At 41.2% G+C, this 144,179-nt stretch overlaps 1 protein-coding gene across 1 annotated transcript; it reads right to left on the reverse strand.

Annotated features, from left to right (window-relative positions):
* Positions 1–3,087: 3,087 nt before the first annotated feature.
* LOC137503148 (C-type lectin lectoxin-Lio3-like) lies at positions 3,088–96,959 on the reverse strand. Its single transcript, XM_068230623.1, has 5 exons — positions 96,920–96,959; positions 83,485–83,593; positions 80,352–80,396; positions 56,122–56,343; positions 3,088–3,504 (listed from the first exon to the last, which is right to left on the reverse strand). Exons 1-5 carry the CDS (start codon positions 96,950–96,952, stop codon positions 3,359–3,361), a joined length of 555 nt encoding a protein of 184 aa, XP_068086724.1. The 5' UTR covers positions 96,953–96,959; the 3' UTR covers positions 3,088–3,358.
* Between the last annotated feature and the right edge of the window lie 47,220 nt (positions 96,960–144,179).

The following is a 144,179-nucleotide window of genomic DNA, read 5'->3' on the forward strand; positions in this document are numbered from 1 at the left end:
TGAATTGACTTTCTTTGATTTTGATTCCTCAAGGTTTGCCAAATTCTTACTTTTCCCGCTAACTTTGGATTCTGCCCAGTCAAAAATTTTGTGTATTTTATTTTCAACTAATCAAATGCTTCTTGTACCTATTTTATCTGCCAATGAAGTGAAAGGGTGTGTATGGTTTTAGCCCCGAGCCTTCTCTAACTTTCCTCTCGGGTAGAAAATCTGACGCCTTTCCGAGTTAACTTGTCTTACTGATCGTCGTGATATTGAGTGTGTGTGTTAAGAGAGGAGGCGGGGGCCTCACTCATCGGCAGGCAGAACATGAGCTAATGTAATGGCCGCTATTTTTCTATATCAGTAGTTATCTCCGCAAGCTGACTCGAGGGGAAGTTTCTAAGTTTCAACTATGTAACAGTCAATTTCCTAAAATGTGTACTTTCTTCCTTCTCATGTAAAAGTTCAAGTAAGTCAAAAGTACTTAAACTGAAAATCGGGGATGGAGAGTGCGTTACCCTCTCGAATTCCCCTTCAATTAATCTTGAGGTGACTACTATTTTGTAACTGATTTCACTATTGTCAATTGTAACTTAACTTGTCTATCTAGTCACCTCAGTAGTTGGGGATTAGCCTCTGCATCGTCGGGCCACAAGCCCAAGTATGGGTTCGATCCTTGATTTGAAGGGGCGCATAAATTTTTGATTTTTCCGGTAAGTAACGTTAACCTGGTTTTTTCTTCCCACCAAAGCCCGGTAGAATGAGTGTTTCTATACTCTTGTAAAATTTTTCTTTTTCTGTTAAGTGGTTAAACTGTTGAGTGTTGAAGACGATGCTGTCTGTTTGAACTATTAAATGTAGGTTGTACCTCGAGGGGCCTGAAAATGTAATTTTATTGATCAAAGACGCTCCAATCCCAATTGGAAATATTAATGGTTGCCTTGAATATGCTGTAAGGTTTTGGGAGCGTCCTTGGTAGAATTGCAGAGCAATGAGGCTCTTTCCTTTGTGCGATACTGAATGCTGCCTTTGGAAGGCCATAACATGTAACCTTTGGAGCAAAGTGCTCTTGAAAATTGTGATTTAAAATTTCCTGTAAAACAAATTGGGAAATTCGTCTCCTTGCCAGTCTAACTAATATTTTCTGGGTTTTTCTGTTTTTCTATTTTGTACCAAACTAGCTCTGTACCTGAAATCTTGTTGTTTGTTAAAATATAATATCTGGAAAGAAATATAACCTTAAATTTTTAAAGTTTTAAATGAATCTTTTTACTGTCGCAGAGAGACCCAATCAAACCAGCACCTTCTTTCACCTCTCTGTTCCACGGAAACCCTGTAACAATTAGTATCACTATGGTCTCGCAGCTACAATAAATAAAAAAGCAGCGAATCGTGAGCGACCAAGAAGCCATGAAAATCCTAGTTTTGATGCAGGCGTAGCGCTAGTGTGTGTTAGGCAGTGATGTGTCACCAACCCACAGATATGTCGTCAGTACAGGGAACACAGGACTCTAAGGCCTGAAAATATCAGACTCGTACAGAATCCGAAAATTTAGTATCTACAGTAAACGAAGTAGAAAGGCATCACAGTGAGACTTGCGACAAACTGAAGCACATGACCGTAAATACTTTAGAAAATGCTTCCAAAAACAGTGATGTGAAAGTGATGTTCTTCAGAGAGAACTCACTGCCTACGGACAGGTTAAGCAGAAGTGAAGTAAAATGGCTGTCAGATGTCTGGGCACACCTCTGTCCGAAATGTGTCTCTGTTCACAGTTCGCAGCAAAAAACCCTAAAACTCTACGTTCACATCTGCTCAAGAGAAAACACTGTGAGAAGAGTGAAGTAGCACTTGGTTGTAATTCAGGTTCACTAATTCTTCAGTGGCAATCCGACTGAAGACGCTGGTTTTGCTTTTATTAAAATAGCGATAAAGAGCCATCCTCCATCTGCTCTTAGCAGGGAAAATCTGCTTCACGACGTGGTGGTGGTGATGGTGGTGGTTACATAACAACCATTCTCTATTTATTCCAATCAGAGTTTAAAGTGACAAAGTCGAAAATGGAGGTATCATCCAAAGGCAGACACGAGCAACGAAGGCCTTGAAAATGAAAGACAACCCAGGCTTCGATACCTAATACTGTATATTAGGGATCAGAAAAGATCTAGTGTTGGCCAAGGAAAGGTCAGGTAGGATGGAGAAAGTCAGGAGCATGCCACAAGTAGTGCTGTGCCAGAACTCAGCTAGATGTACAATGGTCGCTAGCCAAAGTAAGAAACTCTAGGGACCCTTTTAGTCGCCTCTTAGTAAAGATAAGAGTTACCTTGGTTGTTTTCACCCCCACCCCCCCGCCCCTCCTCCACCACCACAAGGCCCTTAATTCTGTCATTTGACTAGTGCTATGCCGATAATAAAGTGAAGAGTGTCCTTTTAGTGTCAGGCGTACATTGCCCGGAGTAGCTCAGGAGGCTGTAGGAAAGGTGTAGAGTGGAAGTCGGTTAGCTTATTGATAGGAAACCATCCTAAACCTGGTAAAGTTCAATGTAAAAAGGACGATACGGAATTTCTCTAAAGAGAATATGGCGAAAGTTCAGTCAGCGGAACCGAAAATATCAGCACCCATGCCAGCATTCAATCAGCATCGCTCCAACGTAAGAGAAGAAGAGATTTACACAACTTTTACTCAGCATGGAAAGTGTGAATCGGTGCCTCGATTCCTTGTAATTTCCACGATTAGTTCTTCTTTTGAGCTCCACAATGATGAAGGTCGCCGCGCAAGCTCTTGACCGAATTGATGTGATTTTATATTTTCAGTGGACAAAACATCAGTTGCACACTTCTGTCAACATCAATTTCCATTACGTATGTCTGATGACCTTGTTGTTCTTAAGGAAAGTACAAAATTACATGTCTTATGACATTGTTGTTTAAATGAAGGCACAGTAGGACATTACATTTCCTATGACCTTCTCGTTTTAAAGGAGAGTAGAACATTACATATTTGATTCCTTTGTTGTTTTAAGGAAAATAAAATATTACGTGTCTGTTGACCTTGTGGTTTTAAAAGGAAAGTTGAAAATTAGATGTCTGATGATTTCCTTGTTTTAATGTAACATAAAGCATTACATGCCGAACGACCTTGTGGTTCTTAAGGGAATGTGAACATTATATAACTGATAAACTTATTGTTTTTAAAGAGGGTAGAACGTCACATCCCTGATGACCTTGTTTTTTAAAGAAAAGTAGAACACTACATTATGATGACCCTGATGATTTGTAAGTTTTCCTGTAGTTTAGTGTTCAAACAGCACAAAGAACTTTACCACTTATTTACAAGTAGCTTTATTAGATGTCAACACGCTACATGAGATTTCTTCACAGTGGAATCTCGCAGATGAAGGACCGGGACACTTTACAATACACGTTCAACAGCAGCCCTGAGGAGCGAGCGAATGCGCACCTGCGATCATCATTGTTGTCCGGTTCACCAGGCAGCCACCAACTGCTGAGTGCGGCCTCACCTGGAAACACAGGACATAAGTGTCGTACACTAGATCAATAACACTTTATCCTTCTGCAGATTACCCCAGTTATTTTCGAGGTCACTGCAGCCACGAACTGCTGAGAGCAGGCTCACCTGGAAACACAGGACATAAGTGCCGTACAATAGATCCATAACACTTTATCTTTCTGCAGATTATCCCAGTTATTTTCGAGGTCACTGGAGCCACCAAGTGCTGAGAGCAGGCTCACCTGGAAACACAGGACATAAGTGTCGTACAGTAGATCCATAACACTTTATCTTTCTGCAGATTATCCCAGTTATTTTCGAGGTCACTGGAGCCACCAAGTGCTGAGAGCAGGCTCACCTGAAAACACAGGACATAAGTGCCGTACAATAGATCCATAACACTTTATCTTTCTGCAGATTATCCCAGTTATTTTCGAGGTCACTGGAGCCACCAAGTGCTGAGAGCAGGCTCACCTGAAAACACAGGACATAAGTGCCGTACAATAGATCCATAACACTTTATCTTTCTGCAGATTATCCCAGTTATTTTCGAGGTCACTGGAGCCACCAAGTGCTGAGAGCAGGCTCACCTGAAAACACAGGACATAAGTGCCGTACAATAGATCCATAACACTTTATCTTTCTGCAGATTATCCCAGTTATTTTCGAGGTCACTGGAGCCACCAAGTGCTGAGAGCAGGCTCACCTGGAAACACAGGACATAAGTGTCGTACAGTAGATCCATAACACTTTATCTTTCTGCAGATTATCCCAGTTATTTCCGAGGTCACTGCAGCCACGAACATCTGAGAGCAGGCTCACTTGGAAACACAGGACATAAGTGCCGTACAATAGATCCATAACACTTTATCTTTCTTCAGATTACCCCAGTTATTTTCGAGGTCACTGCAGCCACGAACTTCTGAGAGCAGGCTCACTTGGAAACACAGGACATAAGTGCCGTACAATAGATCCATAACCTTTCATCTTTCTTCAGATTATACCAGTTATTTCCGAGGTCACTACAGCCACGAACTTCTGAGAGCAGGCTCACTTGGAAACACAGGACATAAGTGCCGTACAATAGATCCATAACACTTTATCTTTCTTCAGATTACCCCAGTTATTTTCGAGGTCACTGCAGCCACCATCTGCTGGGAGCGGGTTCACCTGGAAACACAGAACATAAGTGTCGTTCAGTAGATCCATAACACTTCATCTTTCTTCAGATTACCCCAGTTATTTTCGAGGTCACTGCAGCCACCATCTGCTGGGAGCGGGCTCACCTGGAAACACAGGACATAAGTGTGGTACACTAGATCCATAACACTTTATCCTTCTGCAGATTACCCCAGTTATTTTCGAGGTCACTGCAGCCACGAACTGCTGAGAGCAGGCTCACCTGAAACACAGGACATAAGTGTGGTACACTAGATCCATAACACTTTATCCTTCTGCAGATTACCCCAGTTATTTTCGAGGTCACTGCAGCCACGAACTGCTGAGAGCAGGCTCACCTGAAAACACAGGACATAAGTGCCGTACAATAGATCCATAACACTTTATCTTTCTTCAGATTACCCCAGTTATTTTCGAGGTCACTGCAGCCACGAACTGCTGAGAGCAGGCTCACCTGGAAACACAGAGCATAAGTGTCGTTCAGTAGATCCATAACACTTTATCTTTCTTCAGATACCAGTTATTTTCGAGGTCAATGGAGCCACCAATCGCTGAGTGGAGGCTCACATGAAATACAGGGTATATGCAAGACAGACTACAATATATCAGACCATAATATCAAAACCAAGATGGTGGACGTCGTGGGCGCAGTTGATGCAGACTTATGAAAGTTAGGTAGCAAGCAATAACATCATTTCGACGATTAACTAACTTACGGTTTTCAGAGATGCCGGATTTTACTCCCGCAGAAGTTCTTTCCCTGCCATTAAATCTACCGACACGAGGCTGACGTATTTAAGCACCTTCAAATATTACCGGACCGAGCCGAATCAAACCCGGCAAGTTGGGGTCAGAAGGCTAGAGCTTGAACCGTCTGGGTCACTCCACCCGACGTCACATTAAATTACTTGTCTTAATACCAATGAAAGAGCTTCCTACACAATATGTAGTTCAGTCCCCCAGAAATTACGAAAAGTTCACGTACATATTTTGTCAACGGTGGTAATTTAACATTATAAATGTAACATCATAGGAAAAATCACTGTTAAACCTATGAAAACGCTTCTCCAACTACTAGTCAGCACATGTAATCAACTAGAATAACACATATTCTGCTAGAATAGATTTAGACAATTCACTTAGTCAAATAACGCTTTGGCTAGTGGCTTTACTGACACAGAGATATGTCTTATGGCGACGATGGGATAGGAATGCCTAGGAGTTGGAAAGAAGCGGCCATGGCCTTAATTAAGGTACAGCCCCAGCATTTGCCTGGTGTGAAAATGGGAAACCACGGAAAATCATCTTCAGGGCTGACGACAGTGGGATTCGAACCCAAATAACTTTTTTCTTAGATTTCACTTCGCTGGGTAGATGGAAATCCATTACAAAACTGTTAAAATGATATTTATGACATCATTTTGAATGTTTAAAAGTAATTTAAGGTGCGAAATTCCTCAATTTATTACCTCTCATGGGAACTAAGAAACATAACGTGTTGCCTTAGTTTCGGAGTGGTGGAGACAATTTCTAATGTTCAGCACTCAATGAAAGGGAAGTACGCCTGAAATGATCATGCTAGCCCAATGAATGGCCCTGGTGATGTTAAGCCTTCCTTACTGGGAACTTTTTAATAATATGTTGACGTATGGTATAGCTGAACTTCCAACAATGATGATAAACTTAGTAATGAAACGTTGAGACACTAATTATGTAAAGGAATAACCCATTTAAGAACATGAATATAAAAACTCTATTGACTCTAAACAGTGATGTCTTTAACCCACATGGACGAGCTTCACTTTGGTGTAGACTGCTTGATAACAGATGTCCACAGCATGAATCAGAAGGTATTGGTACAATAAAACCCGTGCGTTAGAAACTAAGCTAATCCCTGCAAGTCACTGTTTCTTCTCTGTAACTGTACAAATTGCTCCATCTGTCACACTATAAGTTTTGTTATACTTCAAGATCCAGCTAAATGTTTCTGCAGGCAAGCACAGATTCTTGCAAAATACAATTGCATCTAAATCACGCGACACATGGACGCTGACGGAACATCACTGTATCAATTATCATCTTTCCTATTATCCGAGACACTACCTCTTTTTCTACGTGTGTTTATTGTTTTATCAATTTGTACTATACTTCCATGAGGGGAACTATAAATTTCCCCTACCTTCTTTCCTTCCCGTTTATTACCTTTTCCATCTGAGAACACTCCCTTCTTAGCCCATAAGTCCTTCAAGCTCTGTCCCTGCTTCTTTTTCTTAACGTCCTCTGTCCTGCAGCTGCTTTTTTCAGCTACCGGAGTAGTACACGAGCTATTACCCGGTTCCTCATCAGGTGTTAAACATTTACTTACAGGTCGTCTCTCCGTAGTAGTGGCAACGCCCTCACTGTCAGTAGGTGTCAGCAACCTTGGCGACACGAGCTCTGCTCCTGTTTTCTGCACGTCATCATTCTTTCTTCCGTGTTGCGCCGGTACCGCACTTCCTCCTCGCGCCAGTGCTTCCAGCTGGGATGGCGTGTAGTTCTTTCTCCAACCATCGCCTGTGATGAATAGTCTCTTGCCTCTAATAAACGCTGTAAGGCCCTCTCTTCTTGCTCTCCCCAAGTGGAATCGTAGGATTTTCATCTCTTTCCTTTCTTCAATTCCCAGGTCTCTCTGGATCCAGACTTCCGTCCCTTTTAAATTCCTGGCATTCCGGAGAATTTGGTGGGTTTTCATTCCAGATACCAATTGTACTTTAATCGGTCTGTTCCCTTGGATCCTTCCTATTCTCTGCACGTCGTCAACATCGGATTCCGTGCAATTTACTTTCACTCCTTGTGTGAACACTTCCAACACAGCATCTAGTAACGCCAGTTTGTCCTCGCTTCTATTGTCCTTAATCCCATGTATGACCAGACATCTGCTACGTTGGGTAAGCACTGATCTCCGGACCTGCATCTCCAGCTCCCGTGTGCGCTGCTCCAATACCAGTCGGTGTTCCTTAGCAATTTTCATTTCTTCCTGGTGTTTATCTAGAGATTCTTTTATACCTGCCATATCACCTCGAAGGCAGTCTTTCATATCCTGAATATCTTTATTCTGTGCCATAATGAGCTCCCTCGTTGTGTCTGTTTGGCTGCCCTCTTTTATCACCTCCTTGATCTTAGCTATATCTTCCCAATTCAGTGGCCCAGGGTTGCTTTCCACTCCTCCAATTACTAATAATGCAGCAATCACTAACGCTGCCAGCACGATTTCAGAGTATTTTATATCACATTTTAAACCACATACCTGATGTTTTATTCGATTGTTCCATCGGCCGATGACCGCTCGGTAGAGTTCTATGCTTATTCCCATTATGCTTACGCCACAACACCCAGCACTCCGCACACACGTCTGCTTCGTTTGCAGGGCTCCAATCGACTGACTGTATCAATTATCATCTATCTAAATGAATTGTTTTCGAGGAATACAAATACGTCCACCATTTAGAATTATAAAAAAAGTCTTCTCTAACCTCAGACTTACTCTCAGATGACATATGCACATTACTGTTTAATACAAATATTCACGATGTATGTTCTTAATCCACTTCTCTCTTAATGTTTTACTCCTTAGAAAACTAAAGAATAGTTTTATGAGAGGCATTGCCATAGTTCGATTTAAATCCGGTTCGCAACACGATCAACACAAACACATTCTCACATGACTGCGCATAATTAGAGATTCTAAGTGACCACTGACCCATATGAATACACTCATAAACTTATATTCTACAAGGAAACTAACATTAATAGTCAAATTTCATGAAATTTATCCGACTGAATAAGAAAACAAAAACGAATAGGCTCACTATTTTCGGTTGGTTACACACATCCGATAGTTTGTTCATTGACTTCCAAATTTCCCCAATGAAAATTGCTTATCCATTTCTCCCGTAAATATCTACTTTCAGGGAATGTAAAAGCTTCAACAACGCCATAATTCGATGTACAACCACGAACCCAGCAGGAACGAACCAATAACGAACTAATAAACCGTTATAGATTATACTTCAATAACTAGATCAAAACAACATTCTTTAACAGAACGTAAACACAACCACATGTCTCACACGTTCGCCCACGAAGGCGCCATTTTACTCCCAATCGATAGTAGCATTAGGTCTGATATCCTGTAGTCGGTCTTGGTATATGTGTCGTACAGTAGATCCATAACACTTTATCTTTCTTCAGATTATCCCAGTTATTTCCGAGCTCACTGCAGGCATCGAGTCTCATAATGGTTTTGAACGCAGACATACGGCCGGATGTCCTTCTCGACACCACGACGATTTTGAGATGAAAATATCAACCCAGGATAGAGCGGCATTCGAACCTCAGCCTTCTGGACCCCCAGTGGATAGGGGAGTTAGAAGATAATCCACCGTATCCCCTATCTGCCGTAAGAGAAGACTAAGAGATGCACTGATGGCTCTCACTTGAGCCCGTGGGTTGACGCCCTCTAGTTGAGTCTGGCATATTTTCCACTTACCTCCTCTTATCTTTCATGTCCGACCTTTCTTGGTCAACTCTTGTTGTCGTCCGACCCCGAGTCATTCATATTCACGACCTTCGTGGTGCTTCCCTATCTTTCGCCAATACCTCCAATTTTTGGAAGTGCCGGACCTTGATAGAAGATGGCCGCCCCGTGGTATTCCTATTAAAACAATAGCCACCAGCAATCTCCTATTCTCTATTCGACTGCACAGGCAACAACTTCGTGAAACTGACGTCACCTGTTTATATCACGAAGTCAAGCCGGTCCGTGTAAATGAGATCGGAATATGTTCACTTCTCACAGGCAACTGAAGCGCTTTGTTGAACGGTATAAAGAATTCTGGCAAGTCACGGCGTGCTACAGCTAGCAATCGTAGATTTACTTCCCCCGGCCGCCCAGTCTGGTACTTGAATCGCGCACTGAGAGGGATAATGAGCCCTAACCTGTTATTTATGTGGACTGTCATGTCGATACGCCGTGTGCTGCCAGTCAAGTTCTTCATGCGCCTGTACTCTATTAGGTGTACTTCCACTTTCTTGTTCCACTCTTCTATATTTAATTGTATTTGTTACGGGGATACCCGTGGAGCAGAAAGAGGTGAAATAAAGTGCTGGGGTGAATGGGTCCAACTACAATATTAAAGTTAATTTAAAACTTTAACAAAGGTTCTATTTCTTTAGAATTTCAAAAATCAACAAATAACAGCGTAACAGGTACAATTAGCAATTTAGAAACCCGACAAGGAAAATACAATGTTGTAAATTCCACAAGTCCTGGGCTTCAAGCCCCTCGCTTTACAATTAGGGATTGGCTGGATTAAAAACTGGCGGAAATAAAAAGGAAATATTGCCAACCCAAAAATAAATGAATATCATTCAGTTACAAAAACCTAGAAATACAAAACTTCTTTAAATTATAACTTCTTACACTTTGCACCAGGGTGCGTGATCATGGCATTTAGTTAGCGTCATCTATGGCAGAATGTCCAAACTTCTTGATGAATGGTAAACAAAACAAGTAGAAATTCACACAGGTATGGCAACTGCACAATAACAAAATTACATAATACTTCAGTGGAGACATCTTCTGAATAAAGTTCAAAGTTGGTTTAGTATCAGTTTCACTGTTTTACCAATAGGGGAGTTCATTTAGGCGCTGAATTTAAATGCGCGGCTTCGGGGTGTACCTCCCGGTACAGACCTCCCCCCCCCCCTAAATGTCCTTCCTTGGGGGTGACACCGAAGAATTTTGAAAAAGAAAAAATCATTTCCAGTTGAAGAAAATTTCTAAGTTTTTTGTTGATAGGTAGAAACATGTTTAACTCCACCTTTAGTGTCCTTGTTGTCATAGAGTGTTAAATACATGTTATTAGTTTTGACGGCAAGTCCTGCCGCCGCTGCCGATATCCAGTTGTAGTCGCCCGGACCCCTCAAGTACCCTCAGATACACCTCACCCGCTACTATGCGAGGGGTAGTCGTGGTGATGTCCGCCGCAGATTAGAAGTATATATACAGTCCCCAGATGAGTTGGCGGTAGGGGCCCCGCACTTCAGCCTTTGCCGGGAGATGGACTACAGCGCGCCGTCCACAAGGAGCATTCACGGGAGTGGAGAGGGCCCGTACCCCACTTCAGTTGCAGTACGACGGCGAATGGCTGAGGGGGCACTGAAACAGCAAGATCTCGGCGACAGAGAAGTGTTGTCGCAGACTTGATAGTTCGATCTTTATTGGTGATTTGGAGGGGCGGGCGGCGAGGAAGGCTTTTAGTGCCAATAGTGTGGATATGCAGGAGACGGGGGCTTGGTAATGGCCACAAAGGAACTGACAGCAGGAAAACCAGAGGGGAAGATCGTACATACAAATCATATACACAATTACAAAAATTAATAGTGCAGAAGACCTCAAAATATATATATAACCTTCAGACTCCTGCTAAACTTTGATGACTAAGCTAGCAATTACATTACACAGGTTTAACCTGCGATAAGTGAACTCTAAAGATCCTCTCCGTTGCTGGACTGCTCACTAATAATGCAACTGGTGTTAAAACATCTAAAATAATACACTGCCCATGAAATCTGGGGGCAAACTTGCCCGCGGAAACAAAGTTTATAACCATAACTTGATCTCCGACTTTTAAATTGGTGAGCCTCCGTCCACGATCATATCTTTCCCTAACTTTTTCATGGGACACCTTAAGAATGGCCTTAGCATTCTTCTACAGATCTCTAGTATTATCGGGATCTATTGTCTCCGGTAAGATATAATTAAGTGACCAAAGGTTAGATAGCGGCATGTTAGGCACAAATTTAAACATCAGAGAAGCTGGAGTGACCTTGCGAGACTTATGAACTGCCGAATTTAAGGCAAAGGCCAACAAATGCAGGTACGTATCCCACCTGGAATGATCTTCATGATGAAATGCATTGATAGCCGATCTAAGATTACGATTGACCCGTTCAGGCAGGGATGGTTAAGAGTAATACGCCGAAGTAGTTACATGTGATATAGACAGATCAAAACAGAATTTACGGAAGAGGTTGGAAGTAAATGCTTTAGCATTATCAGAACCTATATATTGACACGGGCCAAAATAAGCAAGTATAGTATATAAACAGGGAATGGTGGACTGAGCGGTAGCCAGATTAGTCGGGAATAACCAGGAAAACCTAGTGAAACCAACTACACAGACGAGAATGAATTTGTTGGCGTTCCCCTTTGATTGGGGGAAGGGTCCGACGTAGTCTATATACAGGTGGTCTATGGGGCGGGACGCTTGATGAGATGATAATAGATCGAGCTTAGTGGACAAGGTGGGCTTACTAAGCAAGCAAGGTTTACAAGCTTGTACCAATTCACGAATTTCACTGTCCAATCTTTTCCAAATAAACATCTCTCGGACCTTTTCTCGAGTTTTGAAGATGCCCAAATGCCCCCCTAATGGGGTCTCATGATAGTACTTGAAGATCATAGGAAAGCACAGCTGGAACCACTACTTTCATCTTCTGATCATGCCTCGACGGGCAACACAAAACCCCGTTCCTGAACTCATAAGGGACGACATGTTCCCCGGAAGAAAGAGTTTCAATAACAGACGCCAGAACACGATATTCACGTTGATATTTTTCAATGTCCCTAAACAACATGGGGGCATCAGTTAGAATGGCATTAACAACCGAAGGTACGGGCGTGGGGAGAGAAGAACTATCATCCTGTTCGGCGGTCTCCACATCATGAGCAAACATGCGGCTTAGTCCATCCGCCACCACATTTCCAGATCCCCTGATATGTCTTACCTCAAATTGGAAGGCAGAAATCCTAATGGCCCAACGGGTACGACGCGTCCTAGCCAACACCCAACTTAAGGCTTGATTATCTGTTTCCAGGTCGAACATGACATGTTCCAGATAGAGGCGGAACTTCTCTAATGCAAATAAGACCGCCAAACCTTCAAGATCATAGATGGAATATTTTGCCTCTTGGGCTGATAATGTCCTAGACGCATAAGCAATGGGTCTTCTTCCGAGTTCAGTTTCCTGAAGAAGGACAGCAGGCACCGCCCATGATGAGGCGTCGGTTTGGACAATGGATTTCTTGGAAAAATCAGGCATAGCAAGGACCGGGGCATTACACAGAGCTAATTTCAGATTTTCAAAAGCGCTTGTTGAGACGGTCCCCACTGAAATTTGACGTCTTTCCTTCGGAGTAAGTTGAAGGGCGCCGATCTGTTAGCGAATTTAGGAATAAATTTTCTGAAGAAATTCACCATGCCTATGAACCTGGCAATACCTTTGATGTCCTTAGGTTGTTTGAAATCACGGATGGCCTGTGTTCTGGAATGATCGATAGAAACACCATCGGGCGACATAATATGGCCTAGGAATGATATAGATGGCTTAGCAAAAGCTACCTTAGACAACTTCACAGTCAACCCAGCCTTACGAAGGCGATTGAGTTCTTCCTTCAGATGATCTAGATGTTCTTCAAAGGTCTCAGAAAATACGACATCATCAAGATAATGATACAAGTATTCAAACTTGATGTCGGAGAAGACTCTATCTAGCAGTCTCGTGAGCACGGCTGCCCCCGTGAGGAGCCCAAAAGGCACGCGGTTATACTCATACAAGTTCCAAACCGTGGCAAAAGCTTCTAGATATTTGTATTCTTCGGTTAGAGAGATCTGGTTGTACGCCTGCTAAAGATCCAAGATGGTGAAGAACTTGGGTTTCAGAACCCATGAAAAACAAGAATGAAGGTCGGGAAGGGGCACAGATTGTAACACCACCTTCCTATTTAAAGCCCTATAGTCAATCACAGGCCTGAAGCCACCTTGGGGTTTCGGCACCAGGGAAATGGGTGATGAATACGCCGACTTGTAAGGTCGAATAATACCATCTTTTAACATCTAATCGATGATCTCTTTAAGAGCCTTCATTGTAGGTGGAGATAGCCTATAAGGTGGAAACCTGACCGGATCGAATCCGTAACTTCAATCTTGTATTCAATAAGGTCAGTAACGCCAAGAGTATCGGAAAATACTTCCGGAAACGACTGACAAATCTTACGAATACTATCAGCCTGCTCCTCAGGTAGATGTCTAAGTTCTAACAACATCTTATCCTGGGTAGGCGAAACAGATGAACATGATACAGAATTACACTTAAGCAAAGGAATTTTACAATTATTGGCAAATTTGAAAGTGCACGACTTGCTCTGAATTTCGAGTAGTAGACGGGTATGAGATATGAAGTCTGCTCCTAATATTATGGGTCAGGACAAGTGCTTAGCCACAAAAAATTTAACTTTCCATGTAAATTAATAAATACGAATTTTGGCGAATAGGAAAAACTAAAATTTATAAGGGAGAGGAATTAGCCGAAACGCATTGGACTGAAGACAACAATCAGAAAAATTAGAGACAGACTTTAATTTCGAATACCATTCAGCCGAAATAATAGAACAAACACACCCTGAGTCTAAGAGAGCGGTAACGGGTTCACTATTCAACTCAATTTTGAGAAACGTTACCAGTGCGAGGGACTCCGCTGCAATCCTAAGGCATCCTTTAGGACATTCACATGATGAATTAGAAGAACCTGATCCGTACCTGAGCTTTCGGAGGGTTTAATAGGGGCTGAGCCTTGAAAATATGAACACGCCGACTCAGCCGGAGACACTATTAATTTCCTATTATTTGAGTTGGTGGAGGTTGCACAAGAAGTTGAGCACCAGGGGGTGCTATTGGCATTAGGGCAATTTTTGGCGATATGAGTAAAAGAGCCGCATTTGAAACATCCTTGAGGTGACCCTGCTCCATTCTTTGTCTCACTCGATTTTATTACTGGGCACGTGTTACGCCGATGATCCGGAGACCCACAAGCATAGCATTTACGGGTGGTAAATGTTCGGCGAGGTGAAGGCCGAAAACTATTGGAAGACGGAGGGGGCTCCTTCGCGACTATTAAGGTGTGGGCATACCTAACTCCTTCGGCTGAGGCCGCCATAGCCTCTAATTATGCAAAAGTTTGTGGACGCGACGCGAATCACAGATATGACCTGTAGGGCGGGGAAATGCCTTCAACAATCGTCTGCACAATTTGATCTTCAGGGAAATGAAGAGCGAATACCCTGGTGTAGAACTTAATATCTTGGATGAAGTCTGCCAGATTTTCATCCAGTCGCTGTAGTCTGAAGTAGAACTTCTCTATTAGAGAGGACATTGCCCTAGCCGGAATGAAATTCGCCAGAATGTGAGCATGGAAGTCTTCCATGGAAGATTGTTCAGCTATTGCTTAGACTATTTTGTCCGAGAGGATGCCTATGGAGTAAGGGTAAATAATTTGAAGAATTTGGGAATGAGAGAGAGAAAAATACAAGAGAGTGATCTTGAAATTCAACTAAAAATCGTAAAAATGAAATGACCTCGTTAGTACAGTTTATAGAAAACTTAGAAATTCCCGTAAGCAACATAGCCAAAGGATGAGGCAAACTACTGAACCCAGGTGATATAGTAGGTAACGGCCTAGGTGATGAAGAAGCTTCGGACATAGCATTATTTAAAAAGAAGTTTGGAATGGATGTACGACGATCAGGCTCATTTTCTAATGGGGCAGAATATTGTTGGGCTGCTACAGATTTTCTGCTTTCTACATTCTTGGAAGAATCCTCGTCACTTGCAATGTTTATAGCAGTGGCTTGGTCGGGTTTGGGGGCAGCAGCCCCAGACAACAATTGACTAACTTTATTTGACATTTTAGAAAGGTATTCAACAAGATTACTTGCCTCCTTACCATGATCTTCCTTCAATTTCAGAGACAATAGGTCGCAAATGCTGGGGCTGTACCTTAATTAAGGCCACGGCCGCTTCCTTCCCACTCCTAGCCCTTTCCTGTCCCATCGTTGCCGTAAGACCTATCTGTGTCGGTGCGACGTAAAACAACTAGCAACAAAAATGTAACGGAAGCAGGAAGTAAATATATATTCACCTGTCAAGATCAGCTGTCCAAGTATTTAATTGCGAGTACTATGCCAGACCAAAGTGCCGAAACTATATAGCACGAACTCTGATTAGTAGATTAATTAGTGTATTCGGTATAACAAATATCATACTGACAGACCAGTGTGCCAATTTCATGTCAGATGTTTTTAAGAAATTATGCAGAATATTGCGAATCAAGAAAGTCCATACGGCGGCATTTCGACCGCAATCTAACGGCAGTATGGAGCGCTCTCATAGAGTGCTGGCAGAATATTTGAGACATTATGTGTGTAGTTCACAAGATGACTGGGATAGTTATCTTCCCATGGCAATGTTTGTGTATAACACAACCAAACACACTAGCACAGGTTATACACCATTTAAGTTAATATTTGGGCGAAAGGCAAATATCCCTGGTGTTCTCCAAAGGAAACCAGAACCGAATTATAATGAATGTCAGAATGTCTTGGAGCAGTTAACCAGACAACTGCAAGAGAGCCATGAGATAGCTAGGAAAACGTTAATTAAAACCAAGGAGCAAGATAAGGAGTATTATGACAAAGCTAAGAATGAAGTTTAATTCAAGGTAGGAGATCTTGTGTTGTTACGCAACGATGCCCTACGAAGGGGACGTTCAGGGAAACTTTCTCCACCGTATCAAGGCCCTTATAAAATCACTAAGATATCGGGAGTGAATTGCACGTTACAGGTAAATAAGCGTGGTAAGCAAATTGTGGTCCGCCAGAACAGGCTAAAAATGTTCATTAATTAGAGAAGAAATGTAAAAGCATGGTTCCCATTTAGGTCGCAGTGAGTTACACTTTCCCTCACTCCAGCGGCATTGTGGATTATCGTGTACCGCTGATAGAGTTAGTTGAAATACTTGGTCAGGTCGCGTCGAAATCAGGAAAGTATTGGAAATCTTAACCTGAGTGAGAGAGGAGCCTAGGAATTTTGGTACGGGAGTACCATTGTGAGTAGAGGGACTACAGGTGACGAGACTCGTCAAAAGGGAACCGCAGTTTTCGGAACTGCGTGTAGAGAGAGTTCAAATTTTAATTGAGGAATAAAATTATTTACACTTACTGTGTGCACGTTCTGAGGATTCCTTCACTTACTGTCACTGGATATTAGATGAATAATTTAAGTAGCGTTGTGTATAAAGTAAATGAGATCTGCTCGCAATTATTAAATTGGAAAGGGCGCGATGCCAAGCGAAACGAAATTCATTCATTGTACAGCGAAATTCCACACGGGTGGACGTTTTACGTGATCCAGGTGACATCTGGATAAGGGACGTTATCTTGAGCATAACCCCGTGTGGTGTCGGCGATTTACGCAAACAACACTCTACACTTTGGTACTTTTCTTCCCATACAGTTACACAACCAGAATAACGCCACGGCTCGAACCTGTCTGTCGTAGGAGGCGACTAAAGGTTCCACTTAGGGAGTGGCCTTGTATTTAGTCCTTCATGCACGAAAACGGGCGCCCTGAGTGAGGCATGAACTCAGTGAGGCGGGTTCTGCCTGGGAAATATCACCATTAGGCCGGTGGTTTTCCACAACAGTGTGATTCTCGTGGGAACAGAATCCACTGAAGGGAATGTTCTCACCACATTGAGAACCATTCCACTAGTAGTAACTCCGAGATTGGGGTAGAGCGTGATGAGGTTACTTCAATAGACTACTAGCATTTGCATAGATACCGTATTTTCGATAGGCAAGTAAATAACTGACAGTTAATGATGTCTTTCATCTGTCCATGAGACCAGGAAAAGTGACGCAGGAACGTCAATCAGGGAGAAAGAGAATTTTTGAACGGGCCAGTGATACCTGTAAAATCTTGTTGGAGCTGCCCAGAGGTGAAGTTTCACAGATATATCAGTTACGAAAAGGAATTCGTAGATCTTAGTAAAATTATTCACCAGAATAATAGTATCCTAGTGGGGAGCATAATTACGAAAAGACAAACGCACAGTAAGACAGTGAGTCACATTAAGTGTGCATTCAGGTACAGACAAACAGTTGAGGGTAGGTTCCACAACACCTAACAGCATAGTGTGTAAGGTAGAGATAAAGAGAAAGCGAAAGTCGTTATTTACCTTACAGGGAGGTGAACAGACTGGGCGAATGGAAGGGATGACAAGCCACACGACATGGGGAGCGCTGGTCGTCGCAGTTATGTTGCTAGGTGTGTTTATACCCACCAGTCAATTAGATTTCAAGATGAACCAGTATGGAAATACAGCTGGAATCTATTTGAATTATCAAGAAGTACAATTGTACACTACAGAGTGGAAACTGATCACTTATGTTAACCCTACACGTTTGGCAGATCTATTTAATATAGCCCGCAGAAATTTACAGAAGACTAAAACCCTGTGTATCCAGATAGAAAAGGAAATACATATTAAGTGCGAACATGAGATAATGTTGGTAGAACAACAATTTCAAAGGATCCAAGAGATGATGGACTTAATTAGGAAAATTACTAGGGCCGGTACGCCGGAAGGCAACGCGAAACGAAGCAAGCGCGGGTTGATTAATGCAATCGCGAAGACGTCGCTTGGCACATTGGACGAGAGTGATGCTATTTACTACAATTGTCCATGATACAAGTAGCAAATCAACTTTATAGTCTGTCAATAGCACTCTGTATGACATCACGGCGAATTAACTCAAAGTAAGTGAACAGTTTGAGCAACTTAAAAGTTTCATTCAGAATGAAACAACGGGTATAAATGAGGCTTTTAGACAGTCAGAAATTCAAATATCACTAAATAAACACTTAATTGAGTTGCAAGGGTTTCTGATGCAATTACGTGAGCATTATGAGATCTTATTAGATAGTATTGTGAGTTCTCAGTCAGGCACAGTGAGTGTCCTAGTGTTGTTAAGTCCCGATGATCTAATAAGGGCATATAAGAAAGCCCAAAGGGATTTCCCTAAAGGTTATGATCTGCCATATGAATTGCAAGTCACTTATGGGTACTTGATTTTGAAAATATCATCAGTGAGTGTGTATATAACTCAAGATACTTTGGTGTATATTTTACGCACCCCTCTCACTAACAAAATAAAGTACAATTTGTACCATTGTATACCTTTCCCCTCTCCCATGAAAAGTAATCCAAACCACTTTGTGTATATATCTAATGAGAAACAGTAGGTATTAACGGATCAAGAAAGACAGACATATGTAGAGTTAAGTGATGAACAAGTGAAACAATGCCAGCGGACTGACAATGGACAGAGATTATGCAAAGCAAATTTTCCCATTAATAATGTAATGTCAAAGGGTAGTTGTATTATCAAGTTGTTAACTGGTGTTAGTTTTATTCTGGAAAACTGCAAGAAAAGTGTGATGTCAGTTTATGAACTCATTATTGATGATAATATGTATATTTTTGTTTCGCCTCAAGAAACAAGGGTAGCCAGTGTATGTCAGGATATTACCAGTGATATAAGTTTGAATGGTGTGGGAATAAGACTTATGTACAATTTACAGGCCCACAAGTAAAATTCAGAGTACAGGTTCAGTGTATACTACTACGAAAAACGACTTAGTACCAGAAGTGATGCTAATATATGATTGTTATGAGCAATTGGATAGTGGGATCAAATTAGGTGATGTACCCGAATTAAATAGGGTCACAGTAGGTAGCTTACTGTACCTTATAAGCGACCTAAGGGTAGCCAGTCATAAGAATGAGGACGTAAAAGCACTGGTATTACAGAAAGAAAGGAATTTAAAAGGCAAATGACCCAACAGTATACAAGTGTATATCAAATTGTAACTGGAAGTATTTTGATAGCAGTGCTTATAATAGTCTGTTGCTATTGTTGTTACTGTTGTGGTGCTGTAGAAGGCGTAAAGCCTACAATCGGGAGCGCTGTCCCAACTTATGTGTTTTTCAAAACGTGATCACTAATGACCACAGAGCTAAGGTCTCTGATGAGGACATCACAGTCCATTTTCAGCATCCTCGACCGGTACAGTCGCTCAGGATCGCTACCGGGATTAGAATTATATGAGCGCCCTACTACGGGCAGAGCAATTGTCAGGGACAACTCGGCGCAGCGCACCCACGATCAGGAGCATAGAGACTCCAACAGGATGTAAGAGCAAAAATGAATGCAGGAGGTATTACATTCATTTTTCCCCAGTGGTGGGGGTAGGTGTCGTGTCCGCTCCAGTTCGAGCTCAGGACTCACTCTTCCGAGGATCGAACCCGTGACTGGGAACGTAGGAGGAATGGTGTCACTGAGACATGCGTTGATGTTATGGGGAAAATTAAGAGTTCATACTAATGACTATGTAATGGCAGTGCGGCCAAGGTATCATAATGATAATACTGGGAGAAGAATATAAGTAAATTAAGAATCATATAGGATTTAAGATTTTGAAGGCACACAAATGCTGGAAATAACAAGTTGTGAAATTAGAAAAAAAGCTGAGTCATGAAGCAGGAAACTGCACCCTGCTAAAAGTGCGCAATATATCTCTAGAAAAGGTGGGAAGTAAGTGAACGGAAAGAGGCGTTTCCGTTTTAGTGTGTCTGTGGACATTTACCATAGGAAGAGAACTTCTATTGCTTTCTAGAAGAAGGGCGTAACGTAGAGAGGGTATAAAACAGGGATACACACCCTAGTCGAGTCTTTTTTAGAACGTCTCTACCAGGAGTGCGGGTGGAAGCGCTGTCCGTCAGGTCTCCGATAATAACAATAATAAGGTCCGAGTCAGGACTTAGAATACTCACTACTGCATTTTGACCACGCCAAGTCTTCCATGTTACTGATATTCGAGGTTGAGAAGAAGTTGTAAATACTGTATATAATTATATATACTCATCAGTCTACAATTAAAGAAGGTTTTGGGAAGCAGAGGACTTCGTTTCTTCACACGTAGCGAATCTTCCAGGCCCATTGAAATAAACATCCCTACCGCTCGGGGAAACAATCTGATTATTCATCACTACTCGTCGTGGCAAAACCTGTGTCACGACATACCTTGTTCATATTGTAACCTGATATAACCTATGGAAATTTATAAGTCAGGTCTCATTCGAACCGACGTACTTTATGCAAAATGTTGATGCGGTAATGACGCATGTCATGTAGAGCGCAGACTCAAGCCGAGTGCTAAGATTGGTCAACGTGTGAGTACATACGAAATAAACCATGACGCGTGAATTTATAAAAGGACGCTTTTGAGATTGTGAACGACCCGCTGATCGGATAGACTTAAAACTAGATCAGTATAAAAACAGGCGACAAGAGCTATAATTTGATAACTCTCACGTCGCTGAAAGATTCCGTTTATTGGAGGCGAATTTTGTTTGGGGCGTGGTTTACCACCTCTCCAACCACTCAGCCCAAATACTATAAATAAAAGCCGGACCTAGATGCAGGATCCCATTGTAATTTGTGCAGCCGCAATACTTACGTGTCAGTAATGAACTATGGATATCACTGTGTGAAGTGCTGTGTCGTAGAAAATCAGATCATTGCGGTGTAAAATCGCGAAATAAGCCGTGTGGTACGAGATAAAGTACAGTAGTGATTAATAGAGGTGTTATATCAACATCTAATCCTTAAAATATTGGTGACTTCAATGACGGCTTATGATGCAATCATCAGAGAACGGGCAATCGCATCAGGTTGTTTAGAAGTAGTGAGACAGCCGATTACATTCAGTAATTAATAGTAGCCGATTTAAAAGCATTTAAACAGTGAGTGACGCTCAGTAAATTGAAAGAACGGTGTCCGTGATAGGAGAAACACTTGCATACTCCATGGCCACAATTAGTCAGACTGTATGATTAAAGGGGAAATGCATAGTGATTTATACAAACTTACCACTATTCCGGTTGGTCCATTTGAATCAATAAGTAGATCTAATCACCAGTAGGTTCTTTGAAAATACATAAACAGTGTTCTTTAACCAATTTTCCTATTTTTGCCTGTATGTTCGTGAGTGATCGTGGAGCCAGTGATAGTCGCGCCTAGTGCCAGCATTCATCTCTTCAGGGAACGTCTAGAGGTTCCAACAGTAGAAGACCACAGTACCACAAGGGAAAGGAACCAAGGACTATTTAACAGTGAAGCTGTCGTCATGCAGGTCTAAAAAGCCCAGATGTACCCTCTAGATGACATCAAACCACATGCAGTATCGATAAGTACATTTTCTAAAATACTAAATCATAAGATCTACACGTCGATATCGACTTTTATTTGTAAATATAAATCTTGTTTATTTTATGTAAAGTAATAATATTAAATATAGGGAACACTATACGCGTATGACTGGGAAAGATTATTTTATTAATTTAAGTAGGATTTCTTCTGTGATTTAAGGATAATCACTAATATTTCAGCGGGCTTATTTGCATGAATTAGTACTGTTACCGAGTTTTGGTGGATCGCAGATAGGTGAAAGAAGGTGCTGGGGTGAATGGGTCTATCTACAATATCAAAATTAATTCAAAACTTGAACTGAAGGTTATATTTCTTCAAAAACAACAAAACAAATTTTTCACTTAGGGAAATAACAATGACAATTTTGGGGATTAAAAAAAGAGAACCCCAGAATAAGGAATTTAACAACTTTGGCCACAAGCCCCAGATTTATAAGTTCTGAGCTACCAGCTCAAGTTCACACAATTTACAATTTTATAAATGAGGTATAATTTAGGCAAGGGCAGAAATCATCCAATTCTGAAGCACTGTCTCCAAAAGTTACAATATCTAGCCTTCCAGGGGCACTCCTCACAATTACACAAAACTTAGAAAAGAGCTTACATGCTCTCCAACATTAACGAATTAATAACAGCCCGGTTAAGGCAACATTAAATTAAAAATATTACTCTCTCTGGCCTCTCTAGGCACGATTTACAATAGAAGTTACTTTTACACAGCGATATCTATTACAAAACCCACTGGGCCTTCATGGAAAAAGAACAGGTTACATTACTGGCCCGAACACAAAATGAAGGGAGGCATGTACTTGCACTCCTCGATAATGAAGAAGAAAATCCTAACGGGGCTCTCGGCCCAGAGACACAGGGGCTAATCCCAAGCTACTGAGGTGACTCGAATGAAGGTTACTAAGACATTAGAGAAAATAAGCAAAACATTTACAAAATCGTAGTCACCTCGAAGCAAGCTGAAGGGGAACTCGAGAGGGTAACGCACTCTATCCACGATTTACAGTTAAAGACTTTATGAAATTTTTACAACAGCAGAACGGAACTTTACATTTTAGAAAATGTTGGTTACATGGTTAGAGATTCGGAACTTCCCCTCGGATAAGTATGCGGAAACAGCAAGAAAGATAGAATTTATTTGGCCATTGCCTGGCTGATGTTCTGCCTGCCGAAGAATTAGGCGCCCCGCCTCCTGCCTTAACACACACACACACTCATAACGACGACGATCAATGAGACAGTGAAACTTGAAATGCCGCAACTTATATACCCTCAGGGAAGGTTCGAGAGAATTCTGTACTAATCCGGACACACCCTATCAATTTTATTGGCTAATTCAAAGTGAACATGAAATGTGGGATCGGTTAAAAATTAATTACAAAAATTCACGATTGGCCAGATTCAAAACCGGCGGAATGAGAAGGAAGTGTTGCCAACCCAAAAATAAATGAATATAGATTCAGTTGCGAAAATCTAGAAATACAAAACTTCTTTAACTTATAATTTCTTCTATCTTGCACCAGAGTGCATGACCAGAGTTTTTGAAATGACTTCTGTGGAGGAAAGTTTAAACTTCTTGAAGTAAAAAAACACAAAGCAAATAAATCCAGTCAGTTTAGGAAACTTCACAACAGCTCAATTACTCAATACTTCAGTAGTGACATCTTCTGATTAAGTTCCAACTTCATGTAGTAGCAGTTTCACGTTTGGATAGATAGATAGAGTTCTTTAAGAAGCATCTTTTGAATGTGCGGAGTTGCGGTGTACCTCCCGGTACAAGTACATAAGGTCCCATAAATTTGGGTGCGTGTGAAGCATATATTTTAAGAGAGAATGGCACTTCAGCTAAATTTATATTTTTTCCTAATGTTACTAACTGGTAAGGATCTTCATAATAATTTGAATATAGAGTATGCAGGTATTTTATAAATCCCATAATTATAAAAATATGATCATTAAAGGTGTTCAAGCCGAGGTGCAATTTGTTAATTATATAGATACGCGAGTGAGATGTAATTAATTAAATGACCTGTGGGAATAGAGTCTTGTATATAAATTTATAACATGGATTTGAGATGCAGGAGCGTGACATTGGGAAAGATGAGACTTGTGAAATATTTGATATGACAGACTGAAAAAGAATTAGAATAATGATGGCTATCGCAACGTATTGAATTAGGTGATTTAAGGTATGCCAAGCGATAACCTCAACAGTGAGCGAAATGACAAAGACGTTGAGGTATACTGTATACAAATGATTGCTTTGCTATTGATTATTTCTTTATGTGCAATAATATGCCATTATCTCATGTATTTATCGTGTGGTTCTATCAGTTAAATAAAATGCTTAGTAAATATTGGGAACAAAACTCTTCTGATTTAATAATATAAATGTATTCCTCTTACATTATAGAGAACCCTACTTCCGTTATATTTAATTTATTGCCCATTTTCTTTTACGAACCTTCCATTACCGGATACTTCTTAGCTTTAGCCGTTGACGCAATGATGTGATGTTTGGGACATCACTGCATGTATTCAATTATTGAACTATATAATTAATTGATAAGATGTATATCTTTAATCACTGATGGGTCATTTTTAAATTAATATGTATAGGGTTTTAATCATCCATTTCACATCATCATTTCATTTCTTTACATTGCGGCTATGACGTATTCTGAACGAATCACGTATTGGGTACAGTATTTCAACATCATTCATATTAATAGCTTGCAGTAAATTTTCCAATAGCCGTTGTGAGGTGACCAGAGTCAGCAGGCTAATTTCAGCCCATTTCCAGGAAAAGTACGTCATCAAGGTTACGGGAGACCTTACCCTCTCCACCTTCTGAAGAGACTGTTGAAACATTATGAACGCCGACTTTTCGAAGTTCGCTACCTGACGCTTTGATTTCGCGGGAAAGTTCAGCCTATGTGAATGGACGTAATGAAGCAACGTGATGGATTCACAGCAATACATAAGAGAAGGGATGAGACCTCGAATCTTACTGGATCATGTGATATGGCTGATGGAGGGAGACCTTTGAACCTATATACTTCGAAGACAAGAGCTGGAGAAGACTCTTAGACACTGAGACACTCTTGGAAGACACTCTTACAACGATTCTACGTCCGTACGTCGGAGGAGATTTTAACTTAGTTCACTTCGCATCTGAGTGGTATATTACTCAAAAGTTACTCTCGTTGGGGCCTGTTATCTCAATGACGAGAGGTAGTCAACGGGAGACCGGTTTTGACTAGTATAGGGAAGGAGAGCTTTCATTATGAATTTAGTTACGCTACTGTTCCGTAATACGGAAGAAAACAAGTGCATTCTCTCCATGAACATAACCTATGGTGGATTTGCATTTAAAACTAGGATGCATGCGGCGGGAAGTAACAGAAAGGCAAAGTCAAGGAGGGATTTACAGTAAGGTAATCGAATTACTGAAGTTCAATGGGAAACAAACTAACCCACTAGAATTTCTTAAAATAGTAGAAAAACTGTTTGGGAAACGGATTGAGGAAGGGTTTATGAACTGAGAAGAGGTGATCGACATTATTGATCATGCTTTTGTGGGAGAGATGCGTTCCTGGTTTCCAGTCTATAAAAGTAACATGAAAAGTCTGAAAGAATTTAAGACGAAGTTCACAGACAAAAATTGGAACGAAAACGTTCAAAGCCGTGAAAGAGAAATGGTAGTATTTGGGAAATTTAAACATAATGAAGCGTCTCTATGACTGAGTATTTCTTGTCACATGTTATGATTTGCCAGAATTTAGACGGAATCACGGCTGATTCAGATGTAGTCAGATTACTGTTACGACATTTTCCGGACAGGGTACGCGAAGCAGCGTGTATGCAAAGTATTAAAACTATTCAGGATATGGAGCAGTTATTAGGGAGTTTTGATGCACTAGGAAACATTGGGCAGGGAACAGGAAACTCACATAATTTTGTTCCTCATAGTGATCCAAGGGACAATAGGAGACAGCCAAACTACGAGAATCGTAATCAGTTTCAGCCAAGGAATAACGGTAAGGGCGGAGCACCTGAAAATAGAACGGGAAATGCCCACCAAGTCAGAGGACAAGTTACTAACGAGCCATGCGTAGGGACGCGATCGCAACCTTTAAACTAAATGCAGGCTGTAATGATGGGTCAGAATTCCAGCCTTACCAGGAAGTAGTTAGGAATTGTGTTATGAAACTATTGCCATATGACCTAGATGTTAAGGAAGATCTTATGTGTGAACCAGACCATAATTATTTAGATTCGGGTGATGAAGTGGTTAGTCCTGTGGTTCAGTTAGAAGTATGGAGGGCGTATGTTAATGCGTTAATTGATACAGGAAGTCAGAAATCATGTATTAGCTCAGAATGGTATGACTCTTTAGTTAAACAGGGTGTTATGATGGAAGAGATGCCTGTTAAGTCTACATTCATTATTACAGCTGTTGGTAAAAAGTCGAAATAAATATGCAAGCAAGTCGCGGTGCCGATTTGTACAGAGGGTTAAATTTCAGTATAGGTATTCTTGGTTATTCCTCACCTGGTATTTGATCTCATCTTGGGATGTGAATGGTTGACTTTGAAATCGGCTCAGTTAGATTACAAAGATCCAATGGTAAATCTGAAGCGGATAATAAGTATGTCAAACTCGAACTGAAAAGTGATATTCAGAGGAAAGCGAATATTTGTGCTATGTGGGGTGTTATTGAGGTTTCTAGATATGAGGAGAAACCCAGTGAGGTGTTTAATTTATGCCAGTTGTGGTTGAAAGAGGGTCAGAAGGATGCCTTATTTGAAGCTGCGAGTAACAGCAAATTAGAGGAAGTCCAGAGGGACGAATTGTTGGCAGTGTTATGTGAACGCGCTGAGATTTTTTCTAAGAGACCCGGTAAAACACATGTTTTTGAGCATTCTTTTTCAGTGCTGGATGACAGTCCTTTCAGTGGGCCACGGTATGCTGTCACACACAAATGTGCCAAGGCAGTTGACGATCAAATACAATCTATGTTAGCCGATGGGATTATTGAAGTGTCTAATAGCCAGTATTTAAATTTTTTAATCGTTGTGCCTAAGACTGATGGGAGCGTCAGACTTTGAATTGACGCGAGAAATATGAATAGACGTATTTGTCTTGACTTACTTGACTTGACTTATTTCTTGTTGCTCCCTTTCTCCACACAGTGCGGTTCCTGCCCATTCTCTTCACTTCGCTCCAGGTCTTGTCAACCTCTGCGATTTCCTTTTCGATCGTCCTATTCCAGGTCTTCTTTGGCCGACCTCGCTTTCTGGTGCCTTGAGTGTTCCAGCTATCCTCTTCATGCCAAAGGTCGTCGTCAGATTATCCGTCCGGTTTTGTAATTTCGCTTCAGTTTCTATAATCAGATAATTTAAGAAGAGCGAGGGATTAACGCAATGCTTCCGAGTGCCTTGACGGGGCTGCCATCTTAAGCCTGAGGCACCAGGCTGCTTTTCTGTCGGGGTTTCTTCCCTTAGCCTTTGAAGTTCCCACTTCTACTGCAAGGCAGCAGTTCCTATTTTATTTACCCAGAATAGAAGTGTTGCCCCTTCCGCCAATTCCACCGTTCCGAAGTCCCTCTTCTCCGCCTTCACTGCCATTGAAGTCTTCGCCGTAACCCTGGCAAGGGACCCTTACATGGGACTACCAGCCGGGTCCGCTGGACCAAGGTTTTTTTAAAGAAGTGTTACTCCTCTATCACTCGCCCTTTGTCCTGACTTGTGACAGGCAGAGCCTGGCTTCCCAAACATTGGGCCCAGGTTGGTGAGGTTAGACGTATTTGTGCTGACCAGTCAAAATCGCAGACAATTGAAGAGTTAATTCGGGGTTTTCAGGGTAAAAATGGTTTTCATCTGTTGATTTAAGAAGTAGTTTTGGGCAGATTCCTTTAAGAGTGGAGGACAGGCCTCTGACAGCATTTAGTCATAAGTATAGCTTGTATCAGTTTCAGCACGTTCCCTACGGAACGAAGACAAATTCTGCAGCCTTAATTAGAGCATTAAATAATGCATTAGGTGATGATACAGGTTATTTCGCCACGTTTTATATTGATGATCTGGTGATCGCTTCTAGGACCTTTGAAGAGCACTTGTATCACTTAGAGAAGGTGTTTACTAAGTTAGGGCGTGCTGGTTTTACTTTGAAGTTAGATAAGTGTGTTTTTGGTAGACAAGAGGTAACATTTTTGGGACACCGTGTATCTGCGATAGGGGTTACGCATGAGAGTACAAGGATTGAGAAGATATTGAATATCAGTACACCTAGAAATATCAAGGAATTTAGGTCGTATATTGGAGTATGCAATTTCTTTAGACACTTTGTACTAAGATTTGCAAACTTACTTGAGCCGTTTAGAGACTTGTTAAAAGCCGGAAGTAAGTGGAAATGGACAGAAGGTCACCACAAAGCTTTTAATGATTTAAAAGGTTTCTGGAAAGCGGTTGTTCTTAAGTACCCCGTGGCAAATAAGAAATATGTGTTTCTCACTGACGTATCTCACTTTGGGCTGGCTGGAGTATTACGTCAAGAGGATGACAATGGATACTTAGTAATTGTGTCGTTAGCGTCTAGAGGTTTAAGTGGACCGGAGAAACGGTATTCCATTACCGAGCTTGAATTCCCAGCTATTGTGTATTCCTTAAGTAAATTTAGAATGTATGTTTTAGGTGTAAAATTTGAGATTAGGAGTGATCATCATGCTCTTTCATTTATACCTACATGTAAGCTATCATCCAATAGGGTTAGCAGGTGGATACTGGCCTCACAGGAGTACGATTTTTCTGGAGTGCATATAAAAGGAAATGACAATGTCCTTGCTGATCTGTTGTCCAGAGATCAGAGATTGTGTGATGAAGGAAGTTTCCTGAAAACACAGGAAGGCATCCTAATTTGTTCATGCCTTAGTAAGGACAATAAGCCTGCTCTAAACAGATTACGCAATCTGTTGGTGGAACAATCTGTGAACGAAGAATATAGGAAACCTTTGTCTGTACTCCAGGGAGGTGAGCAGGTTACTATGACTCGCGGTAGGCACGTTTTTAAATTGTTAGACGGATTTCTAGCTAGAAAATGTAGCGAACATAAATGGGCTATTTGTGTACCCAAATCGCTAAGTGTGGAATTAATTTGGTTCATCCACAGGGAATTAGGGTATTATGGTGCTAATAAGGTTCTGTTTGAAATCAAACAAAATTTTATCTGGGACAAGATGGGAAGATAAATCAGAAAGGTTCTTGCCACTTGTGATCTATGTCAGAGAAGTAAGATACCGAACCGTTATTTAGAAGGACCTCGTCATGCAGTAATTGCAGAAAAACCTGGTGACTTGGTGTGTATCGACCTTTTCGGTCCAATTGTAAAAGGGCAGTACGGCTCTCAATTTATTTTTGTTTTGATAGGCGCTTTTTTTAACTGGTCAGATTATACCGTATGAGGAAAGCAACAGGAAAATCCTGTAGTCGTATAATCCAAGATATGTCACTGAATTAGGTACTCCTCAGAGAATACTGTCAGACAGTGGACCACAATTTACATCGAAGAAGTGGAAAGCCGTAATCAGTGAATTGCTGTAGGTATTACTCAGGTCCATTCATCCATCAGAAATCCTCAGGGGAGCATGTGTGAGCGGGTGATGAAAGATCTGGCGCGCATGTTCAGGTCACTAGTGCACGAGAGGCATTCCGCTTGGGTAGTGCAATTATCCCTTATTGAGACACGGATCAATGCCGTACAGCACGAGAGCACTTGACTGACACCTTTGCATGTTCATTTTGGTACTAAGCCACAAAATGAATTGGTGAGAGTATTGGGTATTACTGAGGTGCCGCAGCGTAATGCTAAATTTTATGTTAGATTGACCAGAGCAAACCTCGTAAAAGCTGGCAACCTTCGAAAGAATCAGCAAAAACGTAAGGTACTGGATGAATTTGAGGTAGGTGACCTTGTTCTTTTGAGAGATTCCAAGTTATCTAATAGTGAAGATAAAGTCACAAAAAAGTTTTTCCTTTTATATCCAGGACTATATCGTATACATAAGAAACTAGGCCCTTGTGCTTATAAATTATCTGACGGCGATTGCATTTTACTGGGTTCGTACAACATTAGCATTCTCCGTAGATATATTACGAGTCCAGTGGACTTTCGGTAGAGCTGGGCCAGGCCACACTTATCTCTTATATAATATACACCTGTCGCAGCGTGGATTTGACCGCTCTCTGGAAGGTGGAGTTTCCCAAGTTATGTTTTGCTTGCTACACGATGTGTGTGTATACGATTGACACGAGTTCATTACCAAGGTTACGTCTGTTTTCTTTATGTAATGACATGTATGGGTTATCTAGTGTATGATTTATATATAACGAGGATCATTAATATTGAAGCGTAAGATTTGTAAATTCCCCGTAGACTATATGATGTCTTCATAAAGACTTGCAATAATTTTATCCTACGCTAACACCACGTGAATGTGTTGGCGTGTGTGAAGTGATAGTCATACAGCAAGAACGTGTAAACACTTGAAAGAGTAATACGATGCATTTTGTTTGTGTAAATTTTGTACAGATATAAATTGAATGGTCAAGTGTTGCATACACTGGATTCATGAAATCAGCAAGAGATGATGAACATTTGAGAAAATTTGAGACATCAAAAACTCGCTAAGTTGTAATATTGTGTTTTTAAAGGAAATTTCGAAGTGTTATGTATTATTTGTTATAATTAAGTTGTAGGTGGAATAATCAAGATGAAATTTTGTAAAATATTGTTATATTGTATACAGTAATGAATGAATGTAGAGTTGTTTTAAAAACAAGTGAAACGTAAGTGGCAAGGTGTAGATGATCCCTCAACGAAGTGCTACTTGTTTCAGGCTCAGAGGGACGAATGTGATGTTTGGGACATCACTGCAAGTATTTAAATATTTAACTACATAATTAATTGATAAGATGTATATATTTAATCACTGGTAGGTCATTTTTAAATTAATATGTATATATAGGGTTTTAATAATCCGATTCACATCATCATTTCACTTCTTTGTATTGCGGCTATAACGTATTCTGAACGAACCACGTAGTGAGTAAAGTATTTCAACATCATTCGTATTAATAGCTTGCAGTAAATTTTCCTGTACCGGGCGGTACACCTCCACGCCGCTAGTTCAAATATTGCGCCAGTTGAAACTCCTCTACAGGAGAAAGCCTGAACTTTAACAAACTGTATTAACTCAACGGTTTCTCGGAAGATGTCACTACTGTAAATTTGGTAATTTTGAAGTGTTCTGAACTGTGTCTATTTCGATTTGTGTTTGTTTGCTCCGTATCAAGAAGTTTGGACATTCTCTAACATATGTCTCTACCAAAAATTATGATAACGCACTCTGGTGTAAAGGAATGTACTCTCCTGAAGAAATATTGTATTCCTAAGTTTTGTTTTTACTAAATTTTGTCCTGTGGTTTGTGGGTTGGCAACAGTTATCCTTTCTTTCCGCCTGTTTTGAATTTAACCAATCACTAATTTTTGTAATTAATTTCTGACCAATAGTGTCTTTCTTTTTCGATGTTGATGTGTAACTTTTCGCTATCCAATAAAATTGAGGGGGTGTGTCTACTCATTCCTGAAAGGTCTCGAATTTTCCACGAGGGTATAAAAACTGCTGATTTTCTTGTCTCGGTGCCACTTCAGTAACATCTTTCTTAGTGTGTGGATATGTAGCAGGGGGCGGGAAGCGCCTCTTTCTTCGGGCAACAGATCTCCAACAAGGTAATGGCCTGTTAACATCTTTATTTCTTGCTAGCTCAGCAGTTTAACTCTCGGAGAAGGTTCGAATCCTTTAATATGTAACCCATCTTTTAAAATGTAAATTCCTTTTCTGTCTATGTATAATCTACAAATATCTTTCACTGTAAAGCGGGGATAGTGAGTGCTTCACCCTCTCGAACTCCCCTTCATTTTGAAATAGAGGTGATTACGTTTTCATAAGCGTTCTTCTCTCCTTTTATGTAGTAAAGTTTTCTGATGTTTTGTTTTCTTCATGCGAAGGCCCCGTAGGTTGGATATTAATTACCCCTGTTTCCTTGTGTGCCTTGAGGGCAGATAAAAGTGAAGTTTGTTGTGGCCTTTGAGAGGCTTGTAAAATTGAGAGCGAGTATGCTCTTTTCCTTAACATTGTAATTAGGAGCTAGTGGTCCTTGGCACGATGGGGTTTTCTGCCCCTTTGTTCATTTGGTAACTTGGTAAAGTTGAGCTAATCGCTCAAAGATTGTGAGTGTGGGGCTCGAAGCCCAAAACCTGGTAAAAAACCCCTGAACGGGAAAAATTATTTTGTACCTGCCTTTCGTTGTTATTTCACCTAGTGGAAATTGTTGAATGTTGTTATCTGTTATTTGTTGATTTTGAAAAGAAAATATAACCTTTGTTAAAGTTTTAAATTAACTTTAATTCTGTAGTTGAGACCTATTCCAGCCCGCACCTTCTTTCACCTCTGCTGTTCCACAGATACCTCAGAACATTTCCAATAGCCGTTGTGAGGTGACCAGAGTCAGCAGGCTAATTTCAGGCCATTTCCAGGAAAAGTACGTCATCAAGGTTACGGGAGACCTTACCCTCTCCACCTTCTGAAGAGACAGTTGAAACATTATGAACGCCGACTTTTCGAAGTTAGCTACCTGACGATTTGATTTCGCGGGAAAGTTCAGCCTATGTGAATGGACGTAATGAAGCAACGTGATGGATTCACAGCAATACATATGAAAAGGGATGAGACCTCGAATCTTACTGGATCATGTGATATGGCTGATGGAGGGAGACTTTTGAACCTATATACTTCGAAGACAAGAGCTGGAGAAGACTCTTAGACACTGAGACACTCTTGGAAGACACTCTTACAACGATTCTACGTCTGCACATCCGAGAAGATTTTAACTTAGTTCACTTCGTTATCTCAATGACGAGAGGTAGTCAACGGGAGACCGGTTTTGACTAGTATAGGGGAGGAGGGCTTTTATTATGAATTTAGCTACGCTACTGTTCCGTAATACGGAAGAAAACAAGTGTATTCTCTCCATGAACATAACCTATGGTGGATTTGCATTTAAAACTAGGACTCATTACGGCTTTATGTAAAGAGTACAGTAGGAAGTGTTTAAGGCAGGAAAAGCAGAAGTAGGACTGGAATCCAACAACAGATGAGGCAGCCTGTACGAGAGATCCACCCATCTTCAGCTTCAAGACAACAGAGTCTACATATGGTGAGCTTATGGCATAAGTTACTGCAAGTCTTCGCGCAACAGTTCAGTTTCTCAGAGTTAATTTCATTCACTTTTTCTTTTGCTTCCATAAGTTCAGATTTCGTTAATACGCCGTTACGTCACGTTTTTCATCCTAATAAATAGCTGTTTTAATTTGTATTTTCTGAAATTATTATTAATGATCCTTAAATTCCAAGTTTGTGTACCTAATGATTTGTGTCCCGTCACCCAACCCGTGGGAGGTTTTTGAGTCCCATTACGTATTGTTATTATTATTATTATTATTATTATTATTATTATTATTATTATTATTATTATTAATTATCGACTTTCGTTTTCAAGCCATAAGCTTGAAGGCTGGCGCCCATGGGATATTGTTTATGGAGAAACAATGGGATATCATTTATTTATATTAATATTAAAGTGACCCACCACGTTATAATTTTGTCACATACCTGTGGGCCGAGTGGGTACGTCACAATGAGAGTAAGGAGGATGGGACTTCGAGCCCCAGGAAGTGATTTCCGAATGTTCTCATCCAGGAATTCCATTTATATATCTGTTTGTTAAGCCGCATTATGTAATTGTTGTCCTGATATGCCCGGGATGGGTACAATATCGTTAAGGCAGAACATGATAAAAATATGTGTTGGGAGGAGGGTGCGCGGTGCAAGCTGCCTTCTCAGCATGATCCCTGCCACGTCGTAGTTTTAAAGCAAGCTGCCCTTCCCGACATAGGCCCCTCACGACACCATTTTTGAGGAGGGAATGCAACGATTCTTATAACCTTACTGCTATCAGGACTTAGCCACGTGCAGACACAGAATTTTTGAAAAAGGAAACGATCCTAGCTAGGGGGATTTTGGAGAGAGGACGATAGTTTTAAAGCAAGCTTCCCCTCTCGACATGACCCTTCCCCGACAACATTTTGGAGAGATGATTAAGGAGGTGGAGGAGGGAAGGGGTATCTTATCATAAATTTAGATAAGTAGGAGGCACAGTCGTCTTCCACCTCCGACATGCTTATCTGCGTGCCTCCTCCTCACAGTTTTACCGACAGATGCCCTACCCCCACGCTAAAGCTGTACGTCACCATCCGACAAGACAGAACATGTACAATCCTGTTACAGTAGACTGCAAAGCATGGTGTAGCGTTGTTCTCTTGTAACGCATAAGAGGGAGCCGTAGGAGGAGGAAGGAGAAGGTAATACATTTTTCCCTTTTCAGTTTTCAAGTATCAAACGCACTTCTGCATACACGCAAAAATATAGAATTGATTGTAGGACAAGCAAATGCTGTATGTCTCCATCCGACAAGATTAACAGGTTCAATCCTTTTACAGAGCACGGATGCTATCTTCAGCATCGTGTTTTGAAAAACGTACCTTGATTGTCAAACAGACATGTTAATAATGTGTAATAGGAGGAGGGTGCGCGAAGGGAAGTAGATACAAATCTCTTTATATTACTGTAGTGGATTCGAACACTACTCCATCCAGTGAATGATAGATTTTAAGAAACTTGGATTCGAACCCCCTTCTAGAATCGAAATCTTATTAATACCAACACTATAAAAATAATCTCATTCTATTACTGTAATTGATTCGTTTAACATGGATGTCGAACTCTGTTTATCGTGAAGAAAAAATCTCTAATAGAAGGAATCTCACTGGATTAATGCAAAAATGATATATTATTTTGTAAGATCTACCTAGTAGAAAATGAACATTGACACTCTCTGCTGTGAAAGATAACAAATGCACTACTTGATTAATGATTGTGTGACAAGCAAATGCTGTGAGGTAGCCCCATCCCCACCCGACAACAGCTTCCTCTCGCTGCGGAGAAGATTACGGCGCTGTCCCCTTTGATGTTCTTCTAACGCAAGGTAATACCATTTTCCGGCACTATATCTTCTGTCGATATTCAACACAACAGTCTATACTTACTACTTTTTAATCCCGGGAATCGAACACGTGAATACTAGTTGCGCATCTACAACGTTATTATCACTGGCAGGAGGGCAACACCAAGGTAAATGCGTAGTCAGCGGAACTATAGACCTGCAGAGGATAGATGTGCTTCCTCATAAAACAATAATTACCACAATGTGATTAGCGTGCACAAGCTATATGCCTCATGAACTAGCTCATAGTAGGGCTTTTCACAACAGGTGTTTTAGAATACTGAACGTTTAAAACGAAACACAGAATTAATCGTCACTTTAATAATCACCACTAACATTACAGTTTAAACCGAATATCTTGCGACACTGAGGCTAACACGTCGCTAACCCTACAGTCTAAAATTATAATCCCATTCCAAAAAGAAAAAATATTAGCGATGTTGGCATCCAAATGCTAGGAAGTTATAGCTGTTACGACTATAGAATACAGTGAGGAAAAATATTCATACACTTACCTTTGAAGAAAAAATACTTCTTTTAAAACAATAATCACCACTACCACGAGTATCTTATTAGGTGCTACTTACGATGGGTAGGAAGTACTTCCATGTTACCTATTACAACACGCAGCGTTGCGGTGTATCAATAATCACCACGACTAACAGTACAAACTTAAATTACACGCTCGCATACGCTTACACAAGAGTAGTATAATTGGATGGTATTGCGGCCTCCTCCTCCTCCCACGGGAAATTTGAATTTTGACGGGAAATTTTAATTTTGGCGCGAGATTTGAATTTGTAAACAAAGCCACGTGCGTTTTTGACAGACAACAACGCATCGCTAACCTCACTGCTGCCATCTTGACGGGCCGAAACCTCAGTGCTACCAACTTCAACTCACTAGCGCGAGATTTGAATTTGTAAACAAATCCACGTGTTTTTTGACAGCCACATGCTTTTTGACAGACAACAACGCATCGCTAACATCAGTACTGCCATCTTGACGGGCCTAAACCTCAGTGGTAAGAACTTAACCTAACTAGCGCGAGATTTGAATCGGTAAACAAAGCCACAGGTTTTTTGACAGCCACGTGCTTTTTGACAGACAACAACGTATCGCAAACCTCAGTGCAGCCATCTTGACGGGCCTAAACCTCAGTGCTACCAACTTAACCTCACTAGCGCGTGATTTGAATTTGTAAACAAATCCACGTGCTTTTTGACAGCTGTCATCCGCCATCTTTAAACTACAGAGCACCGTGCTGCCCTCTTTATCGCAGTAGCTGCAAATTCGTCACCTATCATCCGCAGTGCTGCTATCTTAACGGGCCTAAACCTATTGCTACCAACTTAACCTCACTAACGCGAGATTTGAAACGGTAAACAAATCCACGTGCTTTTTTGACAGCTGTCATCCGCCATCTTTAACTTATAGAGCAGAGTGCTGCCCTCTTTAGCTACTTACCTTTAAAATGTGGTGGCGGATAGTTTGAAAAATGCTTTTTGACAGCAGCCATCTTTCATCTAGAGAGCACCGTGCTGCCCTCTTTAGCTAGATACCTTTGAAATGTGGTGGCAGACAATTCCACGTGACAGCAGCCATCTTTAATCAAGAGAGCACCGTGCTGCCCAATTTGTGGCGGTGGCAAATTCCACGTGCTCTTGTTTGGAATCAAACTCACGTGCTTTTTTCTGACAGCTGTCATCCGCCATCTTTGATCAACAGAGCACAGTGCTGCCCTCTTTAGCTAGATACCTTTGAAATGTGGTGGCGGCAATTTGAAAAATTCTATGTGCTCTTGTTTGGAAACAAAGCCACGTGCTTTTTTGACAGCTGTCATGCGCCATCTTTAATCAATAGAGCACTGTGCTGCCCTCTTTATTCAGCTGTCTTCCGCCACCTTTAAACCACAGAGCACCGCGCTGCCCTCTTTATGACATGTAGTAGCGGGCAATTTGAACAGTTCTGTTAGCTGTCATCCGCCATCTTTAATCAAGAGAGCACCGTGCTGCCAACTTTAGCTAGATACCTCTGAAATGTGGTGGCGACAAATTGAAAAATTCCACGTGCTCTTGTTTAGTAAACAAACTCGCACGCTTTTTCTCAGCTGTCAACCGCCATCTTACATCGCAAACCTCAGTGCTACACTCTTTAGATACATACCTTTGAAATATGGTGGCGGATAATTTAAAAAGAAAAATTCTACAGCAGCCATCTCCCGACGCTAATTGAACAAGATGGTGGCTATACATGACTCCTTAAAAGTGCTTATGCAAGATGGCCACTATACATAGGATCTTATGAGACCCTCTTGGGATGCTTGCGCAAGATGGCGGTTATACAAGGCTCCTTATGAGACGCTCTAGGGATGCTTGCGCAAGATAGCTGCTGCTCTTATGAAGAAAGCTAGCTTAGAGGCTAACGTGTCGCGTTAGTTCGATTCATTAAATTTAGGGCTTAATGCAAAATGTTAAATATCTCGCAAACGGTGCACCGTAGAGCAAAACGGACAAAATTTTTCTGCCTAATACCCAGGTTCCCACTATGAGGAACAAGAAACACATAGTCTAATGATGGGATCAACGGTTCGGTTCCTACTTATGCCCTTTGGCATTTGCTCTGTTTTAGCTTGCATTGAAGCGAGTCTTCGTAACATGATCAGGTCTAGCTATGGTAGAGAGTTTAACGTACCGTGCTGGTTCCATTCATTAAATTTGGGGCTTAAATGCAAAATGTAAAATATCCCGAAAACGGTGCATCGTGTTCCAAACACTAGTTACAAAAGCGTAACTCATCGCACCTCGGGGATTTTATTAGGTAAGACGTAACCCCTAGTTTCCATTCCTTGTTCTGAACATAAAGCCATTTACCAATAAAGATTAATTTTTTACACTTACCAAAGTACAAGCTTTCTTGCTGATAGCGATCGATGAGGTTGTTGCTCCTTTTGCCCTTTAGCCCTTTTGCCTATTAGCACTTAGGCCCTTTTGCCCATTAGCCCTTTTGCCCATTAGCGCATTAGCCAATTAGCCCTACAAGGAATGTGCGGTAAGGAGGAGGAAGAGTCCTTTCATCCTTTTTGCCCTTCTGATAAGACGTAACCGCTGGGTTCCATACCCTATCGCGATTATTTTTTTCGGCTCAGCATTTTGCATAGTAGCCCTCGCCTGCACAAGCTACATGCTTGTAACCCATGTCAATAGATTGAAACAATATGTTACCGAACCGATATTTCATGTTACATATTTATGTAATAATTTGTTCAACAGCTAGGGACTTAAATGTAAGCAGAGTATTTCTTATAGCACTAGCGTTCTGTTTAATTTTACTTCCCGCATAAGCTACATGCTTGTAACCCATGCCAAAAGATTGACTGATATTTCATGTTAAACGTTTACGCGATAACTTGTTCGACTGATCTTCACAGAAGACGAATGATGGAAGGTAAATCATTTGAAGTTGTACTTTTGCAATATCGTTTACTGAGCGAGTTAGCTGTGCAGTATGTGTGCTGTGTGTTTTTGATTTTTACACTAGGCAAATCATTGAAGTTGTAGTTTTGCAATATCGTTTACTGAGCGAGTTAGCTACGCGATATGTGCACAGTGTGTTTCCATAGTTTTTGATTTTACACTAAGCAAATCATTAAAATTGTACTTTTGCTCTGAACACATCAAACAATGTTCTGATCATATGTTGAAGTTAACAACATCGATTACAGTGTCCGATTCTAGTCTTGTTATGTTTCATTCTGATCTTCTTAAAACAAGGGTACCCCCTAACATGTTGTATTGAGTACAGTGTTCGATTCTAGTCTTGATCACTTATTTTGTGTTCTGAACACATCAATCAATGTTCTGATCATATGTTGTATCGAGTACAGTGTTCGATTCTAGACTTGATCACTTATTTTGTGTTCTGAACACGTCAATCAATGTTCTGATCACATGTTGTATCGAGTACAGGGTTTGATTCTACTCTTCTTATGTTTCGTAAGTCTAAACTTGCACAATAATGTTATCGCTGCACACGCTTGCCTTCGCGATGCAGGTTTAAACTTGTTCGATATAAAGCTATGCCTTGACATAAGAGGCGGAGGTGGAGGAGGTAGAGAAGGAGGGGGAGGAGGAGGAGGAGGAGGAGGAGGAGGAGGAGGAGGAGGAGAATGATAAGGCCTTAACAGCCTATGTATAGTCGCCATTGTTTAAAGATGACAGCTGTCAAAAGAATTTTTCGTATTATCCGCCACCATATTTCAGCTAAAGAGAGCAGCAGGGTGCTCTGTTGATTAAGCCCATAGAATTTCAAATTGCCCTCCACCGCATGCATAACAGCAGCCGTTATCTTGCGCAGTAGCCTCTAAGCTAGCTTTCTTCTTAAGAGTAGCCGCCATCTTGTGCGAGCACCCCTAGGCTGTCTCATAAGGAGCTATGTATAGTCACCATTTTGTGTCCGCCCTAGGACGTCAAGCCATCTTGTGTCTAATAAGAGCAGCCACCATCTTGTAGAATTACATACCTGCCAATGCCAAGGGGCTTAAGTAGGAATAGAACCGTTGATCTCATCATTAGGCTATGTTTTCCTTGTTCCAGATACTGCGAACCAGGGTATTAGGCGGAAAAATGTTGTCCGTTTTGCTCTACGATGCACCGTTTTCGAGATATTTAACATTTTGTATTTAAGCCCCAAATTTAATGAATCGAACCAGCACGGTACGTTATACTCTCTACCATAGCTAGACTTTTTCATGTTACGAAGTGTCGCTTCAATACAAGCTAAAACAGAACAAATGCCAAAGGGCCTAGGTAGGAACCGAACCGTTGATCCCATCATTAGACTATGTTTTCCTTGTTCCTCATACTGCGAACGTGGGTATTGGGCAGAAAAATTTTGTCCCTTTTGCTCTACGTTGCACCGTTTTCAAGATATTTAACATTTTGCATTTAAGCCCCAAATTTAATGAATCGAACCTGCACGGCACGTTATACTCTCTACCATAGCTAGACCTGATCATGTCACGAAGACTTGCTTCAATTCAAGCTAAAACAGAGCGAATGCCAAAGGGCCTAAGTAGGAACCGAACCGTTGATCTCATCATTAGACTATGTTCTTCTTATGCTATCATGTTTCTCATACTGCGAACCGAGGTATTGGGCAGAAAAATGTTGTCCGTTTTGCTCTACGATGCACCGTTTTCGAGATATTTAACATTTTGTATTTAAGCCCCAAATTTAATGAACCGAACTAGCATGACACGTTAGCCTCCAAGCTAGCTTTCTTCATAAGAGCAGCGACCATCTTGTACAAGCGCCCTTAAGGCGTCTCATAAGGATTCGTGTATAGCCGCCATCTTGCGTCTGCCATCTTGCGCAAGCATCCTTAGGACGTCTCTAGCCATCTTGTGCAGGAACCCTTAAGCCGCCTCATAAGAGCAACCGCCATCTTGCGCAAGCATCCCTAGGGCGTCTCATAAGGAGCCTTGTATAACCGCCATCTTTCGCAAGCATCCCAAGGGGTCTCATAAGATCCTATGTATAGCGGCCATCTTGCATAAGCACTTTTAAGGAGTTATGTATAGCCACCATCTTGTGCAATTAGCGTCGAGAGATGGCTGCTGTAGATTTTTTTCTTTTTAAATTATCCGCCCCCATAGTTCAAAGGTATGTACCTAAAGAGTGTAGCACTGTGGTTTGCGATGTAAGATGGCGCTCAAAATTCAAATTTTCCGCGGGAGGAGGAGGAGGCCGCAGAACTGTCCTACTATACTACTCGTGAGTTTGTTTCCAAACAAGAGCACGTGGAATTTGCTGCCATTCAAAGAGGGCAGCACTGTGCTCAAAGATGGCTGCTGTCACGTGGAATTGTCTGCCACCACAGGTATCTAGCTAAAGAGGGCAGCGCGGTGCTCAAAGATGGTTGCTGTCAAAAAACATTTTTCAAATTATCCGCCACCACATTTCAAAGGTAAGTAGCTAAAGAGGGCAGCACTGTGCTCTATAGATTGAAAATGGCGGATGACAGCTGTCAGAAAAGCACGTGGATTTGTTTACCGATTCAAATCTCGCGCTAGTTATTTTAAGTTGGTACCACTAAGGTTTAGACCCGCCAAGATGGCAGCATTGCCGATGACAGGTGACGAATTTACAGCTACTGCGATAAAGAGGGCAGCACCGTGCTCTGTAGTTTAAAGATGGGGGATGACAGCTTTCAAAAAGCACGTGGATTTGTTTACCGATTCAAATCTCGCGCTAGTGAGGTTAAGTTGGTAGCATTAAGGTTTAGGCCCGTCATGATGGCTGCACTGAGGTTTGCGATATGTTGTTGTCTGTCAAAAAGCAGATGGCTGTCAAAAAGCACGTGGTTTTGTTTACAAATTCAAATCTCGCGCTATTTAGGTTAAGTTGGAACCACTGAGGTTTATTCCCGTCAAGATGGCAGCAGTGAGGTTAGCGATGCGTTGCTGTCGATGACTGCTGTCAAAATGCACGTGGCTTTGTTTACAAATTCAGATCTCGGGCCAAAATTCAAATTTCCCGCCAAAATTCAAATTTCCCGCGGGAGGAGGAGGAGGCCGCAGAACCATCCAATTATACTACTCATAAGTTTAACAGAAGGTACAGCTCCAGCATTTGTCTAATGTGAAAATAAGAAACCACGGTAACGCATCTTGAGTGTGGGGCTTGAACCCGCGATAGCTACGTGTCCTAAACCGCGCAGCCAATTCTCTTAGTGATGTTTAGAACACAGAATGTCCCGAAACGAAGTCTCTTGTCCCAACTATAGGTGTTTACCAACAGAATGTTGTGTAGTTAACGACTACGGGACGCTTAGCTGAGTCTGTAGGTTGCCGATTACAGAGCACATACCTGAGATTATTGCATTCGACAGTGATCTACCAAGTGAACGGTCGCTAGATGTCAGCGGGTGACCTTATGCAGCTATCACCTGAGCACATTGCTGCTAAACAACAGCCTATTGCCTAATTATTTATATGAGTGATGTTACTTAGCGCTCACGTCTCTTAGAATCCGGTCAAAGACAACTAAAATGGATTCACAAGTTGTGTATCTACCTGCCTGTCAAGAGCCGGTTTAGCTCGGGGGCTGCATATTTTCAGCCAAATGCTGGAGAAGGCTGACGGTTCTAGGTTTAAATCGGAGACTAGGTGTTTGGGATTCTCAACTTGTGAATCTAGCGCAGGATGCCAGCTATAAACAGGTTCTTGTGAGACAGCCTTAGGTCGCTTGCGCAAGATAGCGGCTGCTCTTATGAGACGGTCTAGGTGTGCTTGCGCAAGATGGCGTACAAGGGCAGCTTGCCTTCAACTATGACCTCTATGATGATGGTATGTCGAGAAGGGCAGCATGCCATAAAACTATGGCCTCTAAGATCGAGAAGGGAAGTGCCACTGTGATTAGGCACCCTGGCTTTAGGATCTTTCGAAAAATTCTGCAGCATGGCTGAGTCCCTGTCAAGATCCTTTAAAATTCGGGTCCCGTAGATGGCAGCTGTGAGGTTTGGGTCTGTTAAGATGGTAGCAGTAAGTTTACTCGATCAAACTTCGCACCCACGTGGTTAAGACTTGACAGCTGTCAAAAAACATGTGGATTTTGAACTCCGCTCCCCTAGATGGCAGCAGTGAGGTTTGGGTCTGTTAAGATAGCACCACTGAAGTTAACCATGTTCACTTCTTTAAACTCCTCAGCAAGACAAGTGCACGTGGTTAGGACATGACAGCTATCAAAGAACACGTGGATTTTAAATTGCCCGCCACCACGTGCATAAGGTCGCAGCAATGAGATTTAGCCTCGTCAATATGGCAGCAGTGAGGTTAGCGATGCTCTGTTGTCCGTAAAAGTGAGGATACGGCCCGTCAAGATGACAGCTGTCAAAATGCACGAGGCTAAGCACGTGCCCTTGTTTACAACAATGTGACGTCACGGTCACGTGGTCATGACGTCATGGGGTTAAGACCGTGGGGTCAACAACCTCGGGTATTGAGTCAGCAGAAAAATTGCTGACGCCAACTTTTGGGACTGTCACTGTTCCCCTACTAGTATTACAAACCATATCGTGTGTAATTGTGTTCTCTTGAGAAAGCTACATACACGACTAGACACCGGAGAGGAGAGATTTATCCTTGTCATTGCAATAGAGAAGGCTAAGTTGCATAAGAACGAACGAGATATTGGGATTAAGTTGTGCTAAATTACTTCTCGAAACAAAGCTTTTTTGTTTTTCGTGAATTTGAGCCCATCAGATTTTCTGTATGAACGACACTTTTGTCTAGCTTCACTACAGTCAGTCCTGCTCCGTTTCACAAATAAGTTTTATTAACATCAGTCATGCATCGAACAATTCAGAACCTGTTGACTGATTGAGCACAAAATTGCTGCTGTGAAAGAAGTGAATATGAGAACTAAATAAATCCCGTACTATATTTTTGAAATCTGGTTTTATGAAATCTCGTGCCATTTTGACTTCGTTCACCGTTGCCAAATGTTAGGAGCCATTCACTGAAGTGGCAAATAAGTTAATATGGGAAGGACAGCTGATTCAGGAAGTGATGCAACCAACCAGAGGGAAAAATATTCTAGATGTGGTGCTGATAAAACCAGGTGAGCTCTATAGAGAAACTGAAATAATAGATGGTATTAGTGATCATGAAGCTGTTTTTGTCGTAGTTAAAAATAAATGTGATAGAAAGGAAGGTCTTAAAAGTAGGACTGTTAGGCAGTACCATATGGCTGATAAAACAGGCTTGAGGCAGTTTCTAAAAAGTAACTATGATCGGTGGAAAACGGTAAATAAAAATGTAAACAGACTCTGGGATGGGTTTAAAGCAATTGTTGAAGAATACGAAAACAGGTTTGTACCTGTAAAGGTGGTAAGGAATGGTAAAAGACCCACCTTATTACAATAGAGAAATAAAGAGACTAAGAAGAAGGTGCAGAATGGAAAGAAATATAGTTAGAAATGGCTGTGGAAGTAAGGCGAAATTGAAGGAACTTACTAGAAAATTGAATCTAGCAAAGAAGGCAGCTAAGGATAACATGATGGCAAGCATAATTGGCATTCATACAAATTTTAGTGAAAGATGGAAGTGTATGTATAGGTATTTTAAGGCAGAAACAGGTTCCAAAAAGGACATTGCAGGAATAATTAATGAACAAGGGGAGTGTGTATGTGAGGATTTTCAAAAGGCAGAAGTATTCAGTCAGCAGCATCCAAAGATTGTTGGTTACAAGGATAATGTCGAGATAGTGGAGGACTCTAAGGCTAAAGAAGTATTAAAATTTGCATATGATAACAATGACATTTACAATAAGATACAAAAGTTGAAAACTAGAAAAGCGACTGGAATTGACCAGATTTCTGGAGATATACTAAAGACAATGGGTTGGGATATAGTACCATACCTGAAGTACTTATTTGATTATTGTTTGGCCGAAGGAGCTATACCAGATGAATGGAGAGTTGCTATAGTAGCCCCTGTGTATAAAGGAAAGGGTGATAGACATGAGGCTGAAAATTACAGGCCAGTAAGTTTGACATGCATTGTATGTAAGCTTTGGGAAGGTATACTTTCTGATTATATTAGACATGTTTGCGAAATTAATAACTGGTTCGATAGAAGGCAGTTCGGTTTTATTAAAGGTTATTCCACTGAAGCTCAACTTGTAGGATTCCAGCAAGATATAGGAGATATATTGGATTCAGGAAGTCAAATGGACTGTATCGCGATTGATCTGTCTAAAGCATTTGATAGGGTGGATCATGGGAGACTACTGGCAAAAATGAGTGTAATTGGTCTAGACAAAAGAGTGACTGAATGGGTTGCTATATTTCTAGAGAATAATCTCAGAGGATTAGAGTAGACGAAGCATCATCTGACCCTGTAATAATTAAGAGGGTAATTCCTCAAGGCAGTATCATTGGACCTTTATGTTTTCTTATATATATAAATGATATGAGTAAAGAAGTGGAATCAGAGATAAGGCTTTTTGCGGATGATGTTATTCTCTATAGAGTAATAAATAATTTACGAGATTGTGAGCAACTGCAACGTGACATCGATAATTATGTGAGATGGACAGCAGGCAATGGTACGTTGATCAACAGGGTTAAAAGTCAGGTTGTGAGTTTCACGAATAGGAAAAGTCCTCTCAGTTTTAATTACTGCGTTGACGGGGTGAAAGTTCCGTTTGGGGATCGTTGTAAGTATCTAGGTGTTAATATAAGGAAAGATCTTCATTGGGGTAATCACATAAATGGGATTGTAAATAAAGGGTACAGCTCTCTGCACATGGTTATGAGGGTGTTTAGGGGTTGTAGTAAGGATGTAAAGGAGAGGGCATATAAGTCTCTGGTAATACCCCAACTAGAGTATGGTTCCAGTGTATGGGACCCTCACCAGGATTACCTGATTCAAGAACTGGAAAAAATGCGAAGAAAAGCAGCTCGATTTGTTCTGGATGATTTCCGACAAAAGAGTAGCGTTACAAAAATGTTGCAATGTTTGGGCTGGGAAGAATTGGGAGAAAGAAGAAGAGCTGCTCGACTAAGTGGTATGTTCCGAGCTGTCAGCGGAGAGGTGGCGTGGAATGACATTAGTAGACGAATAAGTTTGAGTGGCGTTTATAAAAGTAGGAAAGATCACAATATGAAGATAAATTTGGAATGCAAGAGTACAAACTGGGGCAAATAACTTACCAAGGGAGATGTTCAATAAATTTCCAATTTCTTTGAAATCATTTAGGAAAAGTCTAGGAAAACAGCAGATATGGAATCTGCCACCTGGGCGACTGCCCTAAATGCAGATCAGTATTGATTGATTGATTTATTGATTGATTGATTGATTGATTGAAGTAAGATGTACATATCTTATATTCCTTATTGATTTCAAAATATTAATGTTTGGCTATAAAGTGGAATATTGGAAACCTGAGTGCACAAGAGCAGTTCTGTGATTGTGAGGCACGCGATGTCAGCAATCTCCGCCAAGCAAGATGGAATGGCTGGTCAGATGCTCGAAGAGCGTAATGGGGAGACGTCAGTAGCGTAGTCAGGATTTCAGCTGGGTGGGGGTATTAAGGCGGAAATGTTATTTTGGTGGTTGTCCGAACTTCCGGAGAGTTCAGGGGCTATAGAATTCCTAATAAGGCTCCACGTGAGTGTGGTGGATTCGTGTGGGTATTTAAATATACATAAAACAAGAGTTTAACTTTAAAATAATGATATATCTGTATCGGTCGTGACAGCAATAACAAGGAAATGCACGTTCGAATTTGCCGTATTTTCTGTCTGTCTGTCTGTCTGTCTGTCTGTCTGTCTGTCTGTCTGTCTGTCTGTCTGTCTGTCTGTCTGTCTGCCTGTCTGTCCGTTTGTAACTACGTATGCCCGTCAAGAGAAAACTGCTGAAGAGAATTTAATAAAAATCGGTGTTAAAGTCGGGGAATAAGTCGTTACAGTCTAGACCATAAATAGTTTTATTCACGCTGAGTGAAATGGTAGTTCAGGGAAAGGCCAAATATTGTTCTCAAATATTTATATTATTATTGGTGCTATCGACAAATACAACATGATTACAGGAAAAATTATGTCAACTCCCACATAATGGCTCCCTATTCTCAGTCACAACCCTCCACCTCATTTGCGGCGATACAACGTTCTTATCAGAGAATATCGGAAGATCATGACCAAAAAACAACTAGCTATTCATGGTGAAGAAAACTAAATGTGAAGGCTTGGAATATAGAAAGCTCATAGAATTGAACAGCAATATTATTACATTGACCATTGCTTGTTGTGGTGTTCTTAGTGTCTTCTGCTGCCATTCATCTCCGATAGATGGGATTATTACTCCGTATCGAGTACAACATCCTACCTGAATATTGGCGCGAAGTAGTTGGGGAATTAGATCTCTCTCTTCTTTAGTATGCAATTCCCATGGTTCATAAATTTCTTGACACTAATGCTACGTAACACATCATAGTATTCCACCAATTCAATCCGTACTCTGAGGCGCTGATTTGAATTAGAAGTTTGCACTCTTAACGGAACAATGGCAGAGGAGTGTTCGCGGCTGTCTGCGGCCTGGTCACTCCAGCTCTGGAATTTTGACTGTTACATCGGCAGCGTAGTACTGTTCGTTACAAGTGAAAAAGTGTGCGGATTTTCATTTGATCAACTATTTCAAAGAATAGTTTTGCATTTAATCGCGACATTCCTACTGACGTCATTGCAATGACCTATGATGACTTCAGTTGGAAAAACCATAAAAGCAGTCTTTCTGAGAATTCCGCAGCGAAGCATGGTTACATGAGCTAGTTATATATACAATGGTTAATAGAAATGCATTCGTTAAAACTCCTGGGGTTCTGGTCAATTCCCACCTCTGAATACGGCCTTTTCTTCATCTATTTTTCCCATCCCAACGTAACTGAAGCGTTTCATATACTTCGAATACAAGTGAAATTAATGCAAGTATAAATAGTTTGAGTAAAGATGAAATATTGTGATTTAGAATGAATACGGTAATTTTATTGTAGTAGTGGACATGTATAGAAGCGACATTTTATACAAATAATGCGGCAAACACACACAATATATATAATGTAAGGGTTTGTTGTTGTTTCAGTCATCAGTCCATAGACTGGTTTGATATAGCTCTCAATGAGACCCTATCCTGCGCCGAAGATTTCATTTCTACGTAACAATTGCATCCTACATCTGCTCCAATCTGCATTCATATCCTAGTCTACCCCCAGCGTTCTTACCACCTACACTTCCTTCAAAAGCTAACTGAACAAGTCCTGGGTATCTTAAGTGTGTCCTCTCATACTATCTCTTCTTCTCGTCAAATTTTGCCAAATCGATCTCCTCTCACCAATTCGATTCAGTATCCCTGTATTCGTGATTCGATCTATCCATCTCACCTTCAGCATTCTTCTGTAACACCACATTTCAAAAGCTTCTATTCTCTTTCTCTCTGAACTAGTTATCGCCCATGTTTCACTTCCATACAATGCCACACTCCACACGAAAATCTTATAAAACATCTAATTCCTATATCAATGTTTGAAGTGAGCAAATTTCTTTTCTTAAGAAAGCTCTTCCTTGCTTGTGCTAGTCTGCATTTTATGTCCTCCTTACTTCTACCATCGTTAGTTATTTTACTACCCAAGTAACAACATTCATCTACTTCCTTTAAGGCTTAATTTCCTAATCTAATATTAACTGCATCACCTGCATTTCTTTCGACTGCACTCCATTACTTTTGTTTTGGACTTATTTATTTTCATCTTGTACTCCCTACCCAAGACTTCGTCCATACCATTCAGCAGCTTTTCGAGATCTTTTGCAATCTCATATAAATAACATCATCGGCAAATCTTAAGGTTTTGATTTCCTTTCCATGGATTTCCTTTCCAAAGTCCTTTTTGATTTCCTTTACTGTCTTTTGTATGTCAACATTGAAAATGAAGGGGGGACAAACTGCAGCATGGCCTCACTCCTTTCAGGATTGCTGATTCTTTTTCAAAGCCCTCGATTCTTATCACTGTAGACTGATTTTTATACAGATTGTAGATAATTCTTCGTTCTCGGTACCGGATCCCAATCACCTTCAGAATCTTAAATAGCTTGGTCCAATCAACATTGTCGAATGCCCTTTCTAGATCTACGAATAACATTTACGTGGGCGTGTCCTTCTCAATTCGATTCTCTAAGATCAAACGTAAGGTCAGGATTGCTTCACGTGTCCCTACATTTCTTCTGAAGCCAAATTGGTCTTCAACTCAGCTTCAACTTCTTTTTCCATTCTTCTGTAAATAACACGTGTTAAAATTTTGCAGGCATGAGATACTAAACTAATGGTGCGGTAGTTTTCACACCTGTCAGCACCGCTTTTCTTGGGAATAGGTATAACAATATTCTGCCGAAAATCGGATGGGACTTCTCCTATATAATTCATCTTACACACAAAATGGAATAAACTTGCCATGTTGGTTTCCCCTAAAGCAGTCAGTATTTCAGAGGGATTGTCATCAATTCCAGGTGCCTTGTTCCTATTTAGGTCACTCACAGCTCTGTCAAACTCTGACCTAAAGGTTGGGTCTCCTATTTCATCAACATTAACAGCCTCTTCTTGTTCCAGAACCAAATTATCTACATCTTCACCTTGATACAACTGTTGGATATGTTCCTGCTATCTGTCTGCTTTTCCTTCCTTCCCTAGAAGTAGCTTTCCATCTTACCTCTTAATATTCATACACCTAGATTTCCTTTCTCCAAAGTTTTCCTTGATTTTTCTGTATACAGCATCTACCTTTCCTAAGACCATACAACCTTCGACATCCTTGCACTTCTCCTTCAGACACTTCTCCTTAGCTACCTTGCACGTTCTATCCACGTCATTATTCAAGCGCCTGTATTATTTTTTGCCCTCTTCATTTCTAGCATTCTTGTATTTTCGTCGTTCATCAATCGAGTCTAGTATCTCCTGAGTTATCCATTGATTCTTACTTGGTCTTTTCTTCCTTCCTAACATTTCTTCAGCAGCCCTACTGACTTCATTTTTCATGACCATCCACACTTCCTCTATTGTGTTTCCTTCAGCCTTTTCATTTATTCCTTGAACAACATGTTCCCTGAAACAATCCCGCACACTCTTTTCTTTCAACTTGTCTAGATCCCATATTTTTGCATTCCTTCCTTTCTTCAATTTTTTCAACTTCAGATGGCATTTCATGACCAACAAGTTGTAGTCAGAGTCCACGTCTGCTCCTGGGAAAGTTTTGCAATCCAACACCTGGTTTCTGAATCTCTGCCTAATCATAATGAAGTCTATTTGATACCTTCCAGTGTCTCCAGGTCTCGTCCACGTATACAGCCGTCGTTTGTGGTGTTTGAACCAAGTATTGGCAAGGACTAAATTATGATCAGTGCAGAATTCAACCAGCCGACTTCCTCTTTCGTTCCTCTGTCCCAATCTGAATTCTCCTACTGTATTACCTTCTGTTCCTTGGCCTACCACTGCATTCCAGTCTCCCGTCACAATTAGATTCTCGTCACCTTTTACATATTGTATAAATCTTCTATTTCTTCGTATATTCTTTCGATTTCTCATCATCCGCTGGACTAGCAGGCATATAGACCTGCACTGTTGTGGTGGGCATTGGTTTGGTGTCTATCTTGACGACAATAATTCTTTAACTATGCTGGTCGTAGTAGCTTACCCACTGCCCTATTTTCATATTCATTATTAAACCAACTCCAGCATTATGAGGGCCATTCAAAAAGAAAAGAGCCGGAGGCTATAAATTCAAAACCAGTACCGTTATTTCAAAAGTATTGCCCGGTACTGTTGAGGAGCTTTTCCCACTGTATGGCCGTCTTGTGAAATTCCTGGTGCTGTGTTGTAAAACAGTTCCGAACGCTGCTTGACGTCGTGCGAGGAAAATTGTTTGCTTCTCAGAGCATTCTTTAGCTCACCTTGGCGGTGACCCTGCATGCTTCTACTAGAGACTTTGTCGTTTTGACTCGAGGTCGAAGTCTCGTCTCCAGCGACCACTCGTGGCTTGCTTGGCATAGCGCAGCAAATGTTCGGGAGCGAAGTCCATTCGACATGCTTCCTGTGCTGCTTGAATACTGTGAGACGCGCAATTCCACCTGCGAAATTTCCATCTGTTTTTAATTAAGGCACGAATATTTCCGAAGCACACTCCGACCTCTGCGGCAATGGCTGCTACCGTAACTCAATGAGGGCATCCACCTCCTGCACAATGGCATCGGTAATGCGGTGTGGCGTTCGTCACCGGCCAACAACATCCTGAACGGTTGGGCCATGCCTTGACCCTTGCGGCGGCCATGCAGTGCTCTCTGTACATTTGTGCCATTCTTCGATCACTCTTTCTGCTGTCAGGAAAAGCCCTACACCGTTTGCTCTTCTTCTGAAGCATCCATTTCACTGTTTCCAGCACGACTGGGTGTCGTGGGCGATCAACGCATGTGCGTGCTCGCTCTGTCGTAACGTGGTGTGAAGCCATGTCCTTCTAGCGGCGAGTTTGGACCTCAGCGCTCTTATACGGACTGCACCTTCTTCCGCAGGCAATTGGATTACGATCCTTCCAGAGGTGAGTCTAGGACCTCAGAGGTATTATGGGGACCACACCTCCTTCCGCAGGCAATTGCATTACAATCCTTCCAGCGGTGAGTTTAGGACCTCAGCGCTCTTATAGGGACTGCACCTTCTTCCGCAGGCAATTGCATTACAATCCTTCCAGCGGTGAGTTTAGGACCTCAGCGCTCTTATAGGGACTGCACCTTCTTCCGCAGGCAATTGCATTACAATCCTTCCAGCGGTGAGTTTAGGACCTCAGCGCTCTTATAGGGACTGCACCTTCTTCCGCAGGCAATTGCATTACAATCCTTCCAGCGGTGAGTTTAGGACCTCAGCGCTCTTATAGGGACTGCACCTTCTTCCGCAGGCAATTGCATTACAATCCTTCCAGCGGTGAGTTTAGGACCTCAGCTCTCTTATAGGGACTGCACCTTCTTCCGCAGGTAGTTGCATTACAATCCTTCCAGCGGTGAGTTTAGGACCTCAGCGCTCTTATAGGGACTGCACCTTCTTCCGCAGGCAATTGCATTACGACCCTTACAGCGGTGAACGTAGGACCTCAGCACTCTTATAGGGACCGCACCTCCTTCCGCAGGTAGTTGCATTACGATCCTTTCAACGGTGAGTTTAGGACCTCAACGCTCTTATAGGGACCGCACCTCCTTCGGCAGGCAATTGGATTACGATCCTTCTAGCGGTAAGTTTAGGACCTCAGAGGTACTATGGGGACCACACCTCTTTCCGCAAGCAATTGCATTACAACAATCCTTCCCGCTGTGAGTTTAGGACCTCAGCGCTCTTATAGGGACCGCACCTCCTTCCGCAGGTAGTTGCATTACGATCCTTTCAACGGTGAGTTTAGGACATCAACGCTCTTATAGGAACCGCACCTCCTTCCGCAGGCAATTGGATTACGATCCTTCTAGCGGTAAGTTTAGGACCTCAGAGGTATTATGGGGACCACACCTCCTTCCGCAAGCAATTGCATTACAATCCTTCCCGTGGTGAGTGTAAGATCTCAGCGCTCTTATGGAGACCGCACATCCTTCCGCAGGTAGTTGCATTACGATCCTTTCAACGGTGAGTTTAGGACCTCAACGCTCTTATAGGGAGAGCACCTTCTTCCGCATGTCCCTTCAGCTGTGCGTTTACGACCTCAGCTTTCTTATAGGGATCGCACCTTCTTCTGCAGGTCTATTCGGCAGTGAGTTTAGGACCTCAGCGCTCTTGTAGGGACCGCACCTTCTTCCGCAGGCAATTGCATTATGAACCCTTCAGCGGTTTTCATTTTGTAGCCTCGGGCTCATTGCATTCTGAATGGCCCTCATACATGGTACCAAACAAAACCTTCAATATGTACGGATGACCCATCACTCGGTAGAACAGGTTTTCTTTTCATATATCCTCCCAAGGAAAAGTCGCCCCACACTACTGGCCTGGACTTATGCCCCACTTTCTGGGTGCGTCACGGCATCCACTCACCGTTTAAGGTGTAAGGTAAGCCTGAAGAATTGTTGGATACTCGATATACACAACCGTAAATGATGCAATTATTTCTCAAAAGTACTAACGGAAAGTAAGCGACGTGATCTACGGTTTTAAGAAGAATCGGAATCAACAGAACCTGACTTTCCGTTTTAAAAGTGTTCCATGCATCGACCGTAATTCAAGCCTCGGCCGTCTTGGTGAGAACATAGAACCATTGGAAATGAGTTATGACGCTCGCCAGTTACAGTACAAAATAGTTACCTGCACTTTTGATGGAGCCATTAGGGGTTATAATCAGTCCCCGGCCATTTGACAAACTGACAGACCTACCTTTAGAACTTAGGCACGCATGCGCGATCATGTTTTGCTACTACATGCTAGTGCTGCACAAAACATTTTCATAACTTACCGAGGATGTACACATTTACAGCTTCTTTAAGACGAAACGTTCCATATTCAAACAAGTCAGTAATATGCGAAAAACGAGGAACTAACGTGCAGCTCACAATCCTGTCACAGTCTTCCCAACACCGTAACTTAAACACAGCACATCTTTCATCCACGGTACAACCCACGCTGTGCCAGGACCTCTGGGATATTGTTGTTTCCTGGAACCGATGTACAAGGGCTGACACGATGTTGTAAACTTGCGTACAGAGAAATCCCTCGCCTCATCTCCTGACATTTGTCAACACACGGCTATATTCCCTACACAAAGGCCGAAAGGGGAAATACCCCCACACACCTTAAGTGTCCGCCCCCGTGGCTAAATGGTTAGCGTGCTGACCTTTGTTCTAGAGGGCTCCGGGTTCAATTCCCGTCCGTGTCGGGGATTTCAATCTTAAATAGTTAATTCCCCTGCCTCGAGTACTGGGTGTCTGTGCTGTCGCCAGCTTACACACAACACGCAGTTACCCACACATGGCAAATGCTGTCCACCCTGCCTTACAGGAGCTAGACCGCGAAACGAACAGTCCTAAGTGCTTTGCTTTCATTCAAGCTCCTTCAAGCAGTACTGAGCCATGCTAACATATTCTTTTTCGCTCCTTTAATTTAACATTTCGGCATAAATTCTTAATTTGTTCGCGCCGAACGTAAATCAACGGCTCGCTTCCCCCTTGCTGCGCCAGTAGGAGTCGTGCCTATCTCATCCTCATGTGTGCAAATCTCTCTTTCCTATGGCTTACAATTCTTAACGTAACCTCTTTCCAAACGTATCGTTTAGCCTTCAACGGTTTCTCTCTTTAACTGCATATTTCTTGTAATTTTGTCTGCTGTTTTTGGCCTTCGCGTGGTGTTTTAGTAGGTGGGTGGTCGCATAATTCAAAACGTTTTTTGTTTAACACAGGAAATTAATTCAACTTGTGATGATTGAAGGTTCCTTTCAAGTAACACCTCATGCTTGCGTGTTTGTAGTGTTCTCCCGACGCAATTCTGCTGAAGATGATATACCGGGCAAAAGCGATGGTGTTTACTTCACAATCATGTTAAGATAATGACCCAGACTGTGATAAACTTTACGACAGGACTCAGGAACAGCCGGCAGTTCTGGTAAAGGAGTGATTAAACTATCGTAAATGTGTACACTGAGGCTACATTCCGAGTGTTCCTCAAAGTATCAGAGAGTTAAGCGCTGTTCGTACTTTCAAAGAAGCACTCTGGAGACATTCAGTGCCAATAAACTTTAAGCTGATAATCACAACCATTCTGTCGTCATGGTAGAAGATTAGCTTAAAGCTATTGATCGTTTTATGTTTCAAGTCTTATTACATTTCATGCGCTATCTAGTTATATTTATTTCGAATTAATTTAATTTCATCACTCATCACTCTTATTGTAATTTTCTTTGTATTCTATCCAATTATAGTAATGTGACGTACGTGTATTTCAGTGCCTGGTTGGGTGGAAAAGAAGGCCAGGTGCAATAAAACATCACGAAATAACTTATTGATAATGATAGATAACAGTTTACATCACTACGGTATCTTTAACAAGTGATCTAGCGCAGTGTTGACGAACATGCCGATACACACTTGATGATAAATACTGAGCACGAATGTTCGAGATTAGTTCAACAGTTGGCAACCATGGTCCAGAACTCCACTTTGTGGCACGTTACGACAGCAAGGTAGGCCGAGTGCTGTGAGAATGGCCAGATCGTTTATAAATGAAATCCCTGTTCTGTGTAAGTGGACGTCGCCCATGAGAATGGTAAATACACTTTATTGTCTCAAAGCAGCAGGAATTGGACGAAATTAGGCTCGAAATATCCTGGGAAGGCTGTCAGTGGTATAACAGAGTAACAATGTTAAAGAGGTACCTTCTGATTGGACGAAGCAGTAATTACACCTTTCTACAACCAAGGGAAGGATTCCAAGAACTATGTAGGTATTTCAAGGATGCTGTTGATGGTGATTCGGTAGTGCACCAGGAAAGGCGTTTACGTGTATTTTGGAATAGAGAGAGAGAGCGATCAATGGTTGAGAGTAAGCCGGATGTGAACCAGTGAGGTTTCAGGCCGCAGAGGGGTTGTCACTATCAGAGATTTACTATACACCAGGTTATTGCAAAGTACTGCGAGATGAATAAAAATGTATGTTTATGATTCGTAGATCTACAAAAGTCATATGGCAGAGCACTGCGGGAAATGATTTAGCCATACTGAGGGAATATTACTAGCAATCAAACTCATTTATTTTGAGAACGGCTACAGTGGGAGTTGCACATGACTACAGTTCAGCTAATGGAAGTGCCAGGGATTGATTCAGTCAGGTGTAAATGTCATAAGAAGTTTGTACTGCGCCGATGATTTTTTGTTAATGACAGAGAGAGCTGAAAGCCTGCAATCTAACATCATGGAAGCTGAAGAGAGGTGGAGTGAGAATGACATGAACAAAGTCTAAAGTAATGTCAGTAGGGAGGAAAGTTTGGAGAAATGAATGTCTGGTCGATGATACAAAACTGGAACATATAGATAACTTCTCCAACAGCACCAAGAAGTCCTCATACTCTCACGGTGTTCATGCCCTTTACGGCTCTTTCCTTTTCTTTGGACTTAATTCATGTTATCGGTTTTACGCCCCAATAAGTATATTCGCATGGTTTTTCGACACATCAGCGTGCCGGAATTTTGCCCTTCAGGATAAAATTTTATGTGCCAGTAAATCTATGGACACAAGTCTGACGTAGCACCGGAGTGAGCGAGAATCGAACCTGCCAACTTGGTCTCAGAAAGCTAGCTCTTTGCGGCCTGAGCTACTGAGGGTTGGACTCCTTAGTTCCTCGCTTGATTATAATTAATAGGAGATGGTTATCTACTCCTCGTGCGTTCATCAGCCAGTGACATCACTAGCTAAATGTTTAATATAAGAAATGTCTTCCGTCCGACATACAGTATTTCATGAGCAGAAGAGAGCTAGAGAGAAGAACTTACCATGCACAGTCACCCAGCAACCTACAGGCTTGTGAACTCCCATCCAGGGGTTGGACAACGAATAATTATTGTACATTGCAGGGATCACATCGAACCACTCCCCGTCACTCTCCGCCACCATCAGATCCCCTCTGTCTCTCTTGCATTGCTTCCTGGCCTCAGTCCAGTTCTTTCTTTCAACGTATGCCTTATAACAGTTGAATCTTTCAAACAGCACATAACCTGTGGGCAGATAGAACATCCCATTTAAACAATTAGTTCACACTTTCAGATTTTAGACTATCCTACGTTTTAAAATGAAGATCCTCTGTTATTTGTTGTACTCTCTGATGCATGACATGGTCAGTGTATGAAGAGGAGTTAATGAGCTGAAGTGAAGGACGAAACGTAAGAGAAAGGAGAGGGTGAAACGTGACATAGCCTAAAATAGCATCAAGGTGTTTGTTCATGGCCTAACTTCTCCATCCGACGAACTAATCACCATCAAAAGTGTTATATGCCCTCGCTTCAAACGATCGCTGTCGAGAGGCTTTTGGTACGCAATCTCGTCATTAGAAATTGTACACCACAACACTCCATCGCTGCCGGCCAACATTCTGATAGCGGGATTCGAATCGGCTAACCACCACATAGACTTCACGCCTCAACAATCTTGCCTAGCAGGCAGACCAGTGCTTCTATCCACGTGATAAACTGATGTGTGCGGACTTTACTACCAGTGCTTCTATCTACGTGATAAACTGATGTGTGCGGACTGTACCAGTGCTTCTATCTACGTTATATACTGATGTGTGCGGACTGCATTACCAGTGCTTCTATCTACGTGATAAACTGATGTGTGCGGACTGTACCAGTGCTTCTATCTACGTGATAAACTGATGTGTGCGGACTGTACCAGTGCATCTATCTACGTTATATACTGATGTGTGCGGACTGAACTACCAGTGCTTCTATCTACGTGATAAACTGATGTGTGCGGACTGTACCAGTGCTTCTATCTACGTGATAAACTGATGTGTGCGGACTGTACCAGTGCTTCTATCTACGTGATAAACTGATGTGTGCGGACTGTACCAGTGCTTCTATCTACGTGATAAACTGATGTGTGCGGACTGTACCATCAGTGCTTCTATCCACGTGATAAACTGATGTGTGCGGACTGAACTACCAGTGCTTCTATCTACGTGATAAACTGATGTGTGCGGACTGTACCAGTGCTTCTATCTACGTGATAAACTGATGTGTGCGGACTGAACTACCAGTGCTTCTATCTACGTGATAAACTGATGTCCATCAGTGCTTCTATCTACGTGATAAACTGATGTGTGCGGACTGCACCAGTGCTTCTATCTACGTGATAAACTGATGTGTGCGGACTGTACCAGTGCTTCTATCTACGTGATAAACTGATGTGTGCGGACTGTACCATCAGTGCTTCTATCCACGTGATAAACTGATGTGTGCGGACTGAACTACCAGTGCTTCTATCTACGTGATAAACTGATGTGTGCGGACTGTACCAGTGCTTCTATCTACGTGATAAACTGATGTGTGCGGACTGAACTACCAGTGCTTCTATCTACAGATAAACTGATGTGTGCGGACTGTACCAGTGCTTCTATCTACGTGATAAACTGATGTGTGCGGACTGTACCATCAGTGCTTCTATCCACGTGATAAACTGATGTGTGCGGACTGAACTACCAGTGCTTCTATCTACGTGATAAACTGATGTGTGCGGACTGTACCAGTGCTTCTATCTACGTGATAAACTGATGTGTGCGGACTGAACTACCAGTGCTTCTATCTACGTGATAAACTGATGTCCATCAGTGCTTCTATCTACGTGATAAACTGATGTGTGCGGACTGCACCAGTGCTTCTATCTACGTGATAAACTGATGTGTGCGGACTGTACCAGTGCTTCTATCTACGTGATAAACTGATGTGTGCGGACTGTACCATCAGTGCTTCTATCCACGTGATAAACTGATGTGTGCGGACTGAACTACCAGTGCTTCTATCTACGTGATAAACTGATGTGTGCGGACTGTACCAGTGCTTCTATCTACGTGATAAACTGATGTGTGCGGACTGAACTGCCAGTGCTTCTATCTACGTGATAAACTGATGTGTGCAACTCATTTCAGGAGCTGGACAGTTCGCAGTATTTTCGAGATGATTTAACCGTGTTTGATGTATTTCTTATTCCGGACATGTGTAAAATGAATAATCGACAATATCACAATCGTGTTAAATCACTTCTGAAAAAGCCCACAGTTTTCTGCTAGATTCAGCTGGATTGAAAATTGAACATATTAGATTCTTTTATGTTGCCGGATGTTCCTATGGATTTCCATAACACTGGGCGAGCTGGCCGTGCGCGTAGAGGCGCGCGGCTCTGAGCTTGCATGCGGGAGATAGTAGGTTCGAATGCCACTATCGGCAGCCCTGAAAATGGTTTTCCGTGGTTCCCCTTTTTCACCAGGCAAATGCTGGGGCTGTACCTTAATTAAGGCCACGGCCACTTCCTTCAAACTCCTAGGCTTTTCCTATCCCATCGTCGCCATAAGACCTATCTGTGTCGGCGCGACGTAAGGCCCCTAGCAAAAAAAAAGTCCATAACATTTTATTCGACTGGCTGCCACACGTCTGCTCTGATGGTATGAGGGGCGACGTTGGGCGCAGCATGTGTTGTTTCGTACCAGAGCATGATTTGCTAACTGATCCGTGCTTTCCTCTGAAGTAAATGCTAAAAAATAAATAAACCTTCACTCACAACGAATAAGAGTTATACAGAATGAGCTTTAGCTCATGAAGCATGCTCCTGCTTCCCACTAAAACGTTGTAGTACTACATCATTTAAATAATCTTCACTAGTATCCTCAAATGAGCTTCAGAAGACAAAGTGGCGGTAAGTCGTGCAGTACTGTTAACCACTGGTAGAGTTCATTTTTAAACGAAGAGAATCCAAGACAACTCATTCCTTTATTAAGTTCCAGTTGGCATTTCTTTAACATTTTATCGAATATAATTTTCTATTTCTCCACACCACAAACCTCCCTGGACTGAAAGAGGACCGCCCCACCTCTTCACGGTACGGGATGAGAATTGAAGTGCGTAACAAGTTGTATACAGTGAGCTGACGGTTTGGTCTGAGAGAAGCCCGTCCCACCCCTTCACGTTACCGGAAGGGAACTGAAGTGCGTAACAAGTTCAATAGAGAGAGCTCTGTGTTTACGAACTGACTGTTTGGTCTGAGAGAGGCCCGTCCCACCCGTTCACGTTACGGGAAGGGAACTGAAGTGCGTAACAAGTTCAATACAGTGAGCTGACGGTTTGGTCTGAGAGAAGCCCGTCCCACCCCTTCAAGTTACCGGAAGAGAACTGAAGTGCGTAACAAGTTCAATACAGTGAGCTGACGGTTTGGTCTGAGAGAAGCCCGTCCCACCCCTTCAAGTTACCGGAAGAGAACTGAAGTGCGTAACAAGTTCAATACAGTGAGCTGACGGTTTGGTCTGAGAGAAGCCCGTCCCACCCCTTCAAGTTACCGGAAGGGAACTGAAGTGCGTAACAAGTTGAATACAGTGAGGTGACGGTTTGGTCTGAGAGAGGCCCGTCCCACCCCTTCACGTTACCGGAAGGGAACTGAAGTGCGTAACAAGTTGAATACAGTGAGCTGACGGTTTGGTCTGAGAGAGGCCCACCCCACCCCTTCACGTTACCGGAAGGGAACTGAAGTGCGTAACAAGTTGAATACAGTGAGCTGACGGTTTGGTCTGAGAGAAGCCCGTCCCACCCCTTCAAGTTACCGGAAGGGAACTGAAGTGCGTAACAAGTTGAATACAGTGAGCTGACGGTTTGGTCTGAGAGAGGCCCACCCCACCCCTTCACGTTACCGGAAGGGAACTGAAGTGCGTAACAAGTTGAATACAGTGAGCTGACGGTTTGGTCTGAGAGAAGCCCGTCCCACCCCTTCAAGTTACCGGAAGGGAACTGAAGTGCGTAACAAGTTGAATACAGTGAGCTGACGGTTTGGTCTGAGAGAGGCCCACCCCACCCCTTCACGTTACCGGAAGGAAACTGAAGTGCGTAACAAGTTGAATACAGTGAGCTGACGGTTTGGTCTGAGAGAAGCCCGTCCCACCCCTTCAAGTTACCGGAAGGGAACTGAAGTGCGTAACAAGTTGAATACAGTGAGCTGACGGTTTGGTCTGAGAGAGGCCCGCCCCACCCCTTCACGGTACGGGAAGAGAACTGAAGTGCGTAACAAGTTCAATACAGTGAGCTTCATGAGTGCGAGCTGACTGAGATATCAGTGGCTTAACATTGTACCGTGAGTAAAAGATGTGCGAGATAATTAACAAAAACCTGTAATTATGACTTATTTTGAATTTAGTTACATTTCCCCTGTTTCGTTGACACCTCCATTTGCTCAATATTAATAATTCTGGAACCATCTAAATGTACACAAATCACTTGTTAGAGCGTACAGTGTTCAGTCAAAGTCGGATCAGCCCACAAGAGTAACTGCAAAGCTTCTTCTAAATATTGGATATAGTTGGCAGCATTAGAACCACTTCAAAATATGTAAATGGAGAGTAGGTTGTGTGTACAAAGATTGATCCATATTTGATTATTCTTTCTTAAGAGTGAACCACATTTTGTTAACGTCATCATTTGTACACATTTTGGTTGAATTAAGCCAGGCGCTTGGAAGATATTAAATGGTTAATCTAAGCTTTTAAACAAGTTAACACAGTGTTGGCCTGCGAGGCCCATGTTATACACTACTGTACAATAAACGAGGACTTATACAAAACAGTAGCATACATGACATCAGCACTCGTCAAGGGAACCGCCTTTCTCAAGCCAAATTATTTATTTATTTATTTATTTATTTATTTATTTATTTATTTATTTATTTATTTATTTATTTATTTATTTATTTATTTATTTATTTATTTATTTATTTATTTATTTATTTATTGACTTTAGCAGTGGCGAAGTTAGGGCTAGTGGCCCTCTCTTACACTTAACCACATTATTAATCTACATATAATACATATATACAACAAATGTACTATTCTATCATAAAATCAAAGATAAAAAGCTAAAAATTACAGATTTGGACAACATATAATGAAGAAAGAAAGCAGAGTTCAAGAAACAAAATAGAATAAACTTCGGAGCGTATAGATAATGAGAAAGAGACAAAGTCATAATGAAAAGTAAGATACAAACTACAAAAAAAAAAAAAAAAAAATAAGCAATGCAAAAAGAGAACACAATAAGTAATAAAGTAAATGGAAATATAAGTATGGCCATAAAAGTGATCTATGTACATGAGTAAGAAGCTAAAATTATGTACATTACACTATAGTAATAATAATAATAATAATAATAATAATAATAATAATAATAATAATAATAATAATAATAATAATAATAATAGTAATAATAATAATAATAATAATAATAATAATCACAATCACACAACCTATCATACGTCATCATACACACGAGACAATCAACGGTATTCAACAGGTAATCTCTACATGAAATCTTAAATTTCGATATTGAGTTTGAGTTCCTGACAGCAGCTGGGAGTGAATTCCAAAATCGTGACCCAGCCACAACGAATGATCTGTTATATATTGAAGAGTGGTTGACGGGAATAGCGAGGGAAGTGCCAGATCTAGTGTTACAATTATGGAATGAGGATAATAAATGGAATTTTGAAGAGATGTATTTGGGTAGATTTTCCTTCTGAGTTCGATATATCAACGTAAGTACATGGAATTTCCGTCGCCCCTCGGGTTTCAGCCAGGAAAGAAATGTGTAGCTAGGGGTTATGTGAGCATCGTAACTCAAGTTAAAAACATATCGAAGTCCAGAGTTCAGTGCTCGTTGAAGTTTCATAGTTTGTTCACGGGTTGCATCAATGAAGACAATGTCGCAGTAGTCAAGTATTGGTAGTATCAAAGTTTGGAGTAGTTTTATCTTTACGTCTTACGTCGCGTACATCTTTCTACATGTATTTATTACGTGTGCAGACCAGTCAAGAGTTTCAGTCAGGGTCATACCTAGGTTCTTAACTTCCTTACTGAACGGGATTACGGTGGCATTTAATATCACCGGAGGAATAGCATAATTTATATACATGATGTTTAATAATTTCTGAGAACCGGTAATAATTGTTTGAGATTTTTGGGGGTTGAGGAGGAGAGAGTTTTCACTGGCGTACACACTGAAGTAGTATAATTGGAGAGTTCGGGCGCCTCCTCCTCCTCCCGCGGGAAATTTGAATTCTGGCGGGAAATTTGAATTTTGGCGGGAGATTTGAATTTTGGCGCGAGATTTGAATTTTTAAACAAAGCCACGTGCTTTTTGACAGCTGTCATCGACAACAACGCATAGCTAACCTCACTGCTGCCATCTTCACGGGCCTAAACCTCAGTGGTGCCAACTTAACCTAACTAGCGTGAGGTAAACAAAGCCACGTGTTTTTTGACAGCCACGTGCTTTTTGACAGACAACAACGCATCGCTAACCTCAGTACTGCCATCTTGACGGGCCTAAACCTTAGTGGTACTAACTTAACCTAACTAGCGTGTGGTAAACAAAGCCACGTGCTTTTTTGACAGCTGTCATCCGCCATCTTTAAACCACAGAGCACTGTGCTGCCCTCTTTATCGTAGTAGATGTAAATTCATCACCTGTCACCCGCAGTGCTGCAATCTTGACGGGTCTAAACCTTAGTGCTACCAACTTAACCTCACTAGCGCGAGGTAAACAAAGCCACGTGCAGCTGTCATCCGCCATCTTTAATCTATAGAGCACAGTGCTGCCCTCTTTAGCTACTTACCTTTGAAATGTAGTACGTCACAGCTGTCATCCGCCATCTTTAATCCAGAGAGAACAGTGCTGCAATCTTTAGTTGAAATGTGGTGGCGGCAAATTCCACGTGCTCTTGTTTGGAAACAAATTCACGTGCTATTTTCTGACAGCTGTCATCCGCCATCTTGCATTACAAACCTCAGTGCTACACTCTTTAGTTGAAATGTGGTGGCGGCAAATTCTACATGCTCTTGTTTGGAAACCAACCTATGCGCTCTTTTGAGAGCTATCATCCGCCATCTTTAATCCAGAGAGCACCGTGCTGCCATCTTTAGCTAGATACCTTTGAAATGTGGTGGCGGCAAATTCCACGTGCTCTTGTTTGGAAACAAACCCATGTGCTTTTTTGACAGCTGTCATCCACCATTTTTAATCCAGAGAGAACAGCGCTGCACTCTTTAGTTGAAATGTGGTGGTGGCAAATTCCACGTGTTCTTGTTTGGAAACAAACCTATGCGCTTTTCTGTCAGCTGTCATCCACCATCTTTAATCCAGAGAGAACAGTGCCGCACTCTTTAGTTGAAATGTGGTGGTGGCAAATTCTACGTGCTCTTGTTTGGAAACAAATTCTACGCGCTCTTCAGCTGTCATCCACCATCTTTAATCCAGAGAGCACCGTGCTGCCCTCTTTGTTATGGCGGATAATTTGAAAAATTATTTTCGACAAGCAGCCATCTTTAATCCAGAGAGAACAGTGCTGCCCTCTTTAGCTACTTACCTTTGAGGCGGTTAATTTGGAAAATTCTTTTCGACAAGCAGCCATTTTTAATCCAGAGAGAACAGTGGTGCCCTCTTTAGCTACTTACCTTTGAGGCGGTTAATTTGAAAAATTCTTTTCGACAAGCAGCCATCTTTAATCCAGAGAGAACAGTGCTGCCCTCTTTAGCTACTTACCTTCGAGGCGGTTAATTTGAACAATTCTATTTAACAAGCTGCCATCTTTAATGAAAAGAGCATCGTGGTGCTATCTTGCGGGTAATTTTTTACATCACAGCTGTCATCCACCATCTTGCATTGCTAACCTTAGTGCTGCCCTCCTTAGCTACTTACCTTTGAAAAAAAATCTATTTGACAAGCTGTCACCCGCCATCTTGCATCGCAAACCTCAGTGCTGCACTCTATGTAGTGGCGGATAATTTGAAAAAATATTTTTGACAGGCAGCCATCTTTAATCCAGAGAGAACAGTGCTGCCATCTTTAGCTACTGCCATCTTACATCGCTTACCTCGCTGCTGCACTCTTTAGTTGAAATGTGGTGGCGGTTAATTCGAACAAGTATAATCACGCATCGGGCAAGCTGGAGTAAGGACGTGCTGCAGTGATGACGTCATTGTGCATGTTTAACCCCGTTCGCTGACTAAAAGCTTTAGTCTTTGAGAAACAGTGATAGAGTGTGGAGTGCAAACATGACGAAAACATTAATAGTTGATGTGCAAGGCTTTAAAGTAAACGGAAACAAATTTGTGTTTAAAGAGGTGGCTGTGTTAGATTGCAGTGTGTTGTGTGCTCCAAAACTTGTTAGTTTAGTATTTAGCCAACCGTTCCCTTACTGTTTGCAAACAGATGAAGATAAAAAGCAGACTCAGTGGATTGAAAACAATTTAGGTTTGAAGTGGGAAGAAAAAGGAATACCTTATCGTTTTCTACCTTTAATGATGAATGCACATTTGTCAAGAGCAGATCTTGTTCTTTTAAAGGGTTGTGAAAAGAAAGAATGGTTGCGTGATTTTCTACCACCATCATGTGAAATTATCGACATGCATGAATTGGGGTGCCCATCATTTAAAACTCTTCCGAAGGAGCATAGTAGAGAAACAAGTAAACAGTCTTTACAACATGTAGGTATGCTCTTTGATTGGTTGTGTCGCAGTGCATGCCGGGAAGTGAACAACATATGTAAACTGCAGTGTCGAAATAACCTTAGTGTAAAAGAAACATTTCTAGAGTAAAGACATCATGTCATTTCTAACAGATACTAAGTGTAACGCAGTTGAAAAGGCGATCGTAAAGTTTTATGCATGCAAAAAGAAACTAAACACTTTTACAGAAGAAGAGTTAAATGCATTACCAAAGGCATTTTTGGTTAATGTAGCTGCGAATGCTGTAAAGAAGATTTGGGATAAGGTGCCTCGTGAGTGGACTCAAGATCCTGTTTTGTCAGAGCTTCAAACGTGTAGTTTACATCATGAACACGTGAGTTTAGGTAGACGACCTTCTGTGAGACAGTGCCGTACATGTCAACTAATTAAACTGTATCACGGACCTAAAACTAACGAGTTGTCTTCGCTTATAAACACTTATCATGGCTGTGGAGAGAGTAAACAAGGAAAGGGTGAAGAAACGTGCTGGGAGAAAGATGAGGAAGCATGTTGGGCCTGGACTCATCAATAGAGTGATTGATCTTCTTTTCTTCGTGCTTCATCTCCCCTGCGGCCCTAGAACACGTTCGCCTGACACGTAGTTACATGCTGCCTGCATAGAGTATGTCGTGTAGCTGTTAAAATCTGCTTCGTAGAGTTATGCTGTGTGTGTGTGTGTTATTACCTGGTGCTTTAGCTGCTCAGAAGAATATAGCAGCACTTGTCGTTGTTGGTGTAATAAAACGAAAACTGAGTGACAAAGACCGCAAATTAAACAAAGGATAAAAATGTATACATATTCTAAAATAAATATGAATTGTCAAAATATATTACAGGTGTTGTTTAATCCTACAGCATGTCCTAGTGACTTAGAAGAAAGGAAACGTAGAGGATTAAAAGAAAACACACATAAGATTTAAAGTGCATCCTCTTTATTAATCCATGAATTAAAGCTGTTATTAAAACCAAGCCATTTAACATACAGTTTATTGCCACGACGTCGAATAACACGTTCAACTAAATAGTGATCAGGATATTTTGTTTTCTGCAGTTCTTCGATGTAGAATCCTCCTTCAATAGGCTGTCCTCTGAGATCGCGAAGTAAATACGTAACTGGATTAGTAAGCTTAACACTTCTGATTTGAAAAATTTCAGTGCTCCAGTTAGGTGTGTATCCTTTTGCTAAGATAGACTTGTGTTTGCTGATGCGAACAAAATCACCTTCTTTAAAGCGATGACGACCTGGATCAGCTGTTTTAATTACAAGATGAATAGCATTTATACGAGGTGTATTCTTTGTAACAAGACGTGGCTTTGTTCCGATAGTGCGATGAGGTGTATCGTTGTAGGTAGATAAAAGTCTAGGTAGCAGATCAATCCAACGATATGAACCTTGCGCTGTAAATTCTCGCCACATCATTGTTTTGAGTGTACGATTAAAGCGTTCTACAACACTTGCCTTGAGATTGCTGAACGTAGAGTAGTGTTGAATGCCAAGTAACTTGAGGTAAGAAGAAAAATCCTTGTTGTAAAACTCTTTACCTTGATCAGTTTGAAGAAGCCTTGGGCAGCGTTTCGATTCTTCAACAATATGTTTAAATGCTTCTTTAACTTGAGCTGCTGTTTTAGAACGCACGGGTTGTGCAAAAGCAAACTTCGAGTACACATCGATAACATTAAGTAGATACTTATACCCCTTATTACTAGAAGCATATGGAATCATTTCTACTAAGTCTGCTTGCCAGAGATCATCTTTTCCTCGTGTAATAACGCGTCTGCGACAGTAGGTGCGACGTGCTGGTTTATGTAACTCATGTGCGATGTTTACCTTTACAGGTGAGATCTTCTCTTGACGAGCCATTACAAAATAATACCGGCATAACGTAGTTCTCTTTCTATTTCTAGAATTTCTGATCCGTGACCAGTGTGACCAGCCTCTTGCGATGCTCTTAAAAGTTGTAATCGTTCAACGAGTAAGTTTGGGTCATTCCAGTATCTTACATCCACATACGGCAACAAAGGCTTGTAGATAACATCTAAACTACGTGCAGTCGGAAACAGCTTAGAAATAAACTCACGATACTTGTAACTCTTATTCGCATTTACAGCTTCTGTTATCTTGTAATTACGTCGTGTTGCGTCAGTAGCAAAAAGTATTGCTTTATATTTTTTAAGATCACCTTGTAAAATTATATCCTTGTCAGGTATTCGTGAGAAAAGAAGTTCTAAGAGTCCTTTCGTAGGTTTATAGGTAACACCTTTTACAATGAGTTTATTGCTATTAATCTTAACATTTGTATTTCCTATCCGGAAACAGTCATCTTCGTAGCGAATACCGTAGGTAGTGTCAGTTTGTCCTGTAAAAAGTTTTTCTATATAAGGTGCAAAGAGAGATCCATAGGTATCTTGAATAAAAGTTCTAAACTGATTGCGATACTCTGGTGTAAACATAACCTCAGACAAAGATGGTAGATTTTGCGTCGATGTAGTAGGTGTTTCAGCAATAACATCTGTGGTTAAAAACTCAACACGCTTAGATGGTGATGTATCATTAAGTTCTTCTTCTTCTTCTTCTTCCTTATCTTCCTCTTCCTCTTCTTGATCTACATCCTGCTTCTTCTCTTCCGTATCTTCTTCATGCTTTTCTTCTTCATGCTTCTCTTTATGATATGATGTTTGCATAGAAGCAAAACTTGAAGTAGACTGCGGTAATGAAGTAGAATTAAAAATTTCTTTCAGTGGTGTACTTAGTTGTGTTCTTAAAAATAAATCCGTGTCTGCTTGAATACGTTTAAGCTCTTTAAATTTCCGTCGAATATTGTTTCGAGCTTGGATGATATGTTTTGTGATCTCCTTGCTAGATGTTAACATGATGATGGTTTATAATCAAGTAGTTACTGTAATTCTGTGTTAATGCATATAAAATGATCGAAACCCATGCGATATCGTCCATGCTGTACATCACTTTCTTTATCAATAACTAAAAAGCTGTAACGGTGTAATGACCAACATTTAGCACACATACGCTTAAAGTCATCGAATGTCATATCAGTGTTAACATGATCGTTATACACATGCCGCATGTTGCGCTCATCTTGCCGAAAAAGCACAATAACATTTGCGTTGTCGCGTATCAACTGCTTAGGCACACGAGAATAGGTTTGGCACAAATAGATGCAATCAACATATTTATGCCGACCCATACTAAAGAATGCACGAATAACGTTTTGCTGTTCTGTTGCGACATCATCAAAGATCATAAGAGAATTAGGAGGCACATCGTCTGGTGATGGTACTTGCTCATGTAAATTAAATTTAAAATATCTTATTCCATCTTTAACTAGATCGTGCATTACAGTTTGTAGAATAGTATATAGCGGCTGATAGAGTGACTTTGCGAAAACGTAAATATTCTCGAAGCGTACACCATTTACAGAAGTAATAAGTGTGAGTAAAAGATTTGTTTTACCACATCCCGATGGACCTGATATAATACATCGAACAGTGAAAGGAAACAACGTTCCATGACGTTTTCCTGTAGTTGTACTAGAACTAGGTAAGAGATGTGGTACAATGTCGGTAACAGGTAGCGTGTCTTGCTGCTTTATAATCTTCATGATAACTGAATCATAAAGTACGTAATAGTAATATATATATTAAACGAAACAAGAGGTAACGGTTAGTTTATGATTTGCTCTTGACTAGTAAAGTCGTGTCCAGCATGGTGAAACAACAATATCCAAACGACATGTAGAAGAAGAAGAAAGTAAAAACTGTTGGATGGAAAGATGTTATAAAGGCTGCGCAAAAAGCTATTCGAGGGGAATACAATCCTCGTGTAATTATTATTAAAGCGTTACGCGCAGCAAGAGCGAGAATTTCTCCAAAGTGCAGAGCAATATTTAGTAAACGTGCACGAATTATTCCTGTACCAAAACGAGGAGGATTTCTTCCTGCGCTGTTTGCTGGCTTAGCAGCTTTAGGGTCATTGCTAGGTGGTGCTAGTGCTGTAGCGAGAACTGTCAAAGCTGTAGAAGAAGCGAAACAACAGTTGAAAGAGAGTGAACGTCATAACAAGACGATGGAGGCAATTGCGTTACGAGGCAAAGGTGTGAACATGACGCTAGCGCCATACAAGAAAGGGCTTGGTATCTACATTTCTCCAAAAAACGTCGAGCTCTAACGCATGATGAAGTTTTTACGTTTGCTAAACAACTAGGAATTCATTATTTTCGAGGAGTGTATATGCGCGATCAACTACCAGCGCGCCCACGTGAACGTGAAAGTGCCGTAATTAACTTGGACGACAGTCGTGGACCTGGAACTCATTACGTTGCTTATGTAAAACGTAAATCTAAAGTATGGTATTTTGATAGCTATGGAGATTTACCTCCTCCTTTTGAGCTCATACGTTATTTCGGAAGCAGTGCAGACATTGTTTACAATAAAAACCGTGTGCAAAACTTTAATACACGCATGTGCGGACGATTATGTCTTATGTTCTTACTAGCAAATGTACCCGTGCTTCGCTACGGTATTCTACATTGTATACGGATATCGACGTAAATACTGTGCGTGCAGCAAATGAGATTGTTTTAAAATTGCATGTCTCTTAGCCTTATCCGAGAAATAGCATGGGGAGGTCCACATACGTTGTTTCCAATGTAAAGTGAGGGTTGCGGAGTTGTGATGATAACGCCAGGCTCACTTGCCTACTGCCATTCACAATCGAGTTGGTAAGTTTACATTATAATTGCAGGCCCCAATGCCTACTGCGCGGTCACAATCGATTTGGGGAGTTTTAGTTACACTGGCAGACCCATTTCCTATTTTCAGACAGGTTACAGTTGAGGAGTTTTAATTATAATACCAGGCAACTTCCCTACCACCAGTCAAAATTGAGTTTTGCAGTTATCATTATAATGACAGTCCCTTTTTACTGCTGCTAGCCAGCTTACTGCCAGTCACACAGAATTAGTGAGTTTCCATGAATATAGCTGGCCACTATGCCTAATGCTAGTCAAATTTTAGATTGGAAAATTTGTTTATAATGGCGGGCACCCTGGCCTAGAGCCAAACACAATAGAGTAGGGGACTTTCGAACAAAACTGCATGATCCCTTGCCTTCTGCAAGACAAATCGAAAAGTGAATTATTCATTAAAATGGTAGGCCCTCCTTACTAATGCCAGTTACACAGGAGTTGGAGAAGGACCCTATTCCTACTGCCAGCCGTCAAAGTCGGTGTAAGGAGTACTGATTACAATAGCAGACACATCCTTTCTCGATCGCTACAAATCGACATCAATGAATATATACAGATGGACATACGAAAGTATACGAATGTTTACAATATTGTAGACCTTCATTTACAGATTAACTGCTGCTAAACGGTACGTCATATCGACAAAGGATTGTACCGTAAGGCGCAGTATTTAGCGATCTAAATGGCTGGTCCTATGATATTTTCTCGCATCTAATCTATTCATGGGTGAGATTGAATCAAAAACGTTGAATAGGTTGAAATTTGTGTAAGATTATCTTACATTGCATTACTCTTCGGATAATTATGTGACATAGCATTTGGCTCACATATGGGTACTGGGTGGGCCAATGTTCGTGTAGAGTTTGATCATACTATCTTTCCTGTAAGTGATTGAAATGATGCACATGAGAAGAAAAGGTTTAGAAATTAATTTCCATTAAGGCAGATAGATTTCCATTAAGTTTGGTTGTGTGTATTTTGAGGGAGTGCAAAATCACGGTTTCGGTTTCGTATAAACCCCCAATTAGTTCAGGGATTTAGAAACAATATTTGCCCTAAAACCTCCCCAAAGGATAGGTGGATTCTAAATATGAAGTTTGGTGGAAATATATCCAGTAGTTTTCAAGTTAGAGAAAGACAAACAGACCAAACAAACAAACAAACAAACAAAGAAACAAACAAACAAACAAACTAACTAACTAACTAACTAACAGACACCAAGGAAACCTACCCTTGGACAGATGGATGCTATATATAAAATTTGGTTCAAATATCTTGTTAGTTTTCAAGTTGTAAGAAGTACGCTTTACACGCACCCGCTCTTGCGTTAAGTCCGCTGGGATTTGTACCGAAAAATGATCCGTTAATGATATCTCCCTTACTAAATCCTGTTATCGAAATGATGCACATGAGAAAAAAAGGTTTAGAAATTAATTTTCATTAAGGCAGGTTGATTTCCATTAAGTTCGGTTGTGTATACTTTGAGGGAGAGCAAACCAAGGTTTCGGTTTCGTAAAAATCCCCACTCAGTTCAGTGATTTAGATACGATATTTGCGCTAAAACCTACCCAAGGAGAGGTGGATTCTAAATATGAAGTTTGGTGGAAATATATATTTAGTAGTTTTCAAGTTATAGAAGGACAGACAAACAGACAAACAGACAAAGAGACTAACAGACAAACATACAGACAAACAGACACCAAAGCTAAAAATGATGCAGATGGTCATTATTACACCTGGAACGGATAACTGTACGGAAATTTCGCCAAAATAATCAATGTACAGACACACAGTCGTTACGATTTTACTTTTTGCGCTAAAACCTACCCAAGGACAGGTGGATTCTAAATATGAAGTTTGATGGAAATATATCCAGTTGTTTTCAAGTTATAGAAGGACAGACAAACAGACAAACAGACACCAAAGCTAAAAATGATGCAGATGGTCATTATTACACCTGAAACGGATAACTGTACGGAAATTTCGCCAAAATAATCAATGTACAGACACACGGTCGTTACGATTTTATTTATTTAGATGACGGATAAGCATGAGCAAGTTGAAAAGTGCAGACTTCCACTTCGTGATTCATATCTCCTAAACGGTTTATGATATTAAGAAACGGTTTGCGCCATCAGACGCCTCATTTATCGCTCTACATGTTTGTTTCTGAACCGTTTCCTCGTATCTCCCATATTAAGGGGGTAAAGTGAGTTCAAATATTGAATAGGGTGAAATTTGGGTGCATTTTTAACATTTTACATTACATTTTGCCTACTTATGTATAAGCTAGAATCACGAAATTTGGTACACATATGTCCCTTAATCGTACCAATGTGCGTACACAAAGTGATGATCCTATCATTCTTATAAGTGTGTCAAACAATAGAATATACTTGTAAAAATCACCAAATTTACGAACAATCCAGAAATAGGGCCAAATTTAACGTATAAGGGAGAGAGATACGACAAAATGTCACAGGAACAAAGTTGTAGATCACTCCGAATTGAAGCGACATTGTGCCATCCGTTTTGTGATACGACTTACCGTTTAGCCAAAAAATAGCTCGAAAGGAATGTCTGCACAGTCATTAAAATTGCTTCAATATTTCGATATCTTTGGGGGTAAAAAGTGAAAAATTTGAACATCTTGGAATTTTCCCGTCGGTTAGGGACCAAAAGCTATAATTTCACCAAATTTCAATTGTCTACCTCGTCTCGCAGGTTGTGCCGCCATCTTGATTTGGGGTTTGGGGGATAAAAATGAGGAAATTCCCGAAAATTTTTAAGCCCACGAAACCTATAGGTTATCGTTTTGGATATACTATACGACTGTGTTCTTATGCTGAGCCCAAAATTTGAGCCCCTCCAGCGTGCCCCCTTCAGGGAATTTTGAGGATTTCCGATTTTTCTACGGATCCTGGGGTCATCAGTTTCCCTCGTACCAAATTTCAAATTTCTGAGATTTCTGGAAGTGCCTCATTAATTCACGTCTTTTTTCATTTTTAAATATTTATATATACATCGCTCCAGCCCGACTTGCTTTTATATATATAGATATCAAACCCAGACAGTAGAGAAAGTGCATTAGTGTCTACGTGATGACGAACAGTGAAAGAACGTTTGCTGTACGTGGAGAAGGACCTGAAACAACCGTATGTTTTAATCCACCAATCGAACTTGGTTATCAGCCGCATAGTCTTGGACTAGTATCGTTTGAAAGCTACAATAAAATCTATAATGTGCGTGATGGTTTAAACAAGTTCTATTACGATGAGTATGTGCTAACACTACCCTCAGGTAGTTATACAGTAGACGATATTCACGACTATATTGAAAGTACGTTAATTGATCAGTTTGGGGAAGATAGTTTTAGTAATCATAATTACAAGTTCTCAATCACTATAAGCAACATTACACATAAATGTGTTATTGAATCATCATTTAAGATTGACTTCAAATCACAACCTGATTCGATTGGACCACTGCTTGGATTTTCATCGAGGGAGCTCCTACCGAACGTACGTTACGAGTCTGATCAACCTATAAAACTCTTCGATGATTATAATGTGAACATTACTTGTAATATTATTACACACTTGAATAGTAATCTACAACCTTCGCAAGTCCTGCACGACTTTATTGTTACAGAGGAACGTGGATATACTATTTGTGAGAAACCAGCAGTAGTTCTTTGTCATCCTGTGTCTGTAAAACACATTAGCAACATTACTCTTATACTTGTAAATAAACATAATCAGCTTATTCATTTAGATCAGCACGCGTACGTAGCTTACAAACTACATCTTAAACCAGTATGAAAACCATCTATAAAACACGGTGTACATTCCGAAGACATACTACATGTGTGCAGAGACTCATCGAGTTAACAGATACCCATAAGCAGATACTCCAAGATTTAGGATATACACTACTACAACAGAATGGAAGAAATGCTAGACATTACGAATACAGTAGAAAGTCGTGAAGGTGTAGTACGAAGTGAGCTTCATTCCTATCAACCTTTTACGTTTGGATTAAATAACAATGATGAAAATCATTTTATTATTAATCAACAAGATGTTTACACCTTACCACACGAAAGCTACCTCTATATTGAAGGACGACTAGAAAAGTCTGATGGAAGTGGACCAAGCACTTCACAACTAAACAACCATGCTCTAGCTTTTCTCTTTTCTGAAGCGCGATATGAAGTAAATAATGTTGAAATAGATCGAACGAAGAATGTTGGTATTACAAGTGCAATGAAACTCTACCCTTCTTTCTGTGATGAAGAAAGTAATCTTTTGCGGATGGCTGGATGGCGTCCAAAAGCTACTAACAACTGGATGATTAATGAGGATGGAACTTTTATGGGTATGTTATCACTGAAACATATTTTTGGATTCGCAGAAGACTTTACACGTATTATAATCAACGCAAAACAAGAGCTTATTCTAATCCGTGATCGAAGTGATTACAATTCTCTTAAAGCAGTAGAAACGCCAGTAGAATCGAAAATAACACTGCATCGTATACTGTGGCGGATTCCACATGTAACCTTATCTGATCGTGAAAAACTTCGATTGCTCAAGATTGTAGAAAATGATATACCATTACCTATACGTTTTAGAAGTTGGAAGCTGCATGAATATCCTGTGTTACCACCTACAAACAAGCATAACTGGGCTGTTAAAACATCACGTTTTACTGAGAAGCCCTTGTACATTATTTTTGGATTTCAAACTAATCGTAAATTCAATCACGAAAAAGATAGCTCACTGTTTGATCACTGTAAATTAAGACACGTTAGACTATATCTCAACGGAATTACGTATCCCTACGAAAACATAGACATTAACTTTGAGAAAAATAAGTTTGGGATGCTCTATGACATGTTTTGTAAATTTCAATCATCATATTATCAGAAAGAAGATCGACCGCTATTTACACCTCAAGAATTTAAAAATAATGCACCGATTGTAGTTATAGACTGCTCTTATCATGAAGAATCTATAAAAGAATCTCCAGTTGAGATTCGTTTAGAATTTGAAACGTCTGAAAACATTCCTGCTAACACAGCAGCCTATTGTCTTATTATTCATATGAGTGATGTTACTTACCATCCGCTAACGAATATTGTTACGAGGCTATAAATAAGAATAGATCTTTATCATTTTCATTAGTGTGTGCTTCGACATCGTACGCTATGGAACAAAACTGTAAATGTGCATGCTGTTTGCATGCTCACACGCAACATCTTATTTATCTTACACGAGTGAGTGAGGCTATTAAGATGTTCTATAAACATAGATCGTCGATGCCGAAACAACTTATTCAATACTTACCACCAGGATTTTATATACGTACGCTGCCTCTTACGTACATAATTTTTGGGACATCCTTCCTCTACACAGTAAGATGTCGATCGAAGTAGCTTTATGCAGAACTTGTGAACGACATTACAAGCATCGAGGAGAAAATGGTGATGATGATTGGGATGGACCAAATCCGAGGATTGAACACTGTACACAGTGTATGAATGAACTTTCTCTAGTACCTCATGATGATGATGATGATTCCGAAAAGGAATAACAGCAAGGTAAGAAGTATATGATCTTCTCTGTAAAGCATAACATACTTAGTATAATATATTTCTATATGCTTTGTTTAATTTGAATGTTGCAGGAGGCATTTCAGAAGCATACGTTGTTAAGGAGCACACCAACCTTGTCAGCAGCAAAAACGAACACTGTTGTAGTACATTTGTAAATAAATATTTTTAATCGCATTCAAAAATGTTGTACTTATTGCATTGCTTTACACCGACTTACTCTTAAGAAAAACGATCAGGTCTAAACATGCACAATGACGTCATCACAACAGCACGTGCTTACTCTAGCTTTCCCGATGCATGTTTAAACATGTTCGAATTTACCGCTACCACATTCCTTTACACCGACTTACTCTTAAGAAAACGGACAAGTCTAAACATGCATGATGACGTCATCACTGCAGCACGTCTTTACTCTAGCTTGCCCGATGCGTGATTAAACTTCTTCGAATTAACCGCCACCACATTTCAACTAAAGAGTGCAGCAGCGAGGTAAGCGATGTAAGATGGCGGGTGACAGCTTGTCAAATAGATTTTTTTCAAAGGTAAGTAGCTAAAGAGGGCAGCAGCGAGGTCAGCGATGTAAGATGGCAGTAGCTAAAGATGGCAGCACTGTTCTCTCTGGATTAAAGATGGCTGCCTGTCAAAAATATTTTTTCAAATTATCCGCCACTACATAGAGTGCAGCACTGAGGTTTGCGATGCAAGATGGCGGGTGACAGCTTGTCAAAAAGATTTTTTTTCAAAGGTAAGTAGCTAAAGAGGGCAGCACTAAGGTTAGCAATGCAAGATGGTGGATGACAGCTGTGATGTAAAAAATTACCCGCAAGATAGCACAACGATGCTCTTTTCATTAAAGATGGCAGCTTGTTAAATAGAATTTTTCAAATTAACCGCCTTGAAGGTAAGTAGCTAAAGAGGGCAGCACTGTTCTCTCTGGATTAAAGATGGCTGCTTGTCGAAAAGAATTTTTCAAATTAACCGCCTCAAAGTTAAGTAGCTAAAGAGGGCAGCACTGTTCTCTCTGGATTAAAGATGGCTGCTTGTCGAAAATAATTTTTCAAATTATCCGCCACCACAAAGAGGGCAGCACGGTGCTCTCTTGATTAAAGATGGTGGATGACAGCTGGAGAGCGCGTAGAATTTGTTTCCAAACAAGAGCACGTAGAATTTGCCACCACCACATTTCAACTAAAGAGTGCGGCACTGTTCTCTCTGGATTAAAGATGGTGGATGACAGCTGACAGAAAAGCGCATAGGTTTGTTTCCAAACAAGAACACGTGGAATTTGCCACCACCACATTTCAACTAAAGAGTGCAGCGCTGTTCTCTCTGGATTAAAGATGGTGGATGACAGCTGTCAAAAAAGCACATGGGTTTGTTTCCAAACAAGAGCACGTGGAATTTGCCACCACCACATTTCAAGTAAAGAGTGCAGCGCTGTTCTCTCTGGATTAAAGATGGTGGATGACAGCTGTCAAAAAAGCACATGGGTTTATTTCCAAACAAGAGAACGTGGAATTTGCCGCCACCACATTTCAGCTAAAGAGTGCAGCACTGTTCTCTCTGGATTAAAGATGGTGGATGACAGAAAAGCACATGGGTTTGTTTCCAGACAAGAGCACGTGGAATTTGCCACCACCACATTTCAACTAAAGAGTGCAGCACTGTTCTCCCTGGATTAAAGATGGTGGATGACAGCTGTCAGAAAAGCACATGGGTTTGTTTCCAAACAAGAGCACGTGGAATTTGCCGCCACCACATTTCAAAGGTATCTAGCTAAAGATGGCAGCACGGTGCTCTCTGGATTAAAGATGGCGGATGATAGCTGTCAAAAAAGCGCATAGGTTGGTTTCCAAACAAGAGCATGTAGAATTTGCCGCCACCACATTTCAAAGGTATCTAGCTAAAGAGTGTAGCACTGAGGTTTGTGATGCAAGATGGCGGATGACAGCTGTCAGAAAATAGCACGTGAATTCGTTTCCAATCAAGAGCACGTGGAATTTGCCGCCACCACATTTCAACTAAAGATTGCAGCACTGTTCTCTCTGGATTAAAGATGGCGGATGACAGCTGTGACGTACTACATTTCAAAGGTAAGTAGCTAAAGAGGGCAGCACTGTGCTCTATAGATTAAAGATGGCGGATGACAGCTGCACGTGGCTTTGTTTACCTCGCGCTAGTGAGGTTTAGTTGGTAGCACTAAGGTTTAGACCCGTCAAGATGGCAGCACTGCGGGTGACAGGTGATGAATTTACATCTACTACGATAAAGAGGGCAGCACAATGCTCTGTGGTTTAAAGATGGCGGATGACAGCTGTCAAAAAAGCACGTGGCTTTGTTTACCACACGCTAGTTAGGTTAAGTTGGTACCACTAAGGTTTAGGCCCGTCAAGATGGCAGTACTGAGGTTAGCGATGCGTTGTTGACTGTCAAAAAGCACGTGGCTGTCAAAAAACACGTGGCTTTGTTTACCTCGCGCTAGTTAGGTTAAGTTGGTACTACTGAGGTTTAGGCCCGTCAAGATGGCAGTACTGAGGTTAGCGATGCGTTGCTGTCTGTCAAAAAGCACGTGGCTGTCAAAAAACACGTGGCTTTGTTTACCTCACGCTAGTTAGGTTAAGTTGGCACCACTGAGGTTTAGGCCCATCAAGATGGCAGCAGTGAGGTTAGCGATGCGTTGTTGTCGATGACAGCTGTCAAAAAGCACGTGGCTTTGTTTACAAATTCAAATCTCGCGCCAAAATTCAAATCTCCCGCCAAAATTCAAATTTCCCGCCAGAATTCAAATTTCCCGCGGGAGGAGGAGGAGGCGCCCGAACTCTCCAATTATACTACTCACTGAGTTGTTGAAGGTCGGAGTTAATATCTCTTATTGCATTCGATATATCGTTTATATTAACGTGGCAGTAAATCTGGAGGTCGTCGGCGAAGAGGTGATATCTATTATACTTTATTTTAGAGGAGATATAATTTATATAGAGGACAAACAAAAGGGGACCAAGAACACAACCTTGGGGGGTTCCTGCCTTCTGGAGTCGCCACTGAGAAGCAGTATCTTGTACTGTAAAACGTTGCATACGATCTGTGAGATATGCGGTGAAAAATTTTAAAGCAACATTACCGAAGAACGATTTGAGCTTCATCAGCAATGTCTGGATGTTTATCGTGTCAAAAGCACTGCTGACGTCAAGGAGTGTGAGTATAGTCTCTTGTCTTTCGTCCATTGCTTGTCGGATGTCCTCAGTCACTTTGAGTAAGGCTGTGGCTGTGCTATGACCCTTCTTGAAGCCAGATTGCAGCGGGACAAGAAGAGAGTGAGCCTGAAGGTATTCCAATATTTGCGCACGTACCAACCGTTCTAACGCTTTGGAGAGAGCAGGGAGAATCGAAATGGGACGGTAATCGGATAGGAGTGCCGAACCTGGGTTTTTAGGAAGTGGAATTACATTGGCGTACTTCCAAATTGTCGGTAATGTGCCGTTTTTGAGACAGTAATTAAAAATATGGGTGAGAATGGATAGAATAGCGCCAATAATATTATGTATGAAGGTCGACACGGCTTGCTTTGGATTTAATAGAATACAAGACTTTCTTAACTTCATTAGTACTGATGATACGAGAATAATGTTAAAGGAAACACTTAACGCTGGAACACGGCGGGACATAAGTCACAGGTGTGTAAGCATTTAGGGTTCAGTTATTGGCTGTATGTGACTTTAGGGTCATCACATAGTCTAGTTCTCTTTCGGGAGGTCTAAGGAGTTGTCTGAGTTAAGGTTTGGTTCACTGAAAAAATGTGATATAACACAAGTTGTAGGAATTGCAGGTTTTGTTCGATTCTTTCACGTACAAATTGACCTTATAACCGGATAATATCGGATATGATTTTTAGTTGCAGTCCTGTGCAATGCTGTGCCCATATCACATCGCGTTCGCATTACAGATGGAACAAAGCAGTCAATTTATTTTTTTGATAGCGCAGAGAAAAAGGGAGACATCAATAACAACGTGTTTCTTGATTGTTCAGTCACAGTGTTTTACTGTACCGTTGTTGAGGTTCTATCCGCGTTTGTCGTACTTCACAGAACTGCCACAATTATCATTTAAACACCGGAATTAGTATTTGAACTGAACCGCAAATTCTTGGAGACGTCTTGTATTCCACTGCTGTTTGAGGAACGGGTACAGTGCTAGTAAATAAATACGTGGAGTTAGCACCTCCCTTAGATCCTCTAGCAGCTGACGAGTGAGACAGAGTTGAGCACACCATGGAGGCTGTTTGCTAAATTGTGGATGTATTGCATTTCGCTTGGAAGTGTAGATCCCTAGTAGTTCTATTGACTAGGTTCTTGTTGCTCTCCTTCCATACAACATGAGACAAACTCAGATAACCTCACACACAGATATTTGTCTCGTGCCGAACTGAGGAGCCACGGAAAATTGCACTGAGGGATGTCGAATCCACGACCTCTGAAATACAAGCCTACAGTCGTTTTCACGTGACACTCACCGGATCCCACCTTCAGATCAGACGCAAGGTCCTCTCGTATCTCCTCTTACAACAAGTTTATCATATTATGTTTACTGCACTCGTTCTGCAGACTGCTGCTCCAAGCAAGCATCTATACTGCAACTACAGAGTGAGCACTTTATCTGTGAAACGTTTGTGCTGTGGGAAGTTCAAGGGTCGTGGAGTGTAAGAATCCGGCAAGAGTAATTCAGGTTAAACAACTCTTTAGTTATATGTCGTGTCACTGAATGACCAATTGAAACTGTCTCCGTTAATATTCTACTTATTTTTTATCCATCTCTTGAAAGTGCGTGAAATTCCCTACTACGTGGGGGGATGATTTTAAGTAATATGCCAGGCCACCTTTATATTGTCTGTGTTTACACCTCTCTCCTTTTATTCCTCTCATCGAATTAAGTTTATTGATATCCAGGACTAGGAATGCCAAAATCTCTAAACGTCTCTTGAGGAAATGAATGGTTTCGGTTCGAATGTATGTGAGCCATAAACGAATATTCGTTTGCTCTCCCGTACACAAGTCACAGTTAACCTGTTTAACCAATTAACAGTTTTTTACTCACCTGAACGAGGACAGGACTTTGCTTTAGTAGCAGACATCGAGGTATCTGGAAGAAAAACACGCACCAAATATTTAATTTCTGATAAATTGTGATCCTGAATATCTATCAGAAACTATGTAAATAATATAAAGAAAGAATTATTTCAGGTTCACCAAAAAAGGGCCACTTCTAATTATTGTTATGTTTAACAAAATATGTACCAAGATTATTGTATGTTGTTCACTCTTTCTATTAAAGATTTCTTGTTGTCCTCATCATGATAAGAAAGGTGTATTTGGTTTCTTTTATCATTCTTGAAGGTGAAGATTCCTTACTTAGTTCCTGTTGCACAAGTAGAAGGCTATTATAGTAGATATTAATACTTATTACTGTAGTTTCAAAGGAGCAGCGGTCATATTAAAACATGCTGGTGTCAGTTTTACAGAGAGGAACCTTGAATTTACAGCAAGATATAAATTGTCTCAGTTACAGCTGATGCCACGTAAACAAGTTACAAAAATTAATATCGAATGTTTTCTTTTCTGTCTGACCTGAAAGAAAAGGGGGGAATAAATTTTCAAGTTGTGAACTGAGAAAATGTTCGCAACTGATAGGATATGCACATTTTAAAAAGCTGGTTTCCGGTTGTGAAGTGTATTGAAAAACTTCACCGGAAAGTTCCGTATTATACGTTTGGAGAGTTACGTGTGTAGCATTCTGTTTGGAACACAGCTAACAACATGTGGCCTGCTCCTCCTCTCCTGCAGTAGTGAGCCCACGAGGTCTTCCAGTCCAACACCGTATGAACTGTCCCTTGGACGGGGAACACAGAATATTAGGTACCATCCCAGCATTCACCGAGCAGTGAACGTGTTTCTTAAGGAGACTCAGAATGCTAAAAACAGGAAACATTCTTAGATTTTAGTCCTTCAATGTTGTGAAGTAGCACAAGCCTTTTCACTCCGGTGGACTGAAGAAGACCAGACGTCAGTGGGCGACACTTTGCGTTCTTTGTATTCCATAATGTCAGAGAGACTCACTGCCGCACAGGATCTAAACGAAGGGTGGTACTATTTGCCAGTAACTAAATTACATGCAATGATACTTGACCTGTTGGGAAAAGAGCGAGAGAGAAAGTGGAAAACCAAGGTTCTCGCTAGGGCCGAGTGAAAATTTATTAGGAAACTCGTACTAAAATGCATGTTCCTAACTGTAGTTATTTATAGTTGAAAATAAATTATTCCCTTCTTACAAGAGGTCCATACAATCCCTCTGTTTTCCATGCATGCGTCTACATTTTCACACTTTTATTGTAATATGTACGTCTGCTGAACAGAAACACCTTCACCGCATTTTCTCAAAATACTCATCTGGTTCTGCCACCATCACATCAATAATATTCCTTCATCTATTCGATTCCGTCACTTTGTCATCCACCTCTTCCTCACAGGTTAATTTAAATTTCTGTCATTTGCATTACCTTCCGAGTTGACAGTTGACCGATCAACACATTCACATTATTTTCTGTGCCGTTACCCAAATCATTGTTTCCGCGTTTGTATCAATCTATCTAAGTCTGTACCCCCAAACTATCATCTCTTGAACTTCGTGTTTCTCATCTTTAACCTTTTAATTATTCTTTAATCCGAATAAATACTTTCCCTGCTATCGGTTACATTCTATCTCTACAGTAAACTTTCATACAATTTCCGCATCATTATGTCACTTGTCCTCTGTATCTCTCTCCTGATTGATGCATACACACTCACTCCCAGTCTCACATATATCTACTCCTTAGTTCATGTAAAGTACCCACACTATGTTGGTAGTTATTCCTGCTTGCCGTACGTTCTTCGTACCAACATGGAAAACTGTCACACAAAATTCTTACCGTTCTCATTCCTCTACCTTGGTTCCCTTTCCTCCATGTACTTTCTCCACGAGCATAACTATAGAGTCCTTAATGAACAGATCCTCGACCCCATCCACTTCATCAGATCGCGTCCCGTACTAGTCTCTACGTATCTCTTTATTCTTACCTGTCACCTTCCTGTAACACTCTGATATTTCCCTCTGTGTTTTACCAGCGACGACACATAGATACACTCGTCAAAATTCCCCTTGCCTTGATCCCTTTGCCCTCACTTCTCTACCCCTCAAAATATTAGGCCTACCTGTCTTTCCGAACTTCCCCTGTTCTCCGTCATAAGCCTAAACACTTGTCCATACTTATCCCATAACTCCCACCAGTCAAGTGCTCTTGGTTTGTTCTATGATAGTGCATCTCACCTTAAGCTTCACAGTGTAACGGTTAGCGCAATTACTTGCAATGCTAGAGGGCCCACGATTCTTTCCCACTATTTCGAGAAATGTAATGTTGGCAGTGCTGCAGGTATGTAGTTCAATATGCTCACCCGCATTGGGAGTGCTGCTGGAAAGAACTGCACAACCTCGAGGCAAGTACACGAGTTTTCGTTACTTACCTCAAGAATTCTTCTGTAACACCACATTTCAAAGGCTCTACCCTCTTTCTCTGATAAGCATGTTTCTATCTCATGGAGTCTCATGTTTCAGGTAAATACTTTCGCGAACGACACCCTGAATTGTATATTTATGATGATTAGAAAGTTTCGTTTAAAAGAAGGCGTAATTTACCAAATGCTGATCTTCGATAAATGACCAGCTAGTGTCGTCTGTTATTTCCTAGCTCTCGAAATTCCTCCACTTCCTTAGTGAGTACATTTACTAGTTTATATCACTTACTTCACCTGACTTTATCTACTACATTCCACTGCACTTCCCTAGGATTTGTTTGATTTCCACCAGAACAATGACTACTTCTTCATATCCCACATTGCCTGCTCTATATACACTTTGAACTGTAAGATAGACAGACTACACACCTGTCTCACACGCTGGTGGATTGTTACTTCCATTATTCTGACCAGTACAGTTTCTGTTGTTCTTCGTTCGCTGAAATTAATTCCAATCCCCTCTGGAATATCAGAACGCAGTATACTATATTGAATATGGAGGAGTGTGACACAAGCACGTTCCCTAGCTGATAGCCCCTGGATAGAGAGGAGATTCCGCCCACACAGAATGAGGTCCTACTCCTTTGAGTTAAGGCATACCGACTGTGAATGAGGCTTACCGTGTAATGGTGAATGTACAGAAGTCACCGAATCCAGCTGCTTCATTTCACTGCTATCATGAGAAGATTTATCATGGTTCTCCGTTGATGCGAATCGTCGCATGTCAACCTGTAACGAAGATCGGAAACTTTTGACATAGAAAATTAAAGCCTGCACTTAGTTCACAATCCACTGTATTTCTAAGATGAGCAAGGACACCCACTTGAAACAATCCTTCATCTTCACACTCGTGCGTACGTCCTGGACTACTACGGCTCCAGGCAGTGTAACAGTAGATATCGCGGAGCTGGATAACTTATTACGGCTCGAGCCAGGGTAGCAGTAGATATCGCGGTGCTGGATAACTTATTACGGCTCGAGGCAGGCTAGCAGTAGATATCGCGGAGCTGGATAACTTATTACGGCTCGAGGCAGGCTAGCAGTAGATATCGCGGAGCTGGATAACTTATTACGGCTCGAGGCAGGGTAGCAGTAGATATCGCTGAGCTGGATAACTTATTACGGCTCGAGGCAGGGTAGCAGTAGATATCGCGAAGCTGGACTACTTATTACGGCTCGAGGCAGGGTAGCAGTAAATTTACCTGGCTGGACTACTTGTTACTTGTGGCAGTAGATATCGCTTTGCTAGTCTACTTGTCACTGCTCCAGGTAGTGAAGCAGTCCGCTACAAAGGGTCGAGAATATCGTCGCCAGCGAGCGCTGGGACCAAAGTGCTGATAGCGCGGAGCTGTGTGCTCTCCATTTTGTTGTATGGAGTCGAGTCCTGGACTGTAACCATTAGCATCACTTGAAATGTGGGTCTATCTGTAGAAATGTGCTCGGCTGCTAAGATCATGAAGATCTCATATCATGAGGCGCCTTCCTCCAAATAAATATACAACGGAGGATCGAGGGAAGAAGGGGCCTGGGAGACCCCGCACGTCTTGGCTGGGAAACCTGCGACTTCGGTTCAGCCAACAGCAAAACTAGGATCGCCTAAGTCCCGTGACGGATACGGCACTGTGATGCTAATTAATCCGGGAGACTTAGCGTCCAAAGGTAAAAGTGGAATTGATCATTGCACGGAATAATGTACTGTTGTCCCGCTATTGCTGCAATGCTCTCCTCCCACTTATCTCCACCACTGACAGTACAACACGTTCCCTTGTTTGAACATTCTTCAATCAAAAAATATCCCTCTCAAATTGTATTAAATTCCATTACACTAAATTGTCCATCTCCATGGTGAAATGGTTAGTCTGGTTTGGCGAAACAGGTACCGAGTTCGGTTCCCTGCCGTGTCGGGATTTTAACTTTAAATGGTTAATCGAGTGCTGGGTGTTGTGTTGTCTTCCTAAGTAGAGTTCGCATCCCCAGAGACATGCAGGTCGCCTGTAAGACCTACACCAGGCCTGCTCGGAGGGCATTCGCCATTAATACTGTACCAGGGCACACTCTCTGGGGCCAGTTCTCTCTGTTCTCTCTGTATACTAACTTGAACTTATGTAGTACAAGAAGGTTTGATTATCTACAGTTAGATGTCTCTATCAACTGTTTAATTGCCCAACTCCCCGCTGGCGGGAAAACGATAGTTAATTGTGTACCGGGCGGTACACTTCCACGCCGCTAATTCAAATATTGCGCCAGTTGAAACCTCCCTACAGGAGAAATTCTGAACTTTAAAATCTGTATTAAATCAAAGGTTTCACGGAATTTGGTATTCATAAGTTTGTTCTTTGTTAAATTTCTTTCAGTCATTTGTTGGGTTGGCAGTATAACCCTTCTCTTTCCGCCAGTTTTGAATTTAACCAATCGGTGATTTCTGTAATTAATTTTCCTCCAATCATAGCTTTCTTCCTCAGGTTTCCATGTGTAATTCCTTGTCTACCAATAAAGTTGAAGGGGTGTTTCTTTTTCATTCTTGAAAGATCTCGAATTTTCCACGAGGGTATAAAAACGGCTGATTTTATGGTCTCGGGGCCACTTCAGTAACATCTTTCGCAGTGTGTGAACATATACGGTATAGCAGGGGGCGGGAAGCGCCTTTTTCTTCGGGCAGCAGTTCATCCACAAGGTAATGGCCGTTTAATAACTTTATTTCTTGCTAGCTCAGCAGTTTAACCCTCGGGTCAGGTTCGAAGCTTTTCTCATGTAACCGATCTTTAAAATGTAATAGACATTTGGTAAAATGTCGTCTCTTTGACTACAAATTGGGATAGAGAGTGCCTAACCCTCTCGAGCTCCCACGCATATGGTTTTGAGGTGACTACGTTTTCATAACCGTTTTTCTTCTCTTCGTAATGTAATAAAGTTTTCTTATCGTGTCACCTCCATAGTATGGGATTAGCCCCTGTATAACTGGCCGAGTGCCACCTAGGTTTTAAGAAGTTTCATGTAGGAGTGCAAGCTACGCCTCCAGTCAAGTTGGTTTGTTGGGCCATTTAATTAACCTAGTGTTTGCTTTCTTCATGTGAAGGCCCTGTAGGTTGGGTACAAGATACCCCCGTTTCACTGTATGTGTGCCTTAAGGGCAGTTAGGAATGAAGGTTGTTGTAGCCTTTGATAGGCTGGTAAAATTGAGAGCGGGTCTGCTCTTATCCTCTTAACTTGGCAATTAGGAGCAAGTGCTCCTTGTACTTAGGGGTTTTGTGCCCTGTAACTATTGTGGTGGTGAGCTGAGAGCTCAGAAATTAATCTTGGGGGCTCTGTAAATTCTGAAATTGTTAACCTGCTACATGGTACCTGTTACATCTTTGTTATTTGTTGTCATTTGTTGATTTTGAAAAAAAAATATAACCTTTGTTAAAGTTTTAAATTAACTTTAATTTCGTAAGTTGAGACTTATACTCGCCCGCACCTTCTTTCACCTCTAACTAGCACGGATAACTCCGTAACAAATTGTTAAGGGAAAATTGATTTCTACCATTGACTGACCTTACCTTTAAAGATTGCTTTGTTCATGTATCAAAATTATCAATACTTCTCTTGGTTTCTTCCCCAATAGCAATCAACCCATCAGAATTTTGTAAATATTTTCTCTAGCCAATTAAAGTCGGGGGGGGGGGGGTACAAGAATTCAGCCTATAATTAAAGAGTTCTCGAATCTTACCCTCAAAAGTACTATAAATCCTAGGCGCATCAGGGAAGTTTTGTCTTCTTCATAGCTCCAGTCAATTGAGTGCCGCGTGTCCTAACGTAGGCGGTGTCAGCGGGCGGTATTCGGATGACACGGTAAAGCAACGTAATGGCAGATTTTTTTAAAAACATGTGATAGCTCCTGTAGATATCTTGAGAGGAATGTTTACGTCTTTTATTTCATGTATTTGATGGCTTAAATGTAGAATGTTCAGCCAGTCTGAGGACTCTATCCTGTTCCCTACCGGGAGATATGTACTGTAAGGGAACAACGAGTGGTGACTCTCTGTCCTGTTCCCTACTGGGAAATATGTACTGTAAGGGAACAACGAGTGGTGACATTCTGTGCTGTTCCCTACTGGGAAATATGTATTGTAAGGGAACAACGAGTGGTGACCCTCTGCCCTGTTCCCTACTGGGAAATATGTACTGTAAGGGAACAACGAGTGGTGACCCTCTGTCCTGTTCCCTACGGGGAAATATGTACTGTACGGGAACAACGAGTGGTGGCCCTCTGTTGGTTCCCTTGCAACTTGGCTTGGGGTGACGAAAGTTTCTAAACCGTTCAAATTCTTAACACTCTTTTGAAATTTAATGTTCTCATTTAGTCACACCGCTGTAGAATAGGCTTAGCCTCTGTATCATTGGGCCATAGGCCCACTTAGGGTTTGAGTATTTCTAGAAGGAATGCAGGTTTTCTGCCTCTTTCACTTTGTTATTGCCGGTTATAACCAGGCCATTCGGTATGGGCTCTCATGCTCCTGTAAATCCATTTTGGGGTGTAGAATTGAGTCTGGTGTAAATGATGTGAACTGGCTTGGGGGACAGAAAGTTATCAACTGTTAAGCAATAGACAAGCTGTCGTAGGGGCTACCTTGTGTGAGTTCTTTAATTAAGAGCAACCGATAGGGTGGAAGTTTCTATTTAAAAACTGATGCCTCTGTGAGGTTGGACGATGCGCAATCTCCCATATTGTGTAAAGGATAAGAGGAAATAGTGATCTTGTAAATTTGGTTCTTGCAACTCAGCTCTCTTCTCTGTAAATTAACATCTGTAACTTTATCCCTACGAGAGCCCTGCCACCTCAAATTCAAGAATATTATTTCCGAGTGCAAAGGCTGACTGCATGCACTATTATGAAAGTCGAAGTGTACAAACTATCTTTGAAGGGATTTCGTCCTCTATAGATCATATTTGTGTTTTGCTTCCCGTCCGCAAACGTTTAGGGAACTTGAGGCCATGTGCGTGTCTGCGGAAGGAGTAAAATATGCCGATGCTCTGGGAGTCGCTCACGACCCACCACCTTCTTCTAATCTCGGTCACCTCCTCGTCAAACTTTCATTCCCCGCAAATGCTGTGAGTGTGGGCCGATCACATAAGAAACAAGTGTCCTCTATTGAAAACAAATGAACCTTCGTCTCCTTCAGGCTGTTTCAAAAATTATGTGGATCATGTACACACCTGTAAATTACAAAGTAGTACTCCTCCACGTTCAACCTCTAGTAACAACAGCTGACCGGCTGAGTCGTTTCCCATAGGCTTTCTCACCAGAATTGGCTTTCATTATTTTGGTACTTCAAGGTTTTCAACACTTCCTTATCATCGCGCCAGCTTTAAATCTGGCCAATAACAAATTTTCTGAAATTACTTTTCAGCCAATCACAGGGATATTGCAGGTTTTTGGTTTATCAAATAAAATAAGAGGGTGTGTCCGGATTTATTCTGGAGCCTTCTCGAACCCTCCTCTAGGGTATATAAGCCTCGACATTTCCAAGTTACCTTGTCATATTGATCGACGAGGCTCGGAGTGTGTGTGTTAACTAGGACAGGGAGCGGCAGGCAGAACATCAGCCCAGGTAATTGGCCACCAGTTTCCTATCTCTGTAACTATCTCCGCAGACTTACCAGAGGGGAACTGTCTAACCATCCCCTTCCTAGGAATGTAAAATACTTCTTCTCATGTAAAATTTAATAAAGATTTAAACTGTAAATCGAGGATAGAGAGTGCATTACACTCTTGAGTTCTCCTTCAATTTATCGTGAGGTGACTACGATTTTGTAACTGTCTCTGTTTCTATGAAGCGGTGCTTTTGCAAGGCTGTAAATTGAATCGGTTGGAGCAATATGCTTTGGAATATTGTGTGTAATTAAACGCTAATTTGGCGACAATGCAAACTTGTATATTTGAACCCCAAAACTGTTAAATTTCCAATTCTGGGCTTTTCTATTCTGGTATCAAAATTGTCATTGTACCTGATGCATTGGTTTCCCTTCTCTGAGTGAAGAGTTTTGTTAAGTTTGAGCTCTGAAAAGAAATATAACCCTTTCTTAAAGTATTAAATGCGTTCCTGATATTGTAGTTAGACCCATTCAAGCCCACACCTCCTTTCACCTCTCTGCGTTCCAGAGATACCCCGGGGTCTTTAATGCTCTCCACGGGCGAAGCTGTTCTGAGTAGGCTGCTAGATAAGGTCTTCCCTGATATTAAGTTTGAATATCTTTAACGATATTTAGATGATGCTGAGACCTTCGAAGAATATCCAACTCATCTGGGGGAGGAACTAAAACGCTTTCATAAAGCAGGTTTGAAGGTCAAGCTGTCAAAAGTATATTTTGCTGTGTCACCTGTTGGGGTGTAAGTAGATCATTACCAGGGGCGAATGCTGGTCATGAAAGTCAGGCTTGCTCTTCCATTCGTGAAAGTTGGTGGGGTGGGACATGCATAGTTCTGAATGAATAAAATTTATAAACCCAAAAATCGCTAAATCACATGAACATTTTAATCATGCATTCAAACTGGTTACGTCACACCTTCAAGAATGGCCAAAAGAATAACAATCAGACAAATTTTATAATTATTAACAAATCATGACAAGCCAGTGATTATATAATTTAAAGAAGTAAACGTCAAACTATGTACACAGAAAAACTGCAACTATTTATTAGATCTTCCTACTTGAAAACAAACTCTACTCTGCGGATTCTCTTTACAAAACCATCAATAACTTCATCATAGAAAGAGGACTGTAATCTAATTTTTGTAAGCAATCCTTTTTCAATGGACAACATAGCTGAGATACAGAGAACGAACGTACATATTCTCTGTTTTTCTCCCTGTGCTGTGTCTTTAAATCTGGCAGCGCCGGACAGGGCCTAACATTCTTAATAATGTCTGTTTTCTCTTCGATAGTCCTCCGAGAAAATAGATTTGATAACAAGCTGTCAATAATGCACGGTTCGGAACCCATTGCAGCACGTCAAATCATTCAGAATAGATGATCAGGAACTTACAGTACACTACTCACTGACACAACACACCAGATTTGTAGCTCTCAGACCAGAGCTTCCAACTACACATTACAAACGTAACAGCTTGCAACCGGCCTTGGAGAGAAGAAACCTGCGCGCGCATACATTTCTCGCTGTGTCGACAGCTCCGCTGAAGCTCCTAAGATACGAGCAAGCCTCGCTGGACTCGCCAAGATAAATGCAACATGCGATTTGTATAATGCAGATCTATTACAGATACGGTATATATTGTAATTTTTTTAACTCGCCTGCTTTAGAAAAATATTGCGCTTGCGCAGCAAGCGTAGCATGCTCGGAGAAATCGCCCCTGATCATTACACAACGCAAGTCATCTGTAATTTCAACCCTCCCAAAGATGTTGAAGGGGCAGCCATATTCATCGGCATAGTACATTTCTTTAGTAAAATCATCCCTAACTACGTTAATCGGGTGGCACCACCGAATCTTCTTCGCAGGAAATGTGTCAAGTTCGAATGGGTCCCCTCTCAACAGGTCGCTTTCGAAGATCACATACTAGTCTTCTACAACGCCCTTGTCTTGTTTATTCCAGATTTCTCTACCAAGACCGACGCTGCCGTTCTTCTTAAGGAATCTGAACTCGGAAGGCGACCCATCGTACCTTGTCACCTCAAGGGATCAAATATTCTATATGCGAGTTAGAAGGACTGCTTGTGCTCTTTACTTTTAGTACGTTATATTTGAATTAGAGACCGGCTATCAGGCCCTAAGCTTGTGCTCGTCGTACCGGGCATATCAGCTTCTTAGGTTGATGTGATACATTCGGTGATCTGCGAATATGGTCACAGAAGCATTAAGCCGAATATTTTCCAATGATCCTACTTCTGTTGACTCGGAGGAATGAAGTACGCCTTTCCTTTCCGCACCTTCTGGTATAAGTGTGATCCTGACTGATGTCATACGGTAGCTAAATAGATCCGGTGTTGGCTATCATTTTGGAAACCTTTTCTTCTTTGAATATGTCGTCCGCTGTGTTTTGAGGAATCGGGTTCTGTGTTGCCCCTCAAGGCACTATTAAAAGATAAGAAAAGTGGTTCCAGCAGATCTAGTATCTGCGATTTTCAAATTTTACCATGAAACACCTTTAGGGGGACATCTGAGCATCTTTAAAACTAGAAAGAATATAGGAGAATAATTGTTTATCTGGAAGAGTATGGACAGCGAAACTAAGGATTTGTTTAAAGCCTGCAAAACTTATTTCATTAACAAAACCCACGTTGTCTACCAAAGTAAAAAAAAAGTCATCAAACCAAACCTCTCGCCCTATGGTGCGATAGTATATTGCTTATGTCGGATCTTTCCCACGATTTGAAGGGAACGGGAAAAATTTTATTCTCGTGTGTGTAGGTGGATGGTTTTACACGATTCTCATGGCTGTTTTCATTCAGACTTGCCACTGCACAAACTACTATTTCTTGTCTCATTGCTATACTTGTAGCTTTTGGACCATGCCAATTATGTTGTTTCAGATAACGCTAAGGCGTTCACTTTTAACTTATTTCGTAAGATCTGTTTGCTCTATCCACTTTAGATGTCACTACGTCAGCATATAATCCACAACCATCTCTTACTGAGCGGGTTAACCTAAATCTTCGTTCCTCTGTTATTGCTTTTCACCACGAAGATAATTCCCGTTGTGACACGTCCTAACATTGGTTAACTCGGCGCATGTTTTCTCTTATGTTTACGTGTGTCTCAAACACTACCGTCTCCAACTTGTAGCCTATAAATGAGCAGAGACAGAATATTCGGAATCTACGGAGAAAAGCCAGAAGCGATTTTAAGGCATATCGTAAGAGAGTATGAACGTGGACGAAAAACCACGAATTTAAAAGCCGGAGATCATTTCGTTCCCGCAGGCAAGTTTGCCCCCATATTTCATTTGATTTCCTGGCCTATCTCACTCCTTTTACCCTTTTCGTGAATAATCCGGAGACCTAAAGGACTTTTTGTGTTCACCTACCTCAAGTCAATCCTGCGTGAAGACCTTTAGATTTTTCATTATATGCCACCAAGTGATTAAGTTGCTGAATTAATGATATTTCTTTTCTTAGGTTATTTATGAGTTTAAGTGTCACATGAAGTAACGTGAAGGAATCCATCTTCTCCTTTTTTTAAAATCAAAAGTTAAGTACATTCTTAGTTACATTCTAAGTTAACCTAGGTTTGTTGTTAAAATTCTGTTGTAAAAACCTTCCCTTCTTAGGCCCCTCCCTCCAACCCTGAGTCAGAAACTCCGTGTGCTCCTCCTCAACAGTCGCCAAACTCACCTACACCATAATGGAGCACCATCTGAGAAGCACTTACTGTTGCCCCAAAATTCAACGTTACAGTGCCCTACATTCATCCGAGTCACGTCATATCAACCTGCGAGAGTTGCCGGCGTAGGGTATGGGCCCGTCTTGCTCCGGCCTGAAGTCCATATAAACTGCCTCCTTTGGGACTGTAATCACTGGGAAATGCGTACTTTCCAAACCGACTCACTGAAATGGAAATTGCGTATGGCTTTTAGTGCCGGGAGTTCGGCTCGCCAAATGCGGGTCTTTTGACTTGACGCGCGTCGTGATGAGGATGAAATGATGGTGAAGACGACACATACACCAAACGTATTTTGGCTATGCGTCAAAGATGGGAGGCGTTGATCGCTCTGTTCTTTCTGTCAATAACTGAGGTTGAAGGGCACAATAACATAGATCGTGCACCAAAGTGGAATTAAACAAGAGAGAAAGAAAACTGGAGAAACAGAAAGAGCGCAATGTAAGGACAAAGTTATACTAAGTATAAAGTCGAGCGGCTCCCATAACATGATAAAGAAAGGCTCACACAACTCATCAGAGCGATCCACTAATTATTATAACGGAGAAACGCGTTCGGGAAAAGATTGACGCCATTTTGTTTTTTGAAATGTGGCGAAATTAAAACAAGGAATAACAATGTTTAAAAAGGGAGTAAAATGTATCTCCGCCACGAGACACTGATAAGTACAAGGAAGAGTAATAGCAATGAATTCAAACCAATCAGAGAGTAATTATGAATCAAGGTGTGGATAGTTATACATAAAAGAACGGCTGCGTTTCAAGTTCGAACTATTCGCCGTTCGGTCAGCTTGGAATTGTGTCTCTTTTGCTTCCCGTTCTGAATTTTGCCTCTCGATCACAGCCAGCGCATTCTCGCCTCTCAGCCGTCATTGCCTTCCTCAGCAATTTCTTTATCTATTTTATGAAGTGAAACAATTTTCTCGTTCCGCGGTAGACATTAGTTTGGTTCCAGCGATAACCAGAGCCGTCTACATTTTACAAGCCGGAGTCATGTAAGTTTGGCAACGTCCAGCGGAGGCGGAGGCGAAAGCGCGGGAGCTATCTGTGTATGTTGATGTGTAGTGAACTTCGTGTTGTGTTTATTTGTATTTTTCATGGATATGTTCGAGTATATGTAACAAGGTAGGTGACTGAGTGACATGCGTAGAACCTATTATCGAAATACGTGAAGGCATGCCCGAATTTGGGTTATTAATAACACGTTTCGTGTATTTGCAGATGCCCAGAAAATGTGTCGTAGCAACTATGACATCAAAAAGGATGGTTATGTTACCTCATTTAGGTTTCCTTCTGATGAGGAATTAAAACAAAAATGGATTCGTCAAGTTAAGCATGATAATTGGGAACCTGGGAAGGATTCAGTCGTGTCTATAAAACATTTCACAGATGATAGTTTTTCAAAAGGGGAAACGTTTTGTGATAGTAAAGGCAATATAACTGTACAACCACCTAAACCTAATGAACTTCTTCCTAATGCATGTCCAACTATTTTCCCAAATTAGCCCAAATATTTGTCATCAAAGAGTGTAAAAAGAAAATATCCTGAAGATTGGAGACTGGAAATTAAGAGTAGGGAAAACAAGAGGAAAACAGATTTGGAGGAATCAAAGCTTCAAGATAACTTAATAGCTGACTTTAATCATTTAAGATCCCTTCTTCATACCAAAATTGACATGTCAGTATGGCAGATCAGTATCTGTAATGAATTTCTTTGCATATACAGGTTAAATCTGGATGATTTGCCAAATGTAAGTAATTTACTAAAAATTCACCAGGATATGCATGTGACTGTATATGTTAATAGTTATCAGGTGTCAGTCAAAGACATTAAATGTTTAGCTGATGGTAAAATCTCCAAGTGGTCTCAGCTAAATGAATATTTATTAAATTATACAGGAGCCACTGCCAGTAGTGTTAGTGTTGAATGTGTACAAAATAATGTACTTAAAATGCTTGACAAGCTCATAGAGTTTTGTGAGGTTAGCAGTGAAAGCACAGACTTCTCATCTAACCTTGTTTTCTTAAGGGAACAATTCGAACTTTGTACTAAAAGGAAAAAGAGTTACTCAAAAAGTACATTGGTTGTTGAACTGTCAGTCTCATGCTGCTTATTGTTCTTTGCGTGAGAGTGGTACACTGATACTACCACACCCTAAGTACCTTGAAAAATTAGCAGCAAATTTACAAGTGTCACCTAATTCGGAATGGGAAAACAGAAACTTTCTTTACCGAGTGACAAGGAATTTATCAGACATTAAAAAATATGTAGTTTTAAGTCTTGATGAAATTTATGTGAATCCCTCTCTTGAGTACAAGAACGGAGTACTCATTGGTCAAGCCAAGAATAGCCCTTTACAAGAAGCAAGAACAATACAAGCTTTCATGGTGCATTCTGCATTTGGATCCTTTAAAGAAGTCATCTCTCTCACCCCAGTGAAAGCACTGTCCGGAGATATTTTATTTAACCTGACAATGAATGCTCTGACACTTGTTCAGAATACAGGACTAATTGAGTCGTATGCGCGAAAAAACGTCTATGTCACATTCCCTAAATATTGAGAAAAACGGCAATAAAGATAATTGTTGATCGCGGGACATGGCTACGCGAGAGAATGTAACATAGACTTTTATTCCGTAAATCAACATGTTATAAGTGCACGCGCTCACTCATTCGTACATAATGTATGCAAGCAGAGGAGAATAGTGTTATTTTAAAGTTTTATTCTAATTATAATGATTTGGTGCGTACATCTTTCCACTCACTAGGCTCACGTTTCCTTTTCCTGCATCTGTTTTTCGTCAACTTGTATATACTGCTTCGGGACAACAGTATATTACGACCACTACTATCGTCTGATTGCATGATTATGGTTTCGATGAGTAACTAAATACACTCAGTAATATAAGACTGAACAAACCAGAAGAATCTCCGGACTGGAATGTGTTTTTTACATTGCATTCAATTCGTGACATTGTCGAGCGCTCGCGCGGGAAACGATGTAATATAGACTTTTGTTCCATTACTTTTCAAGTGCATTTCTCTTCACAATTTCCGGAATACTACAGCCATCTGTTGAGATATGCTCAATCTACCTGCAAATACATATCCAGGACACATCATAGATGTTTGTTCCGTGAATCTCTCAAATTCCACAAAAATGTAACATAGATGTTTGTTCGCGCAGACGACTCAATTGTTATGTGCATAATATGTGACAACAATAGGATAAATAAGAATATGTTTAGCAGTATGTGTTCATTGTTAGGAAGTGAAAGTCCATATTGTGAACCAAATCCCCAACACAAGAATTTACAGATATTTCTCATGTTTTATCCTGTACATATATTTAAGAACATCAGGAATAACTGGCTGAATCAGAAAGACAGAGACAAAACTTTTATTTTCCCTGATTTTGAAGTAGATCATATTATCCGTAAGGCGTGCTTTAATAATTTAAGGAACCTTTATGTGTACCACAGTCATGCATCCAACTTGATTGCTACAGCTTTTAAACTTAATTATAAAACGGCGTATCCCAACAATCTTGATAGGCAGAAAGTGTTACTTGTTGATAATCTGTCCCATGACACCACCATAGCTGCTTTAAAAACCAGTCAACTAGATTCTAATGCCACTGCAATTTTTTTAGAAATTATTAGTAAGTGGTGGCGTATTGTAAACGTCAAAAGTGTAAGTAAAGGAATTTGCAAGAGGGACCACAATCAAATGCCTTTTACTAAACTAGATGATGACCGCATTCAATTTCTTCAACATTTCTGTGAGTGGGTAAGCAGTTGGGATGATTTAAATTTGGTTCATGGTCACTTAACAACTGACACTTCAAGAGTTTTGGTACATACCACAACTGTCCTCTTATCCAATTTTCATTTGAAACTGTGAAACCAAATTATTTACTGTTAGGGAAGTTTCAGAGTGACAATCTGGTAAGAAGGTTTGGTCAGTACAGACAGCTTAGTGGTTGTAACTACAATGTTACTGCACTTCAAGTTATAGAAAGTGAGAAGAAAATTAGGATTAAAAGTGTTCTGGGCTTGCACTCATCTAGGTATGGAAAAGTGCAGTTCGACTGTAGCCAATTTGAATTTCGATAAGCGAAATTTGTCTAACTGAATTGTTGTTCATTATAAGAGGAGTGTGGTTTCTCTGTACATTCCCTGGCTCTTTGCTGCTGGATGCGGCTTTAGTTATCTTCGCTCTCCGTCATTGAGGTAGTAAATTACCTTCAGAAGAGAGATTTACTTTCATTTCTTGAGAACGTTTCTGGTTCTGTTTCTGGGAGATAATTAGCCTGGCAGCACCACCGAATGATATGCGGGTATAGGAATTACACAAAACCGGCGGAGGAGATTTTGCCATTGCTTTCCTCACCTAATAACAACACCAGTGTGAAGTCGTATTCAAGACCAGCCTGCTTCAAAAGCTTTCATACTGTCAGAGTCATAAGTAGGAAGTAAATAAAGTACACGATTGTATCGACAGGTGGCACTTCAGTGGTACTTGCGTTTGGACACACAACTTTTTCCGGCATGAGACAGTACTTGTTAGAGATATTCGTGCAACAATGAGAATTATCGACTCGGTCGAATTGCTTGTACTATGAATGCAGAAGAAAGTTATGAAAAGAATACAAGTATTTGAAAGCAAAGAACTTACCAGCACGAGAAGTAGGACCCAGATGATCTTCATATTGACGTAGGGCGTATTCTGACAATGGCCAGTGCTTGCCTTGATGAATATATACCTGAAGGTGTGTGAATATCGACATGACAATGTAGTTACTGGGCTGAAAGATAAAGGAAAGTACATGATAATATTGCATTTGATTTACTTCCTATTGTTTAATTTTACGATTATCGGAGAAAAAGGAAAGTAGAGTCATATATTACAGGAATGTGACGTTCAATATTTCATTTCATGCCATGACGTGACTGTACTGGCCATTTTCTCGTAATGTCACATAATTCAATGCGAGGTGACAGTGGGTTGTGTGGGCGTTCAGTGCGATTGCTTCTCCCGATACATAATATGTGGATTCTTGAAGTGTTATCTGCTCTTATTTTAATGTCTGCAATAGTAAAAATAATGTTAATAATAATAATGAGTAGTTATTGATGGTGCATCAACAAAGAGAGCTGTTGGCATAACACGGAAGAAATCTTATAAAGAAAGTTATAGGGGGTCCACTGTCTGTAATTCCTTTTTTTCTACCAAATTTTCAAATATTTATCCGTTTTAGGTCAACTCAAGACCGAATCGGTGGTTTTTACATTTCGTGTCTGTTTGTTTGTTTGTTTGTCTGTTTGTCTGTTCCATAATTACGTCGAAACGGCTGGATAGATCTCAACCAAACTTCATATTTAGAGTATAGGCCTACTCATCCCGAGGAAGGTTTCGATATGCATATCATTTTAAAATCTTTGAAAAGACGGGGGGTTTTATAGGAAAACCACAACGGTTTTCCTCGATTTTCTCTTACACTATTGATTTTCTGTAAACTCTGTGGACCGTATGTGAAAGGTCTCTTCATTATAAACAACTTTCGTTATGTTCATAATTTACCTTACTCTTCAAATGACGGAGAAATTTACTATTTTCTGCCGATACCACGCTCTGTATTGAGTGACCGACAGACCGACAACGAATACATGGGTTACCATGGCAACGTCTCTGACTGCTTGCCAGCAGGGAAGTAACATATTGCCATTTTCCTCATGATTCCTTTAAATTCGTGGTTGTTCCTTGGGTAGAAAGCAAGAGAGTCGTCAATCGGCCATTCTGCGGGTTATTGGTGGAATATCATTGGAGGTTATAACCGTCCTCGAATAGCTTAAGTAATAACACAAATATTCATCTTCTTATCTGATAACCTAAGAATCCCTTCGCCTAAATTTCTCTCCGATTACCGCTTTCTTATATACATAACTCACACCGGCATAATTTATTGAGGAGCATTTGATTTTCCAATACATTCACTTGGTATTTACATATTTGTCGTCATCCGGATGTCCATTTCAACTTACTAAACTGTATTATTTTCTTCCTTAATTACCACGTATGTATGCGAGTGCTAATCCCGAATGCTGGACACTCTTTTCTTTGAGGAAATATTCTAAGCTATGCAAATGTATAACTTTTGGCCCAGGAAAATTCCGAAATATGGATGCAATTTTAACGACGGTGCAGACCTTCGTTTCGAGGTTATTGGTGGCTAATCAGTAAGTCGTATCACAAATCAGAAAGCAAATGGCGTTTCATTTTGGAGAGATCTGCAACTTTTGTCCTATGACTTTTCGTCGTATTTCTATCCCTAATACGTTAAATACAGCTGTATTTCTCGATTTCAAGTTGATTTTGTACTTTAACACGTATATGTTATCATTTGGCACACTTACAGGAAAGGTAGAATCATGACATTCGGCACGCACATTGACATGACACTTGGCCATGTTATAGCCAAATTTTATGATTCTTGCTGTCACATGACTATCAAAAATATATAGTATGTGAAAACTTTACAAAATTTCACCCCACTCAATGACTCTAACTCAATCCAACCCATAAATATAGGAGATACGAGAAGATGTCACAGGACCAACCATGTAGAGCACTGAAAGTGGCGTATGATGGTAAAGTCCGTTTGTAGATACGTCGTACAGTTTCAGTGCAGTAACTATCGAAATAAAGGTCTGCACTTCTAGAGTGTGTCTGTACATTGACAATTTTGGCGAAATTTCCGTACAGTTATCCGTTTCAGGTGTAATAATGACCATCTGCATATATTCAGTTTTGGTGTCTGTCTGTTTTTTTCTTTTACTGTCTGTAACTTGGAAACTACTGGATATATTTCCACCAAACTTGATATTTAGAATCCATCTGTCCTTTGGTAAGCTTTAGGGTAAATATTGTTTCTAAATCCCTGAATTGACTGGGGGATTATACGAAACAGAAACCGTGATTTTGCATTCACTCAAAATATACACAACCAAACTTAATGTAAATTTAATGGAAATTAATTTCTAAGCCTTTTTCCTCATGTGCATCATTTCAATACGAGGATTAATAAGGGAGATGTCATTAACGGACCGTTCTCCGGTACAAGTCCCACCGGACTTAACTCAAGAGCGGGTGAGTGTAAAGCGTATTTTTTACAACTTGAAAACTACTGAAGATATTTGAGTCAAACTTTACATTAACATCCACCTGTCCAACGGCAGGTGTTAATCATCAATAAAATTTCATGTTCCCGGAATGGACTGGCGGTTTATAGGGAACCGAAATGGTTATTTTACTCTTACACAATATATACAGTACAAGACCAACCTGACTGGAAATCGACCAAACGTGATGGAATTCCATCTCTAAAACTTTTTTTCATGTGCATTTTTTCGACAGGAGGATTAATAAGGGAGATATCATGAATGGTTACTTTTGCAGGTTAAGTCCAGCGGATATAGCCCAAAAGGTGTTGTACGTGGAGCAGGTTCCTTATCTATCTATGTAAATAAAATCGTAACGACTGTGTGCCTGTACATTGACTATTTTGGCGAAATTTTCGTACAGCTACACGTTTAAGGGGTAATAATGACCATCTGCATATTTTTTGGTTTAGTTTATTGAAAGTCCTAATTTTTACACTCTTCACCGAAAACCCAGATTGCGGCATAATCTGCCAGTCGAAGAAGGATATTGAAATTTGGCAAAATTATACGTTTTAGCCTGTAACGGACGGAAAACTTCCAAGATCTATAAATTTTGCCCTTTTTACCCCGAAGAATATCGAAATATGGAGGCAATTTTAATGATAGTGCAGACCTTCGGGAAGTATTATCACATAACGAATGGCACAATATCCGTTCAATTTGGAGTGATCTACAACCTTGGTCTTACGACTTTTTGTCGTATTTCCATCCCTTTTACGTTTGATTTTTCTCTATTAAGTAAATTTGGACTTTTCACATACATGATTCATACCTTCCATCACTTATAGGAAAGATAGAATCATGAATCTCTGCACGAAAATTGGTCCACCCAGTAGCCATATGTGAGCCAAATGCTATGTATGTAGCTGTCAATTATCCGAAAAGAAATGCAATGTGAGAAAATCTTACGCAAATTTTACCCTATTCCACGTTTCTCACTCAATCTGACCCATGAATCGATGAGATATCATAAGACCAGCAATTTAAGCCGCAAAATCCGGCGTCTGCTATTGCAATCAGTACTCCCCACACCGACTTTGACTGACAGTAGGAATGGGGTCCTTCTCCAATTCCTGTGTAACTGGCATTAATAAGGCAGGCCTACCATTGTAATGAATAATTCACTTCTCGACTTAACTTGCAGAAGGCAAGGGAGCATGCAGTTTTGTTCAAAACTCCACTTACCCCATTGTGTTTGGCTGTAGGCAAGCGTTCCCGCAGTTATAAACAGAAGTACCCATCAAAAATGTGACTGTCATTAGGCATACTGGCCTGGTATTTTGATGGAAACTCACCAACTTGGTGTGACTGGCAGTAAGCTGGCTGGCAGTTGGAAAAGGGGCCTGTCATTATAATGATAACTACACAACTCAATTTTGACTGGTTGTAGGGAAGTTTCCTGCCATTATAATAATAACTCCTCAATTTGTAATATGTCTGGAAGTAGAAAAAGGGGGCTGTCATTGTAACGGAAACTCCCCAAATCGATTGTGACCGCGCAGTAGGCAATGGGGCCTGCAATTATAATGTAAACTTCCCAACTCGATTGTGAATGGCAACAGGCAAGTGAGCCTGCCGTTATCATCACAAATCCGCAACAAGCACTTTACATTGTAAGCAACGTATGGGGACCTCTCCATGCTGTTTCTCGGATAACGCTAAGAGACATGCTATTTTAAAACAATCTTATTTACAGTATTTAATTCAATATTCGTATACAATGCAGAATACCGTAGTGTTTAAATATTTCCTTTGCAAATTCATCAGATGATAATACAAATTATGTGTATCTAACGTTTTGAAGTAGTTAGTAGTCATTGTTTACTCATTGATCTTGCAACAGGCTCTTACATTTTACAGTTGTACTTTTACTACCATCTTACTACTTAAAATACACTACACTTGCAACTATCTCTTCCACACATTAAATGACATAATTATTATTATTATTAATATTATTACTGTTATTATTTTAATTACTTTTAAGTTTATGTCGTGGGTTGCCGTGGGATGAGAAGTGTCAGGTTTCAATGAGTGGACAACTTAACACCACACATTTTGAACTTTTATTTGTATCCCTTTTTCTCTAAGTTAAAAATTGATAAATAGAAAATCTGAATGAATAACAACAGTATTAATGGTCTCGTAATCTCTATCAAGAAAAAGAAAAAGGACTTAGAAGTCTGAAAATGAAGTACAAAGTTTACGATTGTTAATAGCTTGGTTGATTGACATAGGAAAGGGTGTTAATGCTCTTGACAGGAACAATATTCTACAAAGAGCATGTTTGCTCCGATCATTTATACAACATACAAGTCTGAGCTTCAAAAGGTACTGCAGTCCAACCTCGCAGAGGCATCAATTTCTTATGGCGCACTTAATCCATCGGTTGTCCTCATCACGTAGCCCCGTTGTGGGCTTTTCTATTGCTCAAATAGTTTATAACTTACTGTTCCTGAAGGGAACTACACATCAGAAACATTTACCGAATAAACAGGGGAATGATTGCCTTGCCTGGCCACAAACCAAAAGGCTTGGAGGGGAAACACTTGCAATTAAAGCCGTAAGTGGGCTTACAGAGGCTAGGCCTCTTCTACAGCGAGAAGTGTTAAAGATATTTAGAGATATTGTCACCCCATGGGAACCGACAGACGGTAATTAATCCTTGATCCCTTACACTGCAAGTTCCCAGTAGGGAGTCCTCAGACATTTAAACCACCAAATTTAGACATTTAAGAGGTTGAAACGTTCCTCTCAAACTATGCGCAGCAGCTATGAGAATTCTGCCATTACTTGAGTTGCTGGGCCCGCGCCCCTGCCTCCTGGTTCACGTCAATACACTCTCTTCACACTGGAGTAATTCAGACATCACGGCCTTAAAGCTTAGCACTTCTGAAGGAAAGGTTCCAGTACACCTCACTGATAGGCTGGATGACAGGACACACCCACAATTGAATGGATGAAAACCATAACGGTATAAGTAGCATTTTGGTCATTCAGAGAAAAAGGCATTTAAACATCTTAACACTCATATAAAGCATGCTACTTGTAGTTATACCACCCATCACTAGAGCTCAGAATATTACCGCTATCACTTGTATCTCCTTGCTGCACCCATTCAATTTTAATTGGCGAGAGAAAATATTTACAAGTTTCTGATAGGTTGATTACCATTGAATAAGGAACCAGCTTAAGTGTTGACAATTCTGATACATAAACAAAATAATACTCAAAACCTAAGGTTTGCCATCAGCAAAAATATTTTTTTTTAATTCACTAATTAGAGTTCATCCCGCTAGAGGGTGCAAATAGAGCAGTTAAATACCAAAGTGTCTTGTAGTGCACTAGTTCACGTGCCTTGTAGAAGGCACTGGCCGGGCGAGATGTACCCCCGGTACAGACCTCCACCCAGTATGGTTTTACAATGCGAAAAACAGCTTGAAAACTTGAAATCTTGAGATATGTTAATATTGAGATAAACATATATAAGTCGGAGTATATGTTGATTGAGAGTCCATTCATTCTGGCTTGTGTTTTCCTGATTATTGACATAGAGTACCGCTAGTCTTGATATCCTTGCCAAAGTAGTCCAAGTCCGGGAAGTAGTGCCCAGGGTTGACGGCAGGAGCGGCCACCGTTGCCGATGTTTGGATGGGGTCGCTCTGACCCCTTAGGTACCCAGAGATATTATCCTCCCGGTATATAGAGTTATGAAGGCAAGGTGATGACAGCCAGGGACCAAGGATAGAGTAGGAGGTTGAGTCCAGGCTCCCGGAATCTCGTAATGATGACGGTCCCATAGGAGGTCGTTTATCAGGCGTCTTAGTCGGAACGAGTTAGGCACTTACCCCGTGCCGGCATCTCCGTCAGGTTGATACGACATGGCCTCGGATGGAATTTAGGCACTGTAATATTCAATTTTGTAGGGACATTGACTGCTTTTCAAAGGGTCCTTCATATGTTATAGATAAGGTTCGCGACTTTGGAGGAGAAGCACACGGAGTGTTTTGGAGGCAAGGACGTCAATGGCAGATTAACTATAACTTAGAGAAAGGAAGCATTTTAGTAACGTACCAAAGTTAATTTAGAATTCAACTTAAACCTGTAAATAAATTCTGGTTTACAATAACCAACAGGAGCAGGAGGCCTCCTTTACTTTATTTCCAAAGTACTCTACTTAAATGAATACATATCGTAAAGAAAGAAATACAATTCATTCAGTAACATAATCACTTGATGGCATTTTCCAAACAAAGCTAACGACTCAGCGTCGAATTTACTTGCGATAGGTGAACACGAAAACTCCCTTCGGTTTCCGGATTACTACCCAAAAGGGTGAAAGGAGTAAGAAAATCTAAAATAATACAGGGTCCATGAAATATAGGGGCAAGTTTGCCCGCGAGGATACAATTTTTACCATGACTTAATCTCCAATCTTTAAATTGGTTGGTTTTCATGCATGGTCATACCTCAATTTTACTATTTTATGAGATGCCTTAACATTACTTCTAGCTTTTCTCCATAGACACCGGATATTCCCTGTATCTATTGTCTCTCGCAATGTCTGAATTATTGGCCAAAAATTGGACAAGAGTGTACTTGGAGAAAATTTGTGGGACTCATGAACAACCGAGTTAAAGCTAATGATAAGCAATGTAACGAGGCGTCTCAACGAGAATGATTTTCGTGGTGGAAGGCAATAAGGGCTGATCGAAGATTTGGTTTAACCCGCTCAGCTCTAGATGGCTGTGGGTAATATGCCGACGTAGTGACATGTGAAATAGAGATATCGAAACAACACTTAAGAAATAAACTGGAAGTGAACGTCGTAGGTTTCATAAGATGCAAATATTGAATTGAGACAAGAAATTGCAGTTTGTGCAGTGGCAAGCTTAGTCGGAAACAGCCATGGGAATCGTGTAAAACCATCCACAAAGAATGAATTTATTTCCGTTCCCTTTAGATTGCGAGAAAATATTTACGAGTTTCTGCAGAAGGAACCAGCTGAAGTGTTGACAACTTTGATGCATAAACAAAATAATCCTCAAAACGTAAGTTACGCCGGCGGCAAAAATAAAGTTTATACAATAATTAGATTTCGTCCCGCTAGAGGAAGACAGTAAAACGAGGATAGAAAAACTAATAGCTGAATACCAAGGGATCTTGTACTACACACGTTCAAGGTTGTTTAGAAAGATGGCACGGTGCAATTATTATTATTATTATTATTATTATTATTATTATTATTATTATTATTATTATTATTACTAACAAGATCACACCAACCTCTTCAGAGTCGACTCAGGATATCAGTACTGCCACGTAAGATGAAACTTTATGTATATATATATCAATCATGCCTGAAATACAAGTGTACGATGAGTGTATGATGGGTGTGATCAACAGCGCAAAGTACAGCATCTAATAGGAAATGATGATGTGATATTTTCGTTTAGTTATTTTTCAATAACACTTTTATTATCCATTACAAATAATTTATGACACTTCAAGCTCATTTTCTGGCTTACTGAAGTACCCTAGTTTGTAAAGAACTTATAAGCACATTAAACAAATTTGTAATGAATATAAGAAATTGCGTTTTGTTATGCTAAGTTTGTATTTGTACAACGCAGAGCTATGGTACATCTTACTGCGTGTTGAATATTCATGTTTAGTTATATATTCCTTTTTGTTAATATATTTGTGTAATTCAAGGGCATACAGCTGCTTTGTTTCAGCGGATAATGGACATCTTCGCCTAATATTGCTTTGTTGTACATTATTCGTAATATAAGGTTTTCATCGGCTTACATTGACTTGATTACGTTCCTTAAGCCCCTCCCATGCCAATATTCCGTAAATAAGTATGGTCTGAATCGGAGCGCAATAAACCTCTCCTAACAATTTCGTAACGGATATGTAATTTAAACTGTGAAATATTTCAACAGTTCTTCAAAGTTTATTACTTAAATCTATGGCGTATGCATATATATTACGCATTTCGAGTATGCATGGACTTGAAAATTATTTAAAGGTCGTTCGAAGCCCGATGGAATTGTACACAATTCATAAGAAGCGGTTCTTACTAGTAGAAAAGTTGGCTATCCGACTGAGCGTTCCATCTGAACTGCATCCTACTGCCATCTGTGAGCGCAGCGTGAAGTTCAGCGCTGCTCTGCCAATTAACTATCGTGTTCGACAATATGTGCGTAGGTTTTTTTCTACTTGTTGTTGGAGATCGTGAAGCCAAACTGTTGGAACTTGGTCCCGGATACTTGGTTTTTTAAAAGAAACCCGATCAATAAGATGAAGACGGGCGAGATGTGGTTAATTTTGTACCCTGGTTAAATTTGTGGCCAGCCGACCACAAATTCTAGTTGGATTTGTGGTTTGTTTATCAACTTGTATTTGCTTCCGAGAAATTGTAAGTACCCTGCATGATGAAATCTGCATGAATACCCTTTCCCACCGAGGTATCTCCACAATGTTCAAGACTTTTGGTTTGGACTGAACAAGTAATAATAATAATAACAAGTTAAAAGATTCGAATTGCGAGTATGTTTTAAACTACGGTTATCAAGAGGAATTTCATTGTCACGCGGTAGCCTTTACTCTGGCGTTAGTAAGATGTAATGTTGTTAAAATCGGGACTCAGGTTTATTATGTGTTGGTAAATTTTCATTTCAAAACTTCTTGTAACAGATAGTTAAGCGTCATTTCGGTGGATCACGGATGAAAATCGGTAAGTTGGAGTTGTTTGGTCGATGTCTATCTGATAATGTTTTGAAGCCATGTTTTAATCGCGACACGTGATTCGTTTCTATGGGAACTGTTGTAAACAAAGATGGATTCCGTGTGTTGAAAAAACAGCTGATGGCTGTCGATTGTATCTTTGATCTGGTGTGTGGACTCGTATTGTACTCCAGTTTACTAATTCTAAAATTGAAATACGTCTTCCTTTCCTATGATTTAATTTACTATTGGGTTCTATTTCGTCTAAATCTTGGTACCATTTATTTGCCACTTCGGTTATTTCTGTGAATTATACTAGACGTGTCGAGAAACAAGCCTCAACTTACCGTTAATTATTCCACTACTGCTCTACTAATTAAATTGATTAATTTGGTTTTCGAGGATTGTGATCCCAAGGTTTATTTCTTGTATTTTCAAGGGTCGACCCAAGTTATATTATCTTTTCCTTTAGTATGATAATTTTCTTCTTTTATTTTAATCATCGAATTGTAGGTTCGAAAGTTATTACTGTCCTTTGAGAATTGAAGTCCAGATCCATTAAAGTTGGTTTAAATTTTTAATGTGTCTTTCCTTTAGAGTTAGTATATTCTCTTGGGTTTGATTCACATAGCCTCTGGCACCGAGTGTCCGTTTTTCATGCCTTTTCTTCTTTGGACGTATTGGTAAGTATTTCATTTCCGTAGTTTTCTTGTAAGGTCCAGTGTTGCCAAACTACTACCGATTGGGAAGTTTTGGAGACACCAAGGTAGAGTTGGTTGTTATACTGTTGTGTTGTAACAGTATTTGGTAGCTACGCGTGGGTTTGAAGTATTATTACTGCCATGTTGGCTACCTTTGGGGACTGATTTATTTATAATCAATAAGTTGTATTGCTCTCACAAGAGAATATACTGACTGGAAAAGGAGATAGGTCTATAATTGAAAGTGTAAGAGAGAGTGTAAGGAGAAAGGCAAGGTTACCTTTAATTTGATTGGAATTTTCTGTTTCATGTCCAAAATGTCAGCCCGGTCTGTTTTACTGTCACGCATGTTAAGGAAAAGTGAGCTGATATATGAACTGGAGGTGCGCGGGGTGACCTCGTGTGGGTCGGTTCCGGGTGATGTTGCATTACTTATGGATTCCTTGGATTGTCCGGTAAAGCCTAGAAATTTAAACTACGAATTGGGTGAGTCAGTGCAGCTTTTTAGTAATGCATTAGCTGAAATCAATACTGTTGTGAAGGAATTAAGTGACATGGAACCTTCGGCATATCAAGTTAAAAGGTTAAAATCCAGAACTAGTCACTATACCAACAGGGTTCAGGATTTAATATCATTGTCACCCGAACCTGAATTGCTTGCTCGGTGTACCTCCTTGCTAACCTTTCTGTTGAATTAGATATAATCATGAATATGAGAAATGTCAATGAACTTACCTTGAGTGATGGGTCTAGGAAAGATGAGAGTGACAGTCAGGAATTGATTAACGCTTCTGCTTTCCCTGAATCGTCGCGTAATGAATCAACTCATTGCTGCGCTCTTGCTCCTGTTTTAGAAGGCTTTTTAGCTAAACCTAATGGTGCCCCTAATTCTATCAAAGAGTTATTCAAAAATTTAAAAATATTTTCGGTTAACTCCATTGATGAAACTATTAGATTTATGCGCTTTATAGTGGAGTTGACGGAATCCGCCAATGTTTTCTCTATGGACTCCCTAGGTATCTTTAGGGTTCTATTCCCTTACTGCGAGGGAATATTAAAGAAGGAAATTTCTAAGGCTATTAGTAATAATCTAAATATAACTGAATTTCATGAGCTAATCCTATCTAAATTTATCCCATCCCTTGCATTACAAAGTTTAATCCCTAAACATTGTTTCAGGACTAAGTTTCTGCATAAAAGCTTGTTAGCATATGTTCTAGACCTGAAATTTTTTTGCGAAGTCTTCAAAATTGTTGTACCTGAAGATGAGATGGTAGCGAGGATTCTTAAGGGAATTGCTCCACAATACAGATCCTTCTTGTCGTTAACTAGGACTCCCACTACCTTTGCTGAGTTAGAGGAGGCGTGTTCCTTCGCCGAAGATGTTAAGTACGGGGATGATCACGTCATGTTAGCTATCCACCTCCTCCAGCTCCTAGTAACTCCTCATATTTTTCCTCTCACACTCCTAGTAAAGTTCAGGGTAAGAAATGTTATGCGTGCGGGTCGAAAGACCATCTCAGGAACAAGTGCCCTTCAGTTAGAAGTAGAAGTGGTGTAGTCCAGAACCAGAGCACCTGTTTGTTTTATTTGTGGTTCTAGACAACATGTGAAAAGACAGTGCCCTAATTTCAACAAAAATAATTCACGGTGACTAGTAAGTGAAATTAATGAATTCCATGAAAGTATGCCTAAGCAAAAGCAGTTAAGGGAAGAGATTCGTGTCCCTCAAGATTTGAGAATTTCAGGGAGGGTAGTAGTATAATAGGATGGTTCGGCGGCCTCCTCCTCCTCCCGCGGGAAATTTGAATTTTAGCGGGAAATTTGAATTTTGGCGGGACATTTGAATTTGTAAACAAAGCCACGTACTTTTTGACAGCTGCCATCGACAACAACGCATCGCTAACCTCACTGCTGCCACTTTAACGGGCCTAAACCTCAGTGGTACCAACTTAACCTAACTAGTGCGAGATTTGAATTTGTAAACAAAGCCACGTGTTTTTTGACAGCCACGTGCTTTTTGACAGACAACAACGCATCGCTAACCTCACTGCTACCGTCTTGACGGGACTAAACCTCAGTAGTACCAACTTAACCTCACAAGTGCGAGATAAACAAAGCCACGTGCTCTTTTGACAGCTGTCATCCGCCATCTTTAAACTACAGAGCACCGTGCTGCCCTCTTTATCGCAGTAGCTGCAAATTCGTCACCTGTCATCGGCAGTGCTGCCATCTTGGCGGGCCTAAACCTTAGTGCTACAAACTTAACCTCACTAACGCGAGATAAACAAAGCCACGTGCAGCTGTCATCCGCCATCTTTAAACTACAGAGTACAGTGCTGCCCTCTTTATCGCAGTAGCCGCAAATTCGTCACCTGTCATCGGCAGTGCTGCCATCTTGGCGGGCCTAAACCTTAGTGCTACCAACTTAACCTCACTAGCGCGAGATAAACAAATCCACGTGCAGCTGTCATCCACCATCTTTAATCTATAGAACACAGTGCTGCCCTCTTTAGCTAGATACCTGTGGTGGCAGGCAATTCTACGTGACAACAGCCATCTTTGAGCACCGTGCTGCCCTCTATGTGGTGGCGGCAAATTCTACATGCTCTTGTTTGGAAACAAACACAAGCGCTTTTCTTGACAGCCATCATCCGCCATCTTTAAGCAACAGAGTACAGTGCTGCCCTCTATGTGGTGGTGGGAAATTCCACGTGCTCTTGTTTGAAAACAAATCCACGTGCTTTGTTTTGACAGCTGTCACCCGCCATCTTTAACCAACAGAGCACTACGCTGCTATCATGCGGGCAATTTCGTTAGCTGTCATCCGCCATCTTTAATGAACAGAGCACCGAGCTGCCCTCATGCGGAGCAAATTCGTTAGCTGACATCCGATCGCATACCCGCAGTGATGCATGTTTAGACTTGAACACACATACTACTGTTCAAAACTTACTACAACTTGAACTGCATACTAGAGTTCGATGTTGTTGAACACTGCATTGTATAACTAGAATCGAGCACTGTTTAGAAAGAAAAACAAAATATCTTCTCAACATACCATTTAAGCTGCTCTTCCTCCTCTATCAAGCTACACCTCTATCGAACGTGCATTGCAAAAGCAAGAGTGTGCAAGTTTAGACTTGAAAACATACTACCGTTTATAGTTCGATGTCGTTGAACACTGCATTGCAATCAAACACTGTTTAGAAAAAGAAAAAATTTCTCTTCTCAACATGAGCTAGACAATAACATACTTACGAATCTGCTCAACACCTTTTTTCTTGCTTTTCATCTTTGAGTAATAAACAAAACTCTATCTTGCAAATAAGGAGCGGGAGGAAGGTAATACCTAACCAAAAATAAAAGAATATGCCAATTCTACATTATTTATTTACATCTTGTAGGTACAAGTTTTATCTCGAATCATTTTACCCTAGTGATGTTTGCGTACTTCTCCTATTCTCGACGCAATTCTTGTATGTACAAGTTTAAACTTGCCGTACTACGCTCTCAGCGTACCTCTCCCATTCTTTATACAATATGTACAGTGAATTGTGATGTAAGACAGCGTAACGTATATATTACAAAGTACACACCTCTAGCATAATGTTTACACACATCTGCTTTATGTAAAGTAGTACCTATCAATACTACTATGCCCCCAGGCTAGAGTGTTGGTAGAATTTGGAATGACAAACCGTTTGCAATCATCACTATTAAGGGCTACCTTACTAATTAAATGAGTGTACAACTGGTGCTTCTTGCTTCTAATGACAGACATTTGCTTATGCAAAACAGGTGGATTACTTTCAATGTTATTGTTATAGTTTTCAAAACTTAGCTGATTCTGAACGACATTCTTTTTAACCCCCTTCAATCTCTTTATTTGTAGTTCATTTAAGAGTTTTATGCAATATGACTTGGATTTAGTACCTACAAATGAATCGATAATATTCCCAGCACATTCATCTTTCATTTTACCTAGAACCTTTTTGTTCACTAGCGGTAGATGATATTGATTATTTTCAGGATTGTTACTTGTATCAAACCTACCCAAGTCTGGCTTTATATCATTGTAATAGTCATCAGTTTTGATTTGAAAAATAAACGAATCGGTATCTGTGTAGAGCAATTGCGCATTATGCGTGTATTTCATCATATAATCATAATGGAATTCATACATGAGTGTTTTAGCCAATTCAATTACAGCAAAGCCGACGTAGGTAGGTTTGTCATACTTAACCTTAACACGATTCATCTGTATAATAAGTAAATTCTCATGTATGATGGTGCAGCTGTGGAAATTTGGTTTACTTATTAAATAGTTAGCACCATACCTTTTCTTAATATTTTCCCAGTTTGTAATCAATTTTACATCAACGCGTTTGTCAACATTTTCCATAGTCTTACCAAACATACTGTTATTCATGAGCTTGTAGAAATCTTTTTCAAACTCGTTAACCGCATTCGTTTTTAAATTATTGTTCAGATCGATATATGGCTTTAGCCACGGTGACTGATTAAATTCTAGTACGCTATGAATTTTGGATAACTTCAAACCATGCTGCAAACACTGTTTTAAATTTCGGTAATGAATGATATACTTAGATTTATCACACAAATTAGCAATTAGCATTTTCGTCGTTGATGCGATGTACGGGGAATTCACATTTTCAGGGCAGAACGGTAAGTCATGATGAGAAGTGTGTAACAATTTAGGATACTGTAAGTGAACTTCGAGGAAATAGCCTTTATCAGCTTCATCGCCTAGGGCGTGCAGCTGTAAAGCATCAATTTCGCTCTGCGTTAGCCAGCGGAAACCACTCACCGGTAGATGCTGACTCATTGCCCACCCATACTGATTATTAGCATCGAGATAAACGATATACTGAGATTCCTGACTAGAATCGAAACTCGGCATGTACTTATTATTGGCCTTAGAATACCGCCCACTGCACTGACTTAGACCGCCTCGAATAGACGATTTTATAAAGTGCACCATATCAATATCAGTTAGCAGTTCCAAATTCACCTGCGTGTATTTTAACATGGCATCCCAACTTAACCCAGGCGCAGTAAAATACTGACATGGGTCAAGGCTGTAGGTTTTCTTGCAAACACAGAGAAAATTTCCATAAACATCAGCTAAAAAAAGTACATCCATCTTTAAATATAAGTCGGAGTATTCACCTAGCGTTTGAATGTGGAACTGCTCCCAGATATGTTGTGCATGTAAATAGTCATCATCACTAATATCTGCTGAATTCAGCGAACTGTAAAAGGATTGTTTCGATGGTAAAGCACGTTCTTCGAGGCGTTCTAAGCAGTCAAGATATTCATAACAAAAAACACCCTTACGCTGAAGTAAATTAAACTGCGCTTCTTCAGGAAAAACGCGTCAAATTTCCGTAAATTGTTCTGGCTGTAAATGACTAGAAAGTTTATCGAGGCTACTCGCCATAAAGCGAAACGACTCAAGGAATCTCAGTTTTATAGAATGCTCCTCATCTACTTTTACAGACTTTGCAAACGCAATGTACCGCTCTTTATTCTGAGGGATTATATCTACTTTTTCATCTGAAGCTCCAAATTGTGAAATGATGAAATGTGAGTCGTAACCAGATAAGTTATGAAAAATTACAGGGATAAATTTAGGAACTCTGTACTTAAGATTACAGCTATTATGAGCGACACATCTGTAGAAACCAGTTAAATGATCATGATCAAAGACTTTAGGGTCATTTTCGGAAAATTTCTCATCACAAATGCCACATTTTGTAGCACGTCCATGATCATTTAACTGAATTTCGGTGAGTGGCTTCATAGGAATATTACTATTTAGAATACGACCAAGACGAACTGCATCACTTTCAAGTCTTTTTAAAAATACTTTAGCAGCATCAGGTCCTCGATACAGCTCTAACTTGTTAAGCGTACTATCATAACTGCACTTGATGTAATACGCGAAGCTATACGGGACATGCATGTGCGTAGTATTAGTGAAAGCGTTGTCAGGATTAGGTGAGCATGTGTTGCATGGCGTGAGGATGGCTCCAAAGTCTGCATAAATCACGAAAGGTACCCACATCTGCTTGTGAAAATTTGTAAATTTTAAAACATTATTGCCTGTAGTAGGTATCTCTGTACGTACATGATTGCAGTCATTCTTGGAATGCTTCGTTAACTGATCTTCAGTTCTAAAATACTGCAAGCATCCATCACATAGGCACTTTTTACACCTTTCTTTGGACAACTGACTACCAACAAGTCTACTCAGATTTTTAATCCAGCAAAAGTGGCTATTCTCACTATTTTCGATATAGAATAAGTTAACATGAGTACTCTTCTTATGACACGTATAATACAGAGGACCTACTACAGACTTTTTCTCTACAACATACACATTAATGCTAATATTATTTAGTTCCTCAAATCGCTTAATATCCTTTAACTGCCCAGGAAATTCTATACTATCGAAATTTAGCTGCGTTGAATAGTGTGGATACGATGATGTTCTCTTAGCTACGTCTGATTTAGCAGGATTTAAAGCCGACATAACCGCCCATGCAAATATGCCTCGTCATTGTTTTGGATGTTTACAACAGCTTCTTTTCGCTGAATCCATGTCGGCAGCTCGATGTACGATGAACCTCGCATGGGATTGTACTTATTGATGTTAACTTCTAGATACATTATTTCAACTAAAGCCCACCCTGATTCCTTTTCCTGAAATTCCTCGCTCTTAGTTGAAATAATGTTAGAGACATCCCTAAGTACATCACCAAAATTAGTCGACTGACTTACGACAAAATTCTTCGTATTAAATGATTTAATATCCGTTATTTCGGATTCATCCGTGCTTTTAATGTACAAGGCGAAAAGTTCAAAATTAACTTTAAATAAATTATGTTTGGACAAAGATTTAGCAAGAAGCTGTTGTACATCCGGTTGAACACAATTTAAAAAGTTTGAAGTGCTCTGAAACTTTTGACTGGTGCGAATTCTGTAACTAGAAATCCTACTTTTAAATGCTGTATTAATTTCCTCGATGATTGCGTTACTTCCACTTCTACACGCATTATTTTTATGCGCATTACTCCGTAAGTGTCCCTGAAAATGTGAAGATGGTACATCAGTGTTACAGTGCTCGCAGTGAATAGTTTGAAGTTCATGATTTTTTTCTAGGTTTTTTACTACTAGTACTTTTTACAGCTACATCCGTTTTTTTACGCTTTTCTCCTATTACATGAGGGCAAGTAGATACCTGATGCGCTTCTAATAAGTGAGCCGCGTATGGCTCTACGTTAGCGAAATACACACTACAAACTTCACATAAAGCAGATGTTATGCTAGGGTGTTTTGATTTCATATGGCGCATGTAGTTATCTCGCCTTGTAAACGTTACATTGCATTCCTCACAGCAGGGGAACATCTGAAAAGAGAACAACCAATAGAGATTAGGCGAAAGTTGCTATGTTCGAAAGAAACCAAGTTTCAACCCATAGAATTCAGACACTGCTGAAAGTTTGAAATTATAAGATTAGCCTCTTCTACAGCATGAAAGATTGAAGAGAATAACTATTTATCATTAGACTAAAGTTGTGATGTTCGGAAGAAACCAAGTTTCAACCTATAGAGGTTCGACATGGCTGTGAGATTGAAATTATAAGATTAACCTCTTCTACAGCATGAGGATTGAAGAGAACAACTATTTATCATTAGACTAAAGTTGTGATGTTCGGAAGAAACCAAGTTTCAACCTATAGAGGTCAGACATTGCTGAAAATTTGAAATTATAAAATTAACCTCTTCTACAGCATGAAAGATTGAAGAGAACAACTATTTATCAATAGACTAAAGTTGCTATGTTCGGAAGAAACCAAGTTTGAACCTGTACAGGTCAGACATTGCTGTGAGTTTGAAATTATAAGATTAACCTCTTCTACAGCATAAAACATTGAAGAGAACAACTATTTATCAATAGACTAAAGTTGCTATGTTCGGAAGAAACCAAGTTTGAACCTGTACAGGTCAGACATTGCTCTGAGTTTGAAATTATAAGATTAACATCTTCTATGACATGCAGATTAAAGAAAATAACTATTTATCAATAGACTAAAGTTACGATGTTCAGAAGAAAACAAGTTTCAACCTATAGAGGTCAGACATTGCTGAAAATTTGAAATTATAAGATTAACCTCTTCTACAGCATGAAAGATTGAAGAGAACAACTATTTAACAATAGACTAAAGTTGCTATGTTCGGAAAAGAACAAGTTTGAACCTGTACAGGTCAGACATTGCTGTGAGTTTGAAATTATAAGATTAACCTCTTCTACAGCCTAAAACATTGAAGAGAGCAACTATTTATCAATAGACTAAAGTTGCTATGTTTTGAAGAAACCAAGTTTGAACCTGTACAGGTCAGACATTGCTGTGAGTTTGAAATTATAATATTAACATCTTCTATGACATGCAGATTGAAGAAAATAACTATTTATCATTATACTAATGTTACGATGTTCGGATGAAACCAAGTTTCAACCTATAGAGGTCGGACATGGCTGTGAGTTTGAAATTATAAGATTAACCTCTTCTACAGCATGAGGATTGAAGAGAACAACTATTTATGATTAGACTAAAGTTGTGATGTTCGGAAGAAACCAAGTTTCAACTTATAGAGGTCGGACATACCTTAAAATCTTCGGGCTGCAAACTGTTACTCGGATGAATAAAATGCGTGCGTTCAGGCTTGAAACTCGAATTGTAATATTCTGGTCGTACCTAAAAAAGAACAAACATATATGAATGTAGTGTAGGGTACATCAGCTAGCCTAGCTATATTTACAGCTCAATGTTCGAAAACATACCTTAAAAATGCACGTGCTGCAGACTGTTACTCGGATGAATAAAATGCGTACTTTCAAGCCTGTAACTCGAATGATAATATTCTAGTTGTACCTAAAAAGAAAAGAACAAACATATATGAATATAGTGTAGGGTACATCAGCTAGCCTAGCTATCTTTACAACTCAAAGTTCGAAAACATACCTTAAAAATGCACGTGCTGCAGACTGTTACTCGGATGAATAAAATGCGTACCTTCAAGCCTGTAACTCGAATGATATTATTCTAGTTGTACCTAAAAAGAAAAGAACAAACATATATGAATGTAGATGTTTATTACCTAGCGTAGAAGTTACTTTGCAAACAGTAACTAACAGTTCAGGCTTACCTTAAGTTGAAGGCTGAAGAATAATATTCCCAGCAGACAGTACTTAGACGGGAGATGTGCATGTAATAAACACACACAAAGAACTGTGAGCGCTTCACGCAGACTGCAGCGAGTAAATATGCTGCTTGTTACCAAGCGGATATCAAGAATTGCAGACGTTTGCAGTACAGTCGGAACGAAATGTTTATGCAACAAGAGCTCTTCTGAGGGTCTTACGCTAAGTTCTGCAGGCTGACGTATTTAAGCCGGAATCGAACCTGCCGTTGATGCCGAGGTGTCAGAATTTAAGATTTCTGCAGCGGATCGAGCCTTGGAAAGTTAGCGCGCGATCCTCGACCTCTGGACTTAAACGGGAGGGTACTAAGCTAAGCAAGAAGACGACATCCGCGGTATTCCTTACCTGTAGGCACTTAAAGGTATTGAGCTAAAACAGCATCTAGCTAGATCATGTAATTACACGTTATGACGATCGCGCAGGTCCCTCGCCTAGCATTTGCTTTTTTACGGCTTCCGACAGTAGGGGTTCGAACCCGCTATCTCTCGAAGTAGCGAGAATGATTGCGGGCACACGAGTGTTGAAAGTGATTCATTTGTCGGATGGAGGCGATCCTACTGTTGCATATTACATTCCCAGGTAGTTTCGAGGGCGTGCAAAAAGCCAGCATTAAGTAAGGGCTGTTGATGGGGACGTTAAAACTTGTGCAGACTCCTTCGAAAATGATTGTGAGTACAAGATGTTGATGGTGATTCATCAGTCAGATGGAAGCGATAAGCTGTGTGTAGGCTCTTTCGGCAGGAGTAGGCTATGTGCCGGCACCGGGTTTTACCCTCTCCCTACTGTAGTATATTACATTCTTAGGTAGTTTCGAGGGCGTGCAAAAAGCCAGCATTAAGTAAGGTCTGTTGATGGGGACGTTAAACCTTATGCAGACTCCTTCGAAAATGATTGTGAGTACAAGATGTTGATGGTGATTCATCAGTCGGATGGAGGCGATAAGCCTTGTGCAGGCTTCTTCGGTAGGAGTAGGCTATGTGCCGGCACTGGGTTTCACCCTCTCCCTACTGCAGTATATTGCATTCTTAGGTAGTTTCGAGGGCGTGCAAAAAAGCCAGCATTAAGTAAGGGCTGTTGATGGGGACGTTAAACCTTGTGCAGGCTTCCCAGAAACTGATTGTGAGTACAAGATGTTGAGGGTGATTCATCTGTCGGATGGAGGCGATAAGCCTTATGCAGGCTCTTTCAGCAGGAGTAGGCTATGTGCCGGAACCGGGTTTTGCCCTCTCCCTACTGTAGTATATTACATTCTTAGGTAGTTTCGAGGGCGTGCAAAAAGCCAGCATTAAGTAAGGGTTGTTGATGGGGGCGTTTAACCTTGTGCAGACTCCTTCGAAAATGATTGTAAGTGTAAGATGTTGATGGTGATTCATCTGTCGGATGGAGGCGATAAGCTGTGTGCAGGCTTCTTCGGTAGGAGTAGGCTATGTGCCGGCACTATGTTTTACCCTCTCCCTACTGTAGTATATTACATTCTTAGTTAGTTTCGAGGGCGTGCAAAAAGCCAGCTTTAAGTAAGGGTTGTTGATGGGGGCGTTAAACCTTGTGCAGACTCCTTCAACAGGAGTAGCCTATATGCCGGCACCGTGCAGGCTCTTTCAATAGGGGTAGGCTATGTGCTGGCACTGTGTTTTAACCTCTCCGTACAATCATAATATTTTATGTTAGGAACTTACACAAGCTAAATGCTACACGGCTAAGAAAACGTTCCGTGAGTTACAAGTGGCTTATCAGCACGCAGTGTCCTCGTTCAAGGTTACTACAGCCGGAAGCCGAGTGTACAATTTCAGTCAACGCATGCATTCGGCACCTCGCTCTGGCTGACTGCGCCGATACAACTTCAAAGATATTGTTCTATGCGGTAGAACAAAAAATGTAACCCATAGCCTGCTACTAAAGCTTAACACTGTAAATGTTTGGAGCTCCTTTTTTACAGCTAGATGTGGTTCCTAACGTGGCAGGGCGGGGATTAAAAATATGTTTTACAGCCGAGTGCCCCCTTCCTAACATGAGATTTTAAATCGCAAGAATCTGTTTTACGGCCGGTTGCCCTTCCTGAAGCTGAAAGACCAGGATTTAGCCAGTTACCCTTCCTGATGTAACAAGACTAGGATTTATTTTTTTAGACTGCACTTGGCTAGAAATAGCTACACGAAATTTTTATATAGAAAGAGAATTGCCGGCTCCTACAGTTTGGTATAGTGTGCTTGCCTCTTACCCGGCAGTCTCGGGTTCGATTCTCTAGGGATTAAAAAATGTTTTTATAGCCGAGTGCCCCTTCCTAACATGAGATTTTAAATCGCAAGAATCTGTTTTACGGCTGGTTGCCCTTACTGACGCTGAAAGACCAGGATTTAGCAAGTTACCCTTCCTGATGTAACAAGACTAGGATTTATTTCTAGACTGCACTTGGCTAGAAATAGCTACACGAAATTATTATATAGAAAGAGAATTACCGGCTCTTACGGTTTAGTTTAGTATGCTTACCTCTCACCCGGCAGTCTCGGGTTCGATACTCTTGGGATTAAAATATGTTTTACAGCCGAGTGCCCCCTCCTGACGCAAGAGTTTAAATCGCAAGAATCTGTTTTACGGCCAGTTGCCCTTCCTGACGCTGAAAGACCAGGATTTAGCCAGTTATCCTTCCTGATGCAACAAGACTAGGATTTATTTTTAGACTGCACTTGACTAAAAATAGCCACACGAAATTATTATATAGAAAGAGAATTGCCGGCTCCTACGGTTTGGTTTAGTGTGCTTGCCTCTCGCCCAGGAGTCTCGGGTTCGATTCTCTTAGAACGAACGTGCACCCCAAACACATCATTCAATGTTCTGATCATATGTTGTATCGATTATATTCTTAATCACTTATTTTGTAATATAATCTTCAAGTATTCGATAAAGCTATGCCTTAACAGAGCAGGGAAAAGCAGGTTATAACAATCGCTATCTTACGCAAGCCGTTCAGAACCGTAGTCTTGTTTTCTTTTAGAACAAAGGTATTCCTTGACATGTTCTTTTTAAATTGTCCGCCACAACGAAGAGTACGTCACGGTGCTCTCAGATTGTGTATATAGAATTTGCCGCCACCACATGTCAAAGAATAAAGATGCCAACACAAAGGTGGCAGCACGGTGCTCTGTTCATTAAGAGATGGCGGATGACAGCTAACGAAATTGTCCCGCATGAGGGCAGCACGGTGCTCTGTTCATTAAAGATGGCGGATGACAGCTAACGAAATTGCCCGCATGATAGCAGCATAGTGCTCTGTTGGTTAAAGATGGCGGGTGACAGCTGTCAAAACAAAGCACGTGGATTTGTTTTCAAACAAGAGCACGTGGAATTTCCCACCACCACATAGAGGGTAGCACTGTACTTGTTGCTTAAAGATGGCGGATGATGGCTGTCAAAAAAAAGCGCTTGTGTTTGTTTCCAAACAAGAGCATGTAGAATTTGCCGCCACCACATAGAGGGCAGCACGGTGCTCAAAGACGGCTGTTGTCACGTAGAATTGCCTGCCATCACAGGTATCTAGCTAAAGAGGGCAGCACTGTGTTCTATAGATTAAAGATGGTGGATGACAGCTGCACGTGGATTGTTTATCTCGCGCTAGTGAGGTTAAGTTGGTAGCACTAAGGTTTAGGCCCGCCAAGATGGCAGCACTGCCGATGACAGGTGACGAATTTGCAGCTACTGCGATAAAGAGGGCAGCACCGTGCTCTGTAGTTTAAAGATGGCGGATGACAGCTGACAAAAAAGCACGTGGCTTTGTTTATTTCGCGCTAGTGAGGTTAAGTTGGTAGCACTAAGGTTTAGGCCCGCCAAGATGGCAGCACTGCCGATGACAGGTGACGAATTTGCAGCTACTGCGATAAAGAGGGCAGCACGGTGCTCTGTAAATTAAAGTTGGCGGATGACAGCTGTCAAAAAAGCACGTGGCTGTCAAAAAGCACGAGGCTTTGTTTATCTCGCGCTTGTGAGGTTAACTTGGTACTACTGAGGTTTAGTCCCGTCAAGATGGTAGCAGTGAGGTTAGCGATGCGTTGTTGTCTGTCAAAAAGCACGTGGCTGTCAAAAAACACGTGGCTTTGTTTACAAATTCAAATCTCGCGCTAGTTAGGTTAAGTTGGTACCACTGAGGTTTAGGCCCGCAAGATGGCAGCAGTGAGGTTAGCGATGCGTTATTGTCGATGACAGCTGTCAAAAAGCACGTGGCTTTGTTTACAAATTCAAATCTCGCGTTAGTTAGGTTAAGTTGGTACCACTGATGTTTAGGCCCGTCAAGATGGCAGCAGTAATGTAAGCGATGCGTTGTTGTCGATGACAGCTGTCAAAAAGCACGTGGCGTTGTTTACAAATTCAAATCTCGTGCAAAAATTCAAATTCCCCGCCAAAATTCAAATTTTCCGCCAAAATTCAAAATTCCCGCGGGAGGAGGAGGAGGCCGCCGAACCATCCAATTATATTACTGAGGGTCATTCCGAAAACTTCCATAATTCCGATTGAGGTTAATGACGAACCTGTATTGGGTCTAATTGATTCGTGGAGCATTGTCTCTCTTGTGAATGATGTCTGGTATCGGAAAATGAAAAGATGTTGTAAATTGCCCGAAATTGTAACTTCAAAACTTAATTGTGTAACTGCCAATGGAAGTAAGTTGGAAGTTGTTGGTTCTACTGTGGTCAAAATTCGTATAGCTGAATTTACGTGGAAAATTTTTTGCCTTGTAGCCTCTAATTTGTCGCATCAAGTCATATTATGTGCCGATTTTATAGTTAAAGTTGGGATGCTCCTGAATTTGCAAGATAGAATGCTTTCCTTTAAATTCTGCCCAAATCGAAAATTTTATTTCCATGACGTTAATATGTTTCAGGATAGGGTAGCTTGTGTATTGGATGAGAATAGTGAGGAGGGCGAGAATGACAAATTGGATCTTGATCATCTGTCGGACGAACAGGCTTCAAAAATTCGTGAGCTTTGCGCTCAATACCCTGAGGTTTTTACTAATCGGCTTGGGTTAACTAATGTGCTCAAATATCATATCGATGTAACTGATAGAATTCCGGTGAGGTCTCCTCCTTATAGATTATCTCCCCCTAAGATGATCCAGTTGAAAAAAATAATTGAGCAGTTACTCAAGGATGGAGTAATACGACCTTCTATTTCTGCGTACTCTGCCCCAATGTTCCTGGTTCCTAAGTGCTCTGGTGGTTACAGGCCTGTTATTGATTATCGAGGACTGAATCGTAAGATCGTCCTGCAGTCTGTTCCCTTACCTGATTTACATACCTGTTTTTCTTGGTTCCATGGTGCTAATTTTTTTCAACTTTTGACTTGAATCAAGCATATAACCAAATACCACTTGATGAAGATTCCATTCCTCTCACTACTTTTGCTACCGACTGGAACCTCTATGAGTACACCAGGATTCCTTTCGCGCTACCGACGGGAGCCGCCGTTTTCACTCGCTTGCTCGATGCTGTGTTTGGCGATGTAAAATTTAAGTTCGTGATTAAATATTTAGATGACTTGGTCGTGTACTCTACTAATTTTGAGGATCATCTCAAGCATATCAAAGAGGTTGTTGAAAGATTAAAGAAAGCTGGGCTAACCGTGAAACTCTCAAAGACTAATTTTGCTAAATCTCAAATTTCCTTCCTTGGGCATATTGTATCAGCACAGGGCATCTCTGCAGATCAGGCCCGTACCCAGGCCATCCACGATTTTGAACCACCTAAAAATGTGAAGGGCGTTGCTAGGTTCATCAGGATGACCAATTTCTTTCGGAAAATTGTGCCTAATTATGCTGAAATCGCTGCCCCGTTGAACTTATTACGGCGGAAAGATGTCAAGTTTGTGTGGGATCAACCTCAACAAGTTGCTTTCGACTCCCTAAACATGGCCCTTAACAATGCCCCGGTGCTTGCTATTCCTAACCTTAACAAGAAATTTATCACGCAAACTGACGCCTCTGGTGTATAATCTAGGTTACTGCTCCTTGATTTCCTGTGGTTACCCGGTTTGAGGTAAAATTCTTTACCTCTTTATCTAATCAGGTGATCTTTATGGAGATATATTTTGGGGTATTCCTATGAATTTGGTTAAACGGATGGTATCAAAACCTTTTACTCTCATGTATTCGATTCCTAAAAAATTTCTATCCTTCCCCTCCCATGGTGTTTATGGTTGTCTTGTATTGGATTATTACCCCTTCTATCTTGGTGCTATGCTTTGCTTGGTGTTATTCGATGAACCTGTTGTTGATGACAAACATAACGCGTACCTTCCATCTAATTGAGCTCGCAGTCTCCAACCGTGTTCAATCTGTTTCTCCTTGGTCTGTAGGTTGTTATTTTAAAAACCATAAATTTTGTGGCTTTTCTTATACTTGTTACAAACAGTGTTTCTATTCTGCTGGCATGATGATTCCCTATATGCCCCTTTCCTTTCCTTTTATTCCTCTTATTCTTATTCTCTTTCTTTTTCTTCTGGGTTATGTATTGTGTGTATTTGGATGTGAGCCTGTGCGGCGGTAAACTAATTGCACGGCTTGTCACTTATTTTTGGAAATTTCAATGACTCGCTCAGTGGTAGTGCTGTGGGTGAAAAGTTCTGATTTGATTTTGAATTTCTTATGTCCGGGAACTATAAGGTTATTTAATGATATCTTTCCTCTAGTCGTACCTAGACCAGTTTACTAATTATTCTGGATGATTATGGGTGATGATGATGCCTGATACCTGTTGGTGAAGAGATTGGAATGTAATTGATTATAAATATTGATGCACTGACTCTTTCAGTCGTTTTTCGGTTACCGTCTTTCTTTTCCCCTATTATTTTCCTGGGATTTATTTAATTTCTTTTACTTTGTGTGTTGCGAAACAAGGTAACCGTGCCTTCTCTAGCCTGGAGTCCCGAAGTTGTGTTAACGAAGTAATGGATGGTATAGATTATTTCATTTGAGTTCCGATCATCTGCAAACCATTCCCTTAAAGCTTGGTGCAACATAAACTTTTGAAAGACTTTCATTGGCGTGCTACCGGATTGAAAATTAGTTGTTACTGAACTGTGGTAAGTTAACTGGTTGGAAGTGCGTTGCCACGAAAGAACTGTGAAACATCATTGACTGAAAGGAGGACAAATTATAAGTAACTAAACTGGATGTCTCCCATATTTGGTCAAACGTTTCTGCTACTGCTACGATCAAATAAGAGTGACAAATTTAGTTAAAGATGCTAGACAAGATTTTGATGCGAAATCCATCTGTTTAAAAAAGTTCCCTGGTGGGCGGTTAGCCTCACCCTTGTTGAGCCTTTGCTGGAGGAGGCTATCGCGTATGCATATATATCACGCATTTCGAGTATGCAGGGACATGAAAATTATTTAAAGGTTGTTCAAAGCCTGATGGAATTGTACACGATTCATAAGAAGCGGGTTCTTACTAATAGAAAAGTCGGCTATCAGACTGAGTGTTCAATCTGAACTGCATCCTACTGCCATCTGTGAGCACAGCGTGAAGTTCAGCCCTGCTCTGCCAATTATAGATCGTGTTCGACAATATGTGCGTAGGTTTTTTCTAGTTGTTGTTGGAGATCGTGAAGCCAAACTGTTGGAACTTGGTCGCGGATACTTGTTTTTTTAAAAGAAACCCGATCAATAAGATGAAGACGGGCGAGATGTGGTTGATTTTGGACCCTGGTTAAATTTGTGGCCAACCGGCCACAAATTCTAGTTGGATTTGTGGTTTGTTTATCAACTTGTATTTTCTTCCGAGAAATTGTAAGTACCCTGCATGATGAAATCTGCATGAATACCCTTTCCCACCGAGGTATCTCCACAAAGTTCAAGACTTTTGGTTTGGACTGAAAAAGTTAAAATATTCGAATTGCGAGTATGTTTAAAACTACGGTTATCAAGAGGAATTTCATTGTCACGCGGTAGCCTCTACTCTGGCGTTAGTAAGATGTAATTTTGTTAAAATCGGGACTCAGATTTCTTATGTGTTGGTAAATTTTCATTTCACAACTTCTTGTAACAGATAGTTAAGCGTCATTTCGGTGGATCACGGATGAAAATCGGTAAGTTGGAGTTGTTTGGTCGATGTCTATCTGATAATGTTTTGAAGCCATGCTTTAATCGCGACACGTGATTCGTTTCTATGGGAACTGTTGTAAACAAAGATGGATTCCGTGTGTTGAAAAAACAGCTGATGGCTGTCGATTGTATCTCTGATCCGGTGTGTGGACTCGTATTGTACTCCAGTTTACTAATTCTAAATTTGAAATACGTCTTCCTTTCCTATGATTTAATTTACTATTGGGTTCTATTTCGCCTAAATCTTGGTACCATTTATTTGCCACTTCGGTTATTTCATTGAATTATAGTAGACGTGTCGAGAAACAAGCTTCAACTTACCGTTTATTATTCCACTACTGCTCTACTAATTAAATTGATTAATTTGGTTTTCGAGGATTGTGATCCCAAGGTTTATTTCTTGTATTTTCAAGGGTCGACGCAAGTTATATTATCTTTTCCTTTAGTATGATAATTTTCTTCTTTTATTTTAATCATCGAATTGTAGGTTCGAAAGTTATTACTGTCCTTTGAGAATTGAAGTCCAGATCCATTAAAGTTGGTTTAAATTTTTAATGTGTCTTTCCTTTAGAGTTAGTATATTCTCTTGGGTTTGATTCACATAGCCTCTGGCACCGAGTGTCCGTTTTTCATGCTTTTTCTTCTTTGGACATCGTGGTAAGTATTTCATTTCCGTAGTTTTCTTGTAAGGTCCAGTGTTGCCAAACTACTAGCGATTGGGAAGTTTTGGAGACACCAAGGTAGAGTTGGTTGTTATACTGTTGTGTTGTAACACTATACTCCTGTAAAACTTTTCTGTTAAGTGGTTAAACTGTTGAGTGTTGGAGACAGTGCTGTCTGCTTGAACTACTAAATGTAGTTTGTGCCTCGAGAGGCCTGAAAATGTAATTTTATTGAGAAAAGACGCTCTAATCCCGATGGTCGCCTTGAGTAGGCTCTAAGGGTTTGGGAGGGTAGACTCCTTGATAGAATTGTAGAGCATTGATGCAGTACAATATATATGTGTAGACGGCCACAACATGCAACCTTTGGAGCAAAGTGCTCTTGAACATTTTGATTTAAAACGTCAAGTAGAACAAATTGGGAGATTCGTCTCCTTGCCTATTTAAGTAATATTTTCCATGTTTTCTCTTTTTCTATTTTGTACCAAACTAGCTCTGTACCTCAAATCTTTTCGTTAGTTAAAATTTAATATCTGAAAAGAAATAATATAACCTTACATTTTTAAAGTTTTAAATGAATCTTTTTACTGTCGTAGGTAGACCCATTCAAACCAGCACCTTCTTTCACCTCTCTGTTCCACGAAAACCCGGTAACAATCAGTATCACCATGGCCTCGCAGCTATAATAAATTAAAAACAGCGAATCGTGAGCGACCAAGAAGCCAAGAGCATCCTAATTGTGATGTAGGGATAGCGCTAATATCACCATCAGTGTGTGTTAGACAGTGATGTGTCACCAACACACAGCTATGTCGTCAGAATACAGTACTTTAAGACCCGTACAGAATCCGAAAATCTAGTAGCCACAGTAAATAATACGTAAACGCAACACAGTGAGATTTGCAACGAACTGAACCACATGACTGTAAATAATTTAGAAAATGCCTCCAAAACAGTGATGTGAAAGTGATGTTCTTTAGAGAGAAATTGCTGCCTTCGGACACCTGGGCACACCTCTGTCCGAAATGTGTCTCTGTTCACAGTTCGCAGCAAAACAACCCTAAAGCTCTACGTTGACATCTGTTCAAGAGAAAACACTGTCTGGAGAGCTAAGTAGCACTTGGTGGTAAATCCAGTTTCACTAATTCTTCAGTGACAATCGTCGGGGAACTCACGCTGAAAGTCAGTGCTGAAGTAGAAGTCGCTGGTTTTATTTTTATTAAAATAGCGACAAAGAGCCATCCTCCATCTGCACTTAGCACGGAAAATCTGCTTCACGAGATGGTGGTTGCAGCGATGGTGCTAGTGGTAGTGGCTACATAACAACTATTCTCTAGTTTGTACCAATCAGAAGTTAAAGTGATAAGGTCGAAAATGAAGGTATCATCCAAAGGCAGACACGGGCAACGATGACCATGAAAATGAAAGAGCACCCAGGCCCCGCTACTAATATATTAGGGATCAGAAAAGAACTAGTTTTGGCCAAGGAAGGTCGGGTAGCAAAAAGAAAGCCAGGAGCATGCCACGAGTAGTTCAGTGCCAGAACTCAGCTAGTTGTACAATGGTCCTTAGCCAGCGATCCCAGCCCCTTTTAGTCGCCTCTTAAGAAAGGCAAGAGCTGCCTTGGTGTTATCAACCCCCCCCCCAGGGAGTGTATGACCTAACCAGGCCCTTAATGCTGTCATTTGACTATTGCTATGCCGAAAATAAAGTGAAGAGTGTCAGTAGTATAAGTCAGGGGTTCGAGCGACGCCACCGCCACAGGCCCTCCGCAGAGGCCTCCGCCGCATTGACCTCTGGCAAGGTCATGATTGTAAACAAAGCCACGTATTCTTGTTTGTAAACAATGCCTCGTGCTTTCTTGACAGCCACGTGCTTTTTTGACAGCGACCCTCTGTAATCAACAAAGCATCGTGCTGCCTTCTTTTTTGGCATATAACCTCATCGTAATGGCGGGTAATTTAAAATCCACGTTTTTCTACAGCTGTCATCCGCCATCTTGCATCGCTAACCACAGTCCTGCCCTCTTTACGGCACTAAACCTCATCTTTATGCATGTAGTGGCGGGTAATTTGAAAGCCACGTGCTTTCTGACAGCGGCCATCTTTCATCGCTAACCTCAGTGCTGCTATCTTTACGGCACTAAACCTCTTTGTGGTGACGGGTAATTTGAAAAATTCCACGTGCTTTTTTGACAGTTATCAAGCTGAGAACCACGTACTTTTATGACAACTGACATGTTTAAATAAGAACGCATCGTGCTGACATCTTTCCAGCGCTAAACTTTATAGTTACTACCTTAGCACGTTGTGAGTGTTTAGAACGTATCAAAACTAGAATCTCAACAAGTGTTGAGAACACAAAATAAGTAAATCGCATACTATAGTTCCATGTTGTAAGTGTTCCGAACACTGCATTGCAAGAAAAAAAAGGCTAGAATCGAATACTCTTCAGAGAGACACCTTTCCCTTCTCAACATATTTACTGAGCTGCTCTTCTCAGACGATGACATACTTACGAAGGTGAACGCTTTCTTTCTTGACACAGGAAAGAAGCCATACTGTTGCAATGTCTGTCGATGCTGCAGCAAACAAAGCTATTACAAACACCCTACTAATAAATCTACAGCATCATCACACAGGCGAGAAGCCATACTGTTGCAATGCCTGTTGATGCTACAGCAAACAAAGCTATCAAAAATCCTACTAATAAATCAACAGCATCTTCACACGGGCGAGAAGTCATACTTTTGCAATGCCTGTTGATGCTACAGCAAACAAAGCTATAAAAAAGTTACAAATAAATCTGCAGCATCGTCACACAGGAAAGAAGCCATACTGTTGCAATGTGTGTTGATGCTACAGCAAACAAAGCTATTAAAAACCCTACTAATAAATCAACAGCATCTTCACACGGGCGAGAAGTCATACTTTTGCAATGCCTGTTGATGCTACAGCAAACAAAGCTATAAAAAAGTTACAAATAAATCTGCAGCATCGTCACACAGGAAAGAAGCCATACTGTTGCAATGTGTGTTGATGCTACAGCAAACAAAGCTATTAAAAACCCTACTAATAAAGCTGCAGCATCGTGACACAGGCGAGAAGCCATACTGTTGCAATGTCTGTTGATGGTGCAATTGAAAATAACAATGACTACTGCTTTTTATGGTGCATTGCTAAGGCGTTGAGACCAGCAACACGTAATCATCCAAAAACTTTTCCGTATAAGGATATGTTTATTCCGTTGCTACAGTCATTAAATTTTGAAGGTGATTCTTTTCCTGTGGATTTAGCAAACATTTCTACGTTTGAAAAATCAACCCGAATTTTTCCTTTTCTGTATACGGTGTTGACGGAGACTATATTCTAGGGCGACTTTACACCGCTTCTTCTCGCAAACAACACCATCTTCATCTTTTATACGTTTGCAATGAAAACACAAGCTACTACTACTTGATATCTAATCTTTCTCGTCTGTTAAGTTCTCAGCTTTTATCACACCATGGACAAAAGTACATACGAGAGCGATATTTGCTGTACTTTTACGCGGAGAGCATCTTAGTTACACATGTAACACATCTTGCCGTAAAACTTTCTCTGCCAACCACGGAAAATGCAGAAATGAAGTTTGTAAATTATTAACGACAAGAACCTGTTCCCTTTACGTTTTATGTAGATTTGGATGTTTTACTTTTCCTTTTCAACCTTGCCACCCCGACATGAGCGAACCCTACACGGTTTACGTGCAAAACACACTCCGCTTTCAGCCGCTTACAAAGTCGTTTGTTCGTACGATACATCACTATCGTTTTCAGGATGTGCGGCATAGCTACTAAATGAATTAAAAACTGTTGCCGGAACGCGTTCATATGCTTATTTTACAACCAGTGCCTATTAATGCAAATAGAACGTTGATTTTGTTCTTCTATTTCTAATTAGACTGAGGCTGTTGTTTTCTACTCGCTTCTCTAGTCGTGCATGCTTTGACTCGAATCCTGACCAGATCCGTCGGGTAGAGACCGTCAACAAGGGCATCCTGTCGTTCCTTTTGCTGACTGAGAAGAAAAACTGAATTTCGTATAATACCGTTTAGTATACGTGATAACACAGTCGTAGAAATACTTTGAACTCCTGACAGACGCAAATTTTCCTTCACCATTTTCTTGGTTTCTGTGCAGTTCACAAAGCCGTATCAAAGAAACCAACCGATAAGAAACTCAAAAACAGGCTAATCTGTTATTTGTTGCAAAACCTGGGTTTAGATTAAGCGCTATATGCATAAACTGCAAATGTTTCTACAAAAACATTGTAGCACGAGTGTAAAAAAGAATTTCGATCTAACACAATACGCGATATGTGTGTATAGTTTCCCAATTCATAGTTATAATTACGCATCAGCAATACTAATGACACAAGATTAGTTCTCTATTATGCGGAATATAATGCAAACAGAACGTTGATTTAGTTCTACTTCTAAATCAGTTAGCAGACTAAATCTGTTGGGTAGAAAAACTTAAAAGTAGTTATAGAAGCATAAAATTCTTTCCCCAAATTTTTAATCACTTTAAATCGCCGATTTCGCGGTAGACTTGTCAGCGGCTTGGTAGTTGGAGTTAAAATATTACCTATCTGGTTAATCTTCTCCATGGTTTTTCTACAAAAAGCGAAATACTAATTATAGAATTTTTAAAATCCCTTTGAACGAAACATAAATTAAGATGTGCACGTTTCAAGACTGCGACTCAGATAAATAACGATTAAAGACTGCAAACTGCAACTCGGATGAATAACGACGATAATTCTTGATGTACCTAGAAAAAACAAAAAATATCAATGTACACTGACTGACAGAGCAAATGCAACACCAAGAAGGAGTGGTCAGAACTTTATGCCAATTGCAGGGTAGACTGACGTCACTGAGGTATGCTCATGATGTGAAATGCGCCGCTGTGCTGCGCACGTAGCGAACGATAAATGGGACACGGCGTTGGCGAATGGCCCACTTCGTACCGTGATTTCTCAGCCGACAGTCATTGTAGAACGTGTTGTCGTGTGCCACAGGACACGTGTATAGCTAAGAATGCCAGGCCGCCGTCAACGGAGGCATTTCCAGCAGACAGACGACTTTACGAGGGGTATGGTGATCGGGCTGAGAAGGGCAGGTTGGTCGCTTCGTCAAATCGCAGCCGATACCCATAGGGATGTGTCCACGGTGCAGCGCCTGTGGCGAAGATGGTTGGCGCAGGGACATGTGGCACGTGCGAGAGGTCCAGGCGCAGCCCGAGTGACGTCAGCACGCGAGGATCGGCGCATCCGCCGCCAAGCGGTGGCAGCCCCGCACGCCACGTCAACCGCCATTCTTCAGCATGTGCAATATCGACCAGAAGAATTTCCCGTCGATTGGTTGAAGGAGGCCTGCACTCCCGGCGTCCGCTCAGAAGACTACCATTGACTCCACAGCATAGACTTGCACGCCTGGCATGGTGCCGGGCTAGAGCGACTTGGATGAGGGAATGGCGGAACGTCGTGTTCTCCGATGAGTCACGCTTCTGTTCTGTCAGTGATAGTCACCGCAGACGAGTGTGGCGTCGGCGTGGAGAAAGGTCAAATCCGGCAGTAACTGTGGAGCGCCCTACCGCTAGACAACGCGGCATCATGGTTTGGGGCGCTATTGCGTATGATTCCACGTCACCTCTAGTGCGTATTCAAGGCACGTTAAATGCCCACCGCTACGTGCAGCATGTGCTGCGGCCGGTGGCACTCCCGTACCTTCAGGGGCTGCCCAATGCTCTGTTTCAGCAGGATAATGCCCGCCCACACACTGCTCGCATCTCCCAACAGGCTCTACGAGGTGTACAGACGCTTCCGTGGCCAGCGTACTCTCCGGATCTCTCACCAATCGAAAACGTGTGGGATCTCATTGGACGCCGTTTGCAAACTCTGCCCCAGCCTCGTACGGACGACCAACGGTGGCAAATGGTTGACAGAGAATGGAGAACCATCCCTCAGGACACCATCCGCACTCTTATTGACTCTGTACCTCGACGTGTTTCTGCGTGCATCGCCGCTCGCGGTGGCCCTACATCCTACTGAGTCGATGCCGTGCGCATTGTGTAACCTGCATATCGGTTTGAAATAAACATCAATTATTCTTCCGTGCCGACTCTGTTTTTTCCCCAACTTTCATCCCTTTCGAACCACTCCTCCTTGGTGTTGCATTTGCTGTGTCAGTCAGTGTATGTCTGTACCTTGAACGATAGTCTAGAAACGTGAAGTGAAGTTAGCACTTGCGTCGCACATAGCGATCATAGGATATGAAAGGGCTCGCAGCTTTAGGATAGGAAAGGGCTCAAAGCTTAGTTAGTTTGTTAACAGCTAGTCTGTTATTGCTGAATAACTGCCTGAGTATAGCACAGCACTTGCGTCGCACATAGTGATCATAGGATAGGAAAGGGCTCAAAGCTTAGTTAGTTTGTTAACAGCTAGTCTGTTATTGCTGAATAACTGCCTGAGTATAGCACAGCACTTGCGTCGCACATAGTGATCATAGGATAGGAAAGGGCTCAAAGCTTAGTTAGTTTGTTAACAGCTAGTCTGTTATTGCTGAATAACTGCCTGAGTATAGCACAGCACTTGCGTCGCACATAGTGATCATAGGATAGGAAAGGGCTCAAAGCTTAGTTAGTTTGTTAACAGCTAGTCTGTTATTGCTGAATAACTGCCTGAGTATAGCACAGCACTTGCGTCGCACATAGTGATCATAGGATAGGAAAGGGCTCAAAGCTTAGTTAGTTTGTTAACAGCTACTCTGTTATTACTGAATAACTGCCTGAGAGTAGCACATAGTGATGAAAGGGAAGGAAAGAACACGAAGGTTGGTTGGATTGTCAACAGAACTGCCTGGCATTAACCAACAGTTTTGGCTTACCTCAAGCTGAAGACTTCAAACTGAAGAATGGTTACTCGAATAATGTTGGCGGCAGGCGATGACTTTTCTAAAACAAATAAAAATGTTGGTAAAAATGGAAATAATAATAATCAAAGAATTAAACTTACTTTTAGCAGATATGAATCTCAATGGTTGCTTCGGTGAAAGCAAGGGAATACAGAAAATTGCTTATATGCACTCACGATTTTCCGCCTTTGCTGCCAGGACCTAGTGTTTACAGTGCACTATGTCGTCCGGTACAGGCAAGAGCAATTTTGTTACTTTCATAGATCTGTCTCTGTCTTATCCTTGACTTTGACAATATGAAAGTGACTGAGGTATGAACGATGCTAGTAATGCCAATCCTCATGCAGCTAGTGCCTGCTATGAATGGTGTGAACTGATATGTAATAGCAACTCTGGCTCGTGAGGAAAGCACTCACTGCTCATTTCCCTAGTACGCCTCTTCAGTGATGTCTAGGCCATCTATAACAGCTGATGGCAGAGCTGTTGAGGATCCCATCACCGGACTGAACATACACACACAAGTTTTAAGCACGTTACACACACGGGCACTGCAGCTATTATGCGTCACTACATCCGGTGGACTGCAACTAGCAGAGCAAAAGTGTGTACGTCTCAAGTACAGTTGTAACAAAAGTTTCTGCACCGACTTCTTTCAGTACAGGCCTTCAGAGTGAGCAGGGAACTCTTCTAGTGCAAATAAAACGGCCAAACCCTGAAGTTCATATATTGAATATTTAGCTGATAGGTCACATTCCAAGTTCTGTTTCCTGAAGGAGGACAGTGGCAACCGCTGATAACGAGGCACATGTTAGGGGGCGATCCTCGGTCTGTGAGCTGAGGAAAAAGAGAGGGAGCCATCATCTACGGTTTCCCCTGCGTGTTATCTCGGAGCGACTTCTTACGGTCTTTGAGCTGGGGCGAGAAAAACACGAGACGCCGAGGTGCCAGAATTTAGCGCCTCAGGAGTTCCTTTATGTGCCAGTAAATCTACCAACACGAGGCTGACTTTTTGAGCACCTTTAAATGCCACCGGACTGAGCCAGGATCGAACCTGCTATGTTGACAACACGAAACGCCGAGGTGCCGGAATTTAGTCCCTCAGGATTTCTTTTACGTGCCAGTAAATCTACCGACACAAGGCTGACATATTTGAGACCCTTCAAAAACCACCGGACCGAGCCAGGATGGAACCTGCTATGTTAGGGTCAAAAGGCCAACGCCTTAACCGTGTGAGCTCCTGAGCCCAGCCCGGCAAGAGAGAACAACACTCACAGGCCTGAAGTCTCAAGTCTGCTGCTGCTGTGTAATTACTTACGGTACAGTCGCGAGCGAGCGGTGGACTTGGAACTTTGGTGTAAGAACCACTGCCCGGCACGTAGCCTGCTCAAGGCTTGCAGGCTTCAAGACGTTGCAAGCGGGCTCTGAGCTGAGTCCTGGCTAAAGTCCTTAAGAGCTGTAAGGGGGTGCAGCAACCCTCAAGCCCTTGACTTGTGTCCTAGCTAACAACAGGACTCGAACCGGATAACCTCAGGTAAAACACGATCAACATCGTTATGCAGTGCCCAGTAGCGGGGTTCGAACTACACTGCCGTCAGTTCCGAAGATAGCAAATGCTAGGGGGCGACTGTACTCTAACGGCCCTTTCCTACTCTTTAGTTTAACAACGCCCAAGGTCTAACAATGAACCGGACCTGAATTTTGAATGTGTTTTACAGCTAGTTGCCCTTCCTGACGTCAACAAGTAGCAGGACGGGGCCACTTCCGTTTTGCAAGCAGTAGCAGAGAGGTTCTTACAGTTGTTGCACAAGAATAGCTAAAGCAAGTCCTCTGAAGGTACGTTTCTGCTAGCTTTTCTCGTCGTGCATGCTTTAACGCGAATCCTGACCAGGTCCATCGATAAGGGCATCCGGTAGTTCTCTATTGGACACCTTTGCTAGAAGCTTTCTTGCTTGCTTGTCCTGCTACCGTGAACTATGTGCGCGTAATTAAAGATGGCTCAGGACAGAATTTTTCAAATTGCCTACTACCACATGCGTAAAGTTGCAGGCATGTGGATTTAGCCAGCTCTATGCCGCCACCTCATGTCAAAGGCATGTGGATTTGTGCCGTAGAGACAGCGCATGATAAATTTGTCAAATTGCCTAATACAGTACCTAGTATAAGTCAGGGGTTCGACGGCCATCGCCACCACACGCTCTCGGGAGAGGCCTCCAACTCATTGACTGCGCTGGCTAAGACTGCATGCCTAACCTCATATCCGCCACCTTGGAGGAGCTTAACCTTACTTTCGACTCGTAAAGAAGCAAGCCTAACCTCATGGAGGGGCCTAACCTCAGTTTTACGGCCAAATGCCCATCGTGACGCGTAAGAGAGCGAGTTTAACCTCACATCCGCTAAGTTAGAGGGGCTTAACATTACTTTTTACACGCAAGACAGCTAGCCTAACCTCATGGAGAGGCATAACCTCAGTTTTACGGCCGGATGCCCTTCCTGACGCCTAACAGAGTGAGCTTAAACTTACAGACGCTATCTTAGAGGGGCTTAACCTTACTTTTTACACACACAAGGCAGCAAGCCTAAGTTCAGCAGCCGCCATCTTGTGCAGTAGCCTCTAAGCTAACTTGTTTGTTAACAAATCCACGTGCTGTCATCTTGACGAACCCTAACCTCACTTTTAAGGACAATAGAGCATCGCTAACCTCACTGCTGCCATCCTGAAAAGTTCAGTGATCCAAGCACTAAAAAACTATCAAGCAGATACTGATTTCTGTTAGAAAAATGCAACTAAGTGCACAATTAATATGTCGGGGATTTTATTCTTTATTCGCTAATTCTGACCCGTGACCCGTAAGTTCCACTCCCTGTTATGTTTAGCATGAACTTCCTCGGTTCTGAACACATTCGACTGCTAGGGACTTATAGGTATGCAGTATATTTCTTATTGCACTAAGCGTTCTGTTTACTTCCACTTTCCGCATGAGCTACATGCTTGTAGCCCATGCCAACAGATTGAAATAATATGTTTCAAAACCGAAATATCATGTTACATGTTTATGCGATAACTTATACGACTGCTAGGGGGCTTAAATGTAAGCAGTGTATTTCTTATAGGACTAGCGTTCTGTTTAATTTCACTTTCCGTGTTTGCGATAAGAGAACAGGGTTTGAATCTATGGTTTTTCTAGTGTAACTAAACCAGGAGTTCGAAATCTATACAGGTATGTTTTTGTTGCATGTGTTCGAATCCCACAAAATGTATCTCCTTAAGACAAAGATATCCCCTGAAAAGTAGTAAAATCATTTTATTTGCAGTGATTAAGAAGTATGTCGGATGGAGACATAAAACATTTGCAATTCTATGTGTGCGCGCTGATTGCATAAGAGTGCGATTGTATCAACAGAGAGATTAATCTTATAATGTTTTGCGTTTTAAGTTTTTCTGTTCTGAACACTGATAGCCAACATGTCTCGTCTTGATCCACAATAAATTCTAGTGTGTGCTAATTGTAACTTGTCTTGATGCATCAGTGTTTCAGGAGGTATTACAATTTTGGAAGCATGCTACCTCTTCGCAGAAAGCTGTTAAAGAAGTATAGCAACCTTGTCGGCAGCAAAGCGAAAACTGTTGTAGTACATTGTAAATAAATATTTTATTGCATTCAAAATGTTGTACTTATTCATTCCTTTGCCTCCTTACACCTACTCATTCTATCTATTAAGGCATGAGAAAACGAACGAGGCTAACGTGTATAACTATGATGACGTCATCGCTGCAGCACGTGCTCACTCTAGCCTTCGTAATGCATGTTTAAACTTGTTCGATAGAGATATAAAGCTATGGCTCGATAAAGGAGGAGGAGGAGAATGTCGTAACAGCTTATGTATACTTGCCATCTTGTGCTGTAGCCTTCGCAATGCATGTTTAAACTTGTTCGATAGAGATATAAAGCTATGGCTCGATAAAGTAGGAAGAGGAGAATGTCATAACAGCTTATGTATACCTGCCATCTTGTGCTGTAGCCTTCGCAATGCATGTTTAAACTTGTTCGATAGAGATATAAAGCTATGCCTTGACAGAGGAGGAAGAGGAGAATGTCATAACAGCTTATGTGTACCTACCATCTTGTGCTGTAGCCTTCGCAATGCATGTTTAAACTTGTTCGATAGAGATATAAAGCTATGCCTTGACAGAGGGGGAAGAGAAGAATGTCATAACAGCTTATGTATACCTATCTTCCTGTGCTGTAGCCTCTAAGCTACCTTTCTTCATAAGAGCCTGTGTATACCTACCATCTTGTGCTGTAGCCTCTAAGCTACCTTTCTCCAAAACAGCCTGTGTATACCTACCATCTTGTGCTGTAGCCTTCGCAATGCATGTTTAAACTTGTTCGATAGAGATATAAAGCTATGGCTCGGTAAAGGAGGAGGAGAATGTTATAACAGCTTATGTATACCTGCCATCTTGTGCTGTAGCCTTCGCAATGCATGTTTAAACTTGTTCGATAGAGATATAAAGCTATGCCTTGACAGAGGGGGAAGAGAAGAATGTCATAACAGCTTATGTGTACCTACCATCTTGTGCTGTAGCCTTCGCAATGCATGTTTAAACTTGTTCGATAGAGATATAAAGCTATGCCTTGACAGAGGGGGAAGAGAAGAATGTCATAACAGCTTATGTATACCTACCTTCTTGTGCTGTAGCCTCTAAGCTACCTTTCTCCAAAACAGCCTGTGTATACCTACCATATTGTGCTGTAGCCTCTAAGCTACCTTTCTTCATAAGAGCCTGTGTATACCTACCATTTGTGCTGTAGCCTCTAAGCTACCTATCTTCATAAGAGCCTGTGTATACCTACCATCTTGTGCTGTAGCCTCTAAGCTACCTTTCTTCATAAGAGCCTGTGTATAGCTACCACCTTGTGCTGTAGCCTCTAAGCTACCTTTCTTCATAAGAGCCTGTGTATAGGTACCATCTTGTGCTGTAGCCTCCTCAGCCAGCTTTCTCTCCATGAGAGCAGTCGCCATCTAGTCTATACGGATAGAGTATAGCAGTTACCTTGCATAATAACCCTTGCCTCATTTCTCGAAAGTTAGGCTAGTAAAACTAATAGGTCATAAGATACAAGTTATGAGCCCCTGAGGCAGCCCTCTGGCTAAGGCCTATTCGAATACAGTATCGCAGTCATCTTGCATAGTAGCCCTTGGCTCATTTCTTGAACGTTAATCTGATCAAACTAATAGGTCATAAGTTAAAAGTTGTGAGCCCGTGAGGCAGCTCTGTAGAGTTAGCCCAGTAGGGGAGCTGTGACAGCTCTGGATCCGGAAGTGACGTCAGCAAGTTCATTGACCCCGCCAAGGTATTGACCTCTTGTAGTGTACCAGACCCCGAGATCATTGACCCGAGGTCATTGACCACTAGTATAGTAGTAGGGCTAGGCCGATGTGTGGATTTTAGCATAAGAGAGTGATCCTAACCTCTCAGTCGCAATCTTGAGGGATGTAACATCACTTTAACGGCTAGCTGCCTTCCCGACGCTTAAGAGAGCCAGCCTAACCTCACATCCGCCAACTTGAAGAGAGTTTTACGGAAAGATGCCCTTCCAGACGCCAATTGCACGAGATATCTCCTGTACATGGGCTGTTATGAGACGGCTTAAAGGCCCTTGCGCATGATGGCTGATATACATAGGCTCTTATGAGACGCCCTAGAGGCGCTTGCACAAGATGGTGGCCGCAAGGTGGCGGGTATATACAGCTCCTTATGGGACGACATAGGGGCGCTTGCGCAAGATGGCGGCCGCAAGATTGCGGCTATACTCGGGTCCTTATGGAACGGCTATGGGCGATTGCGCAAGATGGCGGCTACCTAATTGCTCAAGATGGCTGCTATATATAGGCTCTTATGAGACGGCCGGGGGGCGCTTGCGCAAGATGGCCGCTTTACACAGGCTCTTATGGAGAAAGCTAACTTTGAGGCTACTGCGCAAGATGGCTGCTATATACATGCTCTTATGAAGAAAGATAGTTTACAGGCTACTTCACAACATGGCGGCTGCTCTTATGAAGAAGGCTAGCTTACAGGCGGCCGCTGTATTTCCTCCTCCCCCTCCTCCGTCCAGGCATAGCTTTATCGAACAAGTTTAAACATGCATCGCGAAGGCTAGGGTCAGCACGTGCTGCAGCGATGACGTCATCATAGTTGTGCCTGTTTAGACTTGCAGCTGTCAGCCGATATCTTTAACTACATGCACATGGCTTACGGCTACTTTATATCGCGGGACTTAGCTACGCCGCAAGCTTAAACAAGAGAGCATCGTCCTGCTATTATGACGGGGCTAAATCCTCATGGTTGCTACCTTAGGCACGTGGTGGCGTGCATTAGAAATTCTACATGATATTGTTTGCAAACAAAGCTATGTGCTTATGAAAAAAGCAAGCTTAGAGTCTATTGTACGAGATGGCGTTTATACGTAGGCTGTTTCGACCACCTTCTCCTCCTCCACCAAGGCATAGGTTAAAGTTTAAACACGAATTCTATTGCGCAAGATGGGAGCTATACACAGGCTATTATGAACAATGTTAACTTAGAGGGTACTGCACAAGATGGCGGCGGCGGTTAAGGCCTCCTCCTCCTGTTTAACCGTATAGCAAAAGCGCATGGGACACCTCTGCCCTCCTCCTCCTCATCCGTATACCAAAAGGCCAAGAGGGCTCCTCCTCTTGGCTATACATGGGTTGTTATAGCCTCCTCCTCCTCCCCTCTGGCAAATGGGCACCCCTTCCTAGCAACAGGTCTCTTCCTTGATGTGTTTAGATCACTAAACAAGTTAACAAGACTAGAATCGAACACTGTACTCGATGTCGTTAACTACAACATGTGTTCAGAACACTGATTGATGTGTTCAGGTCACTAAATAAGTGATTAAAACTTAACAAGTCTAGAATAGAACACGACACTCGATGTCGTTACTTACAACATGCGTTGAGAACATGTTTATTGGTTCGCAGGGGATACCTTTGTTCGTTTAATCTAGTTACAGAATGCAATTGTAAAAATATAGAATTGACATGCTGTATGAATTACAAAACATGTTGACTATTCATGTTGGTTCATGTTTGTGGGTTACTGTAGTCATCTCCTAGTTCGTGAACCATGGGCAACGGCTGAGTGGCCTAGTAAGTGGTCCTGAGAGTCGGGATACCAGTTGCTATGGAATGGGAGAGGGCATCTCGGACATATTCTGAGTCTTGGCTCTCCTTGTGCTCAGGCGGCTAGGACTATACAATTCACCGGTGGTCCATAACCCGTTAGAGGAGAGATCCTCACTTGGACTATGTGCAAATAGGGTAGCATCCTGCTTCATGAATTTACCGAGCTCAGAACATTTTAAGCAAGCCTCGGACCTATGGGAGTAATGGAGTCCCAATCCCTTTTGACAGGCGAGGGACTGCTTGGAAACAACTTGGCAAACGAAATGGAATTCGATGGGGAGCTATCAATATTAATGGGGCTTATGGCTAATTGGTTGGGTCTCGAGATCTTGAAATAACCACATTGTCGGCTATCAGAAAAAAATATAAATAACATGATAGCATGAGCATCACGACGCAGTCAAAAATGATTACTGCACGTTCTTTCAAGTTAGTTATAAATGTGATGAGGAATAAGCAACAATTAGAAGTTATTTCGTGTTATACACATATATGATGCAAGAATAAACGACAATTACAAGTTCAGTTCTTTTACTGAACATATTCGGGTAGTGGAATTTATTTATTTCAAAAGGGGAAACACTCGTAATTCTCCTGAAGAATTAATAAACAGACAATGCAGTGTCTTAGCTCGCATTGAAGTGGACTTGTTGCTCAAAGATCCCATAAATGAATCATGACGCATGACGACAACTCTGGAGAGTAAATACACGGGAAAAGGAATATGCATGCGCAAATATGGCTACGGATGAATCTGCTAGTAGACGATGTGCGGGATGACAATTAGAGCCTTTGTGATTTACATTTCCTAGCAACCGTCCCATGACGCACTAGGCGCGTGCTCCGCACCTGCTTATAAAGTAGCGCCACGCGTCCAGCGCGTGATCCGCCTTGAACGTGTAAAATTTGATTTTTGACTTCCTAATTTTACTCGTGGACATTGCCGGTCTGTTAGGCGACGCGATTCGATGTTTTAATATGAAACGCTTCTGTGTTCACTGAGGAACTCAAACATGAAATAATTATTGTATTAATGCCTATCGGCTTTTAACTGGTCAATAACAATGTGGTAAACTGAATACAAAATATAAAGTAGAATTATTTGATCTCTTTCATATTAAGGAGAGTTCAACACTTGTGTAAATCCAGGCGGCAATGTTGGGTGTTAAGGGCAATATTTGTCTATGGCGGTGAGGTCACTTCAACAAGGCTACCACATGTCTCCGAGTTGAGGACTAAGTCTTTGGATCTTTTTGCGTGTCTGACTCCCTAATAAACGGTCTTCGCTCTCGGTGGCCCGCTGTTCCCTGGTATGTTCAAACACCTGCTCTCACAACAATCTGAAAGTGTAGACTGGCAATACCCTGCCTCTGAAGGAACCTCCACGAATTCTTCCCCTCTAGGGACACCATGACCTCTGCCAACTTAGGAGTACCCATGCTGGATTGTCCTCGGAGCTCAGTCAGACCAACAAATGCTCCCCCGATTTGCCTGAGAGGTCTCTGCTCCTCTTGCTTCGTGTATATTTCCTTCTTTTTTCTTATAATATCCTTACAGTCTAGCCAGGTACTCTTCTTTGTGTGTTATGCTTCTTTTCATAGAGGCAACGCATATATGGAGGATTCATCGTGGCCTAGTCACAAGTTGCAGGTCGTGGTGAGGTGAGAACTAACTACTGGGAGAGTAGCAGCTCGCCGCCCTCTCGTTTAATGAGCCTACCCTCTGCGCGCGGGGCTCTGCTCAGGATTGGCGCGGAAACTGAACCTACTTTTAGTTTTAGTTCAGCGAAGGGTGCCACCCTTCAAACAGCATCGTTCCAACGTAAGGGAAGAAGAGGTTTACACCACTTTTATAGAGCATAGAAAGTGCGAATCGCTACCTCGATTCCTGGTCTTCTCCACGGCCGTTCTTCAGTGTTTTCCACCCGAAATTTCCTTCTGAACAAACAATTATGTTGAAAATATAGTTGGTGATTAAGCTGGATCCGTCCTCCGTTGCGATGTGCACAGTAAGACGTAGAAACTCAATTCCCTGAACTCTTGAAAAAAGTAATCATCTGTAGTGATTTGGTTAAGGCTTCTGACGGCGCTGGAGCGGTTAATTTGCCCGATGCAGGTGCTTTTATCTCGATCTTTGATGCCCAGCCTCTTCCCCAGTAAATAGAATATCCGATGTACCATTTGACAGCTAGCCCTTAAATTGCAGCTCCAGTGAGGTGTTATAACTCCGACACCTCATTGCGATGTCAAGGATTCACGATCTGTAAGATGAGAGATCTATGTGCTTCAAGAGTCCAGGTGTGAAAAGAGTGTACGAAATTCTGGGTAAGCTTTCTTACTCAGACGCCCAGAGAAAGTTCAAAATCCCAGCCTCTCTGGAGTTCTGTGTTCCTTCGCTGAAGCATTCGTGAAAATACGGCTCTCAGTAGAGAGCTCTACACCTACAGTCAAATCGTTGAGTCATCAACACAACGTAATTGCTGTAAAGAATAATAATAGCGGTCCCAAGAACGTATCCGTAAGTAATTCAAAAGCAACAACTGCGTCATAGTTGGTCTATTGGCAGGTACGTTTGGCCGGGAAGTCCACCCACGAGGGCGAGGGAAGTGTCCCAAGAGCGATCCGCACCAACTAGTGCATCATTGGTCGTCTATTGCCAGGTACGTTCGGACGGGAAGTCCTCCCCACGAAGGCGGGAGACATCCCCAGAACTGTCCACACCAACAAGGAGAGCAAGCTCTCTCCTCACTTCTCGAACCTAGTTCGAGACCAGCGTATTACCAAACAAGCCTATTACAGACGATCCTCCGATTACATTCTGGGGAACCTGGTTCTTCCAGGAAGTAGAGCCCACTGTCTCCCCCCTGTTGAGGAGAAATTGGAGAATGTGCATGGCGAAATCCACACTCTGGCACTATTGCTACGGAACTGTGAGAGTTATCTGTGTCACCAAGCTGAGTTACGTTACCTGCGGCCACCGTAGTCTGTCTAAAGGAAACACGACTGAGGCCTGGACACAACACCGCTATCTTTATTCTGAGGTCAGAGTATGTGTGGTTGGAGGCGCTTGCACACATCTTCAGCTACGAACTCAGCTGGATGAAGTTCGCGGTCCGCTGCCAGTAATGACAACGTTCTGCAACGTGCACTTTCCAAAAATTTACCTTCATAACGTACACGAACTCTTAGAACTTGTAAATAAATATATTTTCTCTAGCTGGTTGTCGTGAACACCCTTAAAACCGTCTGAGGTGGAGGGAGGATTCTTGAACGATTGGTCAACCAGTTCGATCTCTGTGTGGCCAAAAGGGGAAACTACTCTCTGCACACTCTGTAGCCGTGTCAGGGTGGCAAGTGTTCGATAACCGCTGTGACGTGACCATTTCGCGAAAGGAAACACTGCCTACATTATCGGCCAGGAATGTTGATAACTACGTTGGTCCTCTTACAACTGAAATTCTGACCGTTGTAGTTCCCTACTCCGGAATCCCTCGCAGGTAACAGTACAGACAGTATCGTCAGAGACCTACGATGGCCAAACACCTACGGGCTTATGGATTGGAGACAGTAAGGGAGCTTCCGTGACGGCACATACTCCGTCATCGCAAGTAGAGACAAAACTCCGCCTTGTGATCGCAGTACACTCATCTCCATTAACAGAGATTCTTGCATATCACACCCCGTCGCATTTGGCAGGAAAGTTACACTGCGGATAAAGTGCGAGGTTGTGATACGTGATCTCCTCTTAAAATATAATAGAGCCTTCTATGGAGTGAGACTTGTGGAGTGCATACGCGCTCCTGGGCCGTACAAAGTCCAAGAGCATTTGTGTGACTGATGCTTCTGTAACATCCACAATCTGGCGTAAAGGCACGCCAGGTGAAGATCCAAAGATTCTGGAAGCTATTAGGTCAATATGCCCATTAAATGGCCTCTGCAATGTGTTTCAAACAATGGTGAACCGAAGCATGGATCACCTGGTTAGCCTGAAGGAAGCAGTAGCAATTTTTACCCGGCGGGATTTTCTCCTTAAAACAGTGGGATAGTCCCACATGCTCTCTCGAGTTCGTGTACCACGTTCAAGGTCGTCGAGTCGTTCCATCACTGTACCTAAGCGATTCGCTCTTCATTTGAGCTCCACATGACGAGGTCGCCGAACAAGCTGTTGACCGACTCGATGTCCATTACTATTTTCAGTGGACAAATCTTCAACAACACACTTATGTCACTACCAATTTCCATTACCTATGTCTGGGGAACTTGTTGTTCTTAAAGAAAGTTACAACATTACATAACTGACGACAATGTTCTCAACGAAGGTGCAGAGAACGTTACATGTCTGATGACCTTGTTGTTTTAAAGTAATATAAAGCATTACATATCTGATGACCTTGTTGTTTTAAAGTAATGTAAAGAATTACATGTCCGATGACCTTGTTGTTTTTAAAGGAAATTAGAATAGTACATGTCTGATGACCTTTCGTTTTTAAATAAAGATAGAACATACATTTCTGATGACCTTTTTGTTTTTAAAGGAAATTAGAACATTACATGTCTGATGACCTTGTTGTTTTTAAAGTAATGTAAAGCATTACATATCTGATGACCTTGTCGTTTTCAAAGTAATGTAAAGCATTACATATCTGATGACCTTGTTGTTTTTAAAGTAATGTAAAGAATTACATGTCTGATGACCTTGTTGTTTTAAAGTAATGTAATGCATTACATATCTGATGACCTTGTTGTTTGTAAAGTAATGTAAAGCATTACATATCTGATGACCTTGTCGTTTTGAAGTAATATAAAACATTACATATCTGATGACCTTGTTGTTTTAAAGTAATGTAAAGCATTACATATCTGATGACCTTGTTGTTTTTAAAGTAATGTAAAGCAGTACATATCTGATGACCTTGTTGTTTTAAAGTAATATAAAGCATTACATATCTGATGACCTTGTTGTTTTAAAGTAATGTAAAGCATTACATATCTGATGACCTTGTTGTTTTAAAGTAATGTAAAGCATTACATATCTGATGACCTTGTTGTTTTTAAAGTAATGTAA

The sequence above is a fragment of the Anabrus simplex genome, chromosome X (genome assembly GCF_040414725.1).
Source record: "Anabrus simplex isolate iqAnaSimp1 chromosome X, ASM4041472v1, whole genome shotgun sequence".
Lineage (NCBI taxonomy): Eukaryota > Metazoa > Arthropoda > Insecta > Orthoptera > Tettigoniidae > Anabrus > Anabrus simplex.

Bases quoted from the DNA above. Each gene is read 5' to 3' on its own strand.
- LOC137503148 (XM_068230623.1), bottom strand. From the start codon at position 96,952: ATGAAGATCATCTGGGTCCTACTTCTCGTGCTG. The intron at 83,594-96,919 runs GTAAGTTCTTTG...TCTTCGTTACAG, and splicing joins GGGTCCTACTTCTCGTGCTG to GTTGACATGCGACGATTCGC. The intron at 3,505-56,121 runs GTAAGTTCTTCT...CTGTGTTTCCAG, and splicing joins TTGCTGGGTGACTGTGCATG to GTGAGGCCGCACTCAGCAGT.